This window comes from Nipponia nippon, unplaced genomic scaffold, assembly GCF_047370975.1.
Source record: "Nipponia nippon isolate SJK-2023a ecotype South Korea unplaced genomic scaffold, ASM4737097v1 scaffold_5, whole genome shotgun sequence".
Classification (NCBI taxonomy): domain Eukaryota; kingdom Metazoa; phylum Chordata; class Aves; order Pelecaniformes; family Threskiornithidae; genus Nipponia; species Nipponia nippon.
The window spans coordinates 30,314,190-30,454,018 of record NW_028262369.1 but is presented as its reverse complement, the minus strand read 5'-3'; the positions used below and the strand labels follow the sequence as shown (position 1 = coordinate 30,454,018).

The 139,829-nt window shown below is 48.0% G+C and overlaps 7 protein-coding genes across 24 annotated transcripts in view; 2 read left to right on the top strand and 5 right to left on the bottom strand.

Annotated features, from left to right (window-relative positions):
- The window catches only part of MKNK1 (MAPK interacting serine/threonine kinase 1), a 25,682-nt gene extending 15,001 nt beyond the window's left edge, over window positions 1-10,681 (bottom strand). For 2 of the 9 annotated variants that reach the window (XM_087732609.1, XM_087732603.1), the window contains exons 1-5: window positions 10,556-10,681; window positions 9,421-9,485; window positions 5,757-5,863; window positions 2,245-2,343; window positions 1,286-1,383 (exon numbers count right to left, since the gene is read on the bottom strand). In XM_087732609.1, the coding sequence (XP_087588735.1) occupies window positions 1,286-1,383; window positions 2,245-2,341 (195 nt within the window). In that variant the 5' untranslated portion in view covers window positions 2,342-2,343; window positions 5,757-5,863; window positions 9,421-9,485; window positions 10,556-10,681. Of the gene's footprint in view, window positions 1-1,285; window positions 1,384-2,244; window positions 2,360-5,756; window positions 5,864-8,764; window positions 8,885-9,420; window positions 9,508-10,555 lie in introns of those variants that run through there. The other 7 variants (XR_015698886.1, XM_009468140.2, XM_087732605.1 and 4 more) reach the window with 6 other exon arrangements.
- A 10,752-nt stretch (window positions 10,682-21,433) lies between these two features.
- Window positions 21,434-46,546, bottom strand: MOB3C (MOB kinase activator 3C). 7 transcript variants are annotated; one of them, XM_087733453.1, is made up of 6 exons: window positions 46,409-46,539; window positions 45,774-46,197; window positions 45,096-45,267; window positions 37,300-37,799; window positions 27,226-27,428; window positions 21,434-22,941 (listed from the first exon to the last, which is right to left on the bottom strand). In XM_087733453.1, the coding sequence occupies exons 4-6, from the start codon at window positions 37,715-37,717 to the stop codon at window positions 22,912-22,914; spliced, it is 651 nt and encodes a 216-aa protein (XP_087589579.1). In that variant the 5' UTR covers window positions 37,718-37,799; window positions 45,096-45,267; window positions 45,774-46,197; window positions 46,409-46,539; the 3' UTR covers window positions 21,434-22,911. The 7 variants fall into 7 exon arrangements, with proteins under 7 accessions (XP_087589579.1, XP_087589578.1, XP_087589580.1 ...); XM_087733452.1 differs by having other exon boundaries at window positions 45,096-45,260; XM_087733454.1 differs by having other exon boundaries at window positions 45,836-46,197.
- Window positions 46,547-53,033: 6,487 nt separating this feature from the next.
- ATPAF1 (ATP synthase mitochondrial F1 complex assembly factor 1) lies at window positions 53,034-63,060 on the bottom strand. Of its 3 annotated transcripts, XM_009468138.2 has the most exons (9): window positions 62,840-63,060; window positions 62,387-62,495; window positions 61,781-61,831; window positions 60,977-61,039; window positions 59,464-59,514; window positions 57,589-57,636; window positions 55,479-55,574; window positions 54,777-54,884; window positions 53,034-53,814 (listed from the first exon to the last, which is right to left on the bottom strand). In XM_009468138.2, exons 1-9 carry the CDS (start codon window positions 63,034-63,036, stop codon window positions 53,620-53,622), a joined length of 918 nt encoding a protein of 305 aa, XP_009466413.2. In that variant the 5' UTR covers window positions 63,037-63,060; the 3' UTR covers window positions 53,034-53,619. The 3 variants fall into 3 exon arrangements, with proteins under 3 accessions (XP_009466413.2, XP_087590889.1, XP_087590890.1); XM_087734763.1 differs by lacking the exon at window positions 59,464-59,514; XM_087734764.1 differs by lacking the exons at window positions 54,777-54,884; window positions 55,479-55,574.
- A 78-nt stretch (window positions 63,061-63,138) lies between these two features.
- On the bottom strand, window positions 63,139-81,936 carry EFCAB14 (EF-hand calcium binding domain 14). Of its 2 annotated transcripts, XM_087734761.1 has the most exons (11): window positions 81,557-81,929; window positions 80,478-80,626; window positions 77,045-77,190; window positions 75,088-75,186; window positions 72,071-72,181; window positions 71,121-71,201; window positions 70,058-70,249; window positions 69,306-69,386; window positions 67,966-68,077; window positions 66,950-67,081; window positions 63,139-66,101 (listed from the first exon to the last, which is right to left on the bottom strand). In XM_087734761.1, exons 1-11 carry the CDS (start codon window positions 81,736-81,738, stop codon window positions 65,926-65,928), a joined length of 1,461 nt encoding a protein of 486 aa, XP_087590887.1. In that variant the 5' UTR covers window positions 81,739-81,929; the 3' UTR covers window positions 63,139-65,925. The 2 variants fall into 2 exon arrangements, with proteins under 2 accessions (XP_087590887.1, XP_087590888.1); XM_087734762.1 differs by lacking the exon at window positions 66,950-67,081 and having other exon boundaries at window positions 81,557-81,936.
- Window positions 81,937-82,720: 784 nt separating this feature from the next.
- Window positions 82,721-98,690, top strand: LOC104015533 (cytochrome P450 4B1). The gene is made up of 12 exons (XM_009468305.2): window positions 82,721-83,013; window positions 89,866-90,010; window positions 90,605-90,649; window positions 91,186-91,313; window positions 92,628-92,752; window positions 92,870-93,021; window positions 93,598-93,704; window positions 94,035-94,225; window positions 95,209-95,342; window positions 95,980-96,044; window positions 96,580-96,662; window positions 97,414-98,690. Exons 1-12 carry the CDS (start codon window positions 82,834-82,836, stop codon window positions 97,580-97,582), a joined length of 1,524 nt encoding a protein of 507 aa, XP_009466580.2. The 5' UTR covers window positions 82,721-82,833; the 3' UTR covers window positions 97,583-98,690.
- Window positions 98,691-111,583: 12,893 nt separating this feature from the next.
- Window positions 111,584-119,778, top strand: LOC104015532 (cytochrome P450 4B1). Its single transcript, XM_009468304.2, has 12 exons — window positions 111,584-111,902; window positions 112,549-112,690; window positions 113,397-113,441; window positions 114,107-114,234; window positions 114,711-114,835; window positions 114,930-115,081; window positions 115,283-115,389; window positions 116,211-116,401; window positions 116,660-116,793; window positions 117,254-117,318; window positions 118,037-118,119; window positions 118,865-119,778. The coding sequence occupies exons 1-12, from the start codon at window positions 111,717-111,719 to the stop codon at window positions 119,031-119,033; spliced, it is 1,527 nt and encodes a 508-aa protein (XP_009466579.1). The 5' UTR covers window positions 111,584-111,716; the 3' UTR covers window positions 119,034-119,778.
- A 6,832-nt stretch (window positions 119,779-126,610) lies between these two features.
- On the bottom strand, window positions 126,611-134,006 carry PDZK1IP1 (PDZK1 interacting protein 1). Its single transcript, XM_009468303.2, has 4 exons — window positions 133,830-134,006; window positions 129,795-129,903; window positions 127,737-127,835; window positions 126,611-127,180 (listed from the first exon to the last, which is right to left on the bottom strand). The coding sequence occupies exons 1-4, from the start codon at window positions 133,906-133,908 to the stop codon at window positions 127,108-127,110; spliced, it is 360 nt and encodes a 119-aa protein (XP_009466578.2). The 5' UTR covers window positions 133,909-134,006; the 3' UTR covers window positions 126,611-127,107.
- Between the last annotated feature and the right edge of the window lie 5,823 nt (window positions 134,007-139,829).

The window sequence follows — 139,829 nt, the reverse complement described above, 5'->3', positions numbered from 1 at the left end:
AGGACAAGAGAAATGAGGACAGGAAGAGAAGAAAGGAACTAAATCCACATGTTACACAGTCACTGACCAGTTACCACAAGCTTTTTCTTGCATCATTTTAACTCTGCAACATGCAAAAAAGGATATCCTTTCGAGTTCTAACAAAAATAGGGTTGAGTCGTATCAGACATTGAACAGTCAAAAAGACGACATTTGTCATTATAGCCATTTAAGTAAAAAGTACTAAATTCACCACAAAATGAGAGTTTGGTTCACAGTGCAAACTTCATGGAGACCCAATAGTAGGGCCTAACGTATTAAAGAAAACATACGTTCAATCTCAGAGCCCTCCTGTTGTGCCATCAGAAGTCACCTTCCTTCACACACTTCTTAGACTGAAAGAAGACAAGGACAAGGGCTTTCCACAGAGGCTGAGACAGAATGATTGCTACGTGAACTGAAAGCTCATGACATTACCGCAAATACTACCACTATCTCTATCCAGTATCAGTTTCTCATTTTTACAGCCAGAGTTCTCCAGTACAGAATGGGCAACCATTCACCAGTACTAGACAGAACTTGGTACCCAATCACATCTAATTCATAATGTAGCAGTTTGTTTATTCCAGACTTTCAACTTCAGCAATTCTACAAAGTACACACAAAATTATAGCATCTATAGGACTAGATTTTTAAATGGGCTTAAAATTTTGTGCCTATGGTTTTTGCAAAAGAATTAAGCATAAAGTTTTCCTATTATTATTCTTTGTGTTTGTAATTAAATGAGGGACTCGGGCTAACCACAAATCTGTAAATGGGCCATAACACTTAATATAATGGTATTACAGAAGATTCACCTCTATCAAAAAAATAAGAGACAGCTTTACATGAACTAATGGCAGTAACTGATGCTCTCTGAACTCGGAGCAGCATTCTCAAAAGCTTGCATTATTTGGTAGGCCATGCTAGATAATGACTCGGCCTCTTCTTTCATAAGAAGAGATAAAAACTGGTAGGACTACAATCAAATCAGGACATGAGAGGAAAGCTTGGCCTGAGATCTAACCATCACAGAGTCATTTACTGTTTGTGAATTCTATCTGTGGCCTATATACCAGTTCACTCTGGAGGCTCAATACTTAAAGAGACAGATTTCTCAACAGTTATAAAGCAGGCTCATTTCAAGCATCAAAAATTTTCTAAAAGCTTTTGCTATTACCCACTCTATTACAGGTTTTCACTGAGATACTAGGAGGGAGAAGACATGTTACAGACAGAAGTGATGCTGCTTTTATTCTATGCTTACTTTTACTGCATATTCTTTCCCAGTTTGGAGGCTGACGGCACCCTGAACTTTGGCATATGCTCCCTCACCAAGAAGCTCAGCAGTCAGCTTGTACAAATCTGCCAAAGAAATGCAGCAGAAAGGACACGTTAGCCAAAGCATTTCAGTGAATAACATCAAAACAAGCTATTTTATCTGATGAGCATCCCTCATATGACAGCAACTGAAAAAACGCCCTTGGTGATGAAGACAGAAAATAGATTTATGCAGTATTATAGTAGACGTGCCAGCCTTAATTATGGCTCATTTTTCACTTCCCCCCCCTTAAAGTTCCAGGAAAATTTAAAGCAGACTTCATTCCAGCATCAAAATTACAAGTTTGTTCGTACAAGAAATGTTTTATATCTCAGCAAGTGCTGAGACCTCATCCACCTTCCCTGTCTTCATGTAAAACTCAGAACCAATTTTTTCAGGTGGAAAACATTTCACTCCTTGATCAGAAAATGCCCACCATACAAAATCTACTTGCAGAGATAGTGTTTTAAGTATAATTGAAATTTGAATGCTTAAGCCTAGAAGGCTGCTACCATCTTGATTTGCAATGTACCTTACAATGCAGCTTGCCCACTAAGAAGTTTCATACTCGTCAGCTTTATCGCACTGAACTGTATTTTACCTACAATGCTTCACAATATTTGTGCTCACATCTATTCAATCAAAACATTTTGACATCAGCACTGTTCCTACTAAAGAAAAAAAAAAAAAAAAGAAACAAAGCACCAAACCAGATTACGAATAGGACTCAGGTTTCACCACTAAGAGAAAAAAAAAAAAGACTGAAGACTGAAACACAGGGGATAAAGGAAAAAAGAAATGTTGACTTATAACGTTAGCCAAAAAGCAATGTTTAGCTAAGAAAACTGAGAACAGCAGAGGGAAAACAGACCATTACAATTAAAAGCTTAGAAGTTGCCACCAACCTTCAAACTTCCCAGGGACATGATCCGTGGCTCTGGTTCTTTTTTTCTTTTTCCTTTTCCCACTCTCTGCTATGGGGAGAGGCTGACTGCTGACCATCTCTGTGTGGCAGAACATAAAGGTGCATTTAACACACAATCAATTACTTTAGGAGAAAATGAACATGCTCTTGTGTGTTTATGTTCCTAAGCTGTTGAAAAGTTTCTCTGCTTGTCTTCATCACAGGCTGCCATCTCTTCCTCAAACATCAGAGGAAACCGAAAAAGACAATTTGGGTGCTAATTAACAGCTCTGGGGAGGTTTGACAAACAAATGTAAAACCAGAAGAAAATAACTATGCAACTGAATCTTCCTCTCGCAGCACAGTAAGGCAAAGCATGGGAATAACCTTGTCAACCACCATAAGCTACCCACAATATAATGCATGCCCTGGTGCAAGACAGGATTTACAGCCCTCACAAGGGCACTATTGTTTGAGCTATTCTACTGTTTTACAAGTAGATTTTTTCAAGACGACTTAAGAAAATAAGCTTCCAAAACAGGAGGAAGGTGTGGTGAAGTTTCAAACAACCCAGTAAAAAAAACAGCCACAGGAGTTAACAGGCCAAAGGAGCAATCTAGGTCAGTTTATGCTGCCAAAAGGCCACAAAAAAATTGTTTCTCACAGAACCATGATGTGTCTTTCTAAACCACAGATCAGTGGATAACTTATGCTCCAAAACAAGCAGCGTTCATGCCATTTAGATATTTTTTCCTGCATTACTAGCTGCAGATATTACAAGAGCTTAGTCAGAGATAACCATTAACTGGTGCAAGACAATATGGCAGAAAAAGAAAACACACCCACATATTCTTATGGTGGGCCTAAATAAAAACATTGCCATACACTTTCTCTGCCAGAGGCTGCTAACCTATCTGCAAAAAGGTTAAATGATTCCACACTATACTCACATGAGCACTTCTCCATTACATCAGTCACATCCTGACAAGTTGGCCCTAACAGTTAAAAATCACAGCTCAAAGTCTTTAGGGCAGTAGCAAAGCACTGCTAAGACATTTTACAGGCAGGAGGATTTCTAAGTAAATTCACAATTAAAGATCTTGTACTACAGAAAAAACTAAATCCTTAGAAATAGAGTAATTATGAGAACATTGGTAAAAAAAGAAGAGGAAGCCCTAAAAACAACAACGACAAAGTTTTCTGGCAATTCTCCTTTAACAGAGAGCCTTTGTGAACAGCAGTTTTTCTGCTTTCACTGTTTCTAAAGTCCTCTGAAAACACAGGAGAAGCTCCAAGGCAGAAAATATTACACAACAATCTACCAATACATGAAACACTTTTTCTCTGCTTCATTGTATTTTTCTTGTCAATATCTGTCAGTAACAGCTATTATGAGTGTCATTTAGAACTCACATGTTGTCTGAAAATTTAAGACAAGTGCTATTTTGAAAGCCCTTTCTCTTCAACAACTTACTGAAACACTTAAAAATGTATCACTCAAAGCCTCAAGACAATAGAAAAGCTTCATTTTCAAGTCTTATGCAGAATGTGTTAAGAAATCATCACAATAGATGACATATGCAAGTTCCTAAATACAACAAGAAATATAAAAGCATAGATTTTACCAACTTCTGAAGCAACAGCTTCTTTTTAACTCAAACTGCATTTTAACATAAAGAGAAGGCTAGCCTTTGACAGCAAGTCCCAGCTCTCTCCGATTTCAATTCAGCCTGCTTCAGAAGTTATTCAGAACTGGGACCAAAATGACACACATGAAGTTGCTCAGATAGAGCTAGTCTGCTTGAAGGAGGTGCTTGATTTCCAGAAGGTGTCAAACAAGTCATTTTAATGACCTGACCTTCTGCAAGTCAACAAGTCATACCTAGACAGGTTTTATTCCATTTCAAATACTACATGGTTTCAGAGCTTGTAACAAGAGACTAAAAATTATGCAAAAAGACTGGAGATGAATCCTGCATCTTAGCAGAGCTGACATGTTTCTTCACAGCCCTCTCCTGCACTCTACCAGTTGGCTATGATATTTACAGTCTGGTGTTTAATAACTCACTACATTATTTCAATTCCCTTTAGTCTGACTCAATTCCTAAATTACAGAGAACTGCTTCCTTGAAACCAGGAAGTTCACTAATCATGCATACAGAAACCAAATTACTGAAAAGCTGATGTTTTCAACCTATAGTCTTGACCAAATTTGCTATCAGACAGGCATGAAATGTTTACTATATTAGATTCTTATTACCCTTCTGGTCTGCTATTTCACATCATTGTGTAGTTCACTTCTGTCAACACAGCTTTTCCTTTAAAGGTATCACAGCTTCATTCTCATTATTCACTTTGTTACAATGAACTGGTACTTAAGTAACAGCTGGTATGACAAGAAAATGCCTTTAGCCCAGCCAAATGTTTGAGAGCTTTTTCAATCTTTCAAAGAAATGCTTGTGTTTCCATGACCGTATACCAAAGAGTTTCTGATGACACTGAAAGACAGTGTGCCTCAACCATCCAAGCAACGCTGAGGTGTTTTGCATACTGCAGGACTACCTCTGGTGACAAGGACACTGTGGGTTCTGAGGAAGCTCAGCCTGCCAGACAGAAAGCTCAGAGACTGGATGAACTGCTCCAGAGGGAAACGGCCCATGGACATGTCAGGTCCAAGATGAAGGTTTAACTGTTGTCATTTTAAGGTCATTTTACAATATGGCCCGAAGCGTCAAACCCCTGCTTCCACCAAACCAACTTGTCCACCCACTTTGTGATCTATTCTGGCTGAGTGCAGGGAGGTGGGAGTATAACACTAGTTGGTGTTCAGAGCAGACTAGCCAAACCTTTGACAAAGGGCACTTCTTCCATCCCTCTTGACCATAACAGAGTCAGACTGTTGTCTGAGAAACTACTGTCTGACTAGCAGTCTCACAAAAGCTGAAGAAACAGGCAACAGTTCAAATTCCGATCTCGCCTTCTCTTCTAGTCAGGTTAGGATTATTGCTGACAGGTAATGTAACCCAGCAAAATCCATACAGCAAGCAAAAAGAGAGCAAATTTCTGTCTTAGCTGCAGTCTTGTTGAAGTACTGTATTTTATTATCATCGTAATTCAGTGTTGAGGCAATATTTAACATATGCATTATTCAGAGCCTGTGTGGGAAGGTATAGTTATAGCCTTCCCCTTTTGCTGTTGTGGCCTCTGTAACTATCTTCAAAAGGATGAATAAAAGCACTTATCATAAAGAAGACTTGCAAACAATGCCAAGGAAAGAAAAAAAGGAACAATTACCACAAGTTTCACTTCATCCAGATCTTAAATCACCCTTCATCTTGCTTCCTCACACTCCATATACAAACATGCCAAAATCCAACATCCAGACATAACTCCCTTCTCATTCTAATCTGCTTCCCAAAGGAAGGAAAGGTATATTTAGAAAACAAGAATACACATGTACAGGAAGCACTTAAGAGAACACAGTACAGATGCCTTTTTCTATTAAGAAGATACCTTGTTTGTGTGTTTGAATTCAATGGAAGAAAGCAGTTTAAGCAGAGAGTCCAGGTACTACCACCGGCTTCAAAACTGGGTCTTGCTTGAGTCGGGTTGTCCTGCAGCTGAAAAGGAACACAAACACATTTACATTCAGAACTCACAAACATTGTTAGATACATTCGGGTAGTGCCCAGAGTCTCAAGAGATTGCAAGAACCTGTTGTGCTGGGCTTCACATGAGCACACAGCAAGAGCACACACCTGCATTAAAGGCTTTATAACTCTTAAGTCCAGAATGAAAAACACAGCGTTATTTCCAGTGCTCCAGTCATTTCAACAGAAGAGGAGACTCCCTCGTTACAGCCTTGCAAAACCAACAAGGGATTTATGGTGTTCATTAGTTCTTGTTGTTATACCATTGGAGAACCGTAACAAGTTGAGATATAAAATACAGAATGACTCTTAACGGACAAGAATTATCATACTCTGCCAAGACAGAGCACCACAAGTACAGCCATAACAGCACCAAGTTAAAGCATATTTTGAAAATGGTCTCGAAGGCAGCCAAACAGGCTCCAACAGACCAGGAACATGAGAAAGCATTTTCCACAGCCAAAAATCTGCTCCTGAGAACAGGTACCACTACCACTGAATTCACTCCTAGCAAGCAGCAAACAAGGCAGTGATGTTCAGGTAACACCATCCAAAGAGAAACAGAATCAGGAGCCTCAAATAAAGCCTTCTGAGGATTCACAGAGGATAGCCGCAACACAGAATTCAATAGATGAAACAAACTCAAAGTTGATGTGCTGGCACAGGATGTTTTCAGACCACTGAGGTGGTACCTAAACAGCTGCAATCACAAAAACATTACTGTCCCACAGATACTGCAAAAGCAAAGGCTTTTTATTCAGACCGAATAAAAGACCACTGAGATGATGCGGCTTCTCTAATTGAGATTTAAAAATACTATTTTGACTAACTGAACAACAACAGGCAGGCCAGTCTGCGCCTTCTGAACAGCATCCAACTTCTCTGTTGATTTACACTTATTTTCAAAGCCATTTTCCACTTGTTCAAACAGCTACTGACAGATTCAATGAAATAGTTAGGCATGAGTAAGCCCCTTGATTCTACAAGCATGACATACCTGTGACTCTCAGACTTCAAATGTAAAAGTGTGTGCTCAAAACTCAAAAAAAAAAAAAACCAAAAAACAAACAAAAAAAAACTTAAGCCACTTTAAAGTTTCAGACATCCAGAGTTTTGGACAAAGAAACAAAATGGAAACAGACTTCAGTCTCATTTTCCTCCCAACTAAGTTGCTCACACCGTTCTTGGACCCAGAAACACTTTGATACCTGTAGATGTGGCTCATAATGAAACAGGACTCACTCAGCAGGTGCTGATTCTGCCAAAACCTGCTAGTTGCAGGAAGCTCAGAATAATTAAAGCTACCTTTATAAAGCAACTACATAGTGATTAATTGTGCTTGTAACATTATAGATCAAGAGAAACACAATTTGAAGAGGAAGGATGCCCAATTCTTTAGGACAGCCCCGTGTCAAATCCAGAGGCAGATTATTTTAATACTCATTCTGTACTGCATTAAGAATATTAATTTCAAATTGTAAGAAGTGAGCATTCTTACAGCTTATTCATCTTTACAGCAGTTTGCCATAATTCATTCTTAGCTGTCAGAGTTACCTTCTCATCCCACCTACAAGAAAACTTTTAGTATAATTTAATTCATTAATCTGAATTATCCATGAAAGAAGAGGAACTTAAAAACATTCCAGCATCTTCCCAATAAGATACAGGAACATTAACATTTTAAAATGAACACCCGAAAGTCCACAGGAAGCCTGAGCAATCTGATTTTATGAAAGAGCAAGTCTGAGAAAAATTATCAATTCTGCCTTATCACAGGCGTTACTGTAACACCTACACAGTAACAGCTGACATTATCCTTCTAAAATCCTTCACTCTCTAGAAAAGGTTACAGCAACCTTTTTCTTTACCTCTATACTTCTCTCTGCGATTCTCTTCTGTCACATTTTTAGAAGACCAGAGTTGCCTTATCTTCTGTGTATGGAAGTTGCAGAGGCTAACTTTGCATACTCTCAGCTAGCCACTTCCCTTGCAAACTAAGCATGGGGCTTCTGAGGTTCCGAGTCAAACCCTCCAGCAATGGATGGACCTCACTTTGCAGGAGAGCACATGAAGTTACTTCAAATAGATTCCTCCCACCCCAATCTATTACTTCACCGTGATTACTACTGGGGAAGCAGGGAGAACCTAAATGGAAAGGAGAGCACATAGCATTCCTTTCCCTCTCCTGTTGGGAGAAAATAGCATATTTTAGCACACATGCTGCAGACATGAGGTCTTCTGCTGAGGTCTGCCTGTGTTTACATAGACACACGTGAATTTCCTTAAAAGCATTAGTTATCATTCAGAATGACAGCAAAAGAACTGTTATCATCCCCACTGGAAAGACGAAGGCAAACAAGAAAAGTGTGCTGACCCTGCTGTGAGCTAGCAAGCGAGGATACCAAATGAGACTGAAAGTGGCTTAAAAACACACAGTAGTCTTTATCATTTCTTATTCTAGGACAACACACCTCTGAGGCAGCCACGTGGATGAGAGGATATAATAGGGTGTATTTCACAGGGCTTACAAATAAATATGAATGGTAAGCCTTGTCAGGAACAACATGGCATACACACTGGTTATTGCACTAAAGACCATCTTCCCTCCTTCCACATACAGCAGTACAGCCAAACAAGATATTTAATGCTACTGACCACAGGCAGACAATTCATATTTAAGAGAGTTTCCATCACAGTGCAGTAGGAATTTAGCTACAAAATTATTTTAAACTCCAGATTACACATATTCTAAATGAGAAAAGTCCTTACAATAGTACTTTGACTCAACTACTCAAAGCTTCTCTAACCCCTAGAGCACTTTTAAATTAAGGAGATGATATACAAGGCAAGTAAGTTCTGAGGGCCACTTACTAAACAGTAAACTGCTTACTCTCTTCTATGTCTGATGGCATCAACAACTCTCAGAAGACTGTCTCTGCATCGCCAATTAGCTCCTCTAACCCCACTCAGCTCCCTTGCCAGTTTTCAAGTCTAAACCAAAGAGAAAAAATTCTTAGAAGACAACTTTTAATTTCATACAAATACAAGATAGGCATTTCCTGCTCTTACTCCACACCCCGCAAACGATCAGATAATGACGTCTGTCACTGGGAAAAAAAAAAATACACAACATACTCCCATATTAGCAAGCAGCCTTGTTTGGAGAGGTTCATCTAATTAAATGTGTTTTTCAAGTTTGAAGGAAGACTGATTTTTCCTCCTTTTCCCCTCCTCTGTACTTTCAACTCTAAAATTAATAGCCATTAAACTCCATTGCATTTTCACATTTGACGTCACCTAAAATTTATACCAGTTCTAACATTTGTTACCAGTAAGGTACTGGAAGGTGAGAGGGAATTCCTCATAGCAGTAAACACCTTTTTTGAAAGCATTAGGGAGTACTGATACAGCATTCATACCATGAAGTAATGTCATGATGGACAATACTCAACTTCAAGAAACTTTCAAGTGTACCAGGCACCCAAATCCACTTTACCTGGAAGGCTGTCAATACCAAAACCAATTACCTTTAGAACTGCAGTGGAAGAGGTTCAGCTCCACAAGTGTATTTTGCCTTGCTTCCATCCAGCACCTGGAAAGCATGAAGAGGAGCTCTGTTTTGAAAAAAATGCTAAACTGTAGTTCTTCAAAGTTATCAGAATATATGTCAATTTTTCCAAGCTAATTGTGGCGCATAAATTTGTATGTTAAAGAGGCTTTTATAAGCAGTAAGCTGATGAAAGGAAAAAAAAAAACACCAATCTAAAGAGTGGTTTATTTCTAAGCAAATCTGACACTTCACAAACAAGTACAAGTGGTGTCAGGGGAACAGGCTAATTTTTGGCTACCACACGTGCTGCTGAAGCCAGCAGCCAAGGTGTCCCCAGGGCTGTACCGCTGCCTCGCGTTTGCTTCTCCTCCCTCTGACCTGCCTCGGAAGGTCACCCTGGTCAGGCCAACGGCTGCCGCAGAGGTTACGTACCCATCGGATCCAGGCAGGCTTGCAGTGTCCCTAGGGGCTCATAGGTCTCATCATTTTATGACAGATGAAAAATACAAGAACTAAAAGATCACTCGTGATCAAACCTAGGAACAGGTTCATTCGCCTTTGCCCACTCTTCTTCCACTCCAGCAATATTCTTAATAGAAAGCAGCCATGGTAGTAGCTTATAGACTTACCACTCTTTATTAAAAAAACGCACTATGTATGAAATACAACGGTTTAAGCCTTCAGCGAATAACCAGCTCCCAGCAAGAGGGAACCCCCACACCCTTCGGAGAGGGCCCCGAGACCGGAGCCGGCGGCCGGCGGGCTGGAGGCACTTTGTCGCCTTCCAGCAGCCGCCAGCCGCCCGCACCACCCCCAGCGACCAGGGCTGCCCCCGCTCCCGGCGCTCAGGCGCTCATTCCTCCACATGCCCCGCGCCTCGGAGGAGCCCGAGCAAGAGAAGACCCCCGCTCACAGCCGGGGGAGGCCGGCGGCTCTCGCAGGCACGGACCGCTCCCCCTCAAGGACCCCTGACCCTCCAGCTGACCGAGGCGGGGAGGGCGGCGAGCCGCGCCTGCCCCCCGCCGCCGCCCAGCCCTGAGGGGCCGGGGTCGGAGTCGGAGTCGGGGTCGGGGTCGGGGTCGTCGCCGTCGCCCCGCGCCCCCCCCCCTCACCTCCATAGCGGCCGCCGGCGTCCCTCGGCGGGGGCGGCGCTGCGCCGCCGGCCCGCCCGCCCCCTCCTTCTTTGCCCGCGGCGAGAGGGCAGCGCGCAGGCGCAGGGCGGGCAGGCGGGCGGGCGGCAGCCGGGGCTCGAGGGGCGGGGCGGGGGGCTGCGCGCAGGCGCAGGGCGGGCGGGGGGCGGGGCGGGACAGAGTGTTACGGCGGTCCTGTGAGGCCGTGGGGAAGGGGACGTGATGGGGGGTTACGTGGGCACTGCCTGGCAGCTTCCAACCTTCTCCTTCCCAGAAGAGGGATACGCACCTGACCGTGGCCCCACTCGTGGCAGGAGGGTGCGGGGCCCCTCAGGGCAGGTGGGCCGTGTGGGGACCCTCTGTCGTAGCCTGAGGCCGAGAGCCAGGTGGCTGCCATCTTGTATTGCTGCCCCCCATCCCTCTGCAGGGTTGCCAAGAAGCGCTTGTGGAATAACCACAGTGATTAACAAAATTCAGCACATGCTGATGATACCTTCACAGAGAAGACCCTAGTGAGTTAAAAAAGGCAGTAAGACTTACACATCCACCCGCACCAAGTACTGTCTCACAAAACCGTGTTAGGACACAGGAGGGGTGATGAGGATAACTTTCTAGAAGCCTCTTTATTCAGGAAAATCTCTTTTTGTCTCAGCTTTACAAGTCGATACTGTACTGTATATGTAATACCAGCAGCATAAGAAAGATTTTGGAAGCTCATCTCCTTGCCTGCTTTCTCTGCTTCCTGTGCTCCCCACGAGTGTCTTGCACGAGCTGGTGATTTTTCTCAGCTTTCCCGTTCCGCCTCGGGATCTGCTCGGTGCTGATGGACCTCGGCAGTTGCTGGGGTGACAAGGGGAAAGTGCCCCTCGCCTTTGCCTTCGGAGCAGCGTGGCGACAGCAGAGGGGCTTGGGGATGTTCAGTAAGCCAGATGCACCTTCAAGCAGGCCAGACTAAGAACGGAAAGAAAAAGTAAACAACCAAGAGCTGGGGATAAACCTAGGGAGGCACAGCATGAAACCCTACTGTGGGACAAAATGTCCCAAGGACTCTGAGAAGGCAGTGCTGTACACCTGACTTGCTGCTCCTCCTCGGCAGTGGCTCTGTATCCCAGTCTCACTTGCTCCTACCCACTTTAAGACAAATCACAGTCCTTCTACGCTAGGATGCATTTTCTCATTTTTTCCACGCTCTCTTGAATAATTTAGACAGCAGCCTTGTTTCCTGCAGCTACTTCCTTACCTCCCCAGAGCTGCTCCCCCTTTTTATCTGGCAGTGAAAGATAAGCCTCCTTCTTTATGGCCAATACAGCTACAGAAGAGGGGCAGCAGTGTAAGAGCAGCAGGGCGAAGATAAACATGCTACTCAAACATTTTTTTAAATCTTTTAAAATAGTTACTATTGAATGAGGCTTTTAATTTTGCCAGCTTTATCGCTTTTTAGATTAGTTATATTGCCTGCAAATACATTTGACTGGAAAAACAATCAGGTTTTCTTCTCAGCAGAGACACAAGACGCCAGCTCTGGACAAGAGCTCTAAGAGAAAAAAGGCTCACTAATACCAGAAATCTTGCTTTGGACTTTGCAGATGAGTCCCTTCTTTTAGTTCTACAAAAAGAGAAGCTCTGATCTGCTTCTTGGGTGTTAAAAAGGCTCAGGAAGAGACAGTTATCAGTGCTATTTCCCACCGTAGGGCTGAGCAGGGAGGTGGAATCATCTGCAGAGAAGTATGCTTGGCAAGAAATAGCTCTTTTCCATATCAACTCAGACTGACATTTTATAAGGTTATTCTCAGTTTGGGTGACATTTCAGTTCTCTGCTCATTGTAGTAGACTAAATGAAAAGATGTAAACTTGGTAAATTTAGAGTTCATATTTAAAAAAAAAAAAAAAGTAGATTGAAATCAAGTCCAACGAGAACTCCTGTGAGATACTGCTCCCTACTTCATTTGTGATATAGTATCATATCCATAAGAATTTCAAACATCAGTGGAGATACTAGCTTTCCTGGAAAGCAGATGTTCATGCCTAGAGACTGCAAGCTTTGCTGCACAGTGTGTGTGTGCAGCTTTGCTCCACTGTGTGGCTACACATATCAGATAGATAGATAATGGGAAACTTTGAAGCGGAACCTGAATATGCCTGGAAAAATCAAAGCAAATTGCAAGTTATCAAGTTAGCAGGACTTCAACAGTCACCATATAGATGCTCCAGCTCATTTTATTTTGCATTTGCGAAGGTCTGGGAATTTGCACATAGTGTTACCACATTTCAACTGGGAGATGGTAGCTGCCATATGGCAAAGAGCCTGTAGGACTGTGGATGGCAGATATAGCCCTTCCCACCCCCAGAGCACCAGAAACCATCTCCAAGATGCCATGGAGGGAGAGCAACCTCTTCTAGTTATACTGACCCAAAACTTTCAACTCTGCTGCCACATAAAGAGTCAATAACTTGTTGTTGACGACAGCATTTTTCACTGAAAGCTGTTCAATTCCGCTAGTGTTGCCTATTGTTAAAATGGCTCAAGAGAAACACCAAATTCATCTTAGTTGTTACGGCTTTAATCCATGAGCATCCCAGCACTGTATGGTTTCAGTCTGGACATGTGGCTTTGTACCCACAACTCTCACAGCCACAAGCTCAGCAAATCTAAGGCAAATTAAGACATACGCTACCTGCTCTTGCTGCCTTCTCTGCCAAGGGGCCAGGAAGATGCACCACAGTTTGAGAGAGCTGCCAATTCCTCACCTGGGTTCCAAGGAGACAGCCGAGAAGCAGAGCAGTGCCTGAGACAGCTGAAGCCTGCAGGTCCCAGGACAGGATGGGGTTACTGAACATCAATGGTATCTTTCTGGTATCCTCTCCCAGGATGAAAGCATGCTTTGTTCTTTCCACCAAACTGGTGTGGAAGAGCATGTCCTATAAACAGCAGAAGCATTGAAGCCTGGTTTCTTAGGGATGCACTTACGTGTGCATGTTGGTGCAGTGCTGTGATGTCTAACAAGGTGCAAGCCCAGGTGAAGATTTCTCCACAGCGAAGCCAGTCCCGGCAGCTCTTCCCCACGGGAATCTCTGGTGGCCCATCCAGGTTGAGGACACTCCTCTTTCCCTCTCCCCTCAGGGAGGGCATTAGTAGTCTTTACTCTTCACTAGCTGCCTGCCTGTTTCCACAACACATCGAAACCTTTTATCCTTGAAGGGTTCAGGACTTATCTCTGAACATCTTCCCATGTATACCTCCACTTAAACAGAAGTAAAGAGTAGTCTGCAAGAGTAGCTCAAATCCATGCAAGCACATTCAGACTGTCAACATCTAGGACTGTATCAGTTCAGGGGAGATCATCTCAAACTTTTGTAGCATGTTTTAAAATGAATTCATCATGGTTTTTAATTCCCATCCATTGCTTCTTGTTACATCTTTCTCCACTGGGTTAAAGGGCTCTTACACAACACAGCATCTTCTGCCTATGAAAGCAGGCATCCATTCTTAAAGCAAGATGTATATACTTGAATCCTTGTTTTTCTGTCCCTTTTGTTACTTGCAAGATAACCCAGCTGCACAACATACTTAACCAGAGAGCAAATCTTAAGTTTCAGTCTAGCCTGTTATAAAGCAGGAGAAAAAAAAAAAGAAGACAAAAAGAAAAAAAAAAAGTATTTTGATTTTCATTTTTTAATAGAATAGGCATGGTATTTCTAGGAAATGGTTATGCTAATATTTTAGGGCTAAATCCCATGAAAAGTGAAGAAGAAAGCACCTCCTCAAACAGTATAATTGGTTTATTAACCACAGTAAAATAAGTAGTTCTTCCACATGACTTTTCCTTTTATTTTTTAATAGCTTTTCAAGTACATGTCTGCTTTTTACCCATGCAGTACACAGCAGAGAAGATAGGGAGCCATCCATGCTGGCTGTTAGGCAAATGAGAAGTAATTACCAAAGCTAGTTTTGATTTAGCAGTGTCACAATTGGATCACAGTACTTTGGCCTATGTTTTACTACTAAAATGATTTCAAGCCTTGACTAAAATTACTCCTATCTACCCACAGCCAAGCACCTAAATCTATATTTAAGCACCTGCAATCTAGTCTAGTCTGATTTTCAGGACACACAGCATGTACCGTTCCCTCTACTTTTCAAGGAATTTGTACAGGCTCAGCTTCTCTGAAAATTATACTTCTCATTTAGGCGATTAAACCCAGAGACAGGCTTATGCAATCACATTTGCCAGGATCAAGCTTCTGTGTCATTCTTTTGTTGTGAATGTCCCTTCTCCACACATGCCCCCCCCCCAAAAAAAAAAGAAAGATAAAGTATTGTTTCTTTCAGGAAACCTTATGATTCATTATGGGTTATGGGTAGCATGAGATATCTGTACCCCTAGAGACCAGATTTTCGTGCCCCATCTGGCAAAGCTGTTCACAGCAGGGGGCAAGAAAAAGTTCTCAAAATGGACATTAAAAGTGCCTGTATGGATGTGAATGCCAGGCTGAAACCTGCTTTTCCTGTAGCCAGATCCACGAGGAGTACTCACACCTTCACAGAGTGCCACCCCACTGCCCACTGGGACAGAGATCCTGAACTGACTCTATTTAATGGAAAGCCCAAGTAACATGGGACCTGGAAAACGTGTGGTCTGCTGGACACCAAGAAAACAAACCTGGTGGAAACAAGCAGAAAAATGCTTGGGTCCACTGTACAAGCTGATCATTAGAGGCTGTTATACCCCCAGACTCCCCCATCTACCCCAAACAGCTGTTCAGCAGCAACAAAGGGACTTCTACCAGTCCAGATTGCTTTTCGTCCTCAACGGCTCCGCATTTTTCTGCCAGACTCAGCAGGACGCATTACAAAACCTTCCAGTCCATTTCCTCTGGTGTCCTGCTTAGGAGAGCAAGGGTAAAGGCAGCCTGTGTGCTATCCCAAATGCTAGCCCCCTGGGCAGCCACTGGAGACGCACGGGGCTGTGTCCAAGTGTTACTTAAGTGTTACTTAAGTGTTACAACTTGGTATCGATTATTTAGGTGATGCTTGTGCCATCATTGTCAATGCAACATGGACAAGAGGGGTGAGATCTGGTGATGTCACACATGGTGTTTTGATGATGTATATTCTTATTAAAATGAACAAGGCTAAGCTGTCTCATGCCCTTGGGTTCCTCAGGATATTACCCAGATGAGTAACAGCCTCTTCGGCCAAAGTTCTGGATGCCACATTTTCATCCTATGACGCTGTGTGTGCTACATCAGTCTGCGCTGTCTAGAGGTTTAGACAGTATTTGTACATGGATAAAACAAAAGTCTTGGGGGCAGGCATGAGCAAAACTCTCAGAAAGTCCATTTGACAAGCGAGGGTTGATATCCTCATCCTACCCAACTGGGTTCCTCAGACATGAGAGGTGCTGCTGTACGAGTGCTCAGCACCAAAGAGGGAGGCTCTCTGAGTCTTCTGTCACATGCTTGTGCGGCAGAAGGGGCTTTTTTAATCCCATTGCTATGGGCTGCTTACAAGACAGTATAATATAAGAATGTCTGAGTTTTAATGAATTTGGAAGTCATAGCACAAAAAGGGTGTCTTGGGGAGAAAACTGTTGTAGCTGCTAGGAACAGCAGTGGGAACATGATTTTCCTTCTGAGTGGCGACATTTTCAAATGAAGCATTCCAGTTTCATTTCACTGCATTCCTGTTCTGCTTAGGTATTTATTTTTGCATCAGAGAGCAGTAATATTGAGCAGATTGCAAAGTCAAGCAAGAAGGACTTAGACAAGATGCTGGGGCTGCTGCTTTCAGCACAGACAAGACGTTAGCTGAGTTCCTAACAAGGCCATTTATGGGTTACAGAAGCAATCCAAGGACTGAAAGAAAACAAGTCCTCAGAAATGAGCACAGTCACCAAAACAGCAGAACATTTTGCCACAGCATTAGAAATTAAGGCCTTCCAGCAGTGTGCTCAGGTGGCCAAGAAGGCCAATGGCATCCTCGCTTGCATCAGAAATAGCGTGGCCAGCAGGACCAGGGGAGTGATCGTCCCCCTGCGCTTGGCACTGGTGAGGCTGCACCTCGAGTACTGTGTTCAGTTTGGGCCCCTCACTACAAGAAGGACATCGAGGTGCTGGAGCGTGTCCAGAGAAGGGCAACGAAGCTGGTGAAGGGTCTGGAGCACAAGTCTTATGAGGAGCAGCTGAGGGAGCTGGGGTTGTTTAGTTTGGAGAAGAGGAGGCTGAGGGGAGACCTTATTGCTCTCTACAACTACCTGAAAGGAGGTTGTAGCGAGGTGGGGGTTGGTCTCTTCTGCCAAGTAACAAGCAACAGGACAAGAGGAAATGGCCTCAAGTTGCGCCAGGGGAAGTTTAGGTTGGAATACATCACCAAAAGGGTAGTCAGGCACTGGCACAGGCTGCCCAGGGAAGTGGTTGAGTCCCCATCCCTGGAGGTATTTAAAAGACATGTAGATGTGGTGCTTAGGGACATGGCTTAATGGTGGACTTGGCAGTGCTAGGTTAACGGTTGGACATGATGATCTTAAAGGTCTTTTCCAACCTAAATGATTCTATGATGCTATGATTCTATGATAACATTGTCTCCACCTATATGTAGCTACCAAAACCAGCCCATCCACCCTGCTATTTTAGGCTGTGACTGAGACCTTGTGTGCATCTCGGCTCTTATTCCCCTTGGTACACATAAGTGTGGAGAATCCTGGCACTACTGGAAAACTGTAAGATGAGTAAGACCCAAGGGAGGGAGACCATGAGTGCAGTGCTGGTCCTGGCCTCCAGCCCAGGATGCCTACAGCAAGGTGCCCCAAGACTGACGGCCCTTACATATGCTCGCCTGGCAGCCACATGAGCGGATGGAAAAATGCTTACCTGACTCCATCATTAGGGCATAGCCCAAAGCAATTGGTAACTAACTGGCCCAGTCGATATAAAATATTAAATGACAAAGGAGAGGTCTGTTCCAGTATGGCAACTCCCAGGTTGTACAGCTTCATTAAAGTTAATTGTAAAATAGCTGCTGGAGGATTACCCAAATGACGGTGAAGCTTCTCCTTCTAACACAGGCTGAAGAGTCATACAGGTTGAAGAATCCTGAAAATATGGATCCCCTTCCTCCCCCTCATGATGAATTGTTCCCAGCAGGAGGATGTTAAATGCATACCACCACTTGCTGAGTATGAAGCAACCCTGTACCCCAGCAGCCAGCACCTGGACCCAACTGTTCTGCAAGAGAAGTGCTACAATCCAGGATTCCTGCAAAGTCCCAAACTTCCTTCAAGTTTTCCACCAAAACACATGATTTGGGAGAACAAGTGCCAGATACTTTTAAGAAGCAGTAGTCGTGGAGCTGCGGACTTACTTAGGATCCAATGGGTATCATCTGATCTATCCCAGTTATCCGTGTTGCTGCCAAGGAACCTGTGCCTGGCCCCAGCGGTGAGCCAGCTTGGATGGGGGAAAGGTTGGGTGAGCTGAGACACTGGAAGAGACCAGAGACCCCGGGGCAGTCAAAATGTGGCCAGCATGTGACTACACAGGTAGTGAGTCCTGCCCTATGGATGTCAGTAGCAGATGCCATCACCCGGTATCTCAAAGCATGGAAGTTAGGTGCCTCATTAGAGCTGAATGGATTGTGTTCCACTGAGACCTTAAACTTCAAGAAATTTTCAGGCAGACCATGTTTTTTCCACCCCCCACAGCCACCTCTACAGAAAGAGACTCTCGTGTAAGAGGCCTCATTTGCTGTTGCTATGTTCTGCATCCATGCAGACACGCAGTAGTCCCCCCACGCACCGCTGGCATTTCAGCTCTGACTCAGGGTCTCTTTTCAGCAGGGAGCTGAATGCCACACTCTTTCTTTGAGGTGTTCTTGACACTTATGAGTCATTTGTCCTTCCCTGACCTGCATGAGGGAATCTGGCCGATCGGGCTGGACTAGCAAAGCCATCAGCCTCCAGAAAGTAAAAGCTTCACATATTCAAGAGAAACACTCTTGCTTCTAGTTGTGAAACTCTCTGCTAGAATCAGCATCTTCCCCCACCTCCAAGAAAGGGATCGAGGAATGGATCTAGTGTTATTAAACCAAGTCATCCCTTTCTGATCCCGAGTCATTCATGGTCATCTCCCAGCATGGACAGATTTTTAACCATTGGAAACAACAACTTCTCCTTGGCTTCTGTTTCTCTCTTCCCAAGTCTTCTCTTACATTTTACAAGCTTTCACCAAGAGAGGAGGAATATCTCAGACCAGATCATGTCATGGTTATTGTGGCCATTCATCCAGGACTGTCCAGCCTTACCATGGGCCAGCTTAAAGCCAGGAGCCGCCACTCAGACCAGCAAACCCCCACCAACACCCCATGGGCCAACCCCACTGGGCTGCCACTGGGGCTGCTGCCAGGGTGGGTCAGCCTTGACCCCTGCCTATGCCCAGCCAAAGACAGTATGTTTCACCGGCTGAGCCCAAGCCCTCTCCACGTCCCATTCCTGTGGCACTGGAACAGTAGCCGTTATACTGCACAAAGCCCTTTTTTCCTCCATCCAAGGCTATTCCTAAATTCTCGAATGTCTGCAGACATTGCATAGCACAGCATCTCTCTTGTGCCAGCCTCTATCTGACCTGGTGACTGGCACCACAGCCTTTTGTTTGGTCCCGAAGGACATGGTGGCTGCAGAGACGGAAAATAAAATCCTGGCAGTAGCACATCTCCCCTTCATCAGAAGAACCCAGGGATTTTGCAAAGAGACAAATGAGTCCTAGGCACCTGGCAGCCAGCTGAGCAGATGAGTCATCTGGGGAGCTGGGGCTAACAAGAGCTACGCACATATTTAATGCATCCCAGGCTTCCTGCCTGCTTTCAAATGGTGCAGGGATGTTTGTTGAAGCTCTGAGGGATGTTGGAGCCTCATAGGCACAATTCAGCCTCCTGAAAGGAGAAGAAGTTTGACTTAGATACTTATCGCAGTGCTTCTGCTTCATAAACATCTCTGCTGTGCTCAGGCATTAAACACTCCAGGCTGGGAGGCACTCAGGCTTAGTGTCTTGGAGAAAGACAGAATGACCTTTCTGGTAGTGGATGGTCCTACAGAGATCCGCTGCTGCTTCATTACTAGCCCTATGAATCTGGTAGCAATTCAGCCAAGAGGCCTCAGATACCCTGGTAAGGGGCACAGCTCCCTCTGCCCCCCAGCTGTGAGGCTGGGACCCTCAGTGGGGATGAAAGCCCTGGAGCAAGTGGTTGAATGTTGGGAATACCCCTGAGGGAGGCAACCGCACGGACAGAGCAGCTGATGTCAGGGCAAAGCAGGAACGTGGACATGGGAGTGCTCTGACATTTGTCTTCTCCATTGCACAAGCATTGCAGTGGCAGAATTTGGAGCTGAAGGGGGCAGAATGCTCAGCTCCTACATGCTGCTGCACACTGGGATGGAGGGTGATTGCAAACATGGTTTTTCTCTTTTATTTGGGCACAAACCCTGAACAATATGGGTTTCCATGCTATGAGACAAGGCGTGCACTGATTTAACAGGAAGAATTTGACACCCAGCGTTTAATGGCTAACAAGGAATCCAGCCAGCAGGAGCTTGTGATCCTGCTTGGCTGTGAAAGTCTCCCATGTGGACTCTCTGGTTTGTAATAAGCTGGCTGAGCTCATCCAGCAGAACACAGTGCAGACCTTCACTCAGGTCTCTCTCTCTCCCCTTCCTATACTGCTTCCAGAGTTACTGAAGATGCAGTTGTCACAGCACAATCATGACCTGCGTTTCCTTGGGTAAACTATGTTAAACAGAAAAGAAAAACAAACAAACAAACAACAGTCTTTTTTAAATTGTTGCTTGAGATGAGCTTCTGGGTTGGTCTTTCAGAAACAATCAACACTTTCTGTTCTGCAGGAATCTGTGGGAGCTCCGTGATACAGGAGGTAAATATGAAACTCTCCCATGGCAGGAGGGCTGAAATCCTCAGGCACGTGTTTAAAAATAAACAAAGTACACTCCCCTTTTGTAATGCCCAGTGCATAATTACCTGGTGGAACTCATCGCTGCAGGACAACGTGGAGGACAAAATATAAGCAGGCTTCTGTGCATGGGCATTATTTACACCAAGTCTTGTTAAACTGAGGATGGTTAACACTCGCTCTCTGGGTATCTGTTCACTGGCCACACCACCCTCTTGGATGTTTTTTTCTATCGTCTAATTTGAACCTCCCAAGCCACAAACTGTGGTTGTTGGTCACTGTCTCACTGTCTTCCACTGTTGAGAAGAGGTTGACTCTGTCATCTTTGTACCTCACCTTGAAGTAGCTGTAGAATGCTGTCAGTTCATCCCTTAGACCCCACTGTTGAGACAGCTTCTCCATAAGTCCCAACCTTACCAGCTTCCAGAGGGTCCTGTGCATTGAGTCCAACCAGGCCTCACTCCTCAAGAAGGCAGAAGGTTCCCAATAGAGCTGTTGTCATCTCCTGCCTCTGCACCACACAATGATTTGTGCCTGTGGTTCCTGACTGCAAGAAGAGGCTGCAAGATTGATCCCAGGACCCAGGAACCACATACCTTTGGAAAAAGTAGTGAGCAAACCTCACCACCGTGCATCACTGGAAAAACACCTTCAGGTGGGATGCTGGTGAAAAGTCTGCAAGGGGAGGATGCAGACCAGCAACATTAGCCTATGTCAAGCCACTTTCTGAGATGCAAGCTGAGGTCACAACATGGCATTGAGATCTATCAGTGCTGCAACTCTCAGGGAAATCCACTCTTTAAGGTTTCCTTGGTGCTTTTTCATGATGTCTGTCTTACTACAGATGAATCAGGGAAGAATACAGTACACCAGGTTTATTAACATTTCTTTAATTAGTAACAGAACAAAAATGTTTGGACTTTTACTGACTATTTTACACAGAAAATATTGGAATGATGTATCAAGTGGTTTTGTGTTCATTTTGCTGTGTTTTATTTCCATGTAAAAATATACATCTGGTATACAAGATAAAAAAAATAGATTTTTGCAACAAAATAAGTGCTTTGAGCACTAAAAATTCACTTGTGCACTTCAATGTTGGTCTAAATATTTACATTTTCTAGCCACATCCCCTCCCTACCTCAAAAATGGGCAATCCCCAGATTATAAATATCAGCTGTGTCTGGTATAAAAAACTTTCCCAGAAAAAGGGCAGGGAACACAAACTAACAATGCTGTGGCTCAGACAATTTGATTTTAACTCCCTCAAAACAGTGGGAAAAAAAAAATGTCAACCCTTGTCCAAAGAAAAATGGCACAGGGAACACAACACTAGTTATCAGGCACGGCAAGCAGAAGGGGGAGAAATTTTGAGATGTGATACCTTTCAGGGGAATAATGGCACAGACCAGGTAGCCATAGCATGCTTTCAAAAGGTCAGAAAGGTTTAAGAAGGACTGATGTTGCCTTTTTGGAAGAACAGGGCAGATGAGATGTCTCTTAAAGTCCTCCACCTGGTTTACTATGCTGTAGCGTTGGATAATGTAAAACAACAATTTCTACAGCCAGCATCTGCTGATCTTGAGCCAAGACAACATATCAGGAAATGCTGACGTTGAAAATGTTGTCCACCACTTTCTGAGTCTTTCGCAGGTAGACTGTGCTGGTCACAGTAAAAAGTGGCCCAGTTCACCTCCTCTGTCATGGGGCCACCTTGCCATTAGTCCAAGGAGTGTTGGATGCATCTTAGAACATCATGAAGTCCCCTCTGCCAAGCGTGAAAAATCCCTTGGCGGGGGGAAAGGCTCCCTTTGATAAAGCATGAATTAGGGCAGAAGGAGAGACATTCATAGCTCATGGTTAAAAACAGTACCTCAGCAACTAACCACATGAAGGCAGTTGGGATCAAATGTCACCAACTTTGCAGAGCTGATCTCAGAAAGGTAACCGGCATTACTCGGTAGCCAAGGTCACACCTGCTCACAGGGCAGGAATGACTAAAAAAACATTTGGAGATCAGTGTAGCTGAGGACAAAACAAGAGGAAAGGTGGCTGAAGGGATGTTATCAGACATGGGATTGAGTCTTAGAAACCAGAGTGTGCAAAAGTCAGCCAAACTTGCCTCATTCTCCAGTAAGGCAGTGGCTTTCTAAGACAGGAGCCATACATCAGAGCCTGGGATCTATCAAAAAAAAATATCTGTCCAGAGATGCTTGGCAAGCTTAGGGTTCGGCCTTGGCCTGAAGAGGCTCTTCTGCAGTGTTCATAGTTCATTGAGTTGAAATGCCCAGAGCGAGTCTTTGGGAAGAGGTGTCCCACCACAAGATGGGTCTTGTCCCATCGGGCTCCGAAGCCCGTTGAGTTCACCTGCCAAAATGCTTCAGTGGCAAATTCGTTCTGTCATTTCTTTCTGCATTGAAGGGGGAGAGAAAAGAAAGAAACAGTAAATGCAAAGGACAGGTTTTAGTAGAGTGACATGTCCGGGCAGTTTGGTAGGTGTCCAAAAACAACCTAAGGAAGCGACCGTGGGAGTCTCAGGGAGCGTTTCTCTATTTCCCATGCCAGCCCTCCTGGGAACTGTTCTGCCTCAGCAGCTCCTTCCTGGCATCCTCCTTGGTCTCTGTGGCACAAGATTATTTTGGCTGTGCCCTAGATTTGTGAGCAGTCCAAGGAAAGAGCATTGGCTGAGATGTTGAAAGATGCAGGTCCTGCTCCTGACTCAGCCACAGAGCAGCCAGACAAGGCGGTGCCGCTCTCAGAGCCTCCGTTTGCAGCTGCCTAGGGAGACGGGACATGGAGCTGCTCCTGGGAGCCGCCGGCTCTTGCTCTGGCAGGTGACAACAGCTCACCCAAAGGACCTGTGGTTTTGACAACGGCTCCCACGGGCACACTGCAACGCAAATGAGTGCTAATAACAGAGGGCCACAGGAAACCTCCTGAGAGAGCGAGCTCTGTTTAGGCTAACAGACTGTTTTCTTTAGGCAGGATGGCATCATGCCAGCTGCATTAGGAAGGTGCCCAGATTTCAGCTGGTGGAAGACGGTATTTGTCCTGGCCTTGCGGAGCCTGACTAATAGCTTGCAAATCACGTACGTTGCTGCAGTGAGGAAAGTCTGTGATTCTCTCTGGCTCATCAGGTTCATGGCTTGTGAATCTGCGTGTGCACACAGACCCCCTCACACACCCCAGAGAAAGGTTTGCACATTAAAATGTACTCCCAAAATAGATCTGAAGTCGGACTGGTCTGCAGAGAAGGAAGGGTGCAACTCTAAAAAGAGGAGAACTTGGAAAGTAGGATGATCCTTGAGTAACTCTATAAAAGGCCCTTTAGTGATATAACCAAGGGGGACAGAAGCTGCAATCTCAGCTCTTCAGTGCTGAGAGCTTTGTTTTTAAAATCCATCCGGGGAAAATGGCAAAGAAAGGGCTTCTTTGTAGGAGTAACGTGCAAAATGAGTCAAGTGCAGAACTCTGCCATCAAATGAAAAACCGATGCTCTGCCACAAAATCACGTTGCAAACAGGAAGTGTTTGCAAACATCTCGGAAGGAGAAAGAAGGAGGGGGGGAGAAGACTGTGAACATCCTCTTGCAACAGCATCCAGCCCACTCCACTAGCACAGCATCAGGCAAAAAAGCAGCCTTGAACAGGATGGGTTGGGGTGGCCAGTGGACTGCCAAGCTGCCTGCAAGGTCCTCAGGCTGGCCCCAAATGTCCAAGGCATTCATCACACTCTGGAAATCCCTGCAGCTCTGCCTTAGTACGTAACCAGCTGGACCTCTGCCAGTGCTGCTGCCCAGCACCATGACCTTTCCTTGTCAAGGAAGTAAGTGCACAGCTTCTCTCTGCCCCCGTATTTCTTGATTTGTTAAGAGGGTGAATCACTGCCTTTCACTAGTTCTGCCCGTACAGAGGATCTATCTCATTCTCGGCTCCCAAGATTTGCTGCTAAGAAATCATGTCCCATAGAAGCTTGACAAAAGGGAAACTGAGGCAGCAAAGGGAGATGCAGCCAGAGGCAGGCTTAGAAACCAAGAACTCCTTCACCCCACAATCCTTGTAATTTTTCTAAGCTATTTGGGCCTAACAGGACATTTTCTGGCTGGAGAGGTGCTGTTTTTTTCTTTCTTCTTACTCCTAAATCTGGAAACTGGGGCTCCTCAGTAGAAAGCCCCATCTGGAAAGCTCCAATCATAATACAGCACTCAGACCTGCTGTCTTATTCCAGATGTGCTCCCTCCACATGTTTGGTGCCCTTCCGTAGTCACGTGCAGGGAACAGGCACTTCTGCAAGCAGGAGTCTCCTCTGTCATGGGATTCACGTGGACTAACTCTGGCCGTCTAAATGCAAGGTTAGGGCAGTTGTCTGGGCTCATGAGGCAGTCAACAGAGACTGAGCCTCTCAAGGACAGTTCGTCTTATCCCTACTGAGAGACTATGGCCTTTCCACAAACCATGAGAACTTGCAAAAACTAAACCCTGCACTCTTAACCTAAGATGAAGGCAGATGCAACCGCACTGTCTGTCCTTGCTTAAGTGTCAAACCAGCTGATGAATACTTCAGGACTTAAAAACACTTAGGAGCAGGGCAACAGCTATGGTGAAGCCCAGTGAGAAGGGAAATGAGCAAAGCAAGTCACCGGTGCTCTACCCTGGGCTGGGGAGAGTAGTTAGCCACAGTGAAGAGGACTGAGATCGCGTGTAAAGTGCTGCAGGGGTTGGATGTTACTATTTGTCCATCTTCACAACTGCTGCTGAAGCAAAGCCAGAACAGCATGAACGCCAGGCTCCCCACACGCTCCACAGCACAATGAACCGGAGCTACACCAGGCTCCCAGGGGCTCATTGGAAAGCCCCTGGGATGCATGTGAAAAAACCTCCCATTATTGCTTTCCCTGCCTGCAGCAGAGATAAATGCTATTGGAAGCTATTGGATCAATTCTAGCCCATGCAGACTTTGGGACTGATGGCAGTGTCAAGCTGCAGCCTCCCTGGGGTAACAGCATGGCCAGAAGGACCGCTTTCAGTTTTTGAAAGTTGTTCATAAGCTGCAGCAACTTGTCCCTCCCTCCTCAACTCAGCATTGCATCCTGGACACAACCATCCTCTGGTTGCAGGACACTCTCATACATACCTACAGCAAGTCATTGCCTGAGGGAAGGAGGTCTCCCGTGTGGTTGGGTGTGCTTGGGGCTTGGATGCCAGGCAATGAGCACACCAAGAAATGAGACACAGATAGACCAGAGGTGAATGTGTCTCATTTCCTTGTAGTTTAACTCTGGTTGCATCACACAGGAAAATCTGTTCATCTTAGATTCATCCAGACCCATAAATCATCTCATGTTGCATGTGAGTCACTGGCACCGAAAGCCTATTTAGCAATGTCAGCCTCTGCTTTGGCTATTAGTTGCTAATTATTTACATTAGCAAGCATCAGTCAAAGGAGATGACACCATTATGGGCTGTATATCAATGCTAAAGAAGTTTGTCATGAGGAGCGGTGGTGAGGAAGACTAACAGAGGACAGAGTGATGCCGAGCTGCCATTTTCTGGAGCTGAGGGCCATTGCAATAATATAGGTCACAATCAAACTCTACAAAATAATTAATGTAGATGCTGTTGTCATTCAAGTCCCTCCTGATTAGATCATCATCTCTCCATCCCCCCAGATCACAATCAGAGCAGACAGTCAGCAAATTGAGACAAATGAAAGCTGAGAAAGAGTAAAGTGCTTAGCACTTAGGGGCAGGGGCATCCTCTCCTGCTCCCAGATACTCCTAAACAGGCAGCTCATGCTGGGACTTTTCTCAGCTGTTTGTCTCTCTGGGATTATATCCTCTTGGTCTTCCCCAGCTCTCTGCTGCTGGATATGGCTTTTCTGCAACCCAGCCCTTATCACAGCCTGCTAACTACTGAGTTCCCTATTAATTCTTCTCCCCATTGCAACATGTCCTTCCTAGGTCAGACCACACTCAACCGTGCCTGTGACACACTTGCTTCTCTTACAAAACTAACTATGTGCATTTTCTGGTTTATGTGCCCGGGCTGTCTGGCCTCTGCCTCCCACCAGTCCTGCTGTTTTCAAGGACTCTCACTCTCTGCCTGGCTAATTGCTTCCCAAGGGAGGCTGCAGAGAAACTTGGAGCTCCAGCAAGGCCTCTCCTGCTTGGCCTCTGTAGCTGTTGTCTGGAGCTGCATGTCCTATTGGGGCTTGCTTTCCTGCAGCCTCATTGTAATTCACACCAGGATCCCAAGTGGGGACCTTAGTTTGTTAATAGGAAAACTCAAGGCTGTGGAGAGGGGACTTGGGCTCAAATCTGACCCCTGAAAACCATGTGGACACAACTGGTTGGAAACACTTTAATGTGCAAATTGCACTAGGGGCGCTATGTTACGGTGGTCTTGAGGATACTGAAGAGCGATTCATAGACATGGCAGCAGAGGCAAAGTTTAAGGAGGGTTTTCAGAGGGTAAAGGGTTTCCTCAATGTTGCTGGGAAGTTCTCTCTCAGAGCACTAAGGCCGATGGTTACAGGACAGAAACCATGGGTGTGCTTCTGAGGTAGGGTGGCTGAAGGAGTCCAGAGAGCGTGACTGCACTGCTCAGAGTCCAGCCCCCACCTGAATCTACCTGTGCTGTGCTCAGCCCACGCCACTCTCACCCCCTCCACCTCCCCATCCCTGGGGCATCCTTACCAAAGGCTCCAGCTCCCGATGGTCAACGAGGCTGAACTCCCTGATGAAGTAGTAAAAGTGCTTGTAGCAGGTGTTGACGTGAGCCTCAGCACCCATGTTGATGATGCTGTCAAAGTGGTGGATGTAGACATGGACAAAGACACGGAAGAGGCGGGTGAGGATCTTAGTGCAAACTTGCTGGAACTGCTTGGGGAAGGGAACACCTGCAAAGCAGAAGCAAGTTGGAAGCCATTTGACCATTTCCAAAAAAAACCAGCTAGCATTTAAATGTCACTGTCATGCTTAACAGGCAGTCACGGATGATGAGGAAGGACTCCCTTAGCTAATGTCAAGAGTGACAGCTACACTGGGGCAATGTGCCATCTGGCTCTCCCCACATACTTCCTCATTGCTCAACTAGCAGTTTCACACAGGCATGGTCTGAGGATTTGGGGAGTTGCCCTAGGAGACCAAATTTCTCATCCAGTGGAGGAGGCCACATGTCTCCACATCTGGCTCTATCCAGAGCAATCTGCAGAGGATCCTTCTGCCCTCTCTCCCTGCCTTTCCCCTGCAAGCGGGTGCAGGCACAGCATAAGTCAAATTGTATTTACCCAGGTCCATGAACAAAACTAAACCTCCTCCCAGCAGAAAAGATACCTTCCCTGGTCCTCTGAATCAAAAGCATGGCTCATACTGTTTTTCTTCCTCCACACACCCTCAAACATCCCTTCTGATGCATCAACAGAAACAGGTGGGGTTTCTACCTTTTTTCCTGATCCTTGTTTCAAACAAATGTCTCATTAAAACAGGAAGAAAACTGCCCATCTTAATGATGCTTAGGTTGTAATTTCATTGCACCTGTATGATGCTCCCTCCTGAGATGTCCTCCCAGGTTCAAGAACGGGACCCACCACACATTGCTCTATACTTAACCTTGTCCCACTCAAGGACACAACTTCATACTCTACATTTCCATCCTTGTCGAACTGCACTGCTATCACAGTGAAAATCTGAGGTGCGATGCAGTCAGTGTCAGCAAGCTTGGGGTAAATCTCTAAGGGAAACTTGGCTTTGAAACCCTGAACATATTGTTTGGGAGGAGGAAAATGAAACAACTGGAATTTTTTTTCCTGAAGCTTCTTCCTCTCCCCTGAGCAATTCAATGCAAATTTGCAAAGAACAAAATAAAAACCTCCCTTCCCACGGTTGTACCACCCGCCTCCCTTAGCTTCTTATTAATGCAGCACATAACCTCTTAAAAATCTTTCCAAATAATCTCTGCTCAACCATGGCCAACTCACATATTTTGCGCTGTGGAAAGCATCAGCAAATCTCTTAGCTAAAAAAAATTAAAAATGGTAATTTTATCTTTGAATCTTTCTCATCAGCCTTGCTAGGCAATTAAACTATTTTTCCCAAAGGCTCCTGGCTGTTTTGTTTCCCAGCAGCAGTGCCATGCCCCTCGCCTCCGTGGGTGGCAAACACAAAGGATCTGTCCCTCCAACATCATGCGTGGAGCCTGTGTTTTCAGTGGCCAGGGTTTGGCAGGTGCTGGGTTCAGTATCGCAGCATTCGTAACAGACGGTGATCTTTGGTGTAAACCAGAGGCATCCTCGGCCCAGCTCAGTATCACTTTGCTTCCTGCACAGTGTAGGTGCGGCGGGCAGGGCAGAAGCGCATGGATGTCCCAGCCACCGCTTGGAGGAGGATACGTATTTCGGCTCGAGCGTCACACGAACACAGAGAGGTGGTTTTGAGACTGATTCACGCCCGCTGCTCTGCATAACCACGAGCACGCTGCAGCCCCAGGGCTGCTCCCGCAGCAGGGACCTTGACATGACCCACTTCACTGCCGGCTCTAACAGATCCTGTGTGGACTTTCTGGGAAAGTTGTTCGCATCTGGTGAAGTACAACCAGGCTCTCCCCATGCCAGCAGCTTAGAGATGGTACTGCAGATCTGCTTCTGCCCTGCACCCTTGACTGCGGAGCTCTCCTTGCCTGATAAAGACAGGGATCAGAGAGAGATCTCCGGGTTTCCCTGTAGTCAGAAGGGAACAGCTGGATTTGAACTTTTTGCACTGAGTGAGAATTTGCTGAGGAAATAAAAGCCATAATCAGCCATAATCACCCAGCTGGGGACTCAGACATGCCATTAGGGTGGTGCCTGCAGACCAACTTTTAAAAATCAATCAAGAAACTTTTTTTTTTTTTTTTTAATAAAGAAAAATTCATCACGGTAAGTAATTTCTGATGAGCACACATTGCCAGGCCCTAGCTGGGGAATACACACTGTTCTGAACAGCCTGTCTCCCTGGGACCAGAGGTGAGCAGTCGCTGCCAGGAACTCAGCAAGGTGCCAGCAGGCAGACAGCAACGCATTTGTTGCCTCCAGTTTGTCACCCATCCCACTTGCCTAAGTGCCTCCTCCGGTCAAAGCAGGCAGTGAGGAAGAAATCAGACCTGACCAGCCACCAGGAGTTTATCGCCAAACTGCGAAGAGTGATAGTGAAGGAAAGCAGCAAACCTCAACCCCGTCCTGAGCTGAGAAAGTAATAAGATCAGACAGTGAACAGCAGATCAAAAGGATCTCAAGACTCCCAGGGCTGATAGCATCTATGGTCCAGATACTGCTGTTAGATGAGCCGCCTCCGGAGCTGGCAGATGGTGACAAGTGGCTTTCCACTGCTTTTGTCCTGAGGCTAGCCAGGAACGATCTTGTCCTATAAATCAGTTACCAGCAAGTCTTCATGGACACGCTGGCAGCTGAGACTTAGAGGTGAGACACCTCCAGCTCTATTCTGGGTTCTCCAAAAGCAGCTCTTGCATCAGGGAACAGAGATTTAGCATAAATCATAGCATCATAGAATAGTTTGGCTTGGAAGGAACCTTTAAAGGTCATCTAGTCCAAATCTCATGGCCATCAGCAACTATGGGAGCTGCTGAGCTATCCTATACCTAATGCTGCCTGGAAAGATATCATCAAGCTGCCAGGACCTACAAGTACCCTTCTGGGCTACCCCGCCACTGTGCTTTCACATGAACTCAGCAGCAGCAGCAGCTCCCGGGAGGTGAAGCTGGGCTGCTCTTCTTTGTGTCCATCACAAGGTGTCAGTGTGCGGCCATCCCCTCCAGACATGGCCAGGCCGTAGTGGCGGCTGACTGTCACTAATGGACTTCTACAGGTCACCCCTCACCCTACCATGTCATGACACCACCACCCACTGTGGTCCTTTGGGTCCAGGGATCACTGGGGTCCGACTCTTGCCCTTTCTCCCCGCATCACTCCTCTGACTCGCACACAAGCCCGGGGAGGCACAGGCAGCCCCAGCAGCACAGGGCACAACCCTGGGCCATCGGGTCCGGCTTCCTCTCCCCATGCTGCAGCCATGTCTGCACCTCCTCTGCCAGGACCCTCCATACAGGCTATGGATGCTTGACTGGACCCTGTGTCTGGCATGGGGGCCTGCGCCAGCTAATCAAAGTGCTTCCCCGCGGGAAGGAAGCAGGGCGGATATCTGATAAGCAGATTGCCTCCGCCAGCAGCAGTCGTGCCTCGCTGCTGATCTCCAGTGACTTGGAAAGCAACCCACAGCAGCCCTGGCAGGCACTGGCCATGCTGGTGAGGAGCTGGAGAAATTCCCCATCCCAGAGCTGAAAGGAAAGGGCTCTCCAGTAAAGCCTGCATCTGACCAACCCAGGGAGAGCAGCAGAAAGATCTGGCATAAATACGGCTTGCCTTGGGTCATGGCTGCTGGCGCAGCGGATGTCCAGCAAACACATGTGACATCCTCTCCAGCACATCAGGGGACACAGCAAGAGCAGGCTGTGCCTCCTCCCTGCAGCCAGGCACGCACTGCAGCCAGCACAGCCCAGCAAGGGGAAAGCCCTGGGACAGGGATCTCGGCACTGGCCATGCACCTATCCTGCCCTTGCAGATATTTAGCTTTAAACCGAGCAGCCAGGCCCCCGTATGTTCACATCAAAGCCATCTGGGCTGCTAGGAGGGTCACCTCCACAGCAAGCAGGGAGCAACGGGGTCCATTCCCCAAGCGTGCGGGGCAGCAGGCTGCTCCCGCCATGGCTCCCATCTCCCTGCCAGGCTGGGCCAGGCAGATCAGCCTTACAGCCAGCAGCAGAGAGAGCCCACTGGTGGCCAGTGCGCCCATAAGCGGCACCTAGGAATGGGGCAGTGGTGGCCCCTGCTTGGGGGACTTTATCCATCTCTGAGGTGGTGCATGGTGGCATGAACCAACAGGAGCAGCAGCTTGGTGAGATGAAGGGATGAGGCTGGTGTGATTGACTCTGCACGGCTGAGATGACCCATTAGCAGGAGTGTGGTGGGCCAGGGGAAAGTCAGAATGGAGGCCCAAGTTTTGGCAAACCACCCTGGTGGTGTGGTGTTTCTTGGGTTTGCTTCACCCTCCCCAGCCCTACACACACACAGCAACCCAGCAATGCCATCCCAGCATGTCCCACTGATGCTGGTCCCAGCTGCCCCAAGGGACAGCAGAACACCAGAAAACCCATCTGCGCTGATTTAAAGGCGTCAAAATTACCTTTACATTTAAATCACTGGTGCTCACCATCCAGCAACCTTGAAGGAAGCAGCAGCAAACCCACAATCTAGCTCCCCTCTGACTCTTCTTGTGTGATAAGCGAGGAGGAGGGGACCACGGGGTGCAATGTGAGCTCGCTCAGATGCTGGGAAAAACATTTATACAAAAGGTCAGCTCTTTTTCTCCACCCATGATCACAGGCACGCGCTACCCAGACGCTGCACACAGACCAGAGAACTGGAGGCTGGGAGCATCGCCTGTCCCAGGGCAGAAACACAGTCCGATCCCAGGAGGAGTGGAACAGAGCAGCCGTCCACAGTGGCGGAAAAGGGAGAACCTTACACATGCTCCAAGCCAGGGCAAAAGCTGTAAGTACAGTAGGTGAAATTTCACTTACTGCAATGCAGCCAGGGTGCTGGCGAGTGGCGTGACTCACAGCCCTGAAATGCATTAGCACCTTCAGTTTATCTTGGATGTTTTCCTTGAAAACCCCAAGATGTGATTTAATGCTCTGAGAAATCTGTGTTCCCCGCTCTGTGCTGATTGCTTCAAAACATAAGGAAACCATGTGGGACCACATGTAAAAGAAAATGAAAATGAGAGGTAACAAAGTGCCTGCGCTTACAGTAAGGGACTGCAAATGGATCTTGGATCTTTCCTGCCATCTCTCCCGTCCCTAACCCTCATACTCCAGCCAATTTAATTTTTTCATGATGAATCAGTACTGGGAAGCTATTTTGCTTCTTGGCAATTGTATTTTTTCCTCTGCAAAAGCAGTAATTCAATGAACTATGCGATGAATTATTGTTGTTATTATTTCTCAGTTCCATTTTGGCCACCATTGTGTTCAGTGATTCATTTTTTTCCTAAAAATAAGTCTTTAAAGCCCCTTTTAAAACTAATGGCATGATGGCAGCTGCAAGCTGGTGTGGTGTTAATTTTGGAAGAAAATAGGCAGAAAAAAAAAAGACAAATCATGTAGAAAATAGCCAGCTGAGAGAACAGCAATAATTAGCTGAATTCTGAACATTCTTCTCCTGTTGTTATGGGGAGAAAGTATTGGATAATTTCGCACGAAGTTTCCTCTGTTTTTTATAATTGTTTAGGGACCATGCTTGAATGGCAGAGCTTGAGTTTTGAAAAGCTTTCCAAGAACTGTTCCAAAATCTCCTGTGGCTGATGCTCTTTAGAGCCACAGGCACATTTGGCAGAGAGCGCAGGGTGTTTCCGGCACTGGGTCTGGTCCAAACCCTGCGTCCGCACTGATTTAATAACGGAGAGGTTTCAGCAGCCGCAATGGTGCTGATGTAGGATGCCTGGCCTTGTGCAACCTGCAGCCTGGTGCTAGGCTGACCGGTGCGGATGCAGCCGACTGCCATGGACCCTGCAAACCCCATCCACCCAACCCTCCTCCCCAGCATGCTCCCACCCAGCAGCAGCTCCCTAAAACCAGGCACCATGGGGCAGAATGATTACCAGGAGGAGCAGATATTACCAGGTGGTAATTTGTTCACGTGGCCACTCACTGAAAAAATCTACTGATATAGTTTTACCAGCTGGTAAAAATAAACCTGTAGAATCATTTATTCCTCTCCCTGCATGGGAGCAATGCTTATTCTCCATTTAAATGTATTTTTCAGGACAGCTACATTGGTTGGAAGAGCGGAAACGGAGCGCTAGCACATGCAAATTGATACAGGTCGTCTGGGAAAGCTGCTGCTGCTGTAGATTTATAGCGATCAAGTTGGCATAGCTCACCCCATGCAGGGATTTGTCTCATCCTGACTGGCAGACAAACAGGTTTCCGCTCCAGAGGAAGGATTATACAGCAAAGTCTTTAAGTGGGACAGAGCCCTGCAGGTGGATTTCCCTGGGAATGGGGAAGACACAGTATCTCCCCCCCACACCCTTGCTGTGATATGCAGAGGGCTTGGCAGCCCCCGCGGCCCCATTGAACCACCATAGGGATTTTCTACTGGTGCAAGCGTGCCATCTGAGGGCTGCAGTCCTGCTGATTAACTCTGCCAGGCCACAAGCTGTCTGCTGGCGTTGGGCTCCCTTGCTGCCGTTTCGGATGTCGGCTGCCCCTCCGGCCTCGCTGCAGAGCCAGCACAAGCTCTGCATCGCACAGTTTGGCTAAACCAACGGTGTTTGTCACCCGGGTCGCTCTGCTCCCCTCCCACCTCTGACACATGCTGAAGGACCAGATGCTTTAGTGGTACAAAACAGCCCAGCTCTGCTCCAGTCACTGGAGTTGTGCCCATTTACCCCAGCCAAGGTCTCCCCCGTGATGCTGAAGGACTCTGTGAGCCCACAAGCCAGTGAACCATCTCTGCTCATTTCCAGCTCAGCCTCTCACCCCCGGGCGAAGGATTTCCCCACTCTGACCCATGAGATACCTCTCCCTTAACTGTCAGGACAGCCATGAGTGAGCCCCGCTGAATCATGTGCTACTTCAGGCTTTGTAGCTTTTGGATGGAGAAGGATGCTGAGGTTAGCCTCAGGCAACATTAGCAAGTTTGGGGAACACTTGCTGTTTCTAAAAAAGAAAAAATAAAAAAGAAAAGTCTGTTTTGTTTGTGGTCAGTTGGCCTTAGCCAGGGAAATCTTTGTGCTGGGACAGTTTTATTGCACGTGGCAAAGAGGGGCCGGGGGGAAAGCTGAGATGCGCACAGCTCATGAAGCACCCACTGAGACGGTGATCACCCATGCTGGTGGATCTCTCTGTTACAAGCAGGAGCGGAACAAACCTTCATGATCAGTATTAGCAGCAGAGATAGGATTTAAGAGCCTCGCTGCGACTCCAAAGCCTGAAATTTATAATTCCTCCCCATCACCTCATCAGACTCCTTTCCCCTCCTTAAAATAGCTCACATCTCTCCTGTGTCCTCTTATTCCCCTTGTCCTGGGTCTTTTCCCAAGGGGCTGGCTCTTTAGGCCTGGCCGCCGTCCCTGAGCCCGGCATCCCTCCCCGCTGCGCGTCCCCCAGCCTCCCCCATCATCCGGTGCGGTGAGGAGAAGCAGCTCGTCAGGAATGGGCGGATGTGACATTTCCCTTCGGCCAAACACCTCCATCTTCTGAAATGCCAGAGCTGCCGAGCACAAGGCAGGCCAGTGAAAGGCAGTTTATTGGGGACATACTGAAGACAAACTGCCACCAGCTCCCTCCTCCCCCTGCCGACAACAACAGCCTTTCGTGTGTTTTGAAGTGAGATCTCAGGCTAAGTTCCCTTTTACATACGTGAGGCCAGAAGCACCTAGACACGGCAGCAAGGGGTCTGAACTGACTCAGGGAGATGAGGGTGTGCCCCCCAGAAAGGGGCTTGGAAGAGAGACCCTGGGAATGGCTTTGGAAGAGAAAAACAGTGGGTTTGCCCCACAACTGCCTGCAGCCAGCTTGGATCTCACCCAGAACTACCCCCACACCAAAACGAAAGGAGAAGCGGAAACCAGAGGCACCAGCCGTCCCTCCTCATGTCGGGATGTGTTACACCTCGGAGAGAGAAGTGCCAGAGACAGGGTGAAAACCATCAGGGCCATTACTGTACTTGGCTGTTGCGCCTCAAAAGGAGACGTGGGAGAGTGGAGGGTGCTGCAATGCCACCGTCCCCCCGTGGCTGCCTGCTTTCTGCAGTGTTAAGACTCCCTGTAGCCCTGACTCCCCAGAGCAGCTTTCAAGCAACATCATATCCCAAATCCTACTTGAAAGACATGAAATTGGACCAGGACACTCTCCTTTCTGGCTGGAAGGAAAAATGGAGTAAATCCACATCTGCACCCCTGTTTTTAACAGCACGCAGAGCTTCTCCTTGGGAAAAAGCCACCTTGGAAGATGGAAGATCCAGCCTGTACCCTGTGGCTGCTGTTTTGCCCCTTGGCAGCAGCGAGCCTGTGCCCAGCTGCGGCCAGAATCAACAGGGACTTTGTTGTCCCCAACAGAGCTGGGGCTGCCAGCACAGAGCATCCTGCACCAACACTGTCGGCCAGCCACACTTCCAGCCTCCTCTGTCCGCCGTGATGTGTGGAGCCCACTGAGCCCACGAGGGAGGGATGCCTCCATGGCACAGCAGATGCCTCCAGTGAATGCCAAGGGCTGACTCCCCTGCATGCCCTGAAGGCAGCCTATCTGCCTGTCCTCTGGCACAAGGATCCAGCACTGCGCTACCCAGACCGCCAGCGAGGGGAAGGAGGCAGCTATTGCCTGCAGGTCTTGGCTTCAGGTGATGGAGTGAGAGAAAAAAGCAAGCCCCGGAAGGCAGGTTGTACCACCCTAACCCCAGGCATAGCCAGTGCAGCCAGGTCAGACCAGGGGTCTGGGGGTTCACCCTATCCCAGAAGGCTGAAATTAAGAGTTTGGCACAACCAGCCTGCAGGCACTGCCTCCCTCTTGCTTGCAGAGAGCCGCAACCCCTCTGAGCCTCCAAGGGCCGGAGACTTTCCCAAAGAAGACACACAACTAGATGCTACAGCACAGCCAAACAGGGCTACAACAATTAGTGGCAGCCAGTAATCTCGCACAGACCATTTTCTTCAATGTTTCCCAGCATATTAGTGAAAATCCTGAGCCTATACTGCACTGATTTCATACGGCTCTATCAGCTGTGCTACTTGGGAAAACAAAAAAAGTCAAGCAGACTTGCAAAGCCAGGTGTTTCCCCCCAAAGCTCCTTAAATCATCTTTTACATTCAAGCAGCTTTGCATTTCATCTGAAAAGCAACCACTGCAAGGTGCGACCTGAGGCTCTGGCAGACCCACCACCCAATGCATCAGCTCCGGCCCTTGAACTCATCTTCTTCAAGTACAAGAAAGCAGCTAAGTATCAGCCCCAGCAGCCGCCAAGCGCTGCAGGTCAGCAGCAGAGGGGTTAGTTTGCAAGCTGTGTTGCCTTTGGCAGCTGCTGCAAGCTCTTGAGGCCAAACATTTTGAAGGGATGCATCGTACATGCTGGGGGTTGGCAGCTGGAAAGGCCAGATCCTGGGTCAGGCATCTCTGCTTGGGTGATGCCTCAGCTAAATAGCAAGACGTGATGTATAATCAGGGCTGAGATGAATTAGCAGAGATGGAAAGGAGCTGAGAAGTGGAGCAGCAAGGTGGGACGAGGGTTAGACCTTGGGAGCATGAACCTACATGGAAAACCAGAAAGAAATGGAGTAGGTCGGTCAAGAGAAAAGTGCGCTGCAGGGATGTGATGACCACCTCTAACCAGCCCTGCGGCTTAGGTCCTTGAGGAAGGGCAAGGGAGCTGGTGAGCTGCCAGCCCTCATTTCTCATAGGCACAGAATACATGAAAAAAGTTCAAGCACAGAAAAGAACAACATTGTTTTCCACATCCCCTAGGAGCTGGATGAGGAATCCCAAGCTCAATTTGCAGCAAGGGGGTGTGTGATAGACACTGAGGAACACCCGTAACAGGAAAGGCTGCAATTCTTGGGATCGCAAAGTTTAGCAATACCAACCCTGACGTGCACCAACGGCTTAGGAACCTGCATCAGTTACAACCCCAGCCTTCCCGCAAAGAGCCAGAGAACACTCACCTATCCTGGTGGGGAAGATGTCCTCGTTGTTAATGAGCATCTCAATCCAGTCCATCAGCATACACATGTACTGCGGGGCCGACAGCTTGGTTGGCTTCTTGTATTTGCTATCGTCCTGCCACCTGTACTCATACTTGAGCCCACCCGACATGATGGGGCAACTCTTCTCCGTGCAATACTCCGACATGGTGCCGTAGATGAGGTTGATGCGGTTGAAGAAGTCCACCACGTGCATGGCGATCCAGTCGTTGATGCTCTCACCAGGAGGCAGCTGCACCACCGCTTTCAGGTCCAGCCCAGACTTGAGGGAGGCCTGGGCTTTCTTGTACAGCTCGAAGCGCTGGGTGCCTGGCTCAAACTTCTTTCGGGGACGAAATGTTTTGTCTTTGTTGAAGACTTGCTTGAGACACAATGCCATTGTGGGCAGGGCTGGCCAGGGTGAGGGCAGAGGCTTGGTGCAACGTGAAACCCAAGGCTAGAGTCTTCAGGGGTGGAGGTTTCTGGGAGGAGAAAGAGAAATTTTGGTCACCTATGAAGGCAGCTGCATGTGTGGGCACGCTTGCAGTGATGAATTCGCACCAGGATGCTGGCTGGCACCCCTGCTGTGGCAGCACATGAGGACAAAGATTTGGGGTGAGCTCCTGGCCCTTCTGCACTCCCCGAGGTGACCTGGAGCAGCTGCTGCCACCTCACACAGCAGCTCCCGGCCCTGGAGAGGGCGAGTGCTGCTGCACATGCCCCATGCAAAGCTCGATGGCAGACAGAGCCCTTCCTCCCTCCTAAGCACGCTGGGAGCTCACTGGGCTCCAGCCAGCCTCTTACCTCTGGGGCTTTTATTAATAACTGCTACAATAAAGTGAGAGCTGTGATACCAGTGGAGCTCACCAGCCCAGACAATCCCAACCTCGTGGCCCTTTCCTCTTCCAGCGAAAAGGAAGTGTCTCTTTCCCAGGGATTTCTCAGTACAAATAACCCCTGACCCTGCCGCGGCTGGCGAGCGATGCCCCGAGGACTTCGCTGCGACCGCAGCTGGCTGCTGGTTCACACAGCCCCAGCGTCGAGATCAATGGGAAAAGGGGGGATTATTTTTGTTGTTCTGCCCCGTGTGTTTGTTCAAAAGAACAAAACCCGCATCTGAAGAAGGGAAATGGCAGCACAGCACAGCAACACGACGTGCCAGGATGCGGCCGGCCCTCCAGGCATGCACACAATGCATGCAGGAGCAGTTGGGGTGGCAAGCTGATGCTCCGGGTGACTTGGTCTGGAAGTCACGGCTCAGCAAAGCGCTGAGCTCACCCCTTCCTGCCCGAGGTTAGCAGCACAGGCAAGGGCTGCGGTATTTCCCTTTTTTTTCTTTTCCTCCCTGAAGCTCCAGTGGAAATCCCATCCTCCTCAGGCTGTCCCGGACAGGCTGAAATACATTTGTGCATTTAGTTACCTGCGCTCATCACCAGTGGTGTTAACATAACATCAAGGCCCCCTTGTGCTAAATGCTTTGCTGAGGCTTAGGGAAGAGAAGTCCTCCAACAGCCTCCCCCTGACGGGAGGACATGGAGAAAGAGTTAAAAAAAAAAAGGAAGAAAAAGATTCACGGAAAGGGGAAGCGACTTACCCAAAGTCACGAGCAGGAGGGAATGGTGCCGAAGGCAAACCTGGATGCATGTTCATCATTAAAAAGACAGCTTTCAGCCAAAAGCTTGCTATATAAACTCTGTTTTCTAAACTTCTTTCAGCCAAAAGCTTGCTATATAAACTTTGTTTTCTAAACTTAGTGCCGAGCCACAGGCAGATCCTATTTTGCCCAGCAGAGACCAGCTAAACATCTTGCAAGGGAATCCCCATGCTCCTCTCAAAGCCCACCCGCAGGGGCATCACTAGGAGGCAGCAGGACCTAGCGATCACCCCAAACACCAGCAGGATCTGCCCTGCAGGGATTTCTACACCACAGCCAGCGTGTGGCTGCAAGGGGAAAACCCTGGTGTGGGTGCAAACCCTGGTGTGAGTGCCATTAGTGCACTAACCACGGCCTTTCCCACAGGCTGGAGTGATGGTTTGCCACCATTACGTAGCTTGCAGCATGGTAGTGCCAAACCCTGCCATGCTCTGCTGTACCCAGGTACAACCAGACCTGAAACCGTATGGATTTAGGTGCTTTTTGCTCCACTGAGGGGTTCACAGCCATCACACAACGTTATGCAGGGTGACTATAATACCGGGGTATCTGCAAACCTTCCCCAGCTCATGTGGCTGGGTGGGATTTTAATGGCTCCAGCCCTGTTATCCTCATTTATTGCCAAAGGGCAATGACTGGGAGATATTTCCTGGATGCTTTTTTGGCCCCTGCCCCAAGCAGGCAGCCATGTCAAAGAGCTTGTTCCCCACTTCAAAAAAAGCTCATGAGCTCTCCAAAATGCCAGCCGATGGAGGGAGCCAGCGTCATGTCGACTCCTACCTGTCCTGAGGGGAAGGGTCTCCAGTATGGCAGCCCTGAGGAAGCCCAGCAGAGGCCAGGGGATGCTGGGCACAGTGAGGCTGTAAAGAAAAGCCCTTATTCGGGGCTTCCCACCCGGCTGTCACATATTCAAGGTACATCCTGTTGATAACACCTCTAAAAAAAGGCTTCCTGGGGAGTTTGCTAATGCATAACAGTTTCTAAAATATGTACATATACGTGCCTATATATTTATATATAACTACTGCAATGGGAATCCTAATCTAGTAATATAGGAAGTGCTGGGCTTCCCTTTGGGATGAGGCATCCAGCAGGGTCTGCCCGTATGGAGGTAGGCGTGATGGGGCTAGGCAGCGCCCAGCTCTGCCGCCAGCGTGGGAGGGAGAGGGCCAGCACTGCCTCTGGTGCTTTTGCCCACCCAAAGCACTTGTCACTAGCTGGCTCTGCCAGCAAGCCAGGACGTGGGGCTGCTACCACCCAACCAGGACATGGGGCTGTCCCTACCCTCATACATGGATTATTTTTCCCCTCTCTCTCTCTCTCCTGTCACCAGCCAGTGGCAGAGGACTGGCTGAAACATAAAGACCATTCAAATGAGCAAAAATAAACAATCGTGCATCTAAGTCAGGATTTCCCCACCTGACACTTGGCAGCTTCCCAGGACGGGGATGACGCAGCACCCACTAATCCATCCTGCAATTCCCTCATCCCTGTCCCCAGCCAGTCCACAACCCTGACAAAGCTGAGCAGCCCCTTTGCCAAGCACCCAAATAAAACCCAGTGACTGCCCCCCAGTAGGGCTGGACAGGCATCACATGGCACCATGCTAAGCCTGTGTCCTCACTCTCTTTGCCGGGTAGATGGAGGATGAACAGCTTGGTTATCCCCATGTTAGACTGGACCGATGCCACCAGGTCACACAGTCCCTCCAGGTTAACATCAGTACAAGCGGGGACTGGGATCTAACCCAAGAGGTTTCCCTGGGATTTCAGCAACGCAAGTTGTGCCAACAGACATTTCTCCATGTTGCCGTTTCTGCTGGCCTCGGCTCCATTCGCTCGGCTCCAGGAGCTATTGCTGTTTGTAGCCTTTTCCAGGCAGAGGCCATGTTTGTTCCAGAGTGATGAAAAGCCACCCTGGCAGATGATATCCCATCAAACATATCACTTGCAGGGGCCGTCAGCAGTGAAATCTGTTCTCCATGAACATGGTGGGGTTCCTGTGTTCCTGTCCCTCACATCATTGACAGTTCTCTGCAAATATTGAATCACTCACTGGGAAATAAACTCTGCGTCTCATCTCCCGAAGTCATCCTTCTGCCCCATAACTCATCCCACAACTCCATCTCTGCATCATCCACAACTGGATCTCTCTGTTACCCTGCAAGCTGCTCTCACTCATCAGGCAGGTGGGAATGTGCTTCATGCTTCAGTACCATCCAAATAAAACACCAGTTTAAAACAAAAAAAAAGAGCGACAAACCTGCTAAACATCTGCCAGGTGTTTTTCTACCATGCATCTGTTAGAGATTCCTGGGAAGGGGGGGAGAAAACCCGTTGCTGCCCAAGTGCTCGGAACAGACCTGTCCCCGGAGCCCGTGGGATGCTGGCACGGCACCGCAGCCTCTCTGCTCCCTGGGCAGCAAGTGCACGCTGGAATAACAGGAGTGGTTTTGCTTTCAGGATCCTCGCCAGCATCGCTACCAAATTACCAAGTCACTAAAAGGCCTTGTGAATCCTTACTGGAGAAAAATGTTCTCCAGAAGTTAAATTTAACACAAAGCCAAAAACACGTCCTGGGATTTACAACCCAAAGAAGCAGGGAAAGGCGCTGGGCCAAAAGCCAGATTTCTTCTCTGTGTCGCTCCAAAGTTTTCACTGCCCAGAGAGACTGATGTGCAGGGAAGGACGTGAGCAGTGTAGGGAGGGAGCTGCATGGAGGCCAGGACCGGGGCTTGAAATACCAGCTATGGCCCTTGCAGCTGGGGCACTGAAACGGGACACACCAGCTTGGAGCAAACAGGCTCTGCAAAGTCACCAGTGCCTCAGTTTCCTCTCGGGCAGGGACCCAACACCCAGCTCCACTTTCTGGGAAGAAAGGCAAAGTCCTTTGGAAACGGACCCAGACACATCCCAAGTCTAACTGGCGGAAAAGGGCATCAGCAGTGAACGCAAGACCAGATTTTCCCAGTGTCCACCTTTGTGCATCCAACTCAGCTGGTGCTCTTCCATCGCTGGCCGAATATTTGGGACAGGTCCACGTAAAAAGACGGAAAATGGGAGATCTTCCAAGGTTTAGCTGTGGTGCAGAGTTCAGCTGAGCCTGACATTCAGGGCTGTTGCGTTCCTGGAAATCAGGCTGTGGTCTGCTGGGGCTTGGGGTGGGGCAGGAGACCCATCCAAGTCCAAATTGCCACTCGTACTGCCAGTTTTGGGAAATCTGAAGGGCAAGCTGCCATTCTGTTGAATGAGCTTAGACAGCAGCTTCCTACGACATGACCATACACATCCCGCTGCTGGCCTGTGCCGGCAGGGCCTGGACCGGCGCTGCAGCGGCAACCTGCAGGTCTCTGCCTTCGGTTCCCACATGCAAAATCAAAGCTTCCCCGAGAGGAGCCTTGGCAAAGGCTGCAACCCCACTTCACCACGCCGCAGTTCCCATCACAGGGTGGTGCCGGCACCCCAGGGGCTCACACATCCCTTTCTGAAGCATCTGCAAGCCCCCAAATCAAACCTTGTCCTGCTCCCAGGAGCAGACGGGGAGCGAAGCAGGTGGCCGTGGAGCTGGAGGCTTTCCCCACTGTCACCCCATGTCCCTGCCAAGGACAGTCAGATGAGGATGAGCGAAGCTGCCGGGCAGAAAGAGGCTGCTGCTTCCCATGGGACATCCATGCCATGGCGTGCTCAGTGCTCACTCCCATCCGTGTGCCCAAAATAGCCTCGGCTTTGCAGACAGCTGGCTTCAAACCCAGCTGAGCAGCCGCAAAACCCTGTCCATGGCTGCAAAGGCTGCTGGCTTTGGTCCTGCCCCTGTTTTTACCAGCGGCAGCAGAAGCAAAACTCAGTTGGGTTTAGCAAGAACCAAATGAATACAGGGTTAAGCTCTGCAAGGGCAAGGCAGAGCCGCTGCCAGGGACATAGCAAGCAGAGACACGTGAAAAACTGATTTCCTAGATTGCTGGAAGGTCCAGAGATGAAAGGAAATGAACTGGATGGCGGGGGGGATGTAAGTTCAGGGTCAAACTAAGCCACTAATTTCAGATTTGAGGGCTGTTGTGTTTTTTTACTTACACTTTTTTTTTTTTCCTTTTTTTATCATTTGAAAACCACAGAGGAACATGGCAAGGCAAAGGCTTTGTTGTAAATTAAAAACAACTCTGAAAGGTCTGTTTAGAAACTGGCAAAACAAAAGTGGAAAGCCGGCAGAGCGGCGGGAGGGGGGCTTCCTCCCTCCCGGACCTGCAGGCACAAGGCAAGGTCACCAACAAAAACCTGCGGTTTCGACACCAAATAAGCTTTAGTCAGAAACCCAGCAGGAAGGATCAGTCAGATGCACTGCTGGTCTCCAGGGCGATGGGCACCAGGGACGATCCTGCACTCCCTGCCTCAATTTCCCCAGTTTCAAAACTCTTCTCCCTCCCTGGCCTGCTTTTATATTAAGGGCTGCAAAATCAAAGCCTTCAGGGGGAAAAGTGCTTTGCAAGTGCCCCTGTGAAGCATTAATGATCGTGGAGGGTAAGGAGAGAGGAAGGCTCCGACACCGGCACCTCCCGTGGCTCTGGTGCCAAGCGCATCCTCTCTGGATCCAGCCTGAGACGGTTACACGCTCGCACAAGCATCTGACTGGAAACCACAGGTGGCCGCTTTAGCAGCACGCTCCAACCCTCGCCGGCAGTGCAACAGCCAGGGAGCACAACAAGGGGTCCAACGCCGCGGGCAATCTGCAGGGAGACTGGCTCCCACTGCTTTGGGACGAGGCTGTGAAGGATGAGCGCAGATCTGTGCAGCTCCAGGCACCATACAGCAAAGTGTAGGTTAAATACTACTAGCTCTGCATATCCCCCTCAGGCTTCCCTAGGGGGATCTTGCCCTCAGCCGCCCAGATGTCCACTTCTGCTTCCCTGCTTTAGGGGATTCCCTTCTCCCCACCACAGGCAGTGTAAAAGTCCCGTCCTGCCCTGTCTCCGGTGGAGGAGCAGGGCAGGCATCAGCTCAGCCACCATCTATCAGAGCCCTGAAACAGCCTCCAGATGGACAATCTGACCAGAAACCAGCTGGCCCCGGGGCTCGGCTGACTTTTCGCTGCTCTAGGAAGCATTACTGTCTGGCTGCTGACTCGACAGCACTGTCTCAGGACTTCAAGCCCCAGACATGTCCTGTTGCAAAGTCTGGTCTTCAACCTGTCCTAGAGCATCTTTGCAATGGGAGCTTCTTCTCGGTGGACTTGAAAGTACATCAGAAGCGCCCCAAAGGCCAAAGCTGCCTCTCCCAAGCATCCCTTGCACTGCAGCCACCCCAGCCGCAATCTAGCCAGAGGCTGTGGGCATATGGGGCTCCTAGAGAGGGGAATGTAGCCCCTCTTTTCCAGCCTTCACAATAGCCACGTCTGGTTTTAATCGTCCAAGGAAGGAGGGGTGCAGGAGGATGCTGGGGAGCACGGTCTTGGGGCTTTGGCCCCACTTCCTCTGTGCTTCCTGCTGGAGCCAAGCCCCAGCTGGGCTGTCCGTGAGAAACGGGGTTATTGGCTGCCGATCCCAAATATAACCCAAACGATGGAAAATTCCAGGAAACGAGCCAAGACAAGATGCTGGGAGGGGGATCAAGGCCCAGCATGTGTGCTGAGGGAGCTGCAGAGCAGCCTTGAGCTCTCAGTAGCATCTCCCTGCCGCCAAACCCTCCTTGGGCAAACCCCCTCGGTGCTGCGGAGACCCACGAGAGGTGCGAGCGTCCTCCGAGGCAGCCCTGGCTGGGGGAACTGCCAGCAGGAGGCCACCCTGGTGCTTCCCCCGGCTCGCCTGGTGCTCGGAAATCCCCGACTCGTGCAAAAGGGACCCAGCACAGCTTCCAGGAATGGGACCACATGCACCCTGGCTTCCTCCTCGGCTGGGCCCGCTGTCCCCTGGCTCTGCCCCACTCCTTGCCCTGCTTCCCTGCCACGCCACCAGCAAAGCAGCAGCTCCCTGGGGACCACAGCCTGGCCCGAAAGCCCTGAGAAGATTTCTCCTGAGTCACCCAAGATTACTCCAAGCAGAAAAGCAAAGCCTCATCTCTCCAGGGTGGAGGCAGCATATCCAGTTCATTTTGGGGGTGATGCCCTTGTGGGGCTGAGGGCTCTTTAGGGGTACCTCATTCCTGGGGGGCTGGGATCTTGCTGCTGCTGCCAGTGACTTGCTGGGAGCCCTGCAAACAGGCGTCCAACAGCCTCCACGGTGCCTGACTGCTCTGGTTCAGTCCCAAGGGTGATTACTCCACCATCAGAGCCGTAATCCCAAACACCGGGAGCTCCGGGCCTGCAAGCTCGGGGAACAAGACAAGAGGAGACAAGCCAGCTGCTGAAAACCCATCTCCACCGCTCGCTCTCAGCCAGTTCCCCCTGCCCACAACTTTCCGCCCTCCCTCTGACACTGACAAAACCACTGCTGGGCCTGTCCCACCCGGGAAACTGGGTGTCTGCCCACATAGTGTGCTGCCGGCAGCGCTGCCTGTCCCTCCTTCCCCTGCCTGTGCCCCCTTCCCCTGAGCACCGCCAGCCATCTGCACTAATCCCCTGCTCCGCCGGCGGTGGCTCCCGGATCCTCCTGCATCCCCAAAGCAGGCTCCCTCGGTATTTACACACCAGCAGCTGAGCAGAGACGCACCGGGGAAAGGGGAAGAGCCTTCTGCAGGCGTCCATGCCCCGGCCGGGTGAAGGATTGCTCCTTCCCAGGCTAACCCCGACCAGGTCTTGCCCAACCCATGCTTAAAAGCACCCAAGGAGCATCCTCAGGAGTGCAGCACTGGCTTTCTCCACCCGCAACACTCACCTCATCCCCCGGTGCACCCGGCTTCCAGCCCCAAATCCCTCCGCTGCACTTTCTGCTCTTACTGAAGAAGAAGAAAAAAGTTCAAGCCAGGCTCCCCGTCGGGACTGTCGGCGGTTTGGGGATCGCAGCGGCAGGGAGAGCTGCCACACTCCAGCGCTCGCCGGGGTTTCGTTACAGAAACCCAGGGCCGAGGGTTTTTCTCCGGCCGGTGATGTCACATCCTGACCCCGCCAGCAGCTCCAGCTGTCCCTGGAAAACCCACTGGGAAGCCGGCCCCCCGCCAGCGCCAGCAGCGGGCACACACGCTCACGGGCAGGCACCCACACCCACACCCACGCACCATTCCTGGATGCTGAGGTCCTTTTTGGCGCACAGTCCCGTGCCGCTGGCTGGCTCCGGGCTTTCACGGGACAACAGCAGCACGCTGAGGGAAAGGAGATTAAATCCTGCGGTATTTCCCCCCCCCATCTTTTGCACAGTCTCTCTCCCTTCATCCTTCCCCCCTCTGCACGCACACAAAAATCAGCCGGAGGTTTCAGTGCCAGGCCAAGCTGGACACCATCCAAAACAGAAAAGCCAGAGACAGAGGAAAGAAAAAAAACCAGAAAAACTTTTGCTGCACAAAGCAGACTTACTTTCTGTTGGGCTCGGAGGTGGGGTGAGTTCTGAAGTGCGTTGCAGTATTTAAATACCACTCGGCGAAAGCAAGCCTGCGCCAGCACGCTCAGCATCGAGAGGAGCAGCCAGCCAGCGTGGGATGGCTCGGCGTGGGCCAGGACCCTGCTTCGGGTTCAGACTCTGGATGGGGATTTAAAACTCGTGGACCACCCCACGCGTGATGTTTATGGGTGTTGCAGTGGGCTGGGAGGCAGCAGCACCGCCCTGGTGCTCACGGTCCCTTTCCTGGCATGGCAGCCTGTCTTTCCCAGGGGAGCAGCCCGGCTCAGCCGCAGCAAGATGCATTGCTGGAAATGTCTGCAAATTGTTTGGCACTGGGACAGTTCTAGCAAGGGGAACATTTCTAGGTTTTGCTTAAATGTATGTTAAACTCAGGTTCAGCCAAGCATTTGCAGGTGATGTGGTGAGCTGGGCACCAGGGCACAGGGCGAGGTGGGCGTAAAGAGCAGCAGGAGTGTGAGAAAGGAAACCACAAACCCAGCAGCCTGAGACGGCGGGAGGATCCGGCTGCTGGGTATGTTTGTATGAAGCAGGAGGGTTTAGGATGAGGGTTTGCCTCTCTGAACCCTGCCTGGCTTCCCCTGCTGCTGTGGCCATGGATTTACTTTCCAACCCCATGCAGCGTGTGCACCCAATAGGACGCATCTCTGCAGGATCTGAACTCCTTCCCCTGTAACTGGGCTTCTCAGCTACAGGTGATGCCAGGGTTTGCCCTTGAGGGACAATGTTCAGAGACAATCTTCAAAAATAAAGTTACCTGCCTGGTGATGGCAAACATCCTCAATTATCCAGCAGCCTCCCAGAGCAGATGGCTATGAGGGAGCTCAGTCTGGGCCTTACAAGGCATCTGCTCTCCTTTCCTCCCTCTCCCTGTGCTGGTGCAGGGCCCAGCACAGTGCTGGTTTTGTGCAGGTGTAATAGAAACTATTTGTCACCTGCAGCAGCATCTTATTAAGAGCAAAGAAGACATCAGAGGGCCCATAGCATCCGGCAGCAGCCACTAGCAGATGGCTTTTGGACAGAGCCAGAGAGAATCGGGGCTCTGGCAGGGCTGAACATCTGCCGATAGGGTCTTGCACACCCCAGCAGCCCATTGCTTTCCTACCTGCTCCTGTTTGGGACATGGCTGAAGGGCAGGAGATGGGAGAAAGATGCACCAAGGACACGCAGGATTCACCCGTGCTTGGTGCCCATCACAACGTGAGATGGCTGAGATGCCTCACACCTGCAGCATGTTTCTGCAGAAAAGGTAAAACCTGGAGGTGAAGCACCCTGCACGCTCGGCTCCTGGGGCAGGAGGGAAGCATGAGCTGACAAATTCATCTGCCTGGCTGCTTCCCACCACGATCATCAACTAATTCAGTCCAACAGCCGTAACCCCGAAAGCTCGGCTCTGTGTGTACATCCTCCCCGGGACCTGTGGGCTGCTTTACGGAGGCAGAGCCTTGTCCACATCAGCCTGGCCCCACTCCTGGGTGAATCTCTCGTGATCATTGCAGATGGTCTCAGGCCAAAGTAACACCCCTAAAACCAGGATCCAGCCCAAGGAGAACAGCAGGCTCCTCCTGGCCGCCAGCAAAGGGAACAATTAAATAAACGGTCCTTGCACCTGATGATCCGTGGAGGACCATCAAGGACCATCCACAAGTACTGAAGGAGCTGGACGATGTCACTGCAAGGTTCAGGCAGCAGCAGTTCCATGAAGTCTTTTCTCAGCACCTGTGGGAGCGTCCCCAACGCTGGATGCTCCCTGCTTACACGTCACAGCTAGCCTGAGTCCCGGCGAGGGCTGAGAAATGCTGCGGTCCTCCACCCTGGGGACCCGGCAAGCACCAGTGTCCACGCTCGTCCCTGAGGGATGCAGGAAACCACAAAATGGCTGTGGACCTTGCGAGCAGGAGGCAGAGGTCTGCAAAGCAGATGTAACTCCTGACAGCTAATGCCAAGCCAGGAGGAAACTTTCAACTGAAACCCCAGCAAAAAATGGGCACAAATCCAAAACCGAGGGGGCTTGGCTGTATAGCAAAGGTCCCGGAGAGAACTCACAGCCAGGATTTGCATCCAGGCAAGATGGAGCCAAAATACTTAGAGGCGAGATGGGGTCCTCCCACTGTCAGCAGTCTGGAGCCAAAGGAGAGGGGCCAGGAAAACAGTACAAGGGCTGAAGTTGCATCAGCTGCAGCCCTGCAAGTCCACAGGGGTGAGCAGCATCTCCTGGTCAGGGAGTTACCCCCTCGCATGAGGCTTTGGATTTTGGAAACCTTGCAGAGCAGAGAGCCCATCGTCCTGGAGCCACCTGGGGTCCCAGCTGTGGGGAGGGAGGGCAGGATTCTCTTGGGAGAGAGGAAAAGCTTGGAGTGGCAGGAGGGATGTGTTATTGTGAAGAGGGCATTTGTCTGCCCCGGAGGAAGGAAGAGGGGGGTTGGCCCTGCTCCTGGAGGCAGGTGCACGGCTGAATTTATCCTGGGGGGAAGGAAGCAGGGAAGGAAGCAAGCCCGGAGCGCTGGATGGCTCCATCGGACCTCACGGGCGGTCACGGAAAGACGCCCAGCAGCGATGCGGCTTCACACGGCTCGGCAGGACACAGCAGCACTGGGGGGTGGGGTGCAGTGAGCCCCCAACAGCTGCGGTGCCAGGCCAGGCTCTCCCCAGCCACGCGATGCCCTGCACGGCATGCACGCCAGCAGCACTGCGCCCCGGCAGTGCAGCACCCCTGTCAGCACAGCACCCCATCGGACGGGGAGATGCTTGTTCCCAGGCAGGGCCTGAAGGCTCTGCATGCCTGTGCAGACCGCAAGACACAGCAAAAGGGAGCAGTGGGTTTGCCCGGTTATTCCCAGAGAGGCAAAGGACGTGCCCAGAAAAGTTTGCCTCGGCTATGCAGCGTCAGAACAGCCAGTTCCCCCTCCCCGCTCCACCAAGTCCTGGACAAACTTAGAGACAGGGAGTGGGAACTTCCTCAGTCACAGAGCAGGGGGGACTGGAGTCTTGCTATTTTCTAAGGCACAGGGAAAAAAAACAGGCACGGATGAAAAAGGACTGGAGTCAGCATTTTAAGCGAGGGTAAGAACATCATCCTTCAATCTGCACTTCCTTGATTGCTGCAACAGCCACCTTTCACAAGCCAGGGTGTCTCCCTGGGGAGCAGGACGGGCTCCTAGATTTCCTGCTGACGTGGGGGTACATCTCCCCGAAGCGACAGCGGTAGGTGGGCAAACGGGTTTTGGGATGCTGCTAACAAGAGCCTCTGGCCGCAAAACTTGCTCTACAGCTCCTGGCAGGAACTGCTGCCGCATCCCTGGCCCTGGGCTCTCCTCCAGCAGACGGCAGGTGGCACAGAGGGAAGGAGGTGGCTCCTGCAGCACCTGGTTCAGCTGTGAAGACCTTGGCCCGCAAATGGCTAGAAATCAGCAAAGCGACCTGGAAAACTATTGCTCCCCAAGGCAGCTGATCTGGGATCTAGGACACCAGGGTAGGGTAACCATTGGTCTAACTCAGTGCAGCCCACCACGTTATCGACCAGATAGGAGCAGCCTGGGCATCTCAATGTTTGAACTCACCCTGAGGTCACAAAGCTGAGCAGACAGGCTCAGGCAAGCTGTGTGTGTGCTGGTAGCTCAGAATAAGGAGACAAACCTTCCCTCTAGTGGCTGTACGGCACGTACTTCTGTGTAACTGTACTGTGTAAGTCTCACAGTTACCTTCTTTCCCCACGCCAAGACTAACAGCATTGTTTTCACCAGCTCTGAGGCTCAACACGGATCCTAAGTGCATCAAATGACTTACAAACATGCCGAGGCCGTGCCAGGCAGCCGGCACCGCGGTTCACGCACAAGTGCGTCCTGGGCACCAGAGAAGCCACACAGACACAAAACACCACTGGCCTGTTTCTGCAGCAAGGGTGGTTTGTGGGGCCAGTTCTTCAGCTGAGTTACTCCCCCTTACAGCAAGCATTTAGTGGGATGGAGGATCAGGCCGAGAGTTTCTCTAGGACCTTTTTATGACAAGTCTTTATCCCAGTTTCAGCCTCATCACCACCACAGCAGCAGTCAGCGCAGATCCTAGACTGTGCTGCTCAGATCCTAACTGTAGCACAAGCACACACATCAGCACATAAATTTCCAAAAGGACTAAGAGTTTCCACTTTTCCATTTACAAATTAGGGAGCTTATTCACACCCTGTCAAACTTGCACCCTGCAACTGGGCCACCGAATATTGAACCAACTCTGTTGTCCATGACCAAGCTGCTCTGATGGTGCAGCGTCTCAGAATACAGAGCCATCGCTGTTATAATCTGTGTTCCTACATGACATTGTGATCTGTAGGAACAGAGATTATAATCTGTATACAGATCATACAGGAATACAGTAAGAAACAGCTGTCTGAAGCTTCCCTGCTCACAAGAGCATGTCAGTGGCACAGTCCATCGGACTGGCTTCCTGGAGAAAACACAGCGGTAACATTTTCCGGGGCTGCAGCAAACCCCATCCTAAGCAGCAGATCTGGGAATACCTCCCAGGAGGGGGTGCAACTTTCAGCTTTGTAAACCATCCGCTACCTCCCTGCCATTGCACACGCACGCACACGCCAGTCTAGCCAGCTCTTTGCTCCTCGGGGAGACGCAATACAGCACCAGATCACTGACACCAAGTCAGTAACTTCTGTGCCAATTGGTCTCACCCTGACTCAAGGGTTAACGTGTTACGGCTTGCACGTCAAGGCACAGGAATACACCTGCAGGAAAAAGCCCTTGCTCCCTCCATCAGTCCAGTCCGCCTCTGCCAGGGCCAGAAAATGCAGTCTCTTGCAAAATGGCTGCATGCGGTACAATCAACTTTGCCTTTTCAGCTTGGGGCTTATTTAAAAACCTTTCCAATGCATACAATGCAAGAAATGCCTCCTTTTCTTGGCTTTACCATTTCTGTCTATCTTAAACCCTTGGAGAAGTTCTTAGTTTGGGATTAATCACATGATGGGTTGAAAACAAACCACTCAAAATTACAGATAATGACTGCTACAGCATTTACTAGAGACTTCGGTCTTCTAAGCTCAGAAGGAGGCTCAGGTGCAGATTTGGAAGCCTTGAATTTCACTCCTGTTCGCAATTACTCACCCAGGGATGTTATATTATAGCTATATTAAAAATGAAGACACCAACTTTGACTTCTTCAAAGCAGGAAGTGAATAATGAATCAAAACTGCCCTTATTTCAGCTGAGGGAAAATGATCAATGGAATACGAATGCTATAAAATAGAAGTAGAAAGGCTCTTTAATAAAGGTAATTTGCTATTCAGATTGCTGTAACAGCCCTATCCACACCTCTTCTGACTATTCCCCTCCTATGCACACACCGACAGACCCAATGCGATCAGAAACAAAAAGATGATGTTACCAGGGAGCAAGACCATCTTCTTGCAGCAGAGCCCCAGGAGAAGACGTGCCTCTTCTAGAAATATCTTATAATTCCCTGAATGGACAGGAGTTCACACCCAACGTATGCAAGTCGCTGCTACAATAGACCCCAACAATAAAACCTTACTATCTACACCTTCAGTGCTTAGCTGAACACTGTTCACGTCCAAAGAATGGGCTGAGAAAGCATGGAGTAACAGTGAATATTACAGCAACAGGATCCTACAATTACACTAGCAAACAGATTGTGTAAGAGCCCTTTGTAACTAATCAAACCTCCGTATCAGCTCACGGTTAAGGGTAGCACAGAAAATCTGTTACCAGCCCTGCCCACAAAAGACGAAGAAAGATGAAGTTGCATACTCTTCTTGCCTCCATTTCTTTGGCAAAGCAGGGAATGCTTTCCAGCTTCAGCAGGCTGATCGGAAGCTGCAATGTGGCCTGCGCATAATGGATAATTAGTGCTAAGGGCAAGTTCATGCCAGGGATTTGGTGTGGATATGGGAAATATTTCAGCATTGCTCCTGGGAAGCTCCTGGCTGTCTTCTGTTTACCTGTCTACCTGTGCAGTGGTGGTATGCTGGTAATCTGTGCACAGCCTGCACATGACTCAGCCCTGCTGCAGTATGCCCTTGTACGCAGATGCGCTGGCTGCTTCTGCTGGGAATGAAAAAAAGAGAAGCTCAAAGCATGAATGCTATGGGACTCTTTTGTTGAAGGCAGGTTTAAAAAGCAAAACCAGCTGTAGTCCTTAAAAGCCAGATTCCTACCAACACTGCCATGTTAAAGCTGCTGCGCATATTCACACCAATGCATTTTTTCATGCGTTGTCACTTAGCAATTGAGAAACCAGTTGGTGGCTCTAGCTCTGTTAACTACGCAATTCCATCTTGCTTTTATTGGAGATAGTGGCTTTCCTGAAATGGGAACAAGAGCTAATTTTGTCTCCCTCCAAATACCATTTGTAAAGTTAACTGACTAGCTGCCAGTCTGAGAAAAAATAATTCTATAAAGTATGCAATAATTCATCTACACTATTCAAAAATATACAAAAATAAAACCATGTTTCTAATATCCTGCTCCTCAAGAAAAACATCTCTGAGACAGAAACACAGCAACAGGATAAAATTAATGTATCAATTAAGAAGCACAAAATTCCCAGAACAAATCTAGTCAGTCTATTTTTTAATCCTGAGAAAAACACAGGCCACAGTATACATCTGTGTAAGGAACCTCACGCACAAAAGTAACAAAGAGAAGTCTGTTTTAGACCATCAGTCCTATTCTCTTTTCTTGATGGACAAGCCTGTATAAATTCCACACAGATTAAAAAGCACTTGACCATGCAATTATAATGGCAGAGGGCATTTAAAAATGCATTTACTGAGAAGAAACATTGATTGTTATCTGTCTCCTGATGTCAATACACTACATTACATAGCTCCCCTTCTGTCATTTTATTTCAGATTTCACAAATGCAGCATGCAGCAGTAAGTTACAGGATGGGGAAAATGGCTCATTCTGATGAAGTTACACAGAAGTACAGGGCTCCATTTTGGCAATTAGTTGTTGTCGTTCCAATGGCCCAAGTCCTCATCTTGCATCAGTGCCAGACAGGCTTGACTATCACACTCCCAGGACGTCTCCAGATCCTTTCTGTAGCCAAATCAAATTCGTGAAACGGAAGAGACAGGACCACCCCATCTAGGAAACCCCCTGCCTGCTGCTGGCTTGCTTCACCCACAGGTCAGGATCTACGACTTGTCAGAAACCTGACCAGGTCTCAGTTCTCGTCCAAGTCTGCTTTGCTCAAGCTCTGCTATTACTGACATATATTTAAATTCACTAGATCTGTGGTTGAAGGTCTCCACTAATTCATAGGTCTCGGAACGATCCGTCGCATAGAAAAGCTGCACCTGATTCGCCAAGCACTGTGCTTCATGGACCACCTGCAAGTTAAAACAAAGAATTTGTTACCATCTGGTTTTGTTCTATTTGAGTATCCCATTGAAAAAGACTCTTCAGCAGCTGAAAGGCTGCAGTCCTACTCATCGAATGACTCAATTCCAAGTCACGTTAGTTTTGCAAATCTCTTAACAAACCACCTCCCTCTTGTTCCTGACCTACTTACACACTTTAGCACTGTGCCTACCAACTACTGTCCTGCTGAGCGTACACCTCAGAGGTCAAAGATGTCTTTCATGATCCCTGCCCACTCTAAGGCACTGGAGATGCACCAAAGTCTCATCTTTCCATTCTTATGGTTGACCTGTTTGCAAAAATTGATTGTCTGCTCTCAGATACAACAGGGCAAATGCATTACCAATGACTCCTCTGCGCACAGTTTCAGAACTGGTATAAGTAGGTCAGTTAGAGGTGGGATGCTTCAGTTATCTTGTTCCACCAGTATAATCCCCAGTGCTATTAAGTCCTAGCACCGCACTATTACAGATATGCAAATAACAGCACACCCACACATAGGGAAAAGAGCAAAGGCACGCAGAAACCTAACACAAAGCTTTGGAGGTCTCCTGATTTGACAAGCAGTATTAAGCTTCACTGTTTTAACTTGTTGGTAGGTAGCAACAGCTTTCATTTAAATTTGCTTCCATTAGTAAGAAAAACAGAAGCATTTCTATTTTTTTTTACAACAATAAACTATAATACCCAGAGTAAGGAAAAAAAAAAAAGAATGTATGAGCTGAAATCATCAGGCAGCCAAAGACTGATGATTTCCTTCTAGCTTTCCCTAGAAGGAAGTAGATTAGGTTAAAGAAATCTAGTAAGACCACTCTTTGGGAAAGGATCTTTTAAAGACTTGACTTTCATTTGGTTTTAATTCAAAACTGTAGGAGGACTTGCAGCATAAAATTAAGGAAGCCAATGAACAGATTTCTCTGATTTCTCTTACCAAGAACTTTGAGTCTATTTCTGCTGTCATTAGTACTATCCCTTTTTCCTTCTGCAGCTCAGGATAATGGTACAAGACCAGCTGGCTAGGAGCAGTTTCACCTTGGGTCTGAAGGAGATAAGAAACCTGTCAGTATCCCGTAAAGACCTTCAACTCTATTGCAGATTTTGAGGCTTGATTAAAAAACTTTTTAAGTATTAACTGCTATGGAAACAGTCATTTTTCAAGGCTTAAGGGTCAGTCCTAATTAAAAGTTCATTATTCCTGTATTTAGAAAAAAAAAAGGGGGATTTGCAGAGTTAGGTTGGGTTTTTTCTTGACTAAAGACCATTTTGCATTTAAAATAACCCACAATTTCCAGAAAGACATTTAATCTCATAGCATCGACTGGTATTTTAAGTAGTTTGTGCAAATGGTTCTAAAAAGTTTGGCTCTTGCTTCTGTTTTGAGATTATATGACTTCTACCTCATTCTCCTTTAGATTAAGGAGACACTTAATACCCATAAATTTACTAATTTACCCGTAATTAATTTACTAATTTACCCATAATTAATGGCAGTTTTTCCCTGATAATTACTTTCAAGTTAAACTAGACAACCTGTTCATTAAACCATTTAGCAAATATTATATATTGTAATATGATGATATTATATATTTCTGGAGCCTAAGCCATTTTTGGACTTTTTATTTCAACCACTCACCTGAATATTTATTAGGGAAGTGAAGTGCAATTCTGTTCCCGACCACTGCCCCACAAAGAACTCATAACCTTCTTTTCTTGGCAAAGCGTACAGAAACTACAGAGAAATTATAAAAAAATAATACTCCCTTTCATAGAACAAAACTATGCCCGTGTCATGCTGGCCTCCAGCATAACACTTTGCTGAGAGAACCACAACAGAAAAAAGGGTTTCTTTGCCCCACCAAGACCGATAGGACAGCAGGAACCAGACTTCAAAGCAGACAATAAACCAGCATTACCTTATCAGTATTACTTCATTAGCAAACATATTGGCACGTATTTTTACCAGTATTATATGAGACAGACAAAGGAAAGAAAAGGACAGTGGAGAACATTCAGACTCTGACCTTTTTGTTCACTTCCAGAAAATCAACAGCAGAAATGGTCAAATAAAAGATAAGGAGCATTCAGAGTTTTTAATCCTGTAATTTCACCAACTGTGCCAGAACAGGCAGCAAGTATTTTTCTCTCTAGAGACTTACGGTCTATTTGGCTCCATAGGCTAGGGACTTGCTCATTTTCCCACACCAAGGGAAAGGACAAGAGGAGAGCAGAAAAACAAGCAGGATACCTGACTAAATGCCAATGCACTGTACAGAAATGCACTTAAAGCTATAAATAACTTTCCAAGCTCCACGTAGCTCGGGAAGTCAGATATATTTGATCTTGCTCTTGGCAAGTGAAATATACAGGACCAATCCATCAATGCAGTAGTGTCACCCATTCAGATCTACAAAAGCACTCAACGCAGCGAAGTCTAGCTACTTTGTTATCATAAAGGAGTGAAGCATTTAATTTCTGTCTCAGCATAGTGAAATTTGCACAAAGTCCATGCTTCAGTGCACAAATTACTGTAAAAACACATTACTTTCAACAGAAAACAATACTAATCCAGCAGCATGTGGTACGAACTGCAGAATGTATTCTTTATCTTGTTAGCTGTTTTGCTCTTTTGCAGTTTAACTTCTTCAAAGCAACAAGCTTCTCATTCACACAGGAATCTTCTAATTGAAGCTTACAAGATACCCACCAACCCATATAAGAAACAGTGAACCTGAATCTTGGGAATCCACTCATTTCTGAAATAACCATATTAAGCATTCTCAGTATTTTATGCTTTGTCGTGCTGGCATAAGACACAACCCACAGAGTATTTACTCTCTATCTGTAATAAAGGGTTCAACTACACCCAATTCCCCCCTTCCTTCCCCTGTCACAGCTGTTGAATTACAATGCTCTGCAAGAGAACTTACGCCACACTCCCACAGAGACAGAGAGGCATTATTTACACAGCATACTGCCTGCCCAGTTTTGCTTCCATGCACATAGCTCGTATTTGCTTACCAATATTTACCTATCGCAGATCACCAGCGTGGTGAAGAAAGCATGGCTATGCACATATATGAACAGGAAACACAAGCTAATAGATGACAAGGTTCAGCTCCTTCTGTGGGCAGAACCCCAACATATTGATTTCTTGCCTTCTTCCCTTTCAGATACTCCTGCCTATCTTCACTGCCAGTAAACAAACATAAAATGAAAGAGGAGCAACTCACATCAACTATAAGGCAAGAGAATTCACTTTCTCCATGTACATGCAACATATTGCCATGGTGACACGTAGCTATAGCTAACAACAGTTCCTCCAGGTTAAAGCAAGAATGCTTTAAGCAATAAGGAAAAACATGCAGGAACATCAATGAAGCTGGCCTGTGAGGCTTGGCTCTTCACAACATTGCACGGAAGAGATTTAACCACAGGACATCAATTAATGGAAACCAGAGGTGTGTAGCTAAATCCATTCCCTGGGAGATTCTGTGCTCTCGTTACTAAACCCTACATCTCTTACATCGAGTTACCTGATACCTAGACGAACTGTTTAATACATATGAATAGCCATTGCTTTTATCTGAACAGTAAGACAACTTTTTGAACACCTGGTTTTTACTAATAGAGCTGATGCAATGAGTCTGAATATAGGAGGGACCAAAGTTTATGAATTAGGCTTCAGAGAGGAGAAATGCATTACAGCTATACATCCACACGTTGCAAGTCTCTGCCATACGTACCGATGGACATTTCTGGGCTCTCTTCCATATTAAAGCAAACTTCTCTGCCTTTGGGGAAGGAGAAAGAGACATTCAGTTTTCATAACACAAGCCTGGATGCACAGTTATTCAGAATCATCTCATTAACCTTTACAGGGTACAACTCCCATCTACAGAAGGTCTCACTGCAGGAACGGTTAACAATGAGTGCGTGGAAAACTGTATGTAGCCCTTAGTTACCTAAATGTCATCTGTATCCCATTTTAACAATGCTGTCTCTAAGATGCAGCAGCAAACTCCTTGGATCCAAAGCTTTATTCCTTGGAGGTGGGGGGCCCATGCATTAGGCTTACATTATATCCTCTTGCAGTAATAGCTCCACTGCATCATGTGGTGTCAACAGTTGAGCAAGACAACATATCCCTGGCCCCAAATTGTAGATTTTACATGACAGTCATCTGTTCTTCGGTATTAAAATGTAGCCTAGATATTTACTCAAATAACATACTTATTGCTTAGGTTTATATTGAAACCACAAACATATTTGGTCATCCCTGACAGAACCTGGCAATCTCATTCACATGTCCTCTGCATTCCCCCAAATCTTCTGCCTGATCTTCTCTTCTCAGCACCATATATTAATACCTATTCTAAGGTGCTCATGAAAGAAAACATATGCCATGCATCAACAAGACATTCCTCCGTGTGTACTTTTGAGCAAGAACTTTTGAGAATTATGCGAGGCCTTTCTTCCAGCCAACAAAAAGCTTCTGGAAAAAGACGTAGTTTCTTTCCCCAGTGACACCATGAACTACTTCCTAACGTGCCTAGGATCTGGTTTGCATTAAAGCCTTAAAAGCTTCCAAAGTTCCCCTAAAACAGTGCACCAAAGAACAGTGCCAGCCCCAATAACGGAAGATCTACACCATCTTAACTGGAGTCCCTAGCTTTGGCCCTCTCCTACAGTAAATGTTTTTATTCAAACTATTTTCACAACATCCACGTGTTGGGAAAACTGAAACACGAAGCTGCTTGACTTCAAATTCCACGTTGCCATTTTCAGAGCGTACAGCACTTCATACATTTTGAATATAGCCTCCCATCACTTCAGTTGGAGCTCAAAGGGCCAAGTACAACTAGAAATCAGACCCCAGATCTAAATGAGGTTTCAAGAACTCAAGGAACACACAGTTCGTGGCCAGCTGTGAAAAGACAGATTTAAGAGATCATGATCATGTAGAGACTCTGAGGCAAAGAATAAAAAGAAATCCCCAAAGCAAAGAAAACTCCTTCAGCCCAACACAGATTAACAACAATTAACATCTGGTAAAGTTATCAGGAATAAGAAATACGATCTTATCGCAGGAAGCACCATGCAATCTCAATGAAAGACAGTGCTGCCAGTAATTTTAAATGTATGAAAAGTAAGTCGTGAGTAGCAACGTGCAAGTTATTAGCCAAGTGCTCTAACACTGCCATATTAAACTTGAGTTAACAGTCTGTGCTGTAGGGAAGAGGAGAAAGAAACGAGTAACTGAGAAAAAATTATACGAAAATACAAATGCTACCTTAATAGATACTAGGACCCTGTGAAGAGTATTTGATACTCATAATAAAAAAATGCCTGGGAATTCAAGCCAGGTGTGCAGAAAAAAAAAAGTACTAGCTTTATTGAGACTGATGTAAGTGAGAAAAAAAAAAGGGATACGCATTTTTGGAAACAAAAGCCTTTATTTGAGGCAATAAGATCAAGTGAAATCGAATCTGGAAAGAAAGTTTGTTCTTGAAACCTCATTTTCCTTCAATGATTGCTTTTAAAAGCAACAGAATCACAGTTAGAAAGGAAAGCTTTGCACATTGGCCTTTCAAGTGCATAACTACGGGGGAACTACTTACAGGAATAACAGCATAAACTGTATCTTTTGCAGAAAAATACTGATTCCAAATCTGTAGGAAACAAAGGAGATGAGCTACAGTTAAAATCAAGCATCTAGCAGTAATATTAAATGCTTTGAAAAGAATTCCATTTGTCAACTGGCTTTTGTAAGCACTTTGAGAAGTCATTTTTCAATCAAGCCTGACTGACTTTCCTGCTAATGCAATACACTTCCCCTAAGGTTCCAGAGTACTTGTACCAAATGACAGATTTCAACTAGGTAACAGAAATAAGCAGTATGCTCAGAGGTGGTTCAAGATTTACTAGCTATCAGAAGTGCTTCTTACATTTTTCCCAACAATCAGACTAATGATTTATAGAGAGCTTGAGTTGTTGGTTTGTTTTTTGGTTTTTGTTTTGGTTTTTTTGGTTTTTTTAATAAAGAACATACAAAACATTTTCAACAGAAGACAAGACTTTGCATAATGCTCCTCTGTGTTTACAATCTTTTTCGTCACCACAGCAGGATGGCAATACCAACATAAAAGCTCAAACAAAGTCCTTAATAAATGGACAAGTACAAGTAAAAGCCCAGAGTTCAGGACTCTTTCAGTTGCTCTTCCCCAGTCCTACGTAACTAATGAGAATTGTCAGTAAAATCTTTAATTAATGAAATGGAAATAGACGAACGCGAAGGAAACTCACAAGTTATCAAATGCACTCCATGCTATAACTGGTCCCACACCATCCCCTGCAGAGCACTTAACCAGCTCTATAATGTTCTTGAGATATCAGGAAAACAGCTAGATTTCTGCTAAGTCGTGCCAGAAGGCTCCTTCATATGCGCTGCTCCCCTTAAATGATTGTGCCTACATGAAGTTTCTTGGCATAGAGTCTGATTAGGAAAAAAAAAATACCAGATCCAACTCAAGCTACAGCAAAAATGTGGAACAGATGTGACTTGTAACTAGATAAAAGGGAACACAGTGCAAAGCCAAGCAGATATTAGGGAGAATAACTTGATTCACACTGTTCTTCAAATAAACAAACAGATCCACCCACCTCCTTCTTACCCTAACCATCTTTAGCATGGGTACAAAGCCTCCTGAGTGACAGATAATGCAAGCAAAGATAGAAGATGGCAAAAGCTTTGTTTTTATTCCTGCAGAACAGAGGTAGCCACATGAGCTACTAATAGGGTTTCCCTTTACCTGGCTTCAAACCTGACAGGAGCTTGCTGATGCCAATTCAACTGCTACACATTAAACGGCAACAATAAGAATTATGATAGAGACAGGTTTTGAGTGATCAAGTCCAGGTGCATTATTTATCAAGTGGGTACATCCTAAGTGGTCTTACCTACATGGAGAAAACTTTATCTTCTACTATTGATATGCATGTAAACGTGCTTTTTATAAATATACATCCATAGTCATGTTTTATTTTTCAGGCTAAGTAAAACTTCCATCCTCACGTGTAGATTACTATTAAGCATAGATGTGGAGCAAATTTTATTCCATTTAAATCCCTCACCTGTTTTATCTCCTCCGCTGATTTTTCTTTCACCACCTCAACATTAAGAATCGAATCAAGCGTCTGCAAGAGAAAGCATACGGAATTTGGCATGATGACAGTTCTCTGATTCAAGTGAGAATCCAGAATGAATGGATGCAATTACAGAGAAAAAAAAAATCAAGCTGGAGAAACTTAATTCAATTTACAATGTGGCTTAGTACTCTGAATTGCCAAAGAAAGTAGTAAATCATAAGCAGTAACACCCTGAGAAGTGGATTCACACACTGAGGCAGAATAGAAGAGATTCAGTCAGGACACAGAACACACTTCGCTCCGGTTCTGCAGATCTCTACTGAAGCTGCAAGAGGAGCTGCAGCCTTTCCCCTTCAGCCATCTCAGACACATGCTCAGTTGGCAGATTTACACAGAAAGTTTGCCAAAATACAAGAATGTGAAAGAATAAAACCATTCTCTTGTCCCTCTGCTGGCTGATCTTGGAAATAGATTTACATGCTGTAAAGGCAGCTTAACCCTTTCAATTTATTACTGTCAGCATTCAGGACAGATCCCCTAACTAGCAGGAACTTCCAGGATGTCAAGAGAGAAAGGACTGGATAATAAAAAAAGGGACTGCTGGCAGTTTTAAGACTTGAACGTGATCCCAATAGTAAATGAGTATCTTATAGCCCAGTGCAGCATAAGGTATATTAGTTTTATCTCAAGAAGCTCTTGGCTGAAGCACAGATAGTAGCAATACAAGTTAATCTACATCCTTCATTTGCCAGCAAGTACTCTCTTAACACTTAGGTTCATTTCTCTCACCTTATCTTTTGTGAAACCTCCCTTTGATTTCTTCGTGCCCAAGCCTTCTACCTAGAAGAAAACATTCTTTAGTTTTTATAGCTGATGCTTTAATACCTTTATTTGCCTTCCCTGCCACACAAAACATGCCTGCTGAAGAGATCTCCTGAGTATGAGCTCAAATTTAAGATACTTAAAGATTGCTGCAGTGCATTTTATTAAAATAAAATATTGATTAGGAGAATAAGATGATGAGTAACTTAATGTGAATTATCAATTTCAAGATCAGAAAGGATTAAAGCAAACTATTATGCATTCTGGATCCAATATTATTGAACAGCTTTCCTTCATTCACTACACAATGATAAATGCAAGATCATGTCACTCCATCTCACCAAACTAATCTGGAACTAATTAAACACTTAACTAAGACCTCAAGCACAGAATTTACAGCCTAAAAAAAGCAAAATAATATGCTGGAATACAGAACAACATTTTTAGCCACCAGAATGAAATTCTGGGGCTCCTTACTAACAGGAACATTGTATGTTTGTAGCATTATGCTGATCCTATATAAATAACATTATAGCTTTAATCTATGTGAATTACAAAGAAAATTGGCCTTGCCTTTTCTTCCATACATCTGATAAATTCTCCTTGATTGGAATATCCCACGGGCTGCTTTTTCACTTCATTTCTCTTTTCCATACGGGATTCAAACACATCTGGACTGGATCTGAATTGGAAAAGGGACTATTAACCGTATGGGGTGATTAACACCATTTGGCCTTTTAAAATGTTTACTGTGGTACTGATTCCTGTTCTTAACTTAAACATTTTAACTTCTTGTGAGTGAAAAAATCTCTTATCAAACTGATTTGGGAGACGACTCTCACTGACTCGGTGGCAACAATAGAAGTGAATGTCAAGGCAGCATTTCGCCTAAAGTGATTCATTTTCTCGTAAGGGCACAAAGCTAAAAATGACCTCCCTCCTCCCAAAAAAATCCCAGCTACCCAAGCACCCCCTCTCCCCCAAAACCGCCCCCTTCTTTCTCCTCACGGCCCGGCCCCCCCGCACCTCCGCAGCTCCTGGATCTTGTGGCGGTACTTCCCGTAGAAGGGGTTCTCCTCCAGCGCCGCCTCGCCGGACCCCGGCCCCGGCCCCGGCCCCGCCATCTCCCGGCACGGCGGAGCCAGCAGCCCCAGCGGGCGGAGCGCGGCTCGGCTCCGCAGGGCGGCCCCCAGCCCCCAGGCCTGCACCAGCGGCCCCGCCATGGCGCCCGGTCCGGCCCGGTCCGTCCGCCGCAGCGCTCCGCCCGCCGCGCCGCCCCCTTCCCGCCGTTCCGCCGCCGGAATGAAACCACCGGAGACGCACACTGAAAATGAACTTTTATTTAGATAAATTAAAAGTGGCGTTACATGGCAAAAGGCGTGGAGTGCCGTAGCTCAAACCCCGCGGAGCAGAGGAAGCGCCAGGCACGCCCAGCACGGCGCGCCTCCGCTCCTTGTATAGGTCAGTAACTGAAGGGAAAGATACACAGTGGTCCCTACACAGCGGTCACCCAAAAAACCTGAAAATGAACCCAAGAATCACAGCGTAACAGCAAGTCTCAGCTACGGCCCCAGCTGCCGCTCGCAGACCTGTCAGCTCTCACCGTTTAATTTAATTTCAGACATCACTTTTTTTCTCTAGGAGCCCCTCGGGCCGGCTGCCCCTGGGGAAACCCGCGCTCTGCAGGCAGGGGCTACGGCAGAGAGCGGATCCAGGCAAGCGTACTTACTGCGCCCGTGGCTTTTATGCCCTCTGCAGCGTGAATAAAACACGGGGGAGGAAGCCTGCCAACACCCAGCACCGTGGCTTTGGAAAGCATGCAAGACGGAGACCAGCAGCGTAGCAGCAAACTTGCAGAGATGGGAGCGGCTGGCTGGGGAGGGGTGCTGCCAGCCTGCAGCACAGCACTACCCGCTACCCTAGGCCAAACAAAAGCGACCACTGTACTCGGGGATGATCGGATTTTGTTAAATTGGTAGCACGGGTCCATCCTACAACAGCAGTGACTACAGGAATTAGCGATCCACTATGCTCTTGGCATGCACATTAAGCAGCACCCCTGGACAGCTGTGCCCCAGGGCCAATTGCGGACCAGCTCGGCTCCTTGGCCGCAGGCGGCTGGAGCGGCACACGCTGTCTCAAGCTGACAGTTCCACTATTGCTGTTGAAAAGCCTTCTAAAAGTAAAGCGGACTGCAACAAAACAAAACACTAATAGATTCACATGGCAATACAATAATCCCTTAAATTTTAAGGTAAGTTAAATTCCGTACAAATCAAACTTCCAAAAATATTTTGCAAACTCTGGCATATGGCTATGATACAGTATGTACAAATAAAATACCAGAATGGTTACATTTTATTGCTAGGTTCTTTTATTTGGTTAAGGAATTATACAGTAGTGTATAAAAGGGAGTGGGAAGTGGCAAGAAGCAAGGGTTGGCTTCTTGTCCTCTCAAAAGCCAAGTTTGGTTGGTTTTGTTTTGTTTTTAAATACTGTATTTTCAAACATCACATCAAAAGCATCTCCATATTGGGTCACGTCTGCATTACCCAAACAGGATAGAAGAGCAACAGTGAAAGAAGCCTAGGCAATGGGTAACAGGGTTCCATTTTGTACATTCCTTCACTGATTCACGCTCCAGGATACAATTATTCATAAAACATCCAGTCTAAAGTTATATAAAAGTCAACAATCATAAACCGACTTCCACATAAACTGATATTTCAGTGAGGTGGGCAACTTCAAATCACTAATCAAGGAAAAAAGCTCCCAACAAGATCAGTGGTATTTGTGAGCAAAACCATCCGACTTGGCCCTGATCTAGCCTGCAAGAGAATCTTTTCTGCAAAAGTCATTTTCTGTGTTCCAGAAATGCTCTGTGTTTAGACCCACCTGTATAAACAAACCCTTAAGCTCCTCTATAGTAAGGAAACCTCACTTACAAAGCAGGAGTCAGTAGAGAACACCGATGCGATTGCACGCTCCTATCCTGCTTTTTACATGCTTCTGTTGGCAAGATACCAAGAAGTGATCGTGTTCACATTAGTCAGGAAGCAGCCCACAAGTCTACTCCGGGCCTTCCCCACCTGCTCACACTCCTGGTGACCAGGAGCTTTACGTGGGGCACTTCATCAGAGTGACCCCCAACAACACTGGATGGAAGAAACCAGCAGCACCAGCAACCCTGTTCAAAAGATCTCCAGTGACCCGTCAGCAAGACAATGAGCACTGATCATACCCAAGGCATGAACTATTCAGGTGCTACTCAGCAGGCAGCACTGTAGACTTGTCCCTCTTAAAGCATCTATTGAAGTTCTTCAATAGCTTTCTCTTTTTAAAATAGATCGGCTCATCTCGCAAAATAATCTGGATGCAATACAGCAAAGCTAAAAGAATGCTGAAGTTAAAACCCAAGCGCTTGGTAGGTAATTGCTCCTGTAGGCTCATGATATAAAAACACTTTCAACTCTTCCCTCTAAAAATAAATCCTGCTATAATTGGGTGTGATTTATCACTCCTGCTTTCCTCTGACTGAGTACAAACTCATTCATGGATATTCTTAATCAAAATTAGAAATTTAGCTGAAGCTCGTAACTGCCCCTTAGTCTCTCATCATAAACAGCTTACTACCAACACAGCCCCAGACATAAACTTCCCCTTAAATATGCATAATTTACTCTATCTCAAATATTTACAAGCAGAAGAAGCCCATCTTTGCAAGACAGATTTCTTTCTGCTCTACATAAAGTGCAGCTCTCTAATTTAAGGCAAATTTCAGTGAAATATAAAAACATAGTTTTATTTTAGTATGTACACATTTTAAATTAAAAACAAGAACTCCCTTGAAAATGAAAGAATAAGAGGAAAATATTTTCAAGTTTGGGAATTTTCTGTATTTTAGCACAGTCCCAATATTATGTCCTATCGACATATAAATTTGTAAATTTCTTTTCAATAAATGCAAACAAAAAAAGAGGTGGCAATGTGTACAGTAACTTAGCTCCAAAGATCAGTAAAACACTGGGAAAGTGCAGACGTAATTTCTCATGTCCTGTAGTTTCCTTTAGCAACAGTAGCGCCCATCAATACCACATTTCTAAATACATATCCTATACACCTAAAGCTAATCTCAGTTCTTGTAATGAGTATTTCTCATCTCCATCTGTGTCAAATTTCTTAAAGCTCTGTGACTCTTGGGCTGTAGAGCCAAGCAGCTTTTGAAGACCTTCATTTGATAGTTTTCCATCAGCATCTTCAACTGCTTTTTCAAACAAATTCTGAAGATCTGCAAAGAGAAAAGGATTTAAAAGTAGCTCCTTCAAGTACACAGAAATATTTTATAAGCTGCTCTTCCAGTTTTACTGCACTATGTCTTACTACCCAGTAATTAAGTAAAGCAGACCCAAGTAGGTAGCTTGCCTTCTGCGTTGTCGCAAGCTGTCAGTAACAGTTTAGGAAAAAAAGTATGAACATGTCTGGATTAACTTACATTAAATATGAAAAAAATAATCCTTATTTCTGGCCACAACTAATAGCCCATTCTACAACCACTAACTGCATACAGATGAAGTTATCCTCCACAAAAGCAAGCTCTGAACGACTGTTGCTATACCAACAGCACAGATGATATAAAGGGAAAAGTGTCTATTCATTTCCTGATGCAAAGCACTGCCCTTTCAGTAGCTGAAGAGACTGAACAGCAAGATCCAGCAACCATTCATTTGACCAGGCAGCAATCTCTTAAAAAAAAAAAAAAAAGAAAAGAAAAAAAACCAAAACATGCACACTCATGCCTACTTCATTTTCCTTCAGCACCCTAATTCTGCCCTTTACTTAGAGCTCTCTCAACCTCTGGGGCACTTGGTGTAATACTTTGGCACTCAAAACGATTACAAGTCACTTATAATGCACACTCCTGTTTAAATCACAGTTTCTTTTCTTTTACCTGCTAGTCTTTTAGTTTTTTTCAGTTTACTTTTTTTAAAAAGTCTGTAGTTCTCAAGCTTTTAAAGTTGACGTCACTTCTCCCAGAACACCCAGACACACTACCATAATTCCAGCTATACTTCTCATCTCCTAAACATTTACGTGAAATATTCAGAAAAAGAAAAGGTCAGCCTAGAAAGGGCATACCTTCAATGCTGGAAATTCCTGGTAAGGACAGATGTCTCAGCTGTCCATTACTCTCTGTGTTGTCACCAGCTGACCTTGAAGCCAGCCTTGAAAGGTCTGTGGGCTTTGCTGTAGTACTCAGACTACTTTCAACTGTTACAAAACAATTTCTATTAGTCTTACTAATTCCACAGAATTACAGTTAGCAGAAACAAAGAAAAAAAAATTTCAATAAAACAAATTAATATTTTTTTTGCATCACAGATGCTGTATGGGATAAGAATGCTGCAAAATCATTTCCGAATACAACAGTGTTGTCCACTTTTACCAATAACTGGAAGAACAGAAGGAAGGAAACTTTTTTTTGGACAGTTATACAGCTTTAATCCTTCATGCTGTACTAGGAGATGTGTATTTGTAAACCCCATATAAAGAATGACTTTGAAGTGCTTTCTACTTCCCAGTCCGAAAGTGCTGAACAAGCTTTATTAAGCAAATTACGTCTGCCCACCTGGGTTGTTTTCACCTTGTCAATGCAGGTATCTGCATATGTCTTATCCAACAGCAAGGTCTAAACTTCCAAGTTGCTGATTAGCAATTTAACAACAAGCATAGTTCTATTGTAATGAAGTATTTCAAATCTTATCTTCAGCACTACCCGAGTATATACAGCAAAAGTGCAGAACTGAGACAAGTCAGCAGAGATGCAGACCTTTCCTCTATGTTACATGTAGATTTTGAAAAAGCAGAGAGAGATGTTACTGGGTATAAATTTCTACAAGTTAATCACTGTATGCGTTCAAATACAAGCTATTGATGCATGTGAATCCTGCTATAGACACGGAAAGTCACCTTCAAACTTCTGTAGTCATATATAGTTTTCTGTTTTAGAGCCATCAGTTTCCTACCACTTTAACTGAAATGATCTTCACCAAAAATCTTAAGGAACAATCTAAATTATCCACCTTCATTAGTTATTCTTTGAATTACACAAGGAAACTTCAGGTTTACAGGTTATTATTACGCAACATTCTTACCATTCTTTGATGTCTCAATGAGTCTGTCATTTTCTGACTTGCCTGTGAGAGCACTGATCAGCTGAAGCTTCTCTCTTAGTTTTGATACCTGAGAATCTCTAGTTCTTATTTCCTGCATATGTAGAAAAAAATTTTCTTAAAAAGCACCCCTTCAATAGATGGAGAAGATCAGGAAAAGAAATAATTTAAAATATGTAAGTACTTTTCAGTGACTTGGAGGTCTCCAGGCTGATCAAGTTTAAAATGATAAACAAGATTTTAAAATTGAAAAAAAAAAACCAAAAACCAACAACAAAAAAAAAACACTATGGAAAGATGTAGGGAATAAATTCACATGGTCTGTAAGAAAACAATAGAATCAGTACCTCAACCTGAGAAGTAGGCAACTATTTTGCAGACACTGATTTCTAAAGAATCTGACATTTAATTTCCGTATTTCTTATATAAATGAGCAAGACTCTGAAAAATCGTAATATAAAAAAGTCAAACATACTTGAAGCGAACATTTATACAATAATTGAATTGTATAATGGTTTTAAACGTTTGTCTGCAGTACTGACTACCTTAGTGCTGAAGTCACTATATCCCTGTCAAAATAAAACTACCACATTTTTTAATCTGGAGCTCCTTTGCTGTTTTTATGAGTAGGTTCCAGATGAGAGGTTGAGTTCACATCAATCCAAGCCTAGAACTGACAGTGTAGCCAGTTCACTCGCCTGCCTTCTTTCCAGAACATGGAAACTAACCTCAGCAGCGCTGCCTCCTATCCCCAGCCCACAATTTGGCCATTCAGTTAGTCCATTAAACTTGCTCACAGCCGGTCACCAGATCATTACTGAGAGGCGGCTTTCATCAATTCCTAAACTCCACCAGTGCAAAGTTTCTCTAAGTCAATCCAAGAAAGTTTTTAAACCTGGATAAACGCCATAATCCCCTTTGCAGTGTGAACCCACAATAGCTGGGCTAGCTTGCTGAGAGCAGGGCAATGGGTACTCAAATGAGCTGGCTGCCAGAGTCCCCTGTTGCACTGGACCATGGTCTGAACCTCCCAAGATTCTTTCAACTGTATGGAAGGATATTACAGTAGTTTTGCTATGTTATCCCATATGTAGTTGGAATGGCAAGACTTTAAACTATTACAACTTTTCTTCCATGCTAATTGACTTCCTGTCCCCAAAATGAGGTGGATAAGCTGTCCTTCTACTCTGAACTTTTAAAAGAAACTGGATCAGATTAGCCTGCTCGCAGATCTTTCCTCAATTAAGTCTCATTTAAAACATGATTATAAAGACAATCACATGCTTTACTAATCCAGTGTAATTTGTGTTTCCTTACTTTACCTTTAGGTCTTTATCTGAATGAGTTTCGTTATCCAGTTGATCTTCATTTTCCACTTTTAGAGAGGTAGTTGCATCATTCTCCTACAGGAAAAATGGAGGAGAGCCAAGTTTATTCATGTGCTTATTATTTTCTACAACAGAGTTTCTCTCCTACAAATTTGGCAGGCATGAAGCAGGAAAAAAACAGGACAAATACATGCTGGAATAAACATGAAGACAGTGGGTTACGTAATTTACCACAGCAACATCAGCGTGTTCCTTATTGCTAAACATACAGAACACGTTCTCGGAGACTGGCCCCAGTATGGCATACAGAAAGCACTGGAAGGATTTATAAACATATTTAGTATTTTTTTTAGCACTTAAGCACCACTGAACAATCCAGAGGCCCACCTACCTCCTCAGTGGTCTTAACAGACCCCTTATGCACCAGAGTGCCTTCCTAAAACACAGTTAAAGAGGTTTGTGAATACTGTCCCATTAACCAGTCACCCAAGTCTTAAATGTCACAGTGTTTTGGACATTTTTCTGTAGATTCTGCAGGGAAGAAACGACTACTTCAGAGATAACCAATGTTAAGAGTATCTGTTCAGAAGTACGGAACAAATTCCAGTCTTTAAAAATGAAATCCTAAGTGTCTTGAGTTCATTCTGACATTTTCTCTAGTTAGGTTTGAAAAGCTGTATCTGTAGTGTACAGAAAGTATTGAAACTACTAGCCTGAGCAGACACCCTTAGTCATCAAATACTTACCACATTGTTAGACAAGTTCTCTCTTTTGTCCAGATTATTCACAGCAAGAGGGGAGTTTTCTAACAGCATAACCCTCCGGCTAAGGTTACCAATGGTTGAATCCACGTTTAGAAGCTTGATGTCACTCAACTTTTGGTACGCCACTACAGTATTATTTAGCTCCTCCAAAGCTGCATGCAGCCACTGGCTTTCCTGAAATGTAAAACCAGCACATGTCAGTTTACTTAACCCCCGCAGCACTCTTGCTATTAACAACATGGTGACTGACCCAGTTTAACCGGGCAGACTTCAGATTGGCTCTCCACTGACACCGCTGAAAACATCCAACTGGAAGCTTCCAGAAAGTTATTCCAGCTTTCGAAGTTTGAAACTGAGATCTTCCTCAGGGCTAACCTCTTTGTTGCTAACGTAACCCCTTCAACTGCGCCAGCAAACACACAAAGCCTATTCATCTAATTTTCCAGGGCAAGCTTAGTAACCACACCAACTATTTTTCCCAAGAAAGCATGTACTAGGCATATTTATAAACAAGATTCATTTTTGAGGAAGATATCGACTGTATTAAATGTAAATAAATGCGGTCATTCCTTTCCAAGCCATTCAGCAAAACACCCAAACATTATCCTTTGTTGTTGTTGCTGAATCCCTGCTTTCCACACCTCATTACATTGAGGGTGACTCAATACATCCCACTCCCAAATTTGCTTAGATTGGTAAGTACCTGCCATAAAATCCATTCAATAAAAAGCCTTTAACTCATTTCCATTTACATGAGCAAAGTACACCTATAATTTGTTTGACATTCGTTTCAGTCTTTTTATTCCTCACCCAGTTAGAACACAAAAAAATACTCTCAGAATAGGATACTCTCCTCTTTGCACATACACAGGTTCCTGTGTACTACAGCAAAACTATCTTAGATTTAATTTTGAAGGATGCCATCTGTATTGTCTTGATAAAAAAAAACATGTGTTTTTGTACACTACAGTACTGCAAAACATGCAAAAAAGTTAAGTATCAGTGATACTTATACCAATATTCCTTATGCAACGGAGAAAAATACCTGTTTACAATTTTCTGTCTGATTTCTCTCAGTCCTTGGCATAACAGTGGAGGGAAGTGAAGTTATCTGTTTTAATTCCTTCTAAGGAAAGAAATAGAAAACTATGTTACCAAATGCCTGGAAAAAAAATACTGAGCTTTTAATAACTGGCAAGCTGTAGCTAATGATGTTTTGCTAAAATTATAGTCTGTTGTGCATGCAGTATTTTAACTAGGCTAATACAGAGTTTTCTCCTTCAGACCCATAAGGTCCAAATTTACTTTAATTAAACCCTCCTAATTAGCTCTTCTCCCTTTGATGAAGTATTATGATACATATTTCACTGCTACCATACACACTGCCATACCTGCAATGTTTTCGCAGCAGCCACTGACTGAATCAAGTTTTACAGTGTGTCTAATTTAGATTTTATCTGCAAGTATTCTTATTAAAGTAATGCTGTATAGCAGTTTAGCTAAAAAACTTCAAATTATTGGCTCAGTTTGTTAACCCCAAGTGAGAGGTCAATATAAATACAGTGAGTAGTTTCTGGTAAAGATGGTTAGTAATTTCATCCTTACACGCATCCTTAATACAACCAACAAACTGTATCTCAACGCTCCCGCCATCCCCAATTCCTAAGACAGTGCAGACAGTTACCATAAGCAGTACCCTGCATCACACAAAAGCAGAGAATCCCACACCTGTGTAGTAGGAAGCAAAAATCTACAGGATAGGAAGTATAGAAGCAACCAACAATTCTGGCTACAGAAAAATACATACCTGATACCATATAGGAGATGCCACACGAGTATTATGATATTAACAGTGTATTAATGTACCAACGAGCACCTACTAAAATTTCAAATGTATTTCAAAGGCATAAGGCAAAACTCCACACAGTTCTAAACTTGCTTCATATTAGGCCGATAACCATTAAAACACAGTGTTAAATCAGCACATTTTCTTACCACATCATTCTGGAGAATTTCTATGGATTTCTTGTATTCTTCAATAGCTGTCTGTATATTTTCAACATCATGAGAAACACTGGTAAGAGTGCTACCTATGTTCGCTACCGTCTGGAAGAAAGAAGCAGACAAAAATCTCAGTGTTCCTCAACTGTACTGTTCCAAAGTTCCAATCTGCTAAACACTATGTTTTGCTACTGACACTGCTGGCAGACTGCCACAAAAATATGCACTGAGTTTGGAGTGTTCAGAACTCCTTTTGCAGACAAAACTGCAAATTATACCCATCGAATCTCCAGGCCAATAAATGAACACACACTCTACACCATGAGAGCTTAAGCTAGATAACCAAAATTATGGGTTTGCTACTCTCACTCCCAAAACAATACAAATGTTCTGGCATTACTTTACAAAAAAAAAAAAAAATCCTGAGATGAAGACACCTCCTCTCTACATGGAGTACTTGTATTGAATACAAGGATGCTGACATCACCCATTTACCCTGCCTTAATTGTCTTTCAGGGCTACCCATCAGACACATCATACACTGCAAAACTAGTCTGCCAAAGGTCACCGATTAGACTTTTCAAGCAAGTATTACCTTTTCTAAAACAAAAGAATAGCTCTGAAGCATCAGGAAAGCCCCCATGAATTCTGCAGGTGCAGTCAGTGTGCTGTGACAGTGACCTTTGCTTCTGGCCACTCCCGTCCCATCCTATCCTTCCCTTGCCTTCACCAATGTGAACTCCCCCTACCCCCAGCTCTAACTTTAGAAAGTAACTCTTCTGTAAAGCTGCACTGGTGTTTTAGCAGCTAACAGCATAGCACCTATCAGAGTCGGACTGTCAGCTAGGACATCCACAAACACTAGTGGAAGTTACAGTAACAGGACAGAGCACGCCCCTGTGCTTCTCATTCCATTTTTAATACTTTCTTCAATCATTAAAACAAACAAAACCCATTTAAAAATCCCCTTTTCCTGTGACCCTGTTATGCTCATAAGCTCTTAAGGCACTGAAGTGACCCTCTAGCTACCCAGACTATATTCAAGCGATATCCACACAAATCTTTCTCCAGCTCTTCATTTCGCAAGTCTGAACACAGGTTCAGTAAGCAACCTCTCTGCCCTGGAGGGCCTCAGGACACCTTGAGCACCTTTCATCAGTCTGAACAAAAGCCTCTGTACAAGAGGAACCCCCTCAGTAATCCTTCAGGACTCTACCACTAACAGCTGGCTCCCCATTTTTACGAACAGTACCTAGAGGGGAAAAAGGCTTAAGAAAACCAAAATCCTATTCTAAGAATAACAGCCTCTTCTTCCAAGAAAGGCAGGTAATTCCAAAGACAGCTGAATGCAATGAAGAGTTGAGCAGGAGATTTTTCACCAGGGCTGTCAAAAGCCAGGCTACCAACCTACACCCACTGAAGTTCTCCTTTGTGACAGGAGGTAGTGCAGCATGCACACAGGGGTCAAAAAGAAGTCCAAGTGTTGAAACCTATCACTTTTCATTAATGTGACACTTACAAACCATTAAAACCATTGTATTCAAACCTCCATGTAGTTTTTCTACACTCAAGACCTCACAATATACCTCCTTAGAAGGATTCCAGCTCTGTTTTTATTATATCAACCTTCCAAAACATAAATGCAAGCAAGATGGCATCAAGAGAGCAGTGGAAACAGATGCCACATCTAACACCTTACGTAGACTCAACAGCAGAGACTGGAAAGAATTCAAAAGTTCCCAAGATCTTTGATTTTCATGAAGTGTGACCAAGGATGGACTTATTTCAACATGAAAAAGCCTTGCTGTTCAGCAGATCGCTGCAAGTTGAAATCTGTTGGCCCTAACGCTTTGTCCTGATGGAACTGAAGGCAGTAAGATGACGACAAGGTTTTTATTTATTATATAAATAAAGTAGGTGCAGTTTCCAGACTCTAGGGACTGCCTTAAGACTTACTTCTAATATGACACAGTGAAAATCCAGCATGCCTATAACAGCAAATTAGAAAATTAAGAAATAGCTTTGTACTCCTCCCAGAAAAAGAAATCCTCCCAGAAAAAGAAATCCTAGCAACCTGATCAGCCAAACCACACTAATTGCTTTGCATATGACCAGCTTGTTGATTATACAGGAATTTTGTAGGGATAGGAAACAAGAAGTGGAAACGCATAAAAGCCACAAAGAAGACTGGACTGACATTAGGTGTCAGCCCAATACAAATATTTGTTGCTAAATAAACAGAACTGCCATGGAAGAGCCCAGGAAGTTTCAACAAGCCCTTAGTTTTACCAAAATAAACAGGACAGTTCTTTGCGCCTTAGCTGAGCATTCTTTACCACAGCAAGACACTGTATTAACAGAAGTCACTTTAGAAGTAAGCCTGTGCCACCTAGTAGGGCCCATCTTTCAAGGGACTGTCAGAAAACGCTCCCAGTACAATTCATGTTTTGCTGTGCATGTACTGAACACCAAGAAAGCTCCCATGCTAACATTCCATGCCCACCACTCCCAAGTTAGACCCCTACCCGCCTCAAGACTAAATGCAGAGCCAAATGTAGAACTATATACTGCTCAAGATGAGGAAGTTTTCCAGAAAGCAATCCATTTTATTTTCCGATTAAAAAAGCTAAACAAACCACCTATCTGCAGGCAGAGCTGTAAAACTGCAGACAGACTTTTTGCAAGTGTCTTAAATGATATTAAGATTAGCAACCTGAAGAAAAGCAACCAGAAAGATCAGCTCCAAGGTAAAGAAGTGATACCATAATAGAACCAGAAACAAATGCATCTCCAGAAAGGGTCAACCAAGGCCTTCAAATTTATCTGCCATACACTATTATAGGACCATACAATATCAAGTATATGAAGTCCAATTTAAAAACAAGATGGAGAACCAAATATTCCTCACGTGCAATTCAGGTAACTCTTGTTGTCACGGCTGTCCCCAAGAGCTCAGCTGCAGCTTAGCAGCACAGAACACATTTAGCAATAGCCACATTTACAGTACTTGCCTTCTGAAGTTTCTCTACTGTGATAGGAAGGGAAATCAGATCAGAAGCAGACTTTACGTTGTTTTTGAGATGATTTACTGTTGAGGCCAACAGTGATATCTAAAAACAAAGAGAAATATTTAGAATTCATCAACATAGTCCTGATTCTGACCTTCCCCAATACTACTGACTTAATTTTTAACACTAAAATACAAGGCAAGACAAACATACATACACACACACCACCCCTGGCTCTAGGTTGCAAGTCCTGCCTAGGCTACATTAAAAATACTCTGTCTCTTGCAACAGAGGCAAGATTTTTTTTTTTTAAAACTGAATGAAAGCCATAGAAGCCCCTTCTTTTCAATAACGTACCCTGTGCCCATTTTACTTTAGTCCCCTTAGAGAGAGGCTGTTGCCCAAGAAAGATTTTAAACATCGTGCAAGAAGCCTTTACGTGGAGGAAACAGTCATCTACTTCTGTATTTAGCAATCAAACCTGCCTGGCAAAACCCAGCAAAGCCATGCAACTTCTCTAGCTGAGTAACAGACAATGAAATTGCACGTATCACCCAAACTTTCTGCTACAGAAGTGCGACAGTGACAATCTAGGTACAGTGGGTTAGCTCAATTTCCATCAAGTGTTTGGCCCAGAAGGCAAGTTATTCAATGGGTCTTCAGGATTATTTATTCATTCCAAATGAGAGGCTGTCAAATAAATTAAAAACGACCACATGCTGATCATTCATTTCTAACCCTATCACTTTAAGATCAATTGGTAGCCATCAGTAGTCAAAACGAAGAAAAATAAATTTCTTCTCCCATTTGACAACACAGAAGTAAAGCGGATAAAATCCATTTTTTTTCTGGTTAAAAAAAAAAAAAAAGTTGTTTTGCAAGCTGAGGAAATGGACAGGATCCTAACTTTACATCAGGCCAACGCTGATCAGCTGGCATGCAGAGCCTCTGGTTCCACAGCTGTAGATATTGGCTGAAATAATTCCCAGCAGTGCATCCTAACAATTTATGCGAAAAAACCCAAAACAAAACAGTAACTAAATTTTGATCCCCAGAAGAGCTGGCTCAGACTGTAACCAGACCCTGAAGTAACTTGAGGGCCTGCAAGAACCATGTGCAAGTATTTTTAACATACAGGTGCAGATGATAGCATTTTAAAAGTCCAATGAAGCACCCAAATATTTGTGGATAATGCATATTGTCTTAAAGCACTTAACCACTGGATGGGACTGAAGAAAAAACAATCTGAGCAGGCACCTCAATACTCTTAAAAATTAAATCCAAAGCACCAGTGTCAGGGAGGGTTCCCCACACACACCTCTTGGTACCACTAACTGTGAGCAGCTCTGAACTTTTACCCTCCAAGGCAAGAACCTCAGTTAAGAGCCTTGCTGGATGCTTTGTTTGAAGCGTGAGCTAATACATCAGCTGAGGAAACAGCTTTCTGTTAAGTGGCTTAGTTCTAGCTGTGTAAACAGAGCTAAGATTTACACCAGCTCAGATTCCGAGTGCATATTAGCAGATTTTATATTCAAAAGACACCAGTACTTCATTTGCAACATGAACTTGTACTGAGTGGGGTAACTTCTTTACATGCTCATGAAGTGTTTGCAGACACTTTCAGAAATTTGAAGTGTCAAATCTCTCATCATAAACATTACAATTATTTGGCAGGAAAATTAAGAACTGCACAGTTCTCAGGTTCTTTTAAATTCTGCCTGAAGTCTTTCCACCAGTTGCATAATTTCTCCTCTTTGCGATCAGTCTCCAGTCCAACTGGATGCTCAACCTTTTTTTGCTTGTTTCATAATGAGGCTTATACTCCATTTTAACTTTAAGCATATGGTCACAGAAGTTCTCAGAGAAAAGCTCAGCACTGCATTTGAAATTCATTTTTGCAAAAATAAATTTGAATGGAATATTTTATTATTTTTCAAAACCAAGCACTGATCCCTCTCACCTGTTTATTGATCTCTGTGATATTTATCCAAATTTTATTTAGCCCCAGTTCTCCAGTCTCAATTTGTTCTAGTTGCCTTTGCTTCTGCACCAAATCTTCATTCAGTTTAGGAATTTCTTGGAATGATGTCTTTTGATTAGATTCCACTAAAAAAATGAAAGAATAATTAAATTTGTTTAAAACAAAACAAAACAAAAGTTCAGGTAAACAACATTGAAAGGCAAAGACAAATTACAAGCAGCAACATCTACAGCAGTGAAAGGCAGCAATAACAGTTTCTATATATGGGTTTATTGCCGATTCAGAATTAAGTGTTTGTTCAGAATGACAGCTCTTTTTTGTTTTAAGAGTACTAATGTCTGCAGAGAGAACCCAGAGAAATCATACTAAATTTAACACTTTGCAATAGTACTGACATTCTGGCAAGCCTCAGCAGGTCTTTATTTAGCGCACTTATTTTGCATTATTTCACAGAGGAACGTGAAATAGTACTGGGACTGTGAATAAGAACTGTCAACCATACCAGGGAAAAAGGGGGCACATGAAATGAACCTCAGCACCCTTTTCAAGCTTGCAAGGGGGCTGCTGACGATGAAGTGAATTCCAAAGAGATTAACGTGATTACAGTTGTTCCACGTGACAGAAAGAAAACTGAAAAAAAAGTATAAGCTTACGCACTAGTGCCTGTTGGTAAACAAATCAGTAAACAAGGTCCTTGGAAATAAAGTCAGTTATTACTGCAATTAATACTACAGGAAGAGGGAAACAGGCAGCTCAGACCAATTCAGGCAAGCCTCAGAAATGCAGCTCTTCCAGGTCTGCAGTGACTAAGCTCTTTCGCTGCAAGCACTGTTAGGCAATCCTAAATCCCTAGGTCTGGGAAACAAATAAGCAAGGGTTTTGAGGTGGACATAAGAGAGCTCTCCAAAACCTGCACCTCCACCCTGTAACGCAGCACTGGAATGCTCCACAACAAAACACTGTCGTTCAGACCACCAAGAGCAGTGGGACCTACGTGGTACGTAGCTGGCAGCTCCCAGAACAAATTTGCTTGTGTGACCCATCCAGTCAAAACGGGAAACCTTCAGCAGTGCTTCATGCCCGTGGAGTAGATGCCCAAATACACACAACTGGAAAGCCGTGCATTGTCAAAAACCCACTTCACTTTTCTTGAAGCAAGTCCTAAAAGTCATTTCTAGGTGCAGAGTAATCCGCGTTGATCACTCAAGGTCCGAATAACACTTTTGGATAAGTAAGACCTTGAAAGGTGTATTTTAGCCAAAACAGACTGAGCACTAATTGTGCGTTTGACACAAGCTGTTCACACTGAATCTGGTGTTTCAGAGGCTCTTGTAGACAAAGTATTTTCTGGCTTGCCACTCTCACTGTGTACAGTGAGACTCCACTTAACTTCCCTAGTACTGCAAAAAACGCTTAAGTGCTATGTGCATTCTTAGCATCGTTACTAACAACCGAAGAGAAACACCACACTAACTTTCCCCTACTCCAAACATACTAGATTCAAAGATGTCTTAATTTTAAAAAGCACCATACCACCCTCGGTTTGTTCAAAGGATAACAGAACATCAACAAATACTGCCACAGGAATCTGCTCTGATGGTGAAAAAATCTGGATGAAAATTCAGGAGAAAGATTCTTTTTCCAAACCTGCTGTAGGACAGACGAATCCCATGCCTTTGTTTCTCCATCCACCCACCCATCTCACCAAAGCACAATGTCACCTCCTGGAACCAAGTTATTCTTGCTGTCTGTTTTTTTGTTGTTGTTTTTAATGCTGTTCCTCATTATGAGACTCCCATCCAGCTTCTAGGCATGCTGTTACAGTGGCAAGGAAATCCGAGACTATTTTATCACTAGACCAACTATTAAATGCACAGCTTTTCTATCAGAGCGATTAAGGAAAAAACAAGCACATCTGTAATTACCAGACAGTAAGCTCAGAGAGAACAACTGCTTTAACAAAGAGGTCTATGTAGAACAGGAATGATGAAACTTAACTACACCAAAGCCAACACATGTTGTCATCATGCAAAAATTTTAAAGCAGACCAGTCCATGAAGAGCAGCAGTCAGCTTACCCAGAACACAGAAACAGTTCAGTAGGCTCACAGTGCCTGTAACTGAAGGTATCCTCCATAACTGGTGGACGCCAGTTACGGCTAACTTTCAGAGTTCAGTATCAGTTAATATAAAAGCACATCTATTAGCAATGCTTCCTCTCACTCCCAGCCAGCCAGCAGGTTCCACCTTGGCAGACAACTCCCCAGCCCACAGCAGAGTTACACACCTGAACAGGAAGCCCTAAACACCAACAGCAAAGAATTTCTACACACATTTCCTCAATACCTCTTTTACCACACTCAGATCAAGCCCTCTGCTTACCTCCAGCCCCAGCAGCCTCCTAATTTTTGAACTGATTTCACCAGCTTTATTTTTCAGGTCACCTTCATGTCCTGGTCACAAAAATTCTAAGATGAAGACCAAAGCTATGGGACAAAACCCACAGCCAACAGCAGTGCTCTTAAGGCATAACGTAAACTACCTAGCTTTCCTGAAGCAGCTAGAGACTACCTGAATGCTTAAGCTTCACCCTCTTCTGCTCCATTCACACAGCTCCTCAGCTTATCCTTGCCTTTTTCAGTATAGAGGATTTTAAATGCTACTAAAATAAGGCATGAAAACATATCTTGTGTCCAGAGGTGAGGTATACAGAATCGAGAGCATACGTTACATCCAAGTCTCACCATCTGTCATACCTCAGCACTACAGAAGTTACAATATTGAAATCTTGACATGCACAGGGAAAACCTGAGACCTACAAGCAAAACGCTTCACGTTAACTCCATACGTCAAAGTATTCAACATGATGTAACTCCACACCATATGCAACACAACACAAAAGTTGAACAAGTCAATGCAAGCAAGATAAACATTCAGAGGATATGAAGAAAAAACAGAATACTGAAGCAACATTCAAACTGCAGTAATGCCATAGCAAATGTTAGAGGTTTTTAAAAAAGCTCAAGACAAGAACATTGCTTTCCATTCACTTTTTTTAAGGGATGCATCAAAATCCCCTAGAATGCTTTTATGAGGCTGATCAGAATTTTTTCTTTTTAAATAAGGGCTTCCTTTGGAAGAGAGCACTCCCAAGACCAAAGTCAGCAATTTTAGAAATGTATGTGCAAGCAACTACAGGCCCACCTAGTCCAGCATCCCAGCTCCTCAGAAGATATAGAGCAGGCAAGAATAGAGAACATTTGCCTCAGATTCCCCCAGCCTCCCAGGGTTTTTGGCTCAGAGAACTCCTCAATTCAGGGGCAGTTTGTCTACTCAGTCCTTACAGACAGACAGGCAACTGAAGATCTTCATACTGCCCAAAGCAAATGCAAAATTATTATGTTTATACTCACTAGTTCGAAACTTCTCCTTTATTGCATCCAGATCCTCCTTGAGAGCCACCTGCATCCAGACTAAGCCAACGCACGCTACCACACAAGCGGCAAGAACAACAAACGCGCATAACGGGTAACAGAATTTGCAGCATCGTAGATAGTCTCCCCTGAGTAAAACAAAAATATCAGATTGCAAATACTAAACAGTACCTAGGAAAGTTTTATTTTAAACGCTGATCTAATAAAGTAAGGGACAGCACTGGAACAGCACACGTTTTGGCTGACAAGAGCTAACAAAGAACTTTTCCAAGAATAAATAAGGCTATACAATGAGATCAGGGTTATTACTTTCTGGTCAGTTTATCCTCAGGAGGCACATCTAGCATATTGAAGAGCAGCTCTCAGGTTTCTCTTACTAAAATTTCCTGCTCTGCTCACGTAAACTTACATTAGGAACATCGCCTTGACAGCTTGGGAAGCAGGCTTCAAGAAAGGCTATTGCCATAATGTCATGACAAGTACTTTCACATTATCCTAAACTGCGAAAGCCGAAGTTCCTCTGCAATGTACCTACTTTTAGTTATTCTTAGAGACCCATTAATAATGCTGTTGCTTAACTTAAAAGTTTATCTATTGGCAAAAGCACGTCGTGGCCACGACAAAACCAGCACTGCATCAGCTGGCAGAGAGAGGACAGGGCCATGCAGAACACACGGTGATACCTGTGCTCAGCACTTCAAGCGACTGACCCTAAGCTGCTCTAAGGACTTCAGCCGTGGTGAGCACGACACAGAAAAAACAACAAGAAAAGAGCCAGGGGATGGTTCAGATCTACCCCTGCACCCAGGCAGGCGACCCGTCGGGCCAGACACACTCGGTGCAGCCCCAGGCCTTTCCGGGCAGCCCCCAGTGCCCCGCAACCCCGACGCTGCCCCGCTGAAGGCAAGGCGGCCGCCTCCAGCGCCGCCCCGCACACCGGCGCTGAGGCCAGGGGCTCCCGCCGCGGCGGGGTGGCCTCCCTCCCACCGCCACCCGCAGCCGGGGACAGACCCCCCAGAGGGCCGGGCCGGGGACTCAGGGTCGCGCCGGGGACTCACTTGCCGCAGCGGCCCGGCGCCCCCGCCGCCGCGAACTCGTCCTCCTCGGAGCTGGACTCGGAGTCGGAGGCGGGCGGCTCGGTGCGCAGCAGCCGGTGGCCCGAGCCCTTCTTGGCGGGCTTCTTCCTGCGGCCGTCGGCGGCCAAGCCGATGAGGGCATTCAGCTCCTTACGCTTCTTCATCCTCTTGTGGGGCGTCGGCGGCGGCGCGGCCGGCGGCTGGCTCCCGCCTCCCTCCTCCGCCGCCTCCGCCGCCGCCGCCAGCGCGCCCCGGCTCGCCAGCCTGCGGCCCGGCCGCGGCTACAGGCGCTCCGCGGGGCCGCGGCCGCTGCTCCCCCGCCGGCCCCGCGGCGCCACGGGCGGCCCCACTGCCGCCGCCCGCCCCGCCCGCGCCATGGCTGCTCCGGGCCCCGCCGCCGCCCGCCCCCGCCACCTGCCAGCAAGCCGCGCTCCCATTGGGCGGCGCCGGACCGCCCCGCTCGCGTCCCGGGGGCCGGGAAACCGGCCGGGGGGCCGCGGGATCGAGTCCCGCCCCCGGCGGCTGGGAGGAGCGGGGAAGGAGGCGGCGAGAAGCGGCCGAGCGGAAGGGCACGGCCCGGCGGGTGCCTCCCTCCGCCGTTTCCCTCCGTCCCCTCGCCCGCCAGGCTCGGCGAGGGCCCTTGCTCCCAGGGAGAACGGCGGCGGGGAAGCGTTGTTGCCCGGCAGCCGCTGCCCTCTGCCCGCCGCAAAGCCGTCCCCACGCTGCCGCCTTGCCCGGCCCCCCGGCTTGCACAGCCCCGCAAAGCCGGCCCGGGCCACGGCTCACCGCGCTGGCTGCGGGGGAGGTGCTGTCCCGGCCGGTTTTAAGATGCGGCTTAACACGACGGCTCGCTCGGGGCGCCGGCAGCGGGGCGGCAGGGAGGGAGGGAGCGGGCGGCTGTCGGCCGGGATGCCGGCGTGGGAATGGGTGGAGAGGAGGGCGAAACCTTGGCGGGCAGGAACGCGGGACGAACCGCGGCGGGAGGGAGCCGGGGCACGGCCCTTCTCCCCCCACGCCTGCGCGCACCAGAAGCCTCGGGACCCGCGCGCAGGGGAGCGGCGCCGGCACGCGCCGGCTGCCCACGCCCTCCCAACAAGCGGGGCCGTGATTCGGCAGCCGCCCGGGCTCCGCGCCCGCCGCTCCGCCCTGCACGCGCTGAGCGCGGCCGCCGCCGGCCGGGGCGCCCGGGCGGTGACAGCGGCCTCCGCCTGAGGCAGCCGGCCGCGGCGGGCGGCCGCTCGCCGCCTTCGCCGGGGGGGATGAAGCTCTCCTGGCTGGGCGTGGATGTGTCCCGGGTGCTGCACTTGGCCGCCGTCTTCTGCCTGACCTGCCTGCTGCTGAAGGCCATCCAGCTCTACCACCGGCGGCGGGAGCTGCTCCGGGCGCTGGCCGACTTCCCCGGCCACCCGACCCACTGGCTCTTCGGCCACGTCCTGGAGGTAGGGCGGGAGCCGGGTCTCTCCGCCGGGGGGGAAGGAGGCAGCGGGCACCCTTGTTCTCGGCCATACAAACTGCTCTCTCTGCTGGCGATGCCGTGAGAGCAGCACACGCAGGCTGCTGCAGGAGGCGCGGTGGGAGGCGGTGGCTGGCTGGCCAGTAAAGACGGCGGTAACAAAAGGCGGCGTGGGCAAGGTCGCCCCGGGCTGCAACCCGGCCGTGGTGCTGGAGGCGGCGGAGCCCTGCTGCTCTGTCCCGGGGCGGGCTCCGCTGTCGCCTCTCTGCTCCCCTGGAAGTCGGGGCATGGCCGCTGCAGCTGTCCCTGCGACGCTGAGGCACCTTCCCTCCTTTGCCAGCTTGCATCGGCTTCACAGCCAGGTGAGCCGGACAGGGCATTCATCTTTCTGAGTCACGTCTAAGCCACAAAACGCATCCCAGCTATAGCATCCGGCACGGGGGCCACGGACCTTCTTAAGGTTGCATTAAAGCCGTGACTAACTAAACTCGCGTACATAAGTAAGCCCTGTTCGGGACGCTCGTGGTGTGGATGCCTATTCCCCGAGCTATGCGCTTGCCTGCACAGATCAGTCTGGCTGCCTTGGCAAACAGATTTGCACCATTCATTGGCACCTTCGTGAGGAGTAATTTTGCTGCCTGATGCAAAAGACGTTTCCATACATGCTAAAGGCTGCTTTAAATCACCCTGACCTCCCTGGGCTTTGCTGATGCTCTGCTCTGGCCAAATCTGTGGCACATGAAATAACTGGCACCCTGAAAAGTAGCTGGGAAATCTGGGGCTTGTTTCTGTGCCGTGGCAGCCCCAGTTTTGCTGCGCTGGATGGGACAGGCAGTCTTTTGGCAATGTAAGCACAAAGATGGGCCAGTTCAAGGCTTTGTTGCGCTGCCAGTTAGACTTTAAAACTGCAATTAAAAGGTTTGCTTGTTTTTCAGTTGTGACTATTTATCCTGGAATGGGGTTTAACCACTTGTGCCAGTCACTCTCTCCCATCATGGCTAGGTTGTTCATGGGTCAACTTTTACCTCAGACAGTGTTTTTTGAAGAATTCCTGTTCTGCAAATTTAATCATTTGCTGATTAAATGCTGCTGAATTCCCCAGAGCCCAACAGCTCCTTGAGCCAGTGAGGAAGCTGGCAATTCTCTGGGCACATGCTGAATACAAAGTTTACATGCACCTCAGAGGAGGACCTGAGAGCTGTATTCAGGGAGAGCACTGACATTTCCTATTCTGTTGATTTAAAGTGACTAATCGCCAGTTTTGATTCACGTCAGTTTAGTATCTCAAATATATTTGTTGTGCTTTGGGGGGGTCTCCTGGGAACACAACAGTTTGTTTTAAAACATTCTTGGGTTTTAGCCTCTGCTTGTCCAAATCACGCAGTAGAAATTACATTAAAATATCAGGAGAGGTTGGGTAGAGCTGTTAGGTCTTCACTGCAACAGCACGACTTAGTTAAAACGCAGAGTGCCAGCCCTGCCTGAGCTAGCCAAAACGAATTCCCAAGGCCACAGTTCGTGGGACGCAGAGGAGAGCGGGGAGCTGCCCCTGGGCACGGGGGGCTGTCGGTCCCTTGGCAGCCTTTTGCCTGCATCTGCTCTTTGCAGGCGGCTGGTGGAGGGGAGCCAGCCTGGTTTTGATTGAGCATGGAGCAGCTTCCTGCTCAGATTTGAGCTCCTGTGTTTTCTGTTTCATTTGCTATTGGTGCGTAGTCATTAAAAGCGCTTTTAAGTGCCTCTTCCCAGGTGCTTTTAAGGTTGGATCCGTTCCAAAACTTGCATTTCTGTGTGAGATCAGGCTTTTACCTTTCTTCCTTAGACCCGAGCCGGGGTTATATATTTCTTTTCAAGCCCCCAAGGGAGGAAGAAGTAGAAATGATGGTCTTTCATCCAGAGCCTGATAGCTGGAGCCCTGGTTAAGAAGCAGGATCTTTCTGTTCCTGTTCCTCCGCAACCCGCAGGACTTTACACCCTCTGCCCCCGGGAGTGCTGGGCACAGCAGATGGAGGTTACTTACCTTGGGGGTAATCTCTCCTCTCAAATAAACCCATCCCACCCTCTGCCAGCACAGGGTTAGTTCTTGATAGCACAAACCGAGGCCGGCGCTCCAAAAACAAGGTTGGATGCAAAGGCTTCTAGCATTAGGACTTTTGCCAGCAAGGCTTGCTCAGCATCTCCCAATTATTTCCATTTATGCTTTCTGTCATTTTGTGACGGGAGGAAGCACAAGCAGCTGTATCAAAGGGACTTTCACATGTTCAAGGATCACTTGGCTAAAGGCACTGTGCCAAGCCCCGCTTCTGCTGGCATTGCAGAAGGGGTGGGCGCTGGAGAGGGCTGCCTCCTTTTACCCCACAACGTGATCTCTGCAACCAGAGAAATTGACGGTTCTCTTTAATAAGTCCAAAATCTTGAACTTCAGCAAGAGACGTTGAAAGATAACTTTCTATCATAAATGATAACTGGATGTAGTTCGTCATTCACCAACAGGCTGGCTAACTTGGTGAGGCGGGCTTTAAACTGAAGGACTCGGGGGGTGGGATCCAAAACAGAAATGCTCATGCCACCACATCCAACTGGGGAGTAAGTCAGGCCAACCAGAGCGGCGACGCGTGTTCCTTAGCTGTCTCCCAAGAAGTGTACCAGAGGAGCAACCACCACCTCACGTGTATGTATACAAATGCACACAGTCTGGGAAACAAACAGGAAGAACTGCAGCTCTGTGCCCAGTCAGAAGCTTATGATATCATAGGAGTAACTGAGACATGGTGGGACAACTCACATGACTGGGGAATCTCGATGGATGGTTACAGGCTGTTTCGCAAAGACAGGCAGGGAAAAAGAGCTGGAGGAGTCGCACTCTATATTAAGGAAAACCTCGAATGTATCGAAGTCAGCTGTGGTGATTGTGAGTGCTCTATTGAATGCCTCTAGGTTAAAATCAGAGGGGTCATCTCCAAGCAGGACCTTACAGTGGGCATTGGCTACCGACCCCCAAACCACAATGATAAAGCCAATGAAGCAATATTTGGGACACTAAGGCAAGCTTCTGCTCAACAGAACCTGGTTCTCATGGGTGACTTCAACTACCCAGACATTTGCTGGAAGAACAATACAGCAGCTCGCATGTCATCCATCAAGTTCCAGGAATGCGTAGAGGACTGTTTCCTCTTACAAATGTTAGATGTGCCAACCAGGAAGGAGGCACTGCTGGACCTGCCATTCACAAACCAAGAAAACCTGCTTTGTAATACCTTGGTCAGTAACAACCTTGGCTGCAATGATCACAATATTGTGGAGTTCGGGATCCAGCTGAGCATGCTGAAGGTTAGCACCAAGACAAGGGTTCTAGATTTTAGAAGAGCAAGCTTCACCTCGCTCAGAGCTCAGCTGGGAGGGATTCTGTGGGAAGCTTCCATGGAGGATAAAGGAGCCAGTGAGTGCTGGGAGTTCTTCAAGAATGCTCTCCTGGAAGCACAAAACCAGTTTATCCCCTATAAAAGAAAAGGAAGTAAGTGGAGCAAGAGGCCCCCTTGGCTCAACCACGAGCTCCTGGGTCTGCTTAAAACAAAAAGAGATGTGTACCAGAGATGGAGAAGTGGAAGATTGTCCACTGAGAACTACAAGGGCATTGACAGAGTGTGCAGAGATGCAGTTAGAAAGGCAAAAGCTCAACTTGAATTGGAACTGACCAGAGACATCAAAAATAACAAGAAAGGGTTCTTCTGGTATGTAAGTTGCAAGCAGAAACAGAAGGAAAACATAGGCTCACTGTTAAACAGCAGAGGTGAATCAGTCACCAACAATGCTGAAAAGGCAGAGGTTCTCAACACCTTCTTCACCTCTGTCTTACCAACACTGTTGGATCCCAGGCGTTGGGAACAAATATCCAGGAGGATCCAAACACAGACCCACCATCAGTGATGAAGGAGTTAGTATGTGAATTATTACAGGAGCTTGGCCCCTACAAATCAATGGGCCCTGACACCATCCACCCAAGGGTGTTGAGAGCGCTGGCTGATGTCATTGCGGGGCCACTCTCTGTAATCTTCGAGAAGTCATGGAGATCAGGGGATGTCCCAGAGGACTGGAGGAAGGCAAGTGTTACCCCTATCTACAAGAAGGGCTCAAGGGAGGATCCGGGTAATTATAGGCCCATTAGTCTTACTTCAATCCCCAGGAAAGTCATGGAACGGATCCTCCTGGGGGCCATCACAAGTCAAATGAAGCACATGATTGGGAAAAGCCAACACGGCTTCACAAAAAGCAGATTGTGCCTGACAAATCTGGTGGCCTTCTATGATAAAGTGACCTGCTCGGTTGACATGGGGCAAGCGGTCGACGTTGTCTACTTGGACTTCTCCAAGGCCTTCGATAGGGTTCCCCACAGCCTCCTCCTGGAGAAACTGATGCGTTATGGCCTGGACAAGCGGTCTGTGCAGTGGGTGAGGAATTGGCTGGTGGGCCACGCCCAAAGGGTGGTGGTAAATGGCTCTTTTTCAAACTGGCAACCCGTCACAAGTGGGGTCCCCCAGGGATGGATATTGGGCCCAATGCTATTCAATATCTTCATAAGCGATCTGGATAACGGGATCAAGTGTAGCCTGATGAAGTTCACAGATGACACCAAATTGAGTGGGGAAGTAGACACTCTGGAAGGGAGAGCCACCCTGCAGGAAGATCTGGATAGGCTGGAAGAGTGGGCTAACAAGAACCTTATGAACTTTAACAAAGACAAGTGTAAGGTCTTGCACCTGGGAAAACATAATCCAGGAGTGCAGCTCAGACTGGGATCCACCTGCCTAGAGAGCATCTCCATGGAAAGGGACCTGGGGGTCCTGGTGGACAGGAAGCTCAACATGAGAGAACAGTGTGCTGCTGCGGCCAAGAAGGCCAATAGGATGCTGGGTTGCATCAAAAAGAGCATCACCAGCAGAGATAAAGAAGTCATTATCCCTCTCTACTCGGCGCTTGTCAGGCCACACCTGGAATACTGTGTACAGTTCTGGTCCCGATTATACAAAAAAGATGTGGACAGGCTGGAGGGGGTCCAGAGAAGGGCCACCAAGATGATCAAGGGTCTGGGAAGCCTGCCGTATGAGGATAGGCTGAGAGAGCTGGCTTTGTTCAGCCTTGAGAAAAGGAGGCTTAGAGGTGGTCTCATCACCATGTACCAGTACTTAAAGGGGAGCTACAAAGAAGATGGAGACTCCCTTTTTACAAGGAGTCACATGGTGAGGACAAGGGGTAACGGGTACAAGTTACTCCCAGGGAGATTCCGATTGGACACGAGAGGTAAATTTTCCACAATGAGAACAGTCAACCATTGGAATAATCTCCCCAGGGAAGTGGTTGACTCTGCTACGCTGAACATGTTTAAGACTCAGCTGGACATGGTGCTAGGCCATCTCACCTAGATTGTGCTAGAAAGGTTGGACCAGATGATCCTTGAGGTCCCTTCCAACCTGGTATTCTATGATTCTGCCAAATGTGGGAGACAGACAGGACATGCTGCAGCGACCCCCCTGGCTTGCGGAGAAGGGGGCTCAGCCTCGGAGCACGGAGCCTGCCCATGCCCCGACCCAGCCTGCACAGTCCGCTGGCAGTCAATCCATGGCTCCCAAGCATCCTCTCCGAGACAGGCCTGACATGGGCAATTATTTGAGTACAAGCCATCACCCGGGTTGAGAAACACTAGCCAAACTTAAAGCTGAGCTGAGCTAACTCAGCAGCAAAGCGATTGAGCAAATATTCACTTGACTCAGTCAACAGGGTGACTTTGTGGCTGATTTCTACACCAGTATGCAGATGTAATTGAACTTCAAGCTTCAACTCAAAGCAGCAGCAGCTATGTCCGCCCTAGCTCACCAAAATCCTTCCCCCTGCATACCGAGGCAGAGTGGTTTCTGTTCAAAGAAAAGGGAATTCTTACACGGTGTTGTGTCTGTGATCTTTTTTTCTTGGCCTGTGACTTTGGGTCTTTCTACCAATCTTTGCACTTGTTCTTTGGACATTGCCTGTTTAATATACAATAACATTGGCTATAAAAGCGTAAAACAGTGATCCCTTTCAAAGAGTGAACTTGTCAGTGTCGCTGATACAAATGCTGGTGCTCACGTTACTCCTCACGTGCAGCTTCTAAGGACCAGAGATGAACTTTTCCAGGAGCACCAGCTCTTCATGGCCTATTAAATTCAATTCCTGGAAATCAATGAAATCTTAATCTGACATTATTAACCAGCATCCCCTCCTCTGTACACTCCGCTGGTGACTGTGGACTCATTCTGTTGAATTTTACCTGGACACTGGCTTTCTCCACCTAAATGGCTGGAGGAAGCTGTGGCCCAGCTTTCCCGGTCAGGAGGCATCATTGCACCGGAGCAGACACAGCAAGGATGCTGTTGGCTGCTGTAAGAGTGCTGCTGTATTTTCACACGACTGCAGGGTGCTAATGGCTCAGCCATGTGCAGGAGAGAACATATTTGCACGCCACAAAGTGCAGATGCTGCCTGGGGCAAATCTGAGTCTTCTTTGGGGTGGCCATGGAATAAGAGCAGGTAAGGTACGTGCACTGATAGGCACCACCACTGTCCCTAAGGATGTACTCCATGGTTAGGGTCAGTTGATAAGGAAGAATTATTTTGTATGAGGTTTAAAAGTAACAAGCATCTCTACTTCTGATGCTCTGCAAACCCAGAGGGACAACACCTTGTTTGCTATTAAATGGTTTTGTGATACAGAAAGACCTTGGGCTTTTTAAGACAGTGGTTTGGGAGATCATTTTTTTTCCCCTCTGAATCTCAGTATTCTTTCTCTTTTTACTTCCCCACAACTACAGTTTCTCAATGAGGAGGAGGTGCTGGACAAGGTGGAGATCTGGGCACAGAAGTACCTATACGCTCACCCTGTCTGGTTTGGGAGTTTCTCAGCGTTCCTGGTTGTCACCGATGCCGGCTATGCCAAGGCTCTGTTGGCCAGAGGAGGTGAGAAGGTGATGCCTTCAGCTGCAGAACAACAACCATAGCCTGCAGATTTCCCATGCCAGCATAAAAATTCACAGCAAGGCAGGGTTTTGCAGAGAGGTGTGAAATCATCTTGCAGAAATCATCTATAGGCATGGAGAGATACCCCTCCTTCGTGCCATGCCCTCGGTGCTTCAGGCACAGGGCTGTGGGGGTGATGGGAGCCCCTCCAAATCTGGCAAATCAAACTTCCTCAAGTGCTCCTTGAAAAGTTATCTTCTGGGTGCTGTATCCTTAGTGCATTGAGAAAGAAAGGTGCTAAACAGTGCTGTCTGGGAGGGTTAATCATTTATCACACAGCACAGACTTTGCCCTACCAATATTCTTGTTTGTTCCAGTCTGGGCGTGTGCTTTTATATGTATTTCTCACAGCTGGGCCAAACAGTGCTGTTTTGTTGTGAAATACTGTTGAATTCTTCAGGGATGCCACCGATTCTGCTTCATACCCAACGAAAAGTGAGAGCCCAGAGGGAGCTTTAAGGTGCAAACCAGGAGATTGGTGCTACTGAAACAATTACCTTTTTCTTTTCTCTTTCTTGGTGATTTTTTTTACAGATCCCAAGGATAACATCAGCTATAAACACCTTGTCCCATGGATCGGTATGTATTCCCAGACCTGTGCCTACCAGGAATGATTCTGAAGTTAGTCAAGAACATGCTATAAATAAACAGCATGGTGCTTGTTCCTTGATGCAGCTAAAAGCTTCCTGAAATTATTATGTGTGTTGGAAAAAGTACTAAGTGATGCTATTTTTTGTGATTCGAGGAAAGAAAGTTCAGACATAGTCATACGTACAAAAGAGAACCACTTACATGTCCGTAGTTAGCAAAGGGCGGTGACGGGAGAAGATCAGATTCAGTGGAGGGCTGGTGAAAAATGCATCTGCTGATCTGAACTTCTCAGCTCCAGCAGTGCTGGTGTTTCTTTTTGGAGGCAGCGCTGTGTGGTTTCAGTGAGCAGGGCTCTGCTCAGCCTGGGGCGCCCTGGAGCTGACGGCAACATTTGGAAACACTCTCTCATAGCAGCTCAGACCACAAACTTAATCATACTCCTTGCAGGCGGAGGCTGTGTTCGCAGGCAGGTGAAAGCAGCCTGCTTGTGCCCAGCAAAACATGGCTTGCCTGTGTCTCCCCAGGGAACGGGTTGCTGATCTTACATGGACCAAAATGGCACCAACATCGAAAACTCCTGACTCCGGGTTTTCATTACGATGTCTTGAAACCGTACGTGGCCCTGATGGCAGAGTCTACTAACGTGATGCTGGTAGGACTCATAGCTGATGCCCCTCTCTCTGCCCTATTTTCTTTTCCCTGATCCTGACTAGTTAGGAGGCAAATGCTGGAGCAGGGTTTTTTGTCAATGAAAAACTGAAGTAAATAAAGGTTCATAATAAATCCCGAAAATACAAAGGTTGGAGCAGAGCTACACTGTGACCTAAGGTTAAAGGGTATCATTTGCTGTCAACATACCCATGACTGAACTGCAATCCCTGCCTTACCTAATACCCAGTGAAACTGCATTGTTCTTCCATCCATCGGTGCTGGGCACGATGGAAACCAGTGTGAATTACAGGTGAGGGGCACCAGGCCTTGTGCACGTGAACCAGCAGGAGCCTGGGTGCCAGATCTGTTCCTTCTCCTTTGCCTCCCTCCATCCAACCTCCCCAGCAGCTCCATATGGATCCTGGCTGTCCTCCCTCCCACCGGCCCAGGGAGCAGCCAGGAGCTGGGGGCTGGAGAGCCAGGAGAGCTTTTGCAATGCACACAAGTGCCTGGCAGTTTATAATTCCTTGCAGACGATGCAAAATGCCTGTTGTGGGAGCCCAAGCCACCAGGTGGCAATCTTTGTATGTGCTAAGGACATAAGTCTGTCCATATAAGCCCTGTTCCCCAGCCTGGTTTCATGCTGTGACAGCTCAGATGTGACTGTGCTCCTCCATCTCCTCCCTTTCTCAGCTTTTGAGTCCACTGGTTCCTTACAGCCATGAAGGGACAGAGGATTCAACATCATTTCATGTCTGCCAGGCAAGAGAGACACTACAGTTTCTCTAGGGATCCCTCATGGGAAGAGTGGAGCAAGAGCTCCTACATTCTATGCTGGAAAAACACAGTGGGAGCGAGATTGTGAGAGGGAAGCTTCCATCTTAGGCACCGAAGGCACCAAAGTCATACGTGCTTGCAAGAGAGAGACAGAAGACACAGGCTCAGTGAAGCCCAGTGCTGACATATGCTGCTCTTGTGCAGGAAACACACTGCACCCTAAGAAAGACTTTGGTAACATGCCGCCTCACCCAGCAATGTGCCCATCCTGGGCTTCTCCGGGGTGCCTTTGCCCCAGGGTAGGGTGTACCGGGGCTCACTGCTGCCAGGATTTGAGAGTAGCAACTGCCTGAGGTGAATCTTATATTAACCATCCCACTCTTAGCTTCCGGGATTTTGATGGCAACTAAGAGATCCTCTTCTTTTTCCCATTTCTCTGGGATGTATCCCTAGCCGAGCACTCATTTAACCAGTGGGTGACTGCAGATGGTGCAGCAATGTCCCTTGCCTTCTCATTTCTGTCTCCTTTGCACCCTAGGATAAATGGGAACAGCTGATCACAGATGGGAAACCGGTGGAGCTCTTTGAGCACGTCAGCTTGATGACTCTTGATAGCATCATGAAATGTGCCTTCAGTTGTCACAGCAACTGCCAGACCAACAGGTCAGTTCTGGCTGCCCCAAACCCTGGCAGAAAGTTTGCAGCTCCAAAGCGAAGTGGGCAAATCGCTTGTCGTGATGGTCCCAAATTTACAAACTTCCACCATTCCCCTCTCCCCAGGAAAAACACCTACATCCAGGCTGTCTATGACCTGTGCCACATGGTGCACCAGCGCCTCCGCATCTTCCCCTACCACAACGACATCATTTACTGGCTCAGCCCCCACGGATATCAGTTCAGGAAGGTTTGCAAGCTCGCTCACGACCACACAGGTATTCCCTGCCTTCATCCTCTCCCAAAGCTTTTGAGCAGGGTGGGTGATGGCTGACCAGAGGCCGTCAAGTTACCTCCTTGCCCACGCAGTGCTCCTGCCCGGAGGCTCGAAGCTGGGATCCAAGCAGAGCATCAGCTTGCAGCAGTGGTCTGCTGTAGGCATGATGCAAGCTCACAGCTCCTGGGTTATTAAACTGGACTAAGGGAGGAATTCTCCTCTGGGAATGCGCCTGTTAAATGAGCAGAGACTGGTGAAGCAAGGGATGGGTGCTGCAGGCAACACCGATGCAAGGAATGATTTTCCTTTCCAGGCCAGGCATGATTTTAATGCAGGAGGGGTGGGTAAAATAGGTTGAAGAGTCTGTGGTGGAGAAAGAAGTTTGCAGAAGAGGATGATAATGTGCACGGCATTTGCTGCTGAAAAAGCCAAAGTGCCTGGGATGCAGAAGCACCCACGTCAAATGCATCATGAGCTGAGGGGTGTTCACCCCCTTGGGTGAGCTTTGCATTGGCAGGACAGTTTTGCAGCTCAGCATCTCCTGCCCCTGCTGAACCTCTAACTATTTCTTCCCCAGACAAGGTGATCCACGAGCGAAAGGAGGCCCTTAAAGATGAACGGGAATTTGAAAAGATCCAGGAGAAGAGACATTTGGACTTCTTAGACATTCTGCTGTGTGCCAAAGTGAGTGGCAAGGAGTGACGCTGGTAGCCTCTGTTGGGGAATACAACATGCAGAGGGATTTCATAGTCTTGCTGGTTTAATATGGGAGTGGGTGGATAAAGGGATTTGTAAGCAAAGGAAAAGAGGCCCTGAATTCAGTCTGAACAGAGACTGATTTTGTTTATACGTATCCCAGGGGCATCACCGCACCCCTTTGCAAGGGCTGAAAGAATATAATGTTCCCTCCTGGGATATTATATTTTACATATCTGGGCCAGTATAAAAAAATGTATTTTTATGTACAGATAGATAGATAGATATGGGCCACTGAAAGTGTCTCTGGGCTGTTAGGACGAGAACGGAGCTGGACTGTCCGATGAGGACCTGCGTGCTGAGGTGGACACTTTCATGTTTGAGGGCCATGATACGACGGCCAGCGGCATCTCCTGGCTGTTGTACTGCCTGGCGTTGCACCCTGAGCACCAGGCACAGTGCCGGGAGGAGATCCAGGGGATCCTGGGAAACCGGGAGATGCTTCAGTGGTAAGGTTGCACATTTCCTCCACTGGTATCTTTTTTTCCCATCACCAGTATTTCTAAGTGAGCAGTGTCTTCAAGGCTCGAAAGCTGGGGTGCTAAAGGAGTGATTTGTAAGGTTGCCATGAGCATGGGGACTTGATAGGATGGAGCAGATACTGCATCCTTCAGCTACATCTGCTTCCCTGTCCTTCAGGGCTCCTATTGCCAGAGCAGACACAAGAAAAAACCATCCCATACCAGGAGGACATGCTGGATGCCGTGCCAAGACATGGGCCACTGACGTTGCCATTTGCTCTGTCCTGTTTTCTTGCCACAGGACATGGTAGTTGCGGCTTTTCACCTTTCACTGTCACTTTGCACTTGAGCTTGTTCAGAGGGTGTTAAGGTTAATATTCAAGGATCACCTCGTCCAAGCTCAGGAGTGATGCATCCCAACAAAGACAAAGTCAGGTGGTGTTTAACATCTTTGTCAGTGACACGGACAGTGCGATTGAGTGCACCCTCAGCAAGTTTGCCAGCGACACCAAGCTGTGTGGTGCGGTCGGCATGCTGGAGGGTAGGGATGCCATCCAGAGGGACCTTGACAGGCTTGAGAGTTGGGCCCATGCGAACCTCATGAAGTTCAGCAAGGCCACGTACAAGGTCCTGCATGTGGGTAGGGGCAGTCCCTGGATGAGGCTTTGAGCAACCTGGTCTAGTGGAAGGTGTCTCTGACCATGGCAGTGGGGTTGGAACTGCATGATCTTTGAGGTCCCTTCCAACCCAAACCATTCTATCATTCTAGGAATCTAGGATTCTAAGGTTGTTCAGAGGTGTCTTGGGGCTCCCAGCTTGCAGCAGCCTGTAGTTGGATGTTGTGGGTCCCTCCGTACACCCCATCTGTTGCAAGGGGGTCTGCCCAGGGGGCTGATGGCCACGGGGCAAGGGGCTTCCTGCCACAGGGCAGCAAGGGGAGTGTGTGGCTCAGCCTGCTTCTGTCCCGGCAGGGAGGATCTGGGCAAGATGACTTACAGCACCATGTGCATCAAGGAGAGCCTTCGCCTTTACCCACCGGTTCCCGGTGTGTCCCGGCAGCTCAGCAAACCCATCACCTTCCACGATGGACGCACCTTGCCAGAAGGTCTGTAAATCCCCTTCCCCTTCACAAAATTGTGCTCTTGGACATCTCGCTGCCTGCCTCAGAGCCAAGGTGACAGCCCTGCCTCTGTGGCCTGGTCCTCGCCGGCACAGACATTCAGACAGGACTGTGCAGATGTTGTCATCCCATTAACAGACTGAGGTCAGGGCTGTACAGCGGCATCCCCGTGACATCCTTCCTGCCACCACCACTGTAGGGCAGCCGTGCCTGTGCCCAAGGCCCCTTCTCTTCCTGGCCCAGCGGGAGCCCATGGTTCACCCCTTTTGGCAAACTGCAGGCACAGGGGGATGGGGACCGGTCCCATCCTGACTTGCGGCATGGGAATTGCCCTGTGCTGCTGCTGTCCTTCTCTGATGTAGCACACAAGTGGGCAGTGTCGGGGCGGGGGGGGTACATGCCTGTGGTGCTGGTGCCTTCCTCATTTCCACTGTTTGGCTGCTTACAACTAAACAAATGAAAATGTTTAGTTTTCTCTGAAGCCAATGACAAAACCCTCACTGGTTTCCAGTTGACAGATAAGACCATGATGATTTAGACAAACCTTTGTGTGAGCAGGCTGCAACTTCTCCTTTAGTTTCTTTGTCACTGAGCCCTTTTCTCTTCCTCTGTTGCTTTACAGGCAGCATCGCTGCGATAAGCATTTATCTCATTCACAGAAACCCAGCGGTATGGAAAGACCCTTTGGTAAGTTTTCTTTTGCCCTTCTAATAATTTTTCCTGTTTATGCTGTGCATCTTTGAATGCCGTCTTCACCTGTTAGCAGGAGAGCAGAGCCCCCCCTTGCTGCTGAGCATCTTTGGCCACAGGAATCACGCTGAGACATGGCCACCGTCCGTTAGTCTGGGCCAGCTGCGGCACAGGGCAGTCAGACAGCAGCATTAGGTCTGGGTGCTGCCCAAACAGTAAGACAAAGTGCTCCAAAGAGCTTGTTGTATTAACAGGCAAAAGGATGATGTTTTTGCTCAGCCTACAGGTGGAGAATTGAGTCCCAGCTCCCCGGTTTTCATCATATCAATGGCTGGTTTGTCTTGGCAGCACCAGTGCAAGGCTCAGTGGAAGGCAAGGGAGTCTGGTGTATGAGTTGCCGTGCACCTCCACATGAATTCTCTCTCCAATGGGGTTGTTCAGAAATTATGGGGTGTCGCATTTCTGAAGATACCGGTCAGTGCTGTGTTCCTTAAATAATCACTTTTTCTTGCTGCGTATTCTTCATTTCCAGGTGTTTGACCCTTTGCGGTTTTCCCCAGAGAACATCTCTGGCAGACACTCTCACGCCTTTCTGCCTTTTTCTGCTGGAATGAGGTAAAGTGTATTGAATGCTGAAGGAGTGGTGGGGAGAGAAAACATGCAGCCCTGGAAACTGCTCAGCCCGACAAGTGTGTGCTGCTGTTGTAATTGCTTTTGGGGAAGCACTGCCAGAGTGCTTTCCGAGACTGCTGCCTGAAGTCCTGGGCCTGCAGTGTTAAATAGTTCACGAGCACTTAACAAGCGTTTGTGCCGTGGAGGGATTCTGATAACAGCAGGCAAAACGGGAAGGAAACATCGCCAGACCCCTTTTGGGGACAGGGAACAGGGTCCCAAAGCTGCTGAGCATCCTGCTGGCATCAGGCGGGGAGCCTGCAGCAATCTTGGGATCACCTGCTCTCCTCTCCTCGATGCGAAGACCCCATCCCACCCCCTCATCCTTCGATTCTCCCTTGTCCCCACCTCCCAATCCTTCCCTTTGCCCCACTCTCACCCCAACAAGACAAACACGTTGCAGGCCCTCCTGCTTGGAGACCCTCTGAGCTCTGCTGGCCTCTCCTTTGGCTTCCCCATCTCCCCTCCCTCTCTGTGTTCACTGAACACAGATCCAGGAGCTCCTCTGCCCCGATGCTGCCCCGCATTTCCCCTGCTCAGACCATGCCCCTGCTTTTGCCACCCAAAACGCTGACTGGGGCCCCCAGAGCTGCTGAGAGGAAGGGATGTGTGCTGGTGTGAGAGGGCTGGGATCCATCCGCGGGGGCTGATCTGTGCTGAGATCGGGTGGCTGAGCTGCTTGGTTTTACCCCAGGAACTGCATCGGGCAGCAGTTTGCCATGAACGAGATGAAAGTGGCACTGGCCCTGACCCTGCTCCGCTTCAAGCTCTCGCCCGATCCCACCAAGCCTCCCTGCAAAATACCTCAGATCATCCTTCGTTCCAAGAACGGGATTCACCTGTATCTAAAGAAAATCCGCTGATGCTGGAAAAAAAAAACCTCCTGATCGTCGGAGGGAGGGACCAAGCAGATGACGGGACAATGTTTCTCTGGGGCAAGAGGTGCAGGGCAGGATTTGGGAATGAGGATTCCTGATTTATGTGCTTCTTCCACCACCTGAAAGCCCTTTTTCGCCTGGGCAGAGGTAGCCTGGATCTCAGAGCAGCCAGGCATGGCCATGCCTCTTTGCTGGCTTTCCCTTCGCCCCACCACGGAGCCCAACCGAAGCTGCCGTGAGGGCTGTCCTCCCACTGCAAGGGACCTGGGAACACCTGCAGGTCCCACCAGCTTCCTCCTTACCAAATCCTACCTTTGTCCTCATGTCCTGGCCGAATCCATGACCATTCCCAGCCCTGCTCTGTCATCAGCACCTTCCTCAGTGCATAGAGGCCAGCCCTCCCCTGCAGCAGGGACAGCCCGGGGCAGACCTCTGTCTCTTTTCTCGCACTCAGTGTGTCTCTTTTGTTGAAAGCACTAATTCCAGTTTGGGCTCTGAAATTCTGCCTAAACTGCAAAATATTCTGCAGTGGCAGCCAACGCAGCATCTCCTTCCCTGGGCAACCCCTTAAGGGGGGTCCAATGTGCAGTCTTCATTTAAAGCTGCAAAGAAGGAGTTTTGATAGTTAGAAAGGGTTTTTTATCTCTCTTTTTTTTTTATTTTCCCAGGCTGATAAAGTTATGAGAGTTGTATGCTTGTGGTACACCGGAGGACACTAGCGAGCTGTCCTCTGCCTCTGCAGGAATCATTATTAAGGTAGAAAGTGTCAAACTGGGAAATTCCAAATGCTGCTGTTGCAATTAGCGTCATGGTGATATCGACTGCGGTTCTGGCATTGTGAGCAGGCTGCTGTGCCATAAGACAGCAGCTGACTTCATACAGCTCTCATCTGCAGAGATAAGGCAGATAGAAAGCAGCGGGGGAAAGAGGAGGACCTTTTTGTGGGATACACTGTGCTACACTACCAAAACCGTGCTCCCAGTCACTGGTGAGCCCCATTAACAGAAGGTTCTATCAAACATAAGGTTTCATCCAATTTTAATTTTAAATACACAAAGGGTGCCCATAATAAATAATAGAGATAATACAAATACGTTGTGTCAGCTCTCACCCTGAGCATATTACCAACCCACTGCAAATGTCACACCAAAGGTGTCCTCAGAACAGCTGTAACTGAGAAGCTGCAAAAAGCAGGCCAGTATATTGTGCAAATAGAGTTGCCCATGCACCTCCTGTACCACATCACCCGTATCTCCTCTAACCACAGCTGTATCTACAGCTACCGCCAAGCCCCCCACAAGCCCCTCCTGTGTCCTCCCCACTTACCTCTGTGCCAGCACATCCAGCTGACATCGATAAAACCTGCCTGCCAGGGGGTGCTCCCTTTGCCAAACAGCCTCGAGAAGACATGTCCATCAGCCAGTTTCACCTCCATCTCCATACCTCATGGTGTTCCAGGCACCCAAGCCACAAATTCATCCCTCCAATGAACAGAACCTCCATGAAGCAACTGCTTCAACCTGAAGCAACTGCTATGATTCAGTAACATCCCATTTCAGAACAAATGGTAAAAGAAAGAAATCACCTGCGTGCATGGGTAACATGAAGGACACGACTGCATCAGCCAGCATCACCCTGAATTCTTGCAGATTGCAAAAACGGCCTGTATAGAATCATAGAATCCTTTAGGTTGGAAAAGACCTTTAAGATCATCAAATCCAACAGTTAACCTAGCATTGCTGAGTCCACCACTAAACCATGTCCCTAAGCACCATGCCTACCCATCTTTTAAATACCTCCAGGGATGGGGACTCAACCACTTCCCTGGGCAGCCTATGCCAGTGCCTGACTACCCTTCCGGTGAAGTTTTTCCTAATATCCAACCTAAACCTGCCCTGGTGCAACTTGAGGCCATTTCCTCTTGTGCTGTCGCTTATTACTTGGCAGAAGAGACTGACTCCCACCTCGCTACAACCTCCTTTCAAGTAGTTGTAGAGAGCAATAAGGTCTCCCCTCAGCCTCCTCTTCTCCAAACTAAACAACCCCAGCTCCCTCAGCCGCTCCTCATAAGACTTGTGCTCTAGACCCTTCACCAGCCTCGTTGCCCTTCTTTGGACACGCTCCAGCACCTCGATGTCCTTCTTGTAGTGAGGGGCCCAAACTCAACACAGTACTCAAGGTGCAGCCTCACCAGTGCCAAGTACAGGGGCACTATCACCTCCCTGGTCCTGCTTGCCACACTATTGCTGATACAAGCCAGGATGCCATTGGCCCTCTTGGCCACCTGAGCACACTGCTGGATCATGTTCAGCCAGATGTTGACCAACACCCCCAGGTCCTTCTCCGCCAGGCAGCTCTCCAGCCACTCTTCCCCCAGCCTGTAGCGTTGCATGGGGTTGTTGTGACCAAAGTGCAGGACCCAGCACTTTGCCTTGTTGAACCTCATACAATTGGCCTCAGCCCATCGACCCAGCCTGTCCAGGTCCCTCTGTAGGGCCCTTCCTACCCTCCAGCAGATTGACACTTCCGCCCAACTTGGTGTCATCTGCAAACCAACTGAGGGTGCATTCGATCCCCTCATCCAGATCATTGATAAAGAAATTAAACAGAACTGGCCCCACTACTGAGCCCTGGGGAACACCACTTGTGATCAGCCACCACCTGGATTTAACTCCGTTCCCCACACCTATTTGGGCCTGGCCGTCCAGCCAGTTTTTTACCCAGGAAAGAGTACGCCCGTCCAAGCCATGAGCAGCCAGTTTCTCTAGGAGAATGCTGTGGGAGACAGTGTCAAAGGCCTTACTAAAGTCCAAGTAGACAACATCCACAGCCTTCCCCTCATCCACTAGCAGGTCACCTTGTCATAGAAGGAGATCAGGTTAGTGAAGCAGGACCTGCCTTTCATAAACCCATGCTGACTGGACCTGAACACCTGGTTGTCCTGTATGTGCCATGTGATGGCACTCAGGATGATCTGCTCCATAATCTTCCCTGGCACCAAGGTCAGGCTGACAGGCCTGTAGTTCCCTGTATCCTCCTTCCGGACCTTCTTGTAGATGAGCGTCACATTTGCTAACTTCCAGTTGACTGGGACCTCTCCGGTTATCCAGGACTGCTGATAGATCATGGAAAGTGGCTTGGTGAAATGACCAAGTGGCTTGGTGTATCAATGACCAAGGACACAAGTGATAGCAGTAAAACTGGTGAACGATGAGGAAAGCCTTGTTTATGTCATGGCAGGTGGCCCCCATGCCAAGAAGGCCACAGTGCAGATGACTCAGCAGCAGAAGACCTGTGCTCTAATGGTAGGAGCATGGAGCAAGGTTGCATCACCTTGTACCTGCCATTCCTCTCCTGGCATTTAAGAGATTGTAACCCATTAATTTCTCATTTCAAGTGAGACCTGAGCCACAGATTGGCACCTGGTGAGCTGAGACAGTACAGACCCTCCAGGAAAGACAAGGTGCCATTCAAGCCCCTTTCTTCTCTTCTCCTGTGCTGAGACCTGAAGCAGTTTGTGATCAGACCACCACAGCCAGAGACTGAATGAACAAAACTGGCCGCAAATGGAGCCGACCCTGGGCTGTGACCCCCCAGAAACTTCTTTGCTTCTTGTGCCCATGGAAAACATACCCACAGGAACTATTTTGCAGGGCCATGGAAATGCCCAGACATCCCACCAGTGGGAACAGGGGCAAATTACAAGTGCAATTCAAAATTCACAGTTAGAGTTTGCAAAGGACAAAAGATTTAAAGCTAAAGAAAGGCTTAGTGGTACCAGATATCTGGATTCAGTGCCTAAGTTTGATGTGCAGGACCGTGCAAGAGCGCAAGCCAACTAGGTGAGAGGACAACCTTTTGCTGTTATCATCACCTTGTGAAAGCAGCCAGGAGAGCATCTGCCAGACCAGGCAGTTTATGCAGCCTCAGCGCCAGGACCCATCGGCAGTGCTGGAAGTATCCCCCAGCCTCATCCCTCCTGCACACGCTTTCATGAGTCCGTCTTGCTTATTTAGAGCACTATGTGTGCCTGTAAAGGGTTTGCACGAAGACCTACAACTTTTTAGGTAAAAGACTTGAAAATCTGTGATATCGAGTTGATAATTTAAAAAATAATAATTCATAAATAAATAAAAAGAAATAAATAATAAATTAAAAAATAAAGCTTATAGCAACTTCTAATGGAAGAGTATGAATGGAGCTTACGAAGGTGGGGAGCCGAGGGGCCAGCCTGAGCCATTGGGGTTACCCCACTTCCCTTAGCTGGTCTGGGTGGGTTAGCAGGGATTTCAGAATATGGCAGATTATTTTATATGCCATACTTATGCCAAAATAAGCACATGAAAAAAACAAGCATCAGGCCAGACTTCAGTCTAACCTAATTATTATTTTCTGGACTAAAAACCAGAAAAGATTCAAAATGCTTTTTCTCTTTTCAGAATTCTCATTCCTTTGAAAACCAGGACTTTTCAGAGGTAAAGTCTCCCAGGAAGAAAAATATTTACTGAATTAAAAACCAGAAACTTGTTGAACCCCACATTATAATCGGAATTATGATGCTACTCCCTTCCTTTGTAATAAATTCCACCAAAAGAACAAATCTGAACTTATAATGAGAAAGATATATTTTGAAAATATCTTTAAGCTTATGCTAAAGGCAGTCCTTGTCAAATGGCAGCTCAATCAGCATGCCGTCTTAGCAGCTGCTCTCACTTATATACATAAGGATCAGGACTCTAGAAAGTAAAATGAAAATAAGATTTCTCAGTAAATGTGCTTTTCCATGTGGTTTTTCATCTCTATTTCCTGCCCTTTGGCAGTGTTGGCTTTCCACCTATACCAGGAAAACTGAACCCCAGTTCAACTTATTTTCACTTATGAGTTAATCCAATTTATTTCAGCCTGAGCCAGCTCCTCTCAAAGAAGCAGGAACGTCTGCATGATGGTACAGCATGCACTTTGCAGGGGATGCTCACTGCAGCTGCAGCTGCTGCACCGGGGCAGCCTGGGCAAACGCCTGCACGGTCCAGCTGCCTGTCCCCTCTTCAGACGTGAGGTGCAGCTCTTGAGTCGAAATCAGGGATATGCCTGCAATGGAGAGAGGCAGAGTGTGCTTATTAAAATGTAAAATGTTATAAAACTATGAGAAGTCGCAAGCACTTTGGAGAGTGGTATTAGGATTCAAAATTATCTTGATAAATTGAAAAAATGCTCAAGTGAATAGGACGTGAGTCCGTAAGCACAGGCACAAAGCACAAGAGCAGACACAGCTACTGCACAAAACCAAGAGGGGAAATGACCGATAGGCAGCAGTCTCTCCAAAAGGTATTTTGTAGATATAGAGGCTCACAAAGGTAGTGCGAATCAATAATGTCCTGCTGTTGTAATCAAAGCAAACATCATACTTGGATACATAATTATAAATATTTCTCAAAAATTTTTCACTTGCATCTCCTTTCACTAGATGAAATGAGACAGTGTCCTTCAACCCTGTTTGGAGATTTCAGTATAAATGCAACTGCATTTACTCAAAAATGTACCTTGCCTACATATTCTGAAGTGTAAAATGAGAAAAGTTTTAATCAAAATAGCTGAAGTGACTAGAAGCAAATGACATGCATCTTTGTATTAGATTCAATTTTCTTTTAAAGATAAGATTTGAAAAATATACCATCTAAAAAGGAGCGGATGAACCTTGGCATGCAAATGTGAAAGATTAAAGCAAGAACATCTGATGAGCAAGAGCACAAGGCTGAAATCATGGTGTACCCCCTGAAAGGGAGTAGGTAAAAAGGGATCAAACTAGGGGAACTTGGCATAACAGTCCTCATGTAAATAAATGGCAGCTGCTAAATTGCATTTGGGTGGATAGAGATTACATAGCATAAAGCACTCCCTAAGGTTTCTTAAGCCCTGACATAGGTTGCCTGGGGAATCTGCATTTTCAGACCTTTTAAGAGCAGGTCACTATTTTTGCTCCATAATGCAGAAGCCCAAAGAAGGCAATGAATGTGGTGTAAAGCTACAGCAGGGTACCTCTGGTCTGGTTTTTGGGAGCAGAGTGAATCGGGGGTAGAGGAAAGGCTGCACTACTGCTTTCCCAACTGGATGGTCCAACAAACATGTTCCTAGCCCTGGGATGGAAAAGACAGGCTGCTCCTGCCTTCACTCTGCTCAGTCATTGTCCGCTCCGTGACTTTTAGGATTCACTAAAAATCTGCCTCTTCATATCTGAAGAGGAAAAGGAAAGGTGCTCAGCAGCATTCCCATCCTCCTCTCTGTGTTGCGCTCATGGCTTCTTGGCACGGGAAGGGAGCAGAGCCCAGTTCCTCCTGCAGTCGCATACCCAAACCCAACATCAGATCTGCGCACAAAGTTCTTGGTGCTAAAACCCTCTGAGGCCAGGAGCTAGAGTCACACTCTTCTGAATAACGCCATTCATGGCAGCCCAGCTCCCAGTCTCCCCAACCCACGTGGGCCCGCACTGCATGCCAGGCCAGCCAGCCCGCGTCCTGCATCCCGCATCCTGCATCCCACATCCTGCATCATCCCACGTCCCACATCTTGCATCCCGTATCTCATATCCTGCATCCTGCATCCCGCATCATCCCACATCCCGCATCCTGCATCCCACATCTTCCATGGCTACTCAGCTTTTGAACTGGAGAGCTGGGCTGAGGCTGCAACAGGGCTTCTGGGGCAACTGTGTCCCAGTGCCACAGTGAGCCAGATCTTTCCAGAATGTAATTTCTGAGAGAGCCTCCCCCCAGTTACCTTTCCTCTCCTGGATATTAGAGACACGGTAGTAATAAAAAGACCTAGTCACACGGGATGTATAACTCAGAGCAATAAAGACAGTCAAGGACTAGATGCAGAGAGGTTACCTCATTCTTTAATCCTTCCCTACTTTCTGCAGAAAGGGTAATTGCAAAGATGATGAGCTGACCTTGGGCTGCCTGATTCAGACCTTCAGATAACTAATTTAACAAGAATTCGTGAGAGAGGCTATGCGGGGTGCAACAGGATAAGTCTTTGTTTCGGTTAAAAAGATCTTGGATTTTTCTCATTGCTATAGCTTGGTTTTTCAATAATGGCAGAGCAAAGACGCTATCTACTCACGCGGTTATTCCTTTCCCCGCAAAGATTGTCATAATAGCTGTACAGCCACATCCCAATCACGCAAAGGGTATCCATCCATCGCAGTCTGGTGCTGGCACTTTCTCACATGCTGCCAAGCAGGGTGGGAGCAGCAGAACCAGGGGCGAGAGCAGATGGCTCGCACCTCCAGGGGATGCGGTCCCTGCACAGGACCCACGCCACTCTCCGGGCAAACTCATTATTAGATGGCACCAGCAATTTCCATCTAAATCCCACTGGGATTTTACACTGGAAGCAGGCTGTAAATTAAATAAATATTGCAACATATTTGTAAGACAGCTGTATTAAATGCTTCCAGATATAAATTTATCCTCCAGACGTGTGTGGTCAGATGGGATCCAGGCAGCTCACATTACTCTGCAACACTTGCTGGGCTCTTGCCCTGATTTCCTCATATATCATGTGTTTGGAAGCCTGAAACATTATTATTTTTTTTGGCATTACAGCTACATTTAATCTGTCAGCACTAAGCACCGCAGGAACACACAGGGACAGATGGGCCTGGACTCTTCTTCCTATCTGAATAAACACAGGCACACCCAGGAAAGCAGCTGCTGCAAAGTCATGCTCTGGGGCAAAGTATCGATTTGCCACCTAAATTTCACCTGCTCAGTAAACCAGTTCTTGTGCAATGAATGCCAACAGTATGAGTTAAATCAGTGAGGGAGATCCTCTCCTTCTTCTGTTTAGGTGTCTAAATTACGTGGAGAAATTCCCAAGACCCTGAAAGCAACTTCCACATCCTGATGGTTGTGGTACGGGATGGGAATTCTTCAGTGTAACGTTTGGGGTTTTTTATATTTATGGCATGATCTGTCATGGCATACACTGCCATCATGTGGACATGACAGCATTGAGCCAACCGTACAGAGGCTCTTTGCAAATATTTGGTAACCTTCCAAGTGTCCTTTATCACCCAGCTGTAGTTTTGCCAGCCTTAGATGTCCAGAAGGTCAAGCGAAGGCTCTCTTCACCCCGCCAACCTCCCCAGACCACTCTGGCTATCACGAGACTCTTGTAGATGCTGCTTCATGCTGAGATCTTCTTTTGGAGGCTCTTTACTTCAGTCGGGACTCCTGGGGGCAACAGGGCCGTAGGTTCTCCTGGTGCTAAGCAGACTGTTTCTGGCTTTGTCCAAGTCCTTTACGATGACCAGACCAGTGCTGTTGCCTTTCACGTTTCTCCACTTGCAGCTCTGTGGCCACTTCACTTTTTCTTTTGAACTTCCACGGTTTCTTCCCCTGCAAAAAAAACTGAGTTATCATCCACAGGCTATGCTAAAGAGTGTCTGACCAAATGCTCATAGGCCCTCTTGCCATGAAATCTCTGAAATACATGAGAAAGGCATTTCTCTCCCCTCCACCAGTGAAACAGAAAATGCAGAGGCTGAAGGCTGGATTAGGCACCCAGTTTTGATATCACCCAAGCTCAGCTTCTTGTTCCAAATCCCCATAAATGTGGGGTTAGCCACTCTGTTCCCTATGTCCCCTCCCTATCAGCTCAATGCTTGACATTTCACTTGACCTTCAAGACAACCCATATCCCCTTGGCTCCATGCTCAACAGTTGTTACTGGTTATTAAATAGCTATCAAGGAGCCAGACGGGTAAATATCCACCCTGCTTAGTAACCCATGGTCGAACATGTTGTCCAGGGACTTTGTCACCAGTGAGAATTTCTGTGTTGTTATAAAAGTTTCATCTGATGCCATGCCAGCGATTTCACCAGCCTGGTGAAGGGGGATTGGGGGATTTCTGAGTTATTTTGTAGGTGATTGCTGAAAGGTGCTGGCTGGATACACTGACATACACCACTTGAACCTAACTTCAAGGTTAATCCCAAGCATCACGGCAGACCTGTTAAAACCCTCTCTGTAACCTCATCTGATAACAAGAGAAAATGCACAGTAACATCACTGTCTTCACGCCCTTCTCCTTCACACGCCCAATCTATTTACGTGAGCCCCACATTTTCAAGGCAGACTGCAAAGCCATAGATCTGGCTCAGGCAGCTCAAAAGTGGCTCCTTGTGCTGCGTGTTCATCCTTCTCCATCTCCTCAGGTAGGCAAGAAGCCTCAGCAGGAGCGTCCCAAACAACTGTAACCCACATGCTTCCCAGCCAGCTGGCCAACCAGCCAACTGGCCAGCCGGCCAACCAGCCTGCACTGCCTTCTCTCCTGATGGGAAGGCTACTAATCATGGTGCTGCAGGACAGGTGGAGGATCATAGGAAGAGCTAGAGGTACTAGATGTGTCTCCTACACCTTTCATGGCAGTGTGGTCCCTGGAGTCAGGTGCTCCTGCTCAGGAGTATGAAGTTGCCACAGCAGATCAGGTCCCTCTTGCTCTGGCTACAGTCAAAGCCTTCCCTAAGAAATACCTAACCTTACAGACTGCGTCCTTCTGCCCCCTAAAGAGCAACCTTTAACTCTCCTCTGAACTTTCACACAGATCCAAATGGCTTGGCATAATAAGATACACTCAGTCTCATGAAGATGGCCAAGTGTGTGAAAAGCTAACTCCGTTCAGTGCCTGCCAGGGATGTTCTCCAAGGAAACACAAGGAGAGTCAGTGTGTTCTTTAAATTTTAAAATTGTTGATGGATATGGCTCTAATGACTGACCAGTTTGTCGTGGTTTAATCCCAGCTGGCAACTAAGCACCACATAGCCACTTGCTCACTCCCCCTGGTGAGACAGGGGAGAGAATTGGAAGGGTAAAAGTGAGAAAACTCATGGGTTAAGATAAAGACAGTTTAATAAGTAAAGCAAAAGCCGCACACGCAAGCAAAGCAAACCAAGGAATTCACTCACTACTTCCCATCAGCAGGCAGGTGTTCAGCCATCTCCAGGAAAGCAGGGCTCTATCACACATAATGCTTACCTGGGAAGACAAAACACCATCACTCCAAATGTCCCCCCCTCTTCCTTCTTCTCCCAGCTTCGTATACTGAGCATTACATCATACAGTATGAAATATGCCTTTGGTCACTTGGGGTCAGCTGTCCCAGCTGTGTCCCCTCCCAACTTCTTGTGCACTCCCAGCCTCCTCGCTGGTGGGGTGGTGTGAGAAGCAGAAAAGGCCTTGACTCTGTGCAAGCACTGCTTAGCAATAATGAAAACATTCTTGTATTATCAACACTGTTTCCAGCACAAATCCAGAACATAGCCCCATACTAGCTACTATGAAGAAAATTAACTCTATCCCAGCCAAAACCAGCACATTCTCCACCCCTTATTCCATATCATTTACGTCATGCTCAGGTCCCATACTATCCAATACAACCTCATTAACCACCACGGTCCTTCCCATCCTTTTATACAATACACAATATCATTCCCTTAGTCTATGGACCACGCCTGTAAAATGTCTTTAAAATGTCCACTGAGTTCATTTAGTCCACGACTTTGGGCTCCATCTGTTATGGTGGTCACTCAGGACAGGAGAAGTGGTGCATTGCGTGGAGTTATTGGGCACAAAAGCCAGCTGAGGTCGGGTCACTGCTGCACTTGCCTCACTTGTTGTAAGGCTTGTCCTCCATTGGTTCAGGTGATTCCTGCTATAGTAATTCCTATAACATGCAACTCAAATCATGGGTTACAACAATTTAAAGGTATTTCCATTTAAAGGTATATCCCAGCCAAAACCAGCACACAGGCTCTGGCCCAAAGGATGCAGCATGTCAGCAATGGTGATGGGGAGAAAGCAGGATGACAAATGCCAGCCAGAGGATACAACTCCTCCTTCCTCTTCTTCCCAGTCTGAAGAAGCAGAGGCACCATCTTAAAGTAGCTTTCAGGGGTCCAGTTAAGGGGACAGTCATGCTGGGGAGCTGAAGAAATGCGCTAGGACAGGGCTTATGCAGCCAAAGCACCTGAGTCTGAGGAGATATAAGAGATTTTCAGCTCTTGTCATTGGCTCTTTGCAATACATCTTTCTGCCATGCTAACAAAAGCCCAGTGCCATGCAGACAGCTGTAGTGTTGACTGGGTCACCTTATCCCAGCTTAGGAACTTATGCAATCATTATTTCTCGGGAAACGCTGAAGAAACTTAGTGTTATAGACAACGTTGGCAGATTAGCAAAAGGGTATTTGCAGCCCAGGAACAGACTAAGAGTAGATCATAGAGTCGACGTCTTTCAAGAGAAAAGTGTGTTTCTAGAGCAGTCTTCTACTACCAGCATGAAGAAGTAATGAACAGACCCCCTCTTTAGCCCAAACTTTAGCAGGCATCTGGACATGCATGGTAGGAACTCGCTGTTAGCCAGCTGACATGCCCAGTGCCTTTTGTGCCCTGGGTACCCACGATGGCAGATGTTTCAATGTCAGCATTCTCGTCCCATCTTATGTGGAAATGTCCAGGCTGCCAACTTAAGGATGCAAACCCAGAAGTGTGTGAGGAGCTCCTGAAACATCATCACTGCTGGAGCTGGAGGCCACTGTTAGAAACTGCCACTTCCAACACATCATGCCTGAGCATTTGCAAAATATCACCACCTGAGAACTAGGTAATGATGCACATGACCATGAGACCATGTACCACACTAACTAACATCAGCAGAAGGATCGATGTTCACCCAGGAAATCCACAGCTGAACTTCCAAGAGGAGACAGAAGCAGTGGGATGCACAGTCAAACATCCCCACGAGGGACATGAAGGTGGAGACACCTGAACCCACCAGGTCCCTCTGTGAACCATTCAGCTGCAAGGATGAGTCTTTGTATGGCACTCAGCATCCTCTAGCTGTGTGGTGGGGAGGACAAATCCTCTTTCTTACAAGGACCCACAGGTAATACTGCAGTGCCTGTGTTGGAAAGAGGGTCAGGCTGAATCTTCCTGCTCTGTGCACTAGTGTACCTGCCCATACAGAGAAAAAAAAAAGCCATGCTGAAAGAGGTTGTGCATTTCAGCAAGGGAATCTGCACGGATCCAAAGTAAAACTGTCCCAAATGCCCTCAGATATGGGGCTTTATACTGTGAGCTCCCAAGAAGGGTTGAGAGTTCAGAGAAGTTGCACGCAAAGACTTCAAGTGAAAAGGGAGTTGCTTTAGCAACACTTCTTGAGGAGTGCTGTGCACCACACCTAAGCATTTCTGCAGTCTGTTGATTTTTCTTTCAAAGAGCACAGGATGAGTCCAGCTCTCACAGCTGGGCACCTTCCTGTGCTACACTCAAACTGGCACATGCCATGACCTTCAGTCTGTTTGCAGTGAGCAACATATCACAATGGATGAGCACTATATCTATAATCCCTCACATGGGTTCACAGCAGCCAGACACTTTAAGTCTCCCTGATACTGAAATATAAAAGGTACTGTCTGTACCTAGGGTTTTGTCTTTATGATTATTAATTAACAAATAGGCCACAAGCCAGCTGAGGGAAAAGTTCCTCACTTCGCTAACTTTCAGACATTTTTGTCGAGTCAGGTAATTCCCAAACAGTGGGTCTTGTAACATTTTTTCATATATACTTCCTGTCTAAAAAGTTTAAATATTCTCATTGGAGCTGTGCAGATTCACTTCAGCCAGTGATCTCCATGTCTCTGTCATTATAAAAAGGATACATCTGGACAACAAATTCCAGATAAATAGTATTTTTTTCAGTAAAATGACTCTACTAGCAGAAAACATGGGTTTCAATTGGCCATGGAGTAATTTAGACTAAAAACTAAAGGAAAGTGCCCAAACATCAGAAGACCCTCGTCTCAAGAGACATGTTAAGTTGAAGAGAAACACCCACAAAATTCAGCAGCCCCTATGTAGTAGCATGTCAGACTACCAGGTTCAGCAGCTGATGACTCATTTGATCCTCATAATATCCTAACACCCAAGTGGGAAATGATTTCAGCCCATCTGGGGATCCTCCTCTTTGCAATATGCCTGGAAGTTACCGACACGTGGCAGGCTTACATCCCAAGTCCTCCACCAACCCCACAATTCCCTCCAAGCCATTCCAGGCTTCTGCATGTATGGGATGTGAGCCCAGGCAACCAGCAGGATCTGCTCAGGGATTGCTAGAAGGGGTCCTACTTGGGGCCCAATCAGACACTGCATTGGAGAGGTAAATGCAGTGATGTGGAGTCTTTTTTGGTGGATGGTAAGATGCCATGTAGACAGGGGAAGGAGGACTCACCAGGACTGTAGAGCAAACATGACCTTACCATCATGTCTCCCTATCAGATTAGATGTGCCCTCAGTCTTGCTGCAGCTCATTTTACTGCTCTGCTGCTTTCCCTCACCTTGTCTTATCTATTGACCATGATAATTCTTCTGGGCAGCAGTCTTGTCTCCTGGCTTGTCTATAGTAGGACCTCTTGGAGAACAGGGACACAGGCCCTTGCGTGCTGATTGGGTTATGTCTGTTCTCTTGATTGTAGTCTGGCTGTGCTGTGTGATGTTGCAGTCACTCAGAGCACTATTTTTACAGCTGGAGGCAGCTGGATCCATCCAGCCCGTGTGTTTGGCAGAGGTGGCCCATTTGTTCTTCGTTTCACATGGGCGAATGAACGGCTTCCAGACCTGAATTTGGCTGAGGACAGCATGGAGCTCAGCTAGAGCCCAAGCCTCTTACCTCCTCCCTCCTATGGCTTCATCAACCTGCGCATGGATGACTGCGAGGGCTTTCCCTCACTGCTGGGGTATATGGGACTTCAAAGAAAATAGCTAATATGTACAGGTTGTTTGTTAACAAGCCGCCTCCATCCACAGGTTGCTGGAAGCAGGTCAAAGGGTGAGTGGGAGCAGCAGGCAATCAGGCTGCTGGCCAAGCTGATGCGTTGCTTACCATGATGTTTCTGCTGCTATAAATTGCTGCCAGCAGTGCTTCGCTAGCTCAGCTCCAGCAGAGCAGGAGGGAGAGGATTTTTACCTGCACCTAGCTCCTCATCAGGCACAGCTGCAGGAGGAGCAGAAGAGAAGCAGGCAGGAGAAGGCAGTGTCAGGCATCCCAGATTCAGGGCAGTATGGCATCTCTGCTGGACAACATAGCCAGACCTTCTGCTGTCGTTCTGCAGCTGTCTGTGGTGCTTGGTGTCATCTTCGTGCTGCTGAAGGTGGCCCGGTTCTACCAGGAGAGGAAGAAACTCCTCAAAGCTCTGGAGGCATTCCCTGGTCCCCCGAAACACTGGCTCTATGGCCACAATCATCTGGTAAGGAGGGAGCTGGACTCAGTCAGAGTGGGTTTGTCCCAACAACAGTGGAAGATATCAGTCAGGATGAGAGGGCGCACTGGGGGGGGTGTGCATATCCCCTGCTCGTGTCCTTTCCTGCAGGAGAGGACCTCTGCAGAGGGAGTGCCAAGACTTTAGCAGGGCAGGCAGAAAGGGTGCCTCAATATGAGATGGGCATCATGTTGGTAAAAAACAGAGCCACTTTTTTGCCATCATGTGCTTAAACATGGAGTTAGGTGATTTCTGGGACTTTCATGAAGTTATTTAAATATGAGCAACCATAAAATACGTGTGATACCAAGCCACTCCGAGCCCAGGCTGTCCTAATGTGGCTCAACTGCAGCCAGGCCCCAGCTAGGGACCCTCCATGGAGCTGCCTTGTGCTACAGGGATCTGGCGGCTCAGGCAGCTTTGCCACCTGTGCACAGTTGCTTTGCCATGCCCAGCATCTCCTCCACTTGCAGCACGGAAAGCCCCCCTGTGACAAGTCCATCCACTCTCTCCACATTTCTCAGGAGAGAATGTCTTGCATGCTCTTTCCATGAGAGGGCAAGTTTAGCCTCTGCTCTCCCCAGCACGTCCCCCTTTCCGCCTGAATTCAGTCCCTGCTTAACTGTCATTGCAGATAACTAGACATAAACTATTAAATCAGATGGTATCATGGGGAGAAGAATACCCCTATGCCTTTCCCAGATGGTTTGGACCAGTCCTGCCTTCTCTAGTAATCCACCATCCTGAATATGCCAAAAGCATACTTGGCCGAACAGGTAATTCTCTACATCTGGTTTTGGGAAGTCATGTCCTTGACACTCCCCTACTGAGAAAATCATGGGAACCTTGCCTGGAGTCATCCCCTCCTCCAGCTTCCTTCATAGCTATAGCAATTGTTCCTTTGCTCCCCTTCACAAACTCCCAGCCCACCCCAGGTTTCATGGAACACTTTGTATTCTCATGCAAAACAGTGCCCACATTCCTATTCCTCCAAGTCCACCGTCTCCATTATCGTTGATCTTACTGTCTTCTATGGCATCTACCACCACAATATTTGTGCTTCCCAGTAAACCCAGTAATATGGGTGAGCTGGCATGGCAATGGCTCTCAGAAGACATGTCTAGTCTTCTCCCCTGCTTCTTTCTGTGGAGCATGATGCCAGTGAGCGGTACATACATGGCCATCTCCAGTAACTCCCATCCATTGTTCTCAACTTTAAGATTGCCATGGCCATTTCTTTCCCACACACAGTTTTCATTATACCTTTCTCTGGTTTTCTCAATTCCACTGAGGTCATATTTGTAGAAGACCACTTTTAAACTCTACCTCTAGTATTAGAGTATTTTATATATTGAAATGAGATTAATTCTATGTTGTGATTTAGAGGACAAACTCTAATGTCAAGTTATCCTGAATTTTCTTTTTTGTTATGTTGAATTCATTAGCCATTCATATTGTTCTGGGATCTATTTTGTTTTACAGATCGCAAGTCCGACGTACCCTACAAATTCTTAGTTCCCTGGATTGGTAAATCATTCTCTTCCATTACCCCTTTCTGCCATGCCACACATTTCATCGGCTTCTCTCTTGTCTTCCTTTCTTTAGCTTTCTTCCATTCTAAAACCGGAGCTTGCAAACTGGTTTGTTTGGGTGTGAGCATTACTACCAGTGATGCCCACCTAGTCGTGGAGCACATCAGGTGGTTTTGCCTTGAATCACACACCCTGGCCTTCACAAAGCAACCTTTGGTTTGCTCAGGGACTGAATGCTACCATGGATAACTGGGGTGAGACACACCAAGACCAGGGATGTTCATGGCTTGCATACAGCTTTGGTCCTGCTAACAACTGCCACTGTGCACCACAAAAGGCACCCAAGTATTTAACTTAGGGCAGAAAAACCCATCTAAGAGAGCAAGTCCTGTGCCTCTGCCATCAAGGCTTTAGTTTCAGGGTCGATTAGGTGTGCACAGCCAGTTGCAGTGAAGGACATGCTGGCATGCTTCTCCTCCACCCAAAGAGTGCCTCTGTGAATGGCCTCATAGAGGCTGGAGAAAAGGCTCCACCACCAACTCTTTCTCCCCCCAGACCATGCATGTTAGCCTGCACTTGGCCAAAAGCAGTAGTGAGGCTGTCAGAGCTGTAATCAGAGTCTGGAGGAGCTGATTGCACCCTTGCTGACTGTGTCTGCAGGGCAGGGACTGTTGATCTTGGATGGAACCAAATGGTTCCAGCATCGGAAGCTGCTCACCCCAGCCTTTCATTATGATGTGCTGAAATCTTACGTGGCTCTGATGTCAGACTCGGTCAAAGTGATGCTGGTAAGAATCACCACTCCTGCTACTTTTACCTTTCAGCTGTGCACCAGCAAAAATAATCAGGTCTGGGAATGACTGAGGGAAAAAGACTGGACTTAGATGGTTCCTAGAGTTTCATTGAACTCTATTGGGTAGTTTTGAAGTTCTGAAACTTCAATTAGTTACCTCATTGGATAGTTTTGAAGTTCTGAAATTGCTCCCCTCACCTTCCTCTGGCCATTCCACTTATTATCTCTTTCATCTGCTTTCCAATAAAATCAACCACTGCTAGAATATACTGTCCTTGCCCAATAATGGTAAACTTGGAAAAAGAAATGCACAGAAGAGTTTGATTAGATTCACAGAATATATAGTGAACTAGGGCCTCTGCTTGCAGGAAAGAAAGTCATTAGCAGTGTGGATCTGGGAAGAGGGACAGGAAAATATGACCTGGTCATAGATGGTAGTCTGTCCCTCCTTACCTCTGCCTCCACCACTAGGATAAATGGGAAAAGAAGAACACAGAGTGGAAGTCAGTGGAGCTCTTTCAAGACGTCAGCTTGATGACGCTAGACAGCATCATGAAATGCGCCTTCAGTTATAATACCAACTGTCAGACTCAGAGGTCAGTGTCTGAACTTTCAAATTCTGGGAAAGCAAGTGCTCCTGTTTCCCCACTCATGTTGCTAACAACAGCTCTAACCTTGGTTGCTTTACAGCAACTCAGACTATTATATCAGAGCCGTTTATGACCTGAGCTACCTCGTGAGCTATAGAAGCCAGACTTTTTCTTACAAGGATGTCTTCTATGATTTGACTCGCAAAGGTCGTGACTTTCAGAATGCCTGCAAGCTGGCCCATACCCACACAGGTATTTCTCCCCCTTTCTCCCCAGCCCTGTCTCCCAGTTGAGCCTCTCCCCGACTTGTATCTGAGGCAGCTCAGAGGGGGGTTGCACCATGCACTGGCAAGAGGGTTACACGTTAAAGAGTCCAAGCTGCTGACCAAGCGGACAAGTACATGAGGTCTCTAGAGGGGCAGGATGCATCTAACTGATCATTCTTCTATGCAGATAAAGTAATAAAAGAAAGAAAGATGTTGCTTTCCAGTGAGAGGGAACTTGACAAGATCCAGAAGAAGAGACACCTGGATTTTCTGGACATCCTTCTTTGTACCAAGGTGAATGTTTAAAATAATGGTATCAAATGCCAAAGAACATACCTGCGTGGCACAGAGGATGCATCAGCAGGGAGCTCAGCACCCCTTGCTGGAGTTGCTGGCAACAGCCTCCGCACTCTAGATTTCCTAGCTTGGGGAAAGGTGGATTGAAAGGGAAGAAAAGAAAAATGTGTGAGATGCAGTGATTGAACATAAACAGCTCAGACAGACTTTCATCTTCCTTGTTCATTTTCATTGAGTTCATTAATAATTTAAAATAAGTGAGCTGTCAGAAACCAGGGAAGAATAAGATCTTTGGAAAGGTTCCAAGGAGGCCACTTTGACTGTAGTCCTCTTAAGAGGTTTTGTTTCTTACCTTCTGTAGTTTTATCTTCGCAGACACCTTCAGATACTCTGGACAGAAGCTGCCACTTGCTGTTCAGGAAGGAGATACACTCTGTGCTCACTCTGTCTTTCTGGAGCCACTGCTTTCCTTTCTGTCTCAATCTGAAACAAAAGTTGTCCAAATCAAACCACTGAAAAACGTAACAGGGACCCTTCGTAGGGGATGGAATAGGGTGTCCTTCTGAAAGGCTGGGATCTGGTACCCCACCAAAGCCCAACTCTGTAGCTCTGTTGACTGCAGAGGCAGCAATCAACGGGTCTGACTGTTCTCACATGTATTGGATGTATTTTCTACTGGCTTACTTCCTGATGTACAGGGAGACACAAGAGACATCAAATTGGGCCCTTCTTCATCAGTATCTGGGGTTATTTTCATACCCAAAGGAACAAGTCTAATTAATGTGTGCTTGAGAATAATATACTCTTCTCTTTGTTAGGATGCAAATGGAGTTGGGCTATCTGATGAGGACCTGCGTGCCGAGGTGGACACATTCATGTTTGCGGGTCACGATACCACAGCCAGCGGGATCTGCTGGCTCTTGTACTGCTTGTCATTATATCCAAAGTACCAGCAACAGTGCAGGGAGGAGATCCAGGGGATCTTGGGAGACCGAGATACCATTGAGTGGTGAGCTAGGACTTCTTATTCCTTTACTTTGAACTCTTTTCATTCATCCCAAGAAGGAAACTTCAACCACCTTATACTGCATCTGCCCTGGGGCATTCTGCTTTTCACACAGTGATACCGGAAGCAAAGAGAGGACTAGGAAAAGGAGAAACCCCAATGGGAGACGGGAGACAAGATAGTCCAGCCCACTCAGTTCCCATTGCTAGTGTCCTCATTGCTGCCACTCAAACACAGCCTGACCCCCCGGTTTGCTTTCAGGGAGGACCTTGGGAAGATGACTTACACTACAATGTGCATCAAAGAGAGCTTGCGCCTGTTCCCACCGGCTCCTTTTGTGTCCCGATACCTCTCTAAATCTGTCACATTTTCTGATGGACGCAGCTTGCCAGCAGGTCTGTTGAGTCTGTTCATCCTTCACACTGCTGTCCAGGACAAGTGGGGCATCCTCACTAGAGCTGCTGTGTGGAGGGGCTGGTGGGGCTTCTAGCCTCTCTTCTCTCTCCAAAGAAGGGCTGTACAGGGCCACCACAGCTCACCATCACAGTCCTTCCAGAAGGGTGGCTGGAGAGAGTCCAAGGACATGGTCTAGGGCACTGGGGTGTTCACAGAGCTCAAAGGGGCCTTGCAGAGTGTTGATCCTGGCCAAGGCTAAAAGTTCATCCCCTAGTACCAAAATGGGGCCCAGCTCTGAGGGTTTCAGGAGGTGACCTGCCTGGACAGGCTGGGCATTGTCCCTGCCAGATCTCCTGCAACAGCCCCTGCAGAGCCCAGGGAGGGAGAGCATCCCACAAACACCTCTCCTGGGTCTTCACTCTGAGATGTCACCAGCTTTTTCTCACTTTTCCTTTCCAGGCTGCCAGGTTGGACTGAACATATTTGCTATTCACAGGAATCGGGATGTGTGGGAAGACCCCGAGGTATTTTACCTTTATAACAAGAAGGGGAAGATGATCTCTGAGCCCAGACATCCACTTCCCTTGAACAAGGCAGCCCGTGTCTCTCTGCCATGTTCCCCCCCTCCCTTATTCCAACAGTCCATCTCTAAATGCAAAGTTCAATGAAGTTACCAAACACCCCAAGGCTTTGAACATGACAAAGTGCTGGGAAAGGGTGTTGAATAGTCTATCTGCTTGCATGGTGACACAGAGATGCTCAGACTGCTTTCAGCTGCCCTGGGTAGACTTAGGTCCCAGAGTGGTATGAGAAGTCCGAAGCCCTCCAAGCACTGTGTGATTTGAAGCTGATGTCTTAGAGGCTTCAAGGAAAGAAATAGCCAGGAAACCTGAAGGAGGGTCCGCAGTTGCCTCTCTCCAGTGGCTCTCTGGAGAGGCAGGATCAAGCCTGTCTGGACAAGAGGCAGTCTGACTTGATCATTGCTGCCATGGATGAGAAAATGCCTGCAGTCGTCTTGGGCGCTGTAGCGGGTGATCTGGATATCTCCAAGGGGAAGATCTGTATGGCCATCAGTGCCCTCTTCTCATCCACGTGGCTGGCTTTGCAGAGGGATGAACGTCAGCTGCAGCTCCTCTGGGCCAGCAGAGGCCACATCCAGCCCTACCTTGGGGACTAGGGGAGAAGCTGGTGCTGCTTGTGTCAGAACCAACACTGACCAAATGGCCTTTGTTGCTCCCACAGGTATATGATCCCCTGAGGTTTTCTCCGGAGAACTCAGCACAGAGGCACTCCCATGCTTTCCTGCCTTTCTCCGCTGGATCCAGGTGGGAGATCCTCCATCTGCCTCCTTCCCCATAGGCTGCCTGGCATGGGAGACCTAACTCAGAGCCAGGCTCCTGAAGCTAATCCTCTCTCAGCACCCATGAGCCAAGCTGGCTTGGCCAACTCAAGCAAGCTTTCCATAGCAGTATCTCCACCGTGCTCTATCAGCTCCAGAGTGTTTCCCACACCTCAAGCTCTGTGGTCGCTGTAGAGTTTCACACACTTTTCTTGTAGAGTTGTGGAGGTATTTACATTTTCTGTTGCCTGCATTGAGAATATGGGCTCCCTTGTCTAGGGATAAGTACCCAGTGCACCTCAAAGCCAAGCTGGGCTCAAGTCTCTGTGGTTCCTGTGCTGTATCAATAGACAGATGCAGGATACTGAGGTCTCAGTAACTTGGAAGAGGACATACTCCATACAGAGTCAAAAATGACCTTTCTGAGGTGTCTGGGTTTGGAGCTGAATCCATACAGCACTCTTTAGTGAAGAAATCCCCAGTTCTCTCAATTTCATATTTTTTTAAGTGCTTATTAACAAACAACAGCAATACCCCACCGCAGAGCTGGATGTGTTTTGGTGTGGCATGAGGGAATTCCTAGATAAGTTGTGGCATCACCTTTGCAGCAGCTGGAGGTCCCCCAGCACCCCAAAGGTGCTGCTTCAAGAAGCTCGTGCATGGGCTGAGCCCATCTCTGGGGTGGTTGGGGATGAAGGCTGCAGTAGGAGCATTTGTCATCCTCTCCTCAGGAACTGCATCGGACAGCAGTTTGCCATGAACGAGATGAAGGTGGCTTTGGCCCTGACCCTGCTCCGCTTCGAGCTCTTCCCCAACCCGTCCAAGCCTCCCACACCGATACAGCAGATTGTCCTCAGGTCCAGCAATGGGATCCACATGCATTTGAAGAAGATTCACTGACCCTATGGGGGACCATGGTGGGAAGCAAGTGCTTTCCCAAGGACCACCCTCCACCCAGAAGTTTAAGAGGGGGACACCAAACAGACCCACCCTGGCCACCTTGGATGTCTCCCACATTAACTTCCCTCACTGCTGCTATCCAGGGGAACATGCTGAGCCCCCTCACTCACACACACTGAACCCAGCAGGTCCAGGTCCCATCCTTGCATGAGGAACAGCACTGCCAAGCGGGTTTTGCAGCATGGCTGTGGCTCTGCCTTCACCTCTGCAGGCATCCTCCGTGTCCTACTCATCCCCTCACCTCCAGCCTGCCCTTGCACACTGCCTGGCAAGACTTCTGTCACTTGTCTCTGTATTTGCAGCATTGCCAGTTCCCAGCTCGGGCACGGCGGTGAACAATGCCAGTGTGGTTTGCATGGGTGTCTAAAGCCTGGACACTGCCCGAGCACGACATCCCTCCCCTGCCTCCAGCTTGGGTGTGCTCCTCCCTGCAGTCACACTACATCCCCATGCACCACCCTCCAAATTATTCCCTCTAATCTGTTCTGGGTCTGGCACTGTGCCCACCGTTATGGTTTTTCTGTCCCAGCACTGAACTTCCTTGCACTGAGGGTGCTCAGGAGCTAGTGCAGAGGCATGTCACCAGCTAACCTGGAGAAAGCACTTACCACACTGAAAACAACATTTGATCACCCTTGTCCTCCTCTCTGAAATGAGAATAAAGCCTTGTGGAGATGCTCTTCAAGCATGGCTTTGGATTCCTTTGCATTTAGGGGGCCAGGCGTGTACAGGATGAGTCCCAGCAGCCCAGAGGCAAGGCTGTGCCCAAGGGTGCAGCCCTGCAAGTGTTTTGTCAAGCCACAAGGGCTGTTTCAGTGGGTTTGTCCCCTGTTGAGCCTGAGGAGCCTGTTTCCACCCCTCCCACACTGTGGGTCACCAAACCCTCACCTCTGCCTCTGGGAGTTTCCGTGGTAAGAAAACAACTGAAATGACCTGGGTCAAACAAAGCAAAAGAGAAATCACCACACACACACCCTCAAATGCTGGTGGCAAGAACAAAATCAGCTTGCAAAAAAAAAAAGTCCCAAGAGGGAGCACAAGTCCGTCTCAAGCCCTTTTCTGCAGATGCTGAGAACTGACCGCTCAGTACATGAGTGAGCTGCCCAAGGGGTGCAGGTTGGCGCTGGCCTTGGGGCCAGGCTGGTTTTGGCGGTGCAGGGATCCACTGTAGGCCCTCGCCCAAGCACTGGCCATAGGTGGGCTCCCAGGCTAAAAGGAACCTGCTGGGTGAGCTGCAGGTCTGGGATGGGAAATGGATCACTAGGTGGCAGTGGGAGACCCAGAAAAAACAAAGTCGTCCCTGGTCCCTGGCAAAACCCCCTGGGCTTGGCAGGGAGCATGGCCAGGCCCAGAAGGGCAGCAGGTGGGCTCCATCCCTGTCCCATCGCCACCATCAGCCGTGTGGGACAGCAGAGCAGGCACTGCTCCATCACAGTCCCCAGCACGATGGTGGTATTACCCATGGCACAGGGAAAGCTTGTCACTGCGAGTGCCTGGGCACTCAGCAGGCATCAGGGAAAACTGAGGCATGGAGGGCTGCACACATGCCAGGCCATGGTGAGAGACAAGGCTGTTTGTCCAGCTTTCACCCATAGCGATAGCATCATCAGCATCACTGCGGGCACTAACATAGCCAAACAGTGTCTGTCTGTCTGGGCAGCTCATCTCTGCTGATGACCAGACCGGGACAGCCAAATCTGAGCATCTCCACATCTGAATAAATCCTGGCAGCCCCCTGCTCCCCCTCTGCACTGCCTGCTGTATCTTCAGTTTGAGAAACAAAACTCCTCTAGGGCTCGATCCGTACCTTCATTTTGGCTGTCTCGGTACGTAACGGGTTAGGGAGCTGTGAATAACCAGGAAGGTGCAGCTTGTATTTATTTTGCGAGGCAGCTGGAGACTGAGTTCCTCTTCTCCCCACTCCCTCCCCTTCTCACCCCAGGAAGAGACTGGGTGCAGGTTGTGTAGGTGCTGATGCCGCCACCCTTGCACCACTGGTGGACTCAGGCTGGTCTCAAAGGTCGGACTCCAGCTCTTCCCCTCCACAGCTCCAGCACAGCGAGGCCGTTGGAGGGCAGCAGTTTGACGCAGCTTTTCATTACTGGCCTTATTTGTCAGACATTTCAGCCACCCAGCCGGGAACAAGCAAATCACCTTGCAGGTCTGTTCATCCACTCTCCGGCTTGTGGTCCAAGCAACCAGCTTGGGGAGTGCTTGGCCACAAAGACCCAGCCCAGTCTCCTTGGTGGTGGGTTGCAAAGGAAACTAGGTGGCATGTGAAGATGCCCCTACAGCATCTTCTGATTCGGGCATGGGGGAATAAGGTCAGAGCAGGAAAAGTTAGATCTGATGACGACTCACAGCGGCTGCCCATCCCTGTGTCTGTACGGTGCCCTGCTTGGCCTCCCAGCCCTGTGTTTTGAGGCCATCACCCTATTCACTGCCATGACCAAAGCTGCTCGTTTGGTTTCCAAGAATCTTCCTGACTGTTACAAATGGCCAAACCCCAACTACTTCCAGCAGAGACCTTCCCTGGGGAAACCGCTCTGGGAAATCTTCTTGGGAAAAAGAGGAGAAAATACTACCATTTTTGATGAAAAAAATTGGATCATTATTCCAGGCAGTTCTGACAATAATTGAGGTACCCTGAGCCAAACACTTTAAAGTCCCTCCCCGTTAGAAATCATGCTTGACCAGGTTTGCAGTTTGAAGGACGTAAGCTTTTGGGGGAAGATCTCACAGCACCTATGCATCGTGCAGCTGTAATGCAGAGGCAACCAGGAGGAAATTTTCTCGCTTTTCAGCTTACCAGGTCAAACTGGGCAACCCAAACATCCCCCCGCCCCGCCTTCAAACGCTAGCAGTTTCTGGACAGCATTGTGTTCAAGATAACCTCCTCTGCCAAGCCACCACTAAACGGCTTCGAGAGCAGCAAAAAGCAGTGCAAGGAGCAGGGCAGCACCTGGTGACACAGATCTAATCGCCCAAGCATTTGCCCCAAATGTCTCCCTGCCAGGCAGTGACATTTCTGCGCTGTCTCAGCTCTCTCCCTCCATCACCATGGCTACAGCCGCTGCCAATCCACGGGCGAGTCCTTCCAGGGTACCACCAAACCCTGTGGGAGATGCTACGAGAGCCAGCCCCTTTGGCAGGGAGACGCTTCAGGGACCCCGGGACAGCCTGTAGCATCAAAAATTCCCCTTTTTCATCTTTCCCTCCTCCTTTTTATTTTTTCTTTCTCTTTTTTTTTTCCTTCTTTTTTGAAGCACAAACAATGGAGCTAAAAGGTTGGGTATCAGGCCGATAATCATGAATGACGTGTCGTTATTACACGCCACACATTCATTATCTCCCACTCCAGCCATGTCACAGGCGGCTGGAGGAGGGCAGATAACGGGGTGCCTTCATGCAGATGGCTTATTATCAGGATGTTCCAGGAGGGGCTTTAAGACAGTTAGTGATGCTGTTTGCCAGTTAAAGATTAGAGACCCCAGAGAATAATTAACAATCCCAAAACCCAGTTTTTCTGCTGGATTCTTCTGCTTTCTCCCCCCACCCCCGTCCTCTTTAATCTATTCACTCTAGCAGGTGTAATAAAGTGATAAGGACAGGCTCCGGGGATGTTTGTTTGGCTACTACGGGTGTATAAACCAACAATGGATGGTATTTTACTTCTGGCTTTCAGTGGCTTGAATCGAGACCAAAAACTTTGCAGCCCCCTTGCCCACACACAGCCACCCCTACACACCGTGCTCCTGGCTCCCACCTGGATGGCTGGGCTCCTTCCCCGGCCCGAAGGACTGTGATGGTGGGATGGGCTCCCTTTTTGCTTCTGGAGATCCAAATCACATCACTTGGGTGTCAAGGTGCCCAATGCCAGGACATAAACCCCAGGCTATGTTGCTCAGGGCCAGGGCTGGAACTGGTGGTCCTTCCAGCAGCGGTTTACCTGCATACAGCAAGTCTTTAATGAAAACACCTTGGAATAATTTCTATGGTAGGTGCCCACCTGCCCAAGTTGCTCCAGGGTTGTGGTCACAGCTGGAACAGAAATATCGTAAACTTCCATGGCTGAAGAGCCTCAGGAGAGATCAGGGAAGCATCAGAGTAAAGGTGGCTTTCAACAAGATGCTCTGTTATCTAGGGGTCCAAGAGATGAGCTGCACCCTCCTAGGCCACAAAAGAAAGTTGTGATACATCTTGTAACAAGGTGGTAATGCAAAAAGACCACCCTGAATATCTTCTGCCCAAAAGGAGACTATCCTGTCCACAGCAGGTCCCAACCCTGAACATCTTCCTGAAGCCCAAGCTTCAGAGATACTAGCATTACAGAGCGAGGGGTAGGATGAGGTACCCACGGATGTCTTTCCCCTTCATCAGTAGGTGTGGGGTGACTTGTGGAGGACACAGTCACCCCTCATACTGTGTGGAGACAGGTGCTTGAGGGGGATTTGGCCCAGAGGCAAGTTGGCTCAGGGCCCTTTGGAGAGTTCACTGAGGCTGTTGGAGCTGCCCATCACCTGGGGGCTATCAGGTACAGCCCTGGCTCTGGAGGGCATCCCCCAGCTCACAGGGTCACCGTGGTGGGCACATGCATCGAGACACCAGAAGTTGCCTTCCTGATCACGCTCATCCTGCCGGGGAAGGATGAGACAGCATTGTGCTTTAAAGAGCATCCCCGACCCTATCAGCAAGAGATGAGATATCCTAATTATGGCAGTACAGGCGAGGATCTGGGCCATATCAGCCAGCACAGAAAGGTAAACAAGAAATATAACAATGGACCCTTAACACTCATTAGCTGTGTCAGATAATACCTCACTTTTCTCCCTTTGGGGCTTAAAATCTAATTAAGATTTTCCAACAATAAATTTCATTTATGCTCGCTTCCTTTTGTTCTTTTTAGGATTGCACCAAGAAGCAGCCATGAGCCAGCTGTATAGCTCACGGGAAGACAGCCTGCTTTGCACAGACCGCCTCGGGTCGTGCTTTATGGACAAGGGAAACTGAGGCAGGATGGCATCACAGACTTTGCGGAAGTGAGATCCCACCAGGGAGGTAACACAGTGGCTCTTAAAAAATATGTTTTCCCAAGGGAAGTGAACTCTGAAGGGGCACTGACTGAGTTAAGACCAAGCGTTGATGTTCCTGGGCTAGCCCAAAACATGCAGTGGTAACGCCTCATCTACAGCCATGGGAGGGATCCATGGGGAAAGGGACCCAGTGAGCCCCCAGCACACCTCCACTCCAAACCCACATCCAGGCATTGCCGGGGGAACAGCTTGGGCATTCATCACACATTCAGGGTGTGCACAGGGCAGGGAATAAACTCTTGCTGTTATTCATTATAAGGATGCCATTTCTAACTCCTTTTGCAACCGAGAGGTAAAAATTAATGGGTTCCCCTCCTCTTGCCACACCCCCAGCCCCCAGCCCAAGTGCTGACACGGCAGGAACGCGCAATGACTAATCCTCCTTAAACCCTGCTGAGCGAAGCATTACCGCTGAACTCTGGGGAGCTTGTTTTTTACAAACCTGCATGACGTTTGGCACCTGCAAGAGAAAAGTCTGGGGAGCAGCATCCCTCAGGGGCACGAGTGAGGAGGTCCAGGACCCAGCCTGGGGCTGGCTCAGCCTCCAGCTGCCCAGGGGAAGGTGGTAGAAGGGAACAGCTCTATCGTGATGCTCTGGATGGCAGCCATCGTGCCTCTGGCCCCAAGGGCTTGACCCCTCCAACCCTTCTGCCTGTTTTCTTCTACCCCCATGCGATTTCTCAACTGGAGCTGTGATTTCTCAACACTAAGTCTTGAGGGCATTTTCAAAATGCCTGCCTAAGTGAGGCTCTTCGGGGAGATGCCTTTCAGGGTGGGTCTGTTATTGGAAGGCTCCTGTTTTACTCCCAAGCTTGAATTTTTGGGTCATTAAGGACATTGACAGCTTCACCTGCGGGAAGCATGACAGCAGCTCACAGCCACAGCACGGTCCAGCTCCAGCCCCCAGCTCCGTCCTGGAGGGTTCCCAGCAGGGGGAAGTGGCCTGTTTGGGGCTGAGCTCCCCATCAGGACTGTCGCAGCTTCGCTTCGGGGAATATCCAGCAGGTTTTGGTGGTTTAGAAAAATAGGGTGTTTTGCAAGCCCCTGCCTGGGGAAGAAGCCTGGGCAGCACCTCCTCCAGGAGAATCTCAGGGCTTTTAAGGTCACTGGCAAGTGCAGAGGAGCAGGGGACAGCCCTTGCAGCAGGAAAGTCTATTCAGCATAGAAACATGCAGAGCAGGAGCTCTGCTAGTAACAGGCAAAGAGGTACCTCCAGCCCCAGCACCCCAGCTGCCTGTTTCTGGCATCGCTGCCTGCAAATGGGCCTCTGAAGCACCTCCTGAGCAGAGACCAGGGCTCCCCCCAGACCCAAGTCCATCACAGCTGCTGTTTCACAGCAGGCCTGAAACCTCCCCTTGCCCCAATGGACAGCATCCAACAGCAGAAAGCAAGAGTGAGAGGTGGCTCAGGTGCCCAATATCCTCCTGCCATATCCTCCTGCCACCTCATCCCCCCCTCGGGGTGTTTGCACAGCAGAACTCCAAAACCATCCTGCTCCTCCCAAACCCAGGGGCTGCCAAAAATGCCCCTCTTATAACCCCTGATCCCATCTGATCCAGTCCCAACCCCTCCCATCCCATCCCTCCCAGTCCTGCTCCACCTGCAGTCCCCAGCTCCCCTTGATTGCAGAGCCCCTTAACCCTTTCCTTGCTGGTCAAGGGGAGGACCCTGCATACTTCTTGGACAACTGATGTCTCATGGAAGGCCAAGGTGCTACAGGTCTCTCGTTTCAATCTGAAAACGTCTGGTTTGGGAGCACTCGTTGCTCCCATGGTGGCCCAAGCACTTCCCCAGAGCTGTCCCCACCACAGTGAAAAACAGACCCTGGTTAATGAACAGCCCGGCAGGAGCAGGTTGCACCATGGCCGGACGCCCCAAGGAGAGTCAGCACTTCCCAGAGCAGCCGCTGAGACACGTTCTGGCAACACTGGGAAGCAATTGTCATTCCCAACCTCCAGCCACGGGAATGGCCCCAGTTGGCTGTAGGTCTGTGCCCTGTGGCCATTGGGATTCAGGGAGCACTGCCTTTCACCCATCGAGCAGTGCTGGGTTGGTGCTGTGCCTCAGTTTTCCCATCTGGCAAATGGAGAGGAATGACGCTCACCTCCCCACACGGCCCTTCACAGCTCTGGGGCAGTCCAAATGCTGAGAAAAGAACATGCTTCATCTTTTTGTCTCCCCTGTTGACACACAGACACATGCAAAAGCGCTCTTGACTTCATCCAAGCGAGGAAATAAAAGATGGATCCTACCCAGGAGGGATCATGAGGGAGATGGGGGTGCTGACCCCATCTAAGCACCCTTCCCACCACAGCACCACCTTCCCTGGTGTCCTTCCCTTCCTAAACTGCCCGAAGGCTGGGAGTGCTGCGAGATGCCAGAAAGTCCTTTGGGTGATTAGCAAAGTTACCTGCTTTGCTGTCATATGGGCAACAATTCTCTTTATTGCTCACAGGGAAGATATATACAGGGGAGAAGGTTTGTTCTGACATTAAAATGCTTGATGTCATAAAAAGGAGGGTGAAACATGGAGAAGAGAGCGAGTTTTCCATCAGCAGCTCCCCAGAGGGCGGCTGGGGGTGTGGGGAGGTCCCAGGCATCCAGCAGGGATCCCTCCATGTCTGGAGAAGGTCAGCACCCCCCTGGGACTGGGGGACATCAACCTCACCGACCAGGTGGGGTGACTGCCGGGCAGGAGAGGTGGCACCTCCAGACCTCTCCTGGGGACTGATGCCTTGCATAGACACCAGCCCCTGAGGCAGAAGAGCACATCCCGCACACGGGAAGGGAAAAGATCAGGAGATGGTAGTGCCGTAGAGAGGTCAGGGAGCCGCTGCACAGAGGGTCCCTGTGAAAATGCCCATCATGACAGCAGGAAGCAAAGTGAGAGAAGGAAGGAGGGCAGCTGGACGGAGTGCCTGCTACATGGCAGTGGTGATCACCCTCTCCTCGGGTTCCAGAGTGTTCTCGTAGGCGTGCTGGCTCTCTTTGGACCTGTGTCAGGAGGGAGAAGCACAGCGCTGAGCTCACCCCCAGCAAGACCAGCCTCCCCGCAGCCATCACGAGGGCCCTGACCTCACTGGTGCTTGCTGGTGCCGGCCATGCATTGAGTGAGGGATGAGGTGGGGAGGGCAGGAGGGGTCACCCTGCCAGGAGGAGAGCCAAGCATGGAGTGGGAATTGCTCTAATTTCTAGCAAGGTCTGTTTTGACAGTCAACATCTGTATGGTGACCTATGGCCACTTTTGGTGGTTTCCTCTCTTTGAAAGGTGTGATGTAGCATAAGAAAAATGTGGTATAGAGAGTTGCAAGGTGGTGGATGGACCATGGGGCTCAGCTGCAAGGATGGGAGACGCTGTGGAGGAGAGGATGCTCCCTCACCACTTTCTCTGTAGCCCCTGGAGAGGATAAAACCCCCAAAACCAGGCGCATGGGACATGTGAGACCCTGAGTGGGAGAGACTGCAGCTCTGCATGTCTGAGCTGTCCCCCCCCAGGGGCATGGAGCAGAGCCTGGGAGCCGTGGGTAGGAGGTCTGAGCAAGTCCTTCACCTGAAGTCAGCTGCAGCAGTTATGTATTTCCCTTCATGGCCGTTGGATGTGACAGCCTCCTGCTTGTCCTTGATGCTCACCACTGTCTCGACATTTTCCCTGGAGGGGAAGAAGAGAGCTGAGAGAGAGCAACGGAGGGGCCATGCCAGGGAGCAGCTTGTGACAGTGACAGTGCAGAGGAAGGGACTGCTCCAGCACCACAGAGACAATAAGGGACCTGGATGTGTGATCCTGGCCTTGGACACCCAGCTCAGCCCCCTTCCCAGCAGGACATGGCCAAAGAGAGACACCCTCGCAGGAGGTTTGCAGAGGCCATACCTGGATGCCGAGTGCCAACCCCCGGCTCTAGAGCTGGTACTCCCAGTGCCAGGCTGGCAGTCAGCAAGACTCATTTGTCAATACGTGGGATTGTTTTCTCCCTCTGACTGGTTTTTCCAGTCTTCTTCTATGTAATCTGTTGCAAAATAGTCCCCTACAGGTCCCAGCTGACACCGAGAGAAACGCCAAGGTTCTGCCAGTGCTGCAGCCCTGGCGCAGGAGCGGTGCACACGTACACATCCACACGTACAAAGCCGAGGTGCTTTCTCTCAGATGTCTCTCAGGGTCTGCATCGCTTGCAGAAGGAACCACAGGGCAGAGACTGGGTGTTTGACCTCAGCCAGAGCCTAAAAGCTGAGCTCTGGAGCAAGCCCATGGCCCGAACAGCACCAGTGGGGTTTAGCTGCAGAGAGTGGATGCAGGTCCACCCTGCATCTGCATCCCTGCCTCCTCCAGTGCTCACCCAAGGGGGATTTCAGAGGCTTTTCCAAGGAACAGACTGGCATAAACAGGCAGCAACTTGAGCTGATAGCTGCTGTTACAGTGACAGCACAGAGTTGGAAGCATGCCAGGCTGCTGAGCCTTGCTGACGGCTCTTCTGAAGAGAGGCCAGATTAATTAAAACAAGTTGCCATCCCTCCTCAAGCCCTCCTCAGCATCCTCTGCCTCCAGGCTGGGAAGAGGCAGCCAGGCACAGGCAGAAGTGGGAAACACCATCCCTGCCTCCCACTCCATGGGCTGGGGGCTTCTCCAGTTTGAGGATAAAGGTTCCTCTTTGAGAAACAAAGCCAGCAGTTGCAAATCAGACCATATAAATATACGTACACACATTGCATTATGCATTGGCCCTGAATGCATCCCAAAGGGCCCCCTTTAAATGCATTTGGGGCAGAAGCTGACCTGCTGAGCATTGGTGTCCACCCCAAGTCCCCACCTCCTCGGCCTGGAGAGGCTACAGGGATGTGCAGATACAAGAAGACTCCAGCATCTTTGGGTGCAAAGCCCAAAGTGCCCCTGCCAATGCAGAGGAACCAGGAACCAGGCTATAGGGCACTTTCGATCTTCATCCCCTGTTGACTTTGGGCTCAGATTCAAGATCAAGTTACTGCAACTTAGCCATTTAGCCTGGGTCAGCTGAGCAGAAGCAGCAGCCTGTGGCTTTGCTTGGCCAGCAGTGGGCAAGAGGTAACCGGCCCCGCAGAGCCTTTTCCTGATGCATAAGGCCAGCTCATTTGCCTGCACCATGGGCTCTGGCTGGAGAGCACTGCCACGGCTTGGCTACCTCCCTCTTCTCCCAGCTCCTCTCAGTGCCTTCTGCTGACTGGGTCTGGGCTGCTTTGCAAATGAAGCTGGTTTGGGCTTGTCTTCCCACAGATATAAGGCACCTGGGAACTGCACCCCCAGCCCCCTGAGATGCGTGCCCATGTAAACCAGCCACGATGCTGTGGCTCTCCTGTCTTTCATGCAGTAGCATCTGAGTGCTCTGTTTGGGGATGCCCCTGCACAGGGAGCAGCAGGAACGGATGGTGTACACTCACACCTGGCAATAAGTAACAGGGACTGGAGACCAGGACAGCAAGAAGAGAACAGGGAGACCAGGACAGGGAGTCTTTGCTCTCCCTGCCTGGCAGTGATCATGATGTTCCCAGCCCTGGCATGGGGATGGAGGTGGCTGGAAGCGACCCATGCAGAGGCAGCTAAGCCCAACCCAAAGCAACCCCCCAGGACTCCCACACTTACACTTTCTTCTTACACCAGAACCTATTGACCATGAAAACGATGGCCACCAGGACCAGAAACACAACCACTGCGATGACACCCTGAGACCATGGCTGGAGGCTGCCCCGGGCTGCAGAAAAAAAGGAGGATACATGTTAGAAATACATCCTCAGGCTTTATCTGCTTGGCCAAGCTTCTGCCGTCCAGCTTCACCAATGTCCAGCCAAGAACTCGGTCCCGCAAAGCCGAGCAGAGTGTGTTGTTGTTAGTCCAGGCAGGCTTACCCAGGTGATAGCAATGAAATAAAGTGCAAATAACAGCAGTTTCACTGGCATTTGCATGTGGAGCATGGTGCCTTGCAGCTTTGCAATATATATACACACACACACACATACATACATATATATACCCATATATATACAAACATATATGTACGCAGTGGGGTGCAGATGACTCTGGGATGGGGGGACACGGAGGGATGATGTTTACCCAAAGTGGCAGGGGAAAGAAGGCAGAGGGGTTTCAGCAAACTGTTTATTCTTCATCCCTAGATGCCACAGACGTCATTCCTGGGTTATTTTCCAAATACTGCCCAGTAAAATAAGAACCTCGCAACAGGGATGGTGTAAAATTTGGTTGCCACTCTCACAGCAAACGGTTGCCTGTGCGGATTTCGGTAAAATGCACCATTCAACAAGTTTCCAGAGCAGCAAAGTGATTTATGACGGGGAAATTGAAAACTGAAGCGTTCAGACCAACAGCCTCCAGCGCAAAGGCCAGTTGGGGCTGGCAGGGGGCCAGGCAGTGGCGGGGCGGGCAGAAGCAGTGGGTGGCCAGGAGCCAGCCGTGGCATCCCTAGCCCCTCGGGAATGGGATGGCCTCACAGGTTAATTTTTTCTCTAGCCAGACCTAAGCAGTGATCCGGCCACAGGTAGGAAGGCTGTGAGACGTATTCCTGGACACAGGAGGAACTCAAAGGCAGGGTGATGAGAAGAGGAAACCTTGTCCCAGTTGTTGCTGGGACAGCTGCTCCTCACCTCCCACCAGCTTTTGGGCAACGGAGCACTCGGGCATAGTCAAACCTGTCCTTAAGTGTTGTCACATCAGCACCAAAAGGAGACCTTGTCCACGCAGACACATCCCTTTGGGCTTTAATTACTATTTATTCAGGCACGGCTTTTCCTCTTCCTGCTGATCAAAACATGAATCCTTGCACATAAATGAGGTCCCTCCGCACTGGCAGATGGTGCAGGTGGAGGATGCTCCCCGCCAGCCCCAGCATCAGCATCAGACCACTTGGACCCAGCCCCTGTCACCGGCACCCGCAAGGCCGAGCTGCCCCAGGACAAGTGCATTGGTACTTCAATCTGACTCAGGAGCTTTACGCTAGCTGAACACTTCATCTGTCTCACAGGAGACAAATCTCTGCTATAAACAGCAAATAATCTTTACTAGCGGCAATAAATGTGGGTTGTGTCCTCTGCGTGTGCAAACTCCTCATCCGCTGCCAGCTTCACATCAGCTCCACTGCTGACAGCCCTCAGCTCCTTCCTCTGGTTTTGGGGAGAGGGACTGTCCTTTGTTAAGACCTCCAGCTTCTTGAATCCTTACTGCAAGAGGCTTTTATTAAAAAAAAAAAAAAAAACAAAAAAACCCAACAACAACAACAAAAACACAACCCACAAAACACCAAAACAAAGCTCTTTTTTCCTCTTGGAAGTGAAATCAGCCTGGCTGACTGATTCACCACCTGTGCTGGTCCAGAAAACAGTGGCACCCCAGGGCGAGCAGCCAGGAGAGCAGCCCTGAGCAACGGCCTTCAGCCCCCCGCCTCCCCACAGAGACACTTGCCGTGTTTACTGCAAGGTCCCGGGGCCAAAACTCAAGTGGAAGGAATTCAGGTGGAAATTCCTTCTTGTATCAGGGTGTTTTGGCTGAAATCCCATCATATAAGCAGGCTGCTGGCGGGGGTACCGGGGGGTAGTGACAGCGAGGAAGAGCAGAGCTTGGTGCCCTCCTGCCCTACCTGATGGGCAGGAGATGCTCCTGCCCCTGCTGCCCACCACCCCCATGGGTGCAGCCCCAAACACACCTGTTGCCTCCAGGCTGAGTTTTGGCCCGCTTTGCTTCCTCCGTCGTTCTGCCCTTGGCTGTTATCTCAGCCACATTTATTTATTAGTTGTGGTTTATTTTTCCTGCCAGGGCCGAGGTTTCCAGCCTAAGCCTGGGAGGGGATGGTCAGGTCCAGCCCTTGGTGGGGTTTCTGCTGTGGCTAAGGGAATTCAAGGTCAACCGGGGAATGAAGTCGGCGATGACCGAAATTACCAAAGTTGCATCTCATGATCTTCAAGCAAAGGAGGTGAGAAGATAAGTGGTAGGAAAGCTCCTCCGAGCACCCATGCTCAGGAGGTAACTGTATGTTTTTGCAAGTGAAACCTCACTCAGATGGCTGTTTCCACCAGATTTCAGAATCCAAAGCCAAAAGGGAAAATATCAAACCAAAATCAAGTGGTTCTGGCTTTGAGAGCCCATGTAGAGCCTGGCTGCAAGGGGAGATGAGAATGGCAGGGGGAACAGCAAATGCCTCCATTTCGGGCTGAAATACTCCTGGGGAGCACAGGGAACTTGAGTGGGCATAAGAAAAGAGGAATGGGAACCAGGCAGAGGCAAGATCTTGATAGCTTAATAGCATCTTCTTAGGGAGTGAGTATGCGAATGGCAGCCCTGGGGGGCACCACCTGGCTGGAGCCCCACCAGAGCACACCTTGCTGCCCTGCCAGGAGGGACGGCCAAAAGGATGAGTCTCACCTGTGGAAACGGGACTGTGTTCTGGAAAAATTCTTTACCAGGGATGTCCTAGCCGGCACAGCCTGTCCCTCAGGTTCTGCCGCCTCCTCTTTGTTTCACCCCACATCCATGATGCGGTTTTCCCTCCCAAACAAGATCTTCTAAACTGAACTAAGCAATGTGGGATCTGCACCCCCCGCAGATGTGTGTCCACGCATCTGCGGCTACAAAAGAGACCAAGGGAAGTGCCGATGCCAATATAAGCCCTTGCACGTGTTGTGACTCCATTTCCATACTGAATGGCTGGGTTGAAGACACAGATCTGCTTTTTGATACATCTTCCCTGAGTGCTTGGAAAGCATCTGCTGGCCCCTGTCTTTTCCCCTCTCTGAGGAAGCTGTGGCAGGCTATGAATCTTCATTAAAGGTTTTCTTTTTTTTCTCTTTCCAGGCAACAGTAAAACTTTCAATCCTGCTGACGGTGGAGACCTCAAACTGTTAAATCCTCATCAAGTTGGTAAACAAATACAGGAAGAGCGGTCAGGGCTAGGGCATCAGAAGGAGAAAGGGGGAGGGAATTTTCCAGGACTTCGGCAGCATCAGATGAGTTCTAATTACTCCTTATTATTTCCAGCGTTAGACATGTCCTTCCACAAATTTCCTAAAAATAATGCCCTAGCCATAGGAAGTTTCTCTAATAAGTCTTTGGGAAGGGAAGGGGAAGGCAATTTTCAGAGGAAAATATTTGCTCCCTCACCTCAGCAATGATCAAAATTACAGATTAACAGGAAAACCTGCAAGCTCAGGGAGTGACCCAGCACAATGCTTGCCCAGGCACGAGAGCAAGAAGAAAGAAAGGAGGAAAAAAAAACCAAAAAACACAAAAGCCTTAAGAAAACAGATTACTCATCTCGGTGCACAGTCCTGCTGGAGGTGAATCAGAGCTGCTTTATCTCCATGTTAGCAGGAGAAATAAACCTCGGATGGCAGTTTCAGCCTTCGGCAGAAAGTCTCTGCATCCTGGCTTCGGTAAGACCTCCCAACCCACCAGACACCCACCTGTCCCCATCACCTGCTGATGTTAAACCAGAGCTGAAGCTTGGGCAGGACCTGGGATGTTTTTTCTCTTCCTAAGAGGACCTTTTACAGTCATCCCTTGTCCCCAGAGCTACCCCACCAAGCAGCTCCTGCCTGCCTGGGGCTCGGCGCACCTTCCTGCCTCTCCCTTGCCTCAGTTTCCCCGGGAGGTCAGGCAGCTGCCTGCACTTACCTTGCTGGCAGCAGGCAGGCTCCAGCTCCAGGAGCAGCCCCAGGAGGAGGAGGAGGCGGCGGCGGCAGCGGGCAGTCATGGCGGCAGGCAAGGCCACGGGCTCTCGGGGCGCAGAGGAGCAGCCGAGCGCGGCCCCTCCTCACAGGGCACTGCACTTGGGCACACCGCCCTCCCACAGGAATGAGCACTTGGTCAATTATCAAACACATTAACGAGAGAGGCTGATGCTCACACCTGGTTATTCAAATCCTGCTGCGGGAAGGGGTGGAAGGAGGTGCCTCTTTCCTTCTCCCACGGGGAGGCTGGCGGGGCATTTGGGGCATGGTGACTTGAACCTGACAGTCCCTTAGGGCGTGGAAGGGGACTCAGGCACAAAACATTTGCATCAGCCCAGGAGGAAGAAACGACACCCAGGTGAGTAAATCTCTCCTACGGTGTGGCTGCGGGCTTGGAGAATGTGGCTGAACAGCAGGACCCGGGTGTCCCCCAAGTCCCCCTCCCTACAGCAGGAGAGCCGGGGGGGTCCCCAGCTCTGACATCCCTTCCCACCCCGCAGGACCCCAGGTCCTGGGGATGTGTGGAGCTGCCTGCCATGGCCCCCACTCACTTCCTTGCTCTTTTCTTTTCAGCAAGTGCCATTAAGAACCCAGCAAAACACATTTGCAGCTTAAAAACATCCTTTTAATAAACCAGACTCGATGCCGAGTACTGCCTCCCACACCTCCTTTAATGGAGAGATTGTTAAACAGAGCAAACACAGTGTTCATTTTATTGAGCCTTCAGGGCCTTTTCCAAAATTTCTTTGGCACCAGAAGAAGTAGAAACACCCGAAGACCTGCAGCAGGTAGCAAGGTTGGCCCTTCACATCAGCTGCGCAGATGCTGCAGGATGGGGAAGGTTGCAGCCCCTGAGTTAAGCAGCTTCCCAGCCCATTCTGGGTGTGGATGGCTTACAAACCCACTCCACAGGAAAAACAAAAGCTATTTGGCTTCACAGCTGTGCTACTTCAGTTACTCCCAGAGGAAATTTTAAAATTGTGAGCCAGTGGTTTTGTCGTCATGCTTCTCGTGGTGTGTCATAGCATCCCCATAAGCCCAGCCCCACAGGGCCACTGAGCATCCCCCTCGGCAGCACCTGAGCTCCCAGCCTCTGGGTCCGGTGGTCCCCCCACCCAGGGACAACCCCTTGGTACCAGGTTCCCATGCAGGCACCCACAAGCAACCCACACTCGGGAACGTGCAGCACCCTCAGGAATACATACCCACTGGTGCAGGACTGCCCTCCTTCATCCCTCCTCTTTCCCCTGGATCTAGAATAATGTCATTTATCCTGAAAACAAGCCAGAGCTGGCTTGAGCTGTACAAGACTGAAGACCAGTTCCTGTCTCTCTCTCAAATTCCTTTCCATGGCCAAATCCCTACCTGCAACGTGGGATAATCCCATTCCCAACCCTGCTATTTTTTGCTTACAAACTCCTTGGGGCAGGGACTCTCCCGCTGCACCCAGCAAGGAAGTGATACAACAGGGACCTGCCCATAATAAAGCCCTATAAAAGTAATCTAATCCTGTTACAGAGGAAAAGGAATGGCTTGTGAAGAAATAAAAATGAGAGCGAACTTTGGGTTTCCCATGTCTTGCTTCCACTTTATCTATCTGGGAAAGGACACAGAGCTTGCGATTTTTGCTGCCTGCTTGTTGCTTGTCTCTTAGCAAAAGCCCAGCAAAAGAAATAGCTGTTTAGAGCAAAAGGCTTTATCAGCAGATCAGAAGTCCTAGAGAAGCCAGTCCTGCTGCTGCCCTTAGAAGATTCAAGGTCTGAGACATCTCTCTGTTATCGCTATCCATTCCCCAGTCACGCCTGGGGCTGCAGCACGTTGCTCATGGGGTTCCTCCTGGTCCTCCTCCACACGTACTCCAGGTTGTCCTCTCACCCCGCGGCTCTGCCTAGCCCAGCTCCAGGGACCCCGGGCTGATTTTCCAAAGATAGGGAAGTCTCAGGGATCTACCCATATCCTACGGTGCATTGGGGGGACAGGACGTGACAGACCAGACCCTGAGATGAAGGCAGGGCTGCTGTGCTTTCTAGACAGGGGTCTTGCTGTCGGCTCCCTCCTGAGGAGCAAATAACAGTTTGCCATTGCACATTCCCACATTTATAAGAAATCTAAGGAAATTTAATTATTTAGTTGTTCTGGGCTTGATAATGAGGCCAGGGAATCGCTCATTTGCTTATCTCAGAGCTCCCCTGTGCTCCAATGCATCTCCTTTAGCCCACAGCAGCTATTAGGAAGGTATGCGCTATTGCGGCCGAAAGTGCCCGTGGCACCTGCTTGGTTGCATATCGCTGGATCCGGCCTGGGGGGATGAGAAATAACAAGTCACTGTAATGGCAGCAGGGGCAAAGTCAGAAATTTTGGCAAATCATTTGCCATCTGGGTCGTCCTTTTGTCATTTTGGCTGTGGTTTGGGACCTGGAGAAGTGAGAAGCTATGCATTTCTGCTGCAGCGTGCTAGAAATCTTGCTGTCTCTCGCATTGATGCCTTCAGCATTGCCCAGTCGTGGTGAGGCAAAGCCCTACAGGTCCATTTTACAGGTGAGGGAAACTGAGGCACAGAAGGGCAAATCACCTTGGCAGCAGTTAGTTAAACCCAGCTGGAGCCAGAGCCAGCTCAGTTCTCTCCCAGGGACTCATGTGAGCAGTTGCCCGTACAACAGGTCTTTCACAAAGCAGGTCTTCAAATTTCAGGATTTACGCTGATATCCTCCAAAAATTGGCATTTTTTTCCCCTAAGAAATATGTCAGTTTTAGCCAAAATTAACATTTGCTCAAAGCAACATTCCTGAGCCTAAAATGTGTTCCTGGGTGATATGGCTCAGAGCACAGATGCCAGTTCCTCTTCGAAAAACGTTGTGGGGCTCTGTGTTTTAAGGGAGGTTATTTTTCTTTCTACTTCACTTCCTTCCTTCCTTCCTTCCTTCCTCCCTCCTTCCTTCCGTCCTTCATCCCCTCCATCTCCTCCCCCTCTCTCAGAAAGAGCCATAAAAATAAAGAAAATAGATGAGAGCAAGCCTGAACAACCCCTAAAGAAGAGATTGTATTTTTCCTACAAAAAAAAAGTAACGATGAATTTGTTAAGTTACAATAACTGCTCCAAAAAGAAAAGGAAAAAAAAAAAGCACAAACCCAATTTTTAATTGCTTGTTTCTTTTAATATTTTCCATCAAAATAAAATATTCCTCACTTGCCCTAGAATTCTTTCATTTCCCATCAACACTGGCTTTCAAGTCCAGCCTGGGATGGATGCTGCCATGGAAGAGCCAGGAGCTACAGCTGCCATAAGAAGGGCATTTTCTTGACTCAGCATGCCAGTGTGGATAAACAACAGCAGAAAAAGGCTTTTCATCCATCACAGCTCTGTGTCTTCACTTCCCCTCTTTAAAAATGCCTTTAAACAGCAACATATTTTCTTGTTTATGTGCTGATGAAAATGCCAGTGTCAATGGTGTGGCAATGGGGCATGGCCCCATGCTGTCCCTGTCCTCCCCCTGCCAGCCCAGTGCAGCTGGGCCGTTTGCTCCCCTCCTGTACACACACACATGGCCGAGAAAAAAAACACCTCTCGGCATTTTATTAGACATTTTATTAGACCATTCATGACTCCCCCAGGGCTGATGCTAATTGCAAGCCTTGAATAAGCAGCAGGGAGAGGGGTGTGGCATGATGGTGGCCGTGATCCCTCCTGGACCTGCGTTTGGGGAGGGTGGGGATTTTCCCCTTCTCCTCCCAGGCAGCCTGGGTGCTCCAGCAGGGTCAGCCAGCACTGCTCCTGGCAGGACACTTGCTAGGAGCTGGTACTCAGCAGCTGTCTGAGATGGGGCCCAGACATGGCCAGCATCGGGCACCAGGTAGGGCCATGCTACGCCCCTTCATTTTCCCTCACGATCTGCTCAGAAGCATCTCCATGGCCTGTGCGTATTTCATGGGACCCTCTGGATGATTTCTTTACACTAGCTGTTTTTTGGCACAGGTGTCTGGACAACGTTGACACTGGCCACCATCTGTGCTGGGTCCCGATGGGCAATGCTGCTGTTCCATACCTCTAAGGGCAGCAATGGGCTCTCTCCTCTATCCAGCTGTCCATTTGCACACAGTTACCAGGATTTTTCCTCTCTGAGCTCCCTGCTCCTCTGTCCATGGGGTCAATAGCTGCCAGGGGTCTGACAGCACATTCACATCAGCCTCAGGTCTTGCAACCATGAGAAATTAGGCTGAGGAAACACCTACCTGATCTGTCCCACCTTGCCCTGGGCTGGGAGGAATCAAACTAAAAATCCCTGAAATGAGAAGAAAATCCACCTGCCTCCGGTCTGCCTTATTGTTGGGGGACAAGCCTGCATCTGTGATTCCCTCTCGGCTTTCCCATATGTTCAGAGGGCATATTGCACCCCTAATCATCTCTGAGCACAAGGGAAAGTGCTGCTGCATTGCTGGAGTGGCAGACAGCTGGGATCCCAATATGTGATGCTCAGAAAGGGAGAAGGGAGCTGACTTTGCTCTGGATATTCCCTCCTGCCCAGCAATATCGAATGGAATGAATAATTTACTATCCGATCATCTCTAATCTTCATCCCTTAAAATCAGCGGCAAGCTGGGAGGATTTTTGAAGCCTCCAGCTGCATTCGCTGATAAGACATGAGGCAGGAAAGATTGGAAGCCCATAAAAATGATAATCTCAGGCTTCAGTGTAACTTGGTGGAAGGGTTTTCTCCTGTCCTTTCATTAAGGATGGATTTCATGATCTTCCTTAAATAACAACAAGCCTTCTCACGAGGAATCTCCCATCTGAAAACTGATTGCATCGTCATTAGGAAAGAGGAGGCCAAGCAGCCAGAAAAAAATAGCTGGAGCACAGGTTAGCACAAGGGCCAAGTCCTGCAGAGCGAATGGCATCTGCTTTTATGGGGTGGGAGGAAAGGGGGTGATAGAGGCAATTTCCAAATGCAGAGCGAAGCTTTAGGCATTGGGGCTCTGCCTGGGAGAGCTGGGCACTGGCACCGTGCTGAGCTGCTGGCCACAAGCCTGACCATGAGCCTGGCTCTGAAGCAAAGCCCCATCGTCCTCATCCTGGACCTCCTCGGTGCAAAGAGAAACATCACATCTCATTTCAGTCTGGTTTGGTACAGCATCCTCCTCTCCATGTGCAAATTCGGTGAGACTGGCTATTGCCTGGGAGAAGAAAGGAAAGGAAAAAATCCAATTCATCTACAATTTCCATATGAATCTCAATCAAGATGGCCAGGAGGAGGAGAAGGAAAGAGTTGGCTGGCTTGGAGGGTGTGGATAGTTTCAGGAAATAATTATCCCAGATGCCAGAATAGGAGAAAATTAAAAGTGTAAACTATAATCAGATGTTAAGTTGCTTTTCTTCTGCTAATTGAAATAATGTTTTCTCTGCTACCTACCACTCTACCCCTTTCAGATGCTAATCCCTATCAAACACGGACTTACAATTACAAATTCATAGGCATCTTTCCCAGGAGCAGAAATTGCTTTGCCCTGTAACCTCTAAGATGAGGTCTTAATAGGAATTCACGAGCAGTCACTGGTAAAGCTTCATTAGCCGGAGAGAATAGACAAGGGCAAGTTGCAGTGCTCCCTAACCACTCTAGGGAAAAATTAATTTAAATTACTTTGTAAAGTAACAAGGCCAGATAATGTGTTTCTTTCTTGGATTATTGTTTTCCGACACCCTCATGCACTCGTAGATTAGGTTGCTTTGCCTGTCTTGATGGTTGCCCATGCTAAGTTGTGGTTTATGGAGAGCAGAAGCCTTTGGAAAGAGAAACACCTACGCCTTGGGCCAGAGCTGGATGGTGACGAGGTGGGGATCTGGCTGTTTCTCATCAGGTTGGATTGCTCAGAGTCTGTTGGAGAGGCAGGTAGCAGCCACCTCCAGCACAACTTCAACACAGTCTAGAAGAGGAACCTGGCTATTGAA

Excerpts from the sequence above, each read along its gene's own strand:
- MOB3C (XM_009468139.2), bottom strand. The coding sequence starts at position 37,717 with ATGGCATTGTGTCTCAAGCAAGTCTTCAACAAAGACAAAACATTTCGT. Across the intron at positions 27,429-37,299 it reads CATCTTCCCCACCAGGATAG|GTGTTCCCTTCCCCAAGCAG; the intron begins GTGAGTGTTCTC and ends TCTGCTTTGCAG. Across the intron at positions 22,942-27,225 it reads ATCGGGAGCTGGAGCCTTTG|AAAGAAATGACAGAACGAAT; the intron begins GTAAGGATGCCC and ends CCTTCAATGCAG.
- PDZK1IP1 (XM_009468303.2), bottom strand. The coding sequence starts at position 133,908 with ATGACTGCCCGCTGCCGCCGCCGCCTCCTCCTCCTCCTGGGGCTGCTC. Across the intron at positions 129,904-133,829 it reads GCCTGCCTGCTGCCAGCAAG|CCCGGGGCAGCCTCCAGCCA; the intron begins GTAAGTGCAGGC and ends TTTTTTCTGCAG. Across the intron at positions 127,836-129,794 it reads TTCTGGTGTAAGAAGAAAGT|GGAAAATGTCGAGACAGTGG; the intron begins GTAAGTGTGGGA and ends CTTCCCCTCCAG.
- LOC104015532 (XM_009468304.2), top strand. The coding sequence starts at position 111,717 with ATGGCATCTCTGCTGGACAACATAGCCAGACCTTCTGCTGTCGTTCTG. Across the intron at positions 114,235-114,710 it reads ACTCGGTCAAAGTGATGCTG|GATAAATGGGAAAAGAAGAA; the intron begins GTAAGAATCACC and ends CTCCACCACTAG. Across the intron at positions 115,082-115,282 it reads GCTGGCCCATACCCACACAG|ATAAAGTAATAAAAGAAAGA; the intron begins GTATTTCTCCCC and ends TCTTCTATGCAG.
- ATPAF1 (XM_009468138.2), bottom strand. The coding sequence starts at position 63,036 with ATGGCGGGGCCGCTGGTGCAGGCCTGGGGGCTGGGGGCCGCCCTGCGG. Across the intron at positions 61,832-62,386 it reads TCAGATGTATGGAAGAAAAG|GTAGAAGGCTTGGGCACGAA; the intron begins GCAAGGCCAATT and ends GTTTTCTTCTAG. Across the intron at positions 61,040-61,780 it reads GAGGTTTCACAAAAGATAAG|ACGCTTGATTCGATTCTTAA; the intron begins GTGAGAGAAATG and ends TTTCTCTTGCAG.
- EFCAB14 (XM_087734761.1), bottom strand. The coding sequence starts at position 81,738 with ATGAAGAAGCGTAAGGAGCTGAATGCCCTCATCGGCTTGGCCGCCGAC. Across the intron at positions 77,191-80,477 it reads AAAGGAGAAGTTTCGAACTA|TGGAATCTAATCAAAAGACA; the intron begins GTGAGTATAAAC and ends TCATTTTTTTAG. Across the intron at positions 70,250-71,120 it reads AGACAGAAAATTGTAAACAG|GAAAGCCAGTGGCTGCATGC; the intron begins GTATTTTTCTCC and ends TTTACATTTCAG.
- LOC104015533 (XM_009468305.2), top strand. The coding sequence starts at position 82,834 with ATGAAGCTCTCCTGGCTGGGCGTGGATGTGTCCCGGGTGCTGCACTTG. Across the intron at positions 92,753-92,869 it reads AGCAACTGCCAGACCAACAG|GAAAAACACCTACATCCAGG; the intron begins GTCAGTTCTGGC and ends CCCTCTCCCCAG. Across the intron at positions 96,045-96,579 it reads CGGTATGGAAAGACCCTTTG|GTGTTTGACCCTTTGCGGTT; the intron begins GTAAGTTTTCTT and ends CTTCATTTCCAG.